Genomic DNA, 105,991 nt, shown 5'->3' on the forward strand with positions numbered 1-105,991 from the left:
GTATGGTGCTTCACGTTTTTTTTCCTCTAGAATAATTCTAAACTCTTCAGCAAACCAATCGTACCATAGACTACGTTCAACGCACACAATAGCCAAGAAAGGTTTCAGCAAGCAAAACCTATTCCGATTACGCTTGCTAGAGATGTAGAACGATGCTGTGGTGACATCCGTGCAATTCAGACGCTGAAGGTCATACTGGGGCGGGCGTCGGTACCATTCATTGTTAACGACAGGAAGTTTGAAGCGCATTTTTATAATTATCAGGTAGTGGGTAGAGTGTATGTTAGCACCACGATAGATTTTGATGTTGATTATGTCGGAGATGTGCAATCTATCAAGCAATACTTGACCGATTCGAGATTTCATTTGCTGTGGATAACTAGCGATCACCATTGGTACGGAAGGTTATCTTAGAAGTAGGTGCTAGACCATAATGACCATATTCTTAGAGGCGGCAAAACAGTCAAGCATTGGACATTAATGTTTGCCAGTCCGACAGCACTGATCTTCCCAATCGTCCATCTCAATTCCCTATCTTGGCGTTCTAATCTCCTACAATGATCTTAACGTGGAAACATGGGTGGCGGTCCTAATTGCGTTCCAGCTGCGTCTTTGTCATCCGTTGATCGACCGTTGATCCACAACATGCACACTTTTTTGTTGATTGACCACCATCCGATCTCATGTTTTTGCATGTCGTTCATCACGATGAAAGCTGTTCCCAGCTCAAGTGTGTCGCGCAGCTCTGGAAGATGGTATGATTACTTCTAAACTTTCACATTATTGACATCCTCATGAGTATTTAGCGTTCTTAGCGAAGCATTTGTGGAGCCACATGTGCTCAGGCGTCGCCAATGGAGCTGACATTGATGGCAAACCGAAATGGTTCTGCTCGAATTATTGGCAGTTTGTTCACAGCAAACAGTCAAACACTACAGTTACTACTAGTTCAAATGATCTCCTTCTCTGAGAAACAATAGCATGCTAGTATAATGTTATTGATATCAAAGATATTAGTGAGTATTTCTTCCAGTGTAGTAAGAATACAGCAACACAACCACTGTAATGATAAAACGGATAAAGTCTGGAAATCCTTCCTGAGTAAATCGCTGGTTTATACAAACATATTGCTAGAACACTGAAATAGGATAATACGATTTGATATTTGTGTCCAACTGTTACCTAAAGTGACGTCTTTGTGAAACGCTCATACCTATATCTTTATATTTTTTTATCACCGTATGTTTTAAGTATTCACATTTCAGCAACTCAAAACGTTCTGAAATCTGTGTCAAATCACAACATTTTGAAAATATTTACAATTAAGATAAAAACATACCTAAGCACATACATAGGCACGAATTCAAAACATTTGCGCAAGTAAATATTATTCAATAGGAACAGTCCAAAACATACCTCTTCTTACACCATTCCAGCACACATAACTTTTTTCTCCCACGACGAATATTTTTGGCCCCATATGTACTTTTTTTTGTCTCATTTAAATCTTTCAAATGATATATAAGTCATCCGTGTACATTCCGGGACCAAACTCCATACATTTTTGCCCAATCTCCTTTGCTCTATAAAGAGCTGAGAAGGTGCTTTTTTAACACAAACTTAGATCAATGTTCAACGATATGCATTACAATGAACAAAAGTTGAATCGCCACTTATTAAACGTTTCCAAATATTCTCATTCGACTAGTCAAGATTGTTCTACAAATGAGCTGAACAAGACATGTTTCCCCCAATTAAAAAGCCAATATTCCACTAAACAAATGTATATGTATAAAAGGATATTCAAAAGACGAACTAACGTTTTACTTGCGTCGCACTTCAGCTATTCCCACATGTTTAACATAAGCATGAATAAGAGCTGAATAAATATCTTATAAAATCCTAATTCAGCTTCAGTATATTATAAGAACAGTTGATCCAATAGAGGCCAAAATGACGTTTAACAATCACATTGTTCAGCAATAAATAAGCCTTGTAAATGCGATCACACTATAGCCAAATTTCATAAAATGGACAAAATATCCGAAATTCATGTTGAGTACCGAATGCATTTCAAAGCTCATAAATTATGCTATCTTAAAACTTTTAAAATAGCTGTTCAGAAAATAAACATGGTCACTCTCCAGAAATGCAGAATTATTGTGAAAAACAAAAATAAACATTTAAGCCAAGTATTCCGAGTAGGAGCAAAGTACTGACAAACAAAGCGTGATATTGACTTGATTGACATAAGAGATAAAATATCTGAAGACAATATCAACAATATCCTCGGGTACGAGGAAGGAAGTAAAGCCCTGGGAGGGAGGCACCGATATTACACACGAAATATGACACAAAGTTATTTAGAATTGCAAGAAAACTCCAGCTTGCCAACGACACTCAAGGCAGACTTGATGAAAATCGCTAGTTTTATTTTGTTGTGTTTCTTAGATCGTTCTGGACAAACATGGAAAAAAGGCCAAAGCATTCTGTGCATTTAATTTTCGTTTTTATTGGAAAAAGTAAAATAATGCGTATTTGAACACTTTACAGTTGTGTTCAGAATAATAGTAGTGAAAGCCGATTTTCATACAAAATGCTCAACTTTGGCATGCTGTAACTTTGTTTCCATATGAGCAATCGGCATGAAATTTTGGCAGTGAACTACAAATATGCTCAATTTCATTATCACAAAATTTTAAAATTTTCACACTACCGGCTAAAAAGTTAAGCACCAGGTGAAATCGCTCAAAATAATAGTAGTTTTAATAATTTAACTATCTGCTGTATTTTGAATTTTAGAATTTTTCTTTACACATCGTTTCAACCATTTCCACCCAAGCTTTAAATGTATAGACAATACAATTTTTTACTAAATTGTTGCTGAACAAAAATTTACAAAAGAAAAACTACTATTATTTTGAGCGATTTCACCTAGTGCTTAACTTTTTAGCCGGTAGTGTGAAAATTTTCAAATTTTGTGATAATGAATTTGAGCATATTTGTAGTTGACTACCAAAATTTCATGCCGATTACTCATATGAAAACAAAGTTACAGCACGCCAAAGTTGAGCATTTTGTATGAAAATCGGCTTTCACTACTATTATTCTGAACACAACTGTATATTCAATCGGGATAAAAGGTGCTATTGTGACATGACTTTTGAATAAGCATGAATAGCTTTTCAATCGATTTTTTGTCACCTTTGATAAAATTCAAAAATAAGTTTTAATCAATTACGCGCTTTTATCATGTTTGTCTATTGTTTTAGATCTGGGTTCACAGTGACAGTTCGTGACAGCAGAATCTCGGCTCACCTTGACGTACATAAATTTCGTATTGGTTTCTCCCTCCCAGGTAAAGCCTATCGATTCTTGAATCTGGAGACGGATCGTGTGACGATCAGCAGAGACGCAAAGTTTCTTGAGCTGTGTACCGTCAAGGAAGCTGTTCGTCGTGAGCCTTTTGCGATAGGAGGAGTTCTTGAAGTCCCTTTGGCTTTACCGCCCGAGAAAGTGAAAGAAACTGCTGAAGCGCCGGATTTGGAGTCCGACACAGAATCTGAAGTTGATGACGTTAACGATTCCCGGTATGGTAGTGCTTCTGAAGGCGATTTTTCTGTTCACGATTTTCCGTTGGATGAAAATTTGCGTAGTTCGAAGCGGTCGACGAAAGGGAAGGCACCGTCCAAGTTGATCGAAGAGATTTTCGTGGCTGAAAGTGTTTCCGAGGAGTTCGAGCCCAGGAACTTGCGAGAAGCTTTGACCTGTGGAAAGAAAAAGGAATGGGCAGCAGCGATGAACGACGAAATGAAATCACATTCCGACAATGATACGTGGGAGTTGGTGAATTTGCCGCCCGGCCAGAAAGCAGTTGGTTGTCGTTGGGTCTTCAAAGCGAAGAAGAATGCGGCTGGTGAAGTGACCAAGTACAAGGCCCGGCTGGTAGCCTTAGGGTACTCCCAGAAGTACGGGGAAGATTTTGATGAAGTTTTCGCTCCGGTGACCAGGTACACAACTCTTCGAGCTCTTCTAGCTTTGGCGAATAGCAGAAAAATGACGTTGAAGCACTTCGACGTGAAAACCGCCTACTTGTACGGCAAACTAGATGAGGAGTTGTTTATGAGGCAACCGCCTGGTTACGAAGTTGTTGGGAAGGAGCACATGGTATGACGATTGAAGCGTAGCATTTATGGCCTGAAGCAATCGGCCAGGTGCTGGAATCGTCGGCTGGATAGTGTTTTGCGTGAAATGGGATTTCGACCGAGTGCAGCAGACCCCTGCTTGTATACCAAAGTTGTGAATGGGAAGTGGGTTTATCTGCTTGTGTATGTTGATGACATTATGGTTGGAAGTGAAGATGAATCCCAGATCGGTGCAGTGTATAAAGCGTTGAAGAAACAATTTGAAATGACCGATCTTGGTGAAGTGAACTATTTTCTCGGACTTGAGATTGGACATGAAAATGGACAATACAGTGTATCGTTGGAAAATTACATTCAAAAAGTGGCGGAGAAATTTGGCCTCTGTGAAGCGAAAAGTGTCAAATCGCCAATGGAAACCTGTTATATTCGGTTGGAGGATACAAGTCCGTTGCTATCGGACACAACAGCCTACAGGAGTTTGGTTGGCGCGCTGCTATACATAGCTGTGTGTGCTAGACCAGATGTAGCGGCATGTGTTGCGATACTTGGCCGTAAGGTAAGTGCTCCAACAGAAGCGGACTGGGTGGCGGCGAAGAGGGTAGTTCGCTACCTTAAGACTGGAGATTGAAATTCGGTAGCAATGACGGTCTGGTTGGCTACTGCGATGCCGATTGGGCTGGAGATGTTGGAACCCGAAAATCAACGACAGGATTCGTATTCCACTATGCGGGTGGAGCGGTTTCGTGGGTGAGCCGTAGACAAAATTGTGTGACGCTATCATCCATGGAATCCGAATACGTGTCGTTAAGCGAGGCATGTCAAGAGCTGGTGTGGTTACTGTCTCTGTTCAAGGATCTTGGTGTGCAACAAAGTGGTCCAGTTACTATTCGAGAGGATAACCAAAGTTGCATTAAGTTTGTTGGTTCGGAGAGGTCTACCCGTCGTTCGAAACACATTGAGACCAAGCAGCACTACGTGAAGGAGTTATACGAGGACAAAGTGTTAAGCTTGGAATACTGTTCGACCGACGAGATGGTGGCAGATATATTGACAAAACCACTGGCCATCATCAAGCACCGGAAGTTGGCAGGAATGCTGGGTCTATCCACTTAAGGTGGACTCGTTCGTTGAGGAGGAGTGTTAGAGGAGCAACGACCTCGTAATATAAACATTTTGTGCCAGCCTAATCATTCATGTAATTTGTACCAGTCTAATGTTTCCTCTGCTGGCTATGCAATGCGCGCCATTTTCTATCTGAAAAGTGAACTCGTTGTGTGCGCATCGTTAAAGTTAATAAATCCTTTTTAATATCTTTATTAAGCATAACTCGGACTTTTATTCCACTGCTGCCTAATCCCAATATAATATACATACTGTTTACGGATTTTAAGTTAAATATATAATAATTAAGTATTTGGCGCTTGGTGGGGTTCACCCCGATCATATGTTCAAAAGACAGTTAGTTAATATTCTTATTCAGTTTGGCCCAATAATTTCTAAATAATAGTGACGAAAAGGGTGAGTGATAGTGAGTTTCATGGCCGTGCGGCTAGTGTCGTCAGGCTGTTAAGCGTGTCATGGGGTAGTCATTGAAACTTTTCATCAGGAATTTTTCTCGGCTGTACCATTGGAGCATGGTTGATCGTCTGAAGACGATGTCCATGTCTTTTAAAAATATAAAGTTCCTCATCAAGCATGCATCAAAACCAGTATTTTTGTTTTTTATTTGATTAAATTAGTTTGAAAGCCTGTAAAAAAGTTGTCAATTCTAAAATCCACTAAAAGAGCCAACACAAAACTACAATACAAAATCATAGCGATTATATATCCAAAGCAATTGTCAGCTGTTTTGCACTTTGATATCACTTCAAGAGTGACAATTGATTTTAAAATTAAGCGATATATTTGGTTGAAGTTTGAAAACCTCTCCCAAAAAAAACGTTTAAGGTGAAGATGAATCGAAGCCAAACTTCAAGAGCACAAATCTGAAGAACCGAACACCCGTTTGAGCTTAAAACTTAATCGATTGGTCACCACCAGCCAGTGACCAATCGATTAAGTTTTCAGCTCAAACAGATATTTGGTTCTCCAGATTTGTGTTCTTGGAAATTTGAGGTTTGGCTTTATCTTCACCTAAACCTTCCTACGTGGCTTGCTTTAAGAAACCTCCTTTTTTATGAACAAAATTTTCCGATTTTTTTTTCATTAAAATATTTCTCCAAGTTTGCTTTATACATTACTTCACGTTCAAACACAATCAAACATTATAAAAATCAAATCTCAAAAAACTCTAAAAATATATTGTAATATGTTCTACTTTATAACTTGTCTTTGCACCCCATTATTAAAAAAAAGTTGCATCTGTTATGGTTGAGAAACCGAATAATAGAATAGGCCGTTTGCGTGTTGGTTAATTCATATTGGTAGAACCCTCGTACGCTAGCTAGCTAAATATTTTGCAGGGAAGCTAATTTTTCTATAAAATTAACGTATTCTTTAAGGTGACTATAAAACGAAGCCAAACTTTGAATTTTCAATTGCACAAGACGAGAGAATCTGACAACAGTTCGCGTTGAAAACCAATCAAATTGTTTGCTTGCTGGTGGTGACCAATGGGATAGATTTTCAACGCGAAGCGCTGTTTCGTTCTTAAGTCTTGTGCTCCTGAAAATTTGAGGTGTGGCTTCGTTCTATAATCACCTTAAGTATCTTTCTTCTCAGATATTCCCACAAAGACAAAGCAAACTTAGTGGCATCATATGTAGGAAGGATATGTTGAATAGTTTTGGCGGCCATTTTAAATTTGGCCGCCATCTTGAAATTTATCAGGAAAACATGTTTTCACCATTTGCGCACCGCTCGTTTTGAATTCTGGGCTCACCATCAAGAAGCTAGATAAGAAAAAACTGCTATTTTTCGCGGATAGATCGCCTCCAATTTAGTTGATATACTAAATTTCTGCTCTCAGGGTGGCTACAGAACCGGGAAAACGGGAAAAGCGGGAAATGATGGAAATTCGATTCCACCGGGAAAAAGGCGGGAAAATCGAGAATTGGGGATGGTAACCGGGAAAATCATTTTGAACGAACATTTTCGAGCTATAAAACTACAAACCAGAAATTGTGGAAAATCGTTATGTTTAAAAATATTGTAATTCAGCATTTGTGAAAATTAAATAAATTCATTTACAAGATTTTGGCACTCAAACGTTTTGGAAAAAGAGTAATGTTTGATCCTTCGACCTTGACGCTTGCTCCTGCGGGGGCGGGCGATGGGGGCAGGATCAAACTTGTCGAGCGTTAGTCACTCAATGAAATGAAAAAGCGCCGTGGATCGTTAGTAGTGTTTGATCTATTGATCACATCACTTGCTCTTGCGTGGGCGAGTGACGAACACTTGTTCGGTGTACAATGCGTTTATCGCATTATCTCGCGAATCCGGTAAGGCATGATTATATCATGGATCGCTTCACCAAACATTAGTGACTAGCAGATCTCTACCTTATCCCACTCACTAACCCAATATATTTTCCAAGACAACAGTGGAGATGCAGAGCTGATCTCGGTCTCTAGTAACAACGATTGTCGAACTAGTATTCCTTCCCTTCCCTGATGACCGTAAGGACGTGGCCGGCGCCGTTATTGACTTTTAAAATTTGAGCTCTCGATTTGTGCACATTGAGAATGGTAAGCTAATCCCTAGCCCCATTCATTAAATCTCTATGCAACTTCGATTGTTCTGGTCAATCACAGAGTAGCAACTACGAATTGTACGGTCATCTATGCTTATGCTTTATACTTATTTAAAAAAATCCGTAGTTTACTCATGAGATCCTCAATTGATGTCTTCTGAGAATTTATCACAAATTATATCTGTCTTGAAATTCAGAATTCTTCAGATTCTACTTCAGTAATCCTTCAAAGGATTTCTTCTGGATTTTTTATGGGAATCATTGCATCATGTTTCTTGTATAAATCAAAAATATTCTATATTTGTGTGTAGTGACACACCCAATTATTGTTTGCTAAAATCAACAAACGTTAGCTGAAATTAGTCGAGCTGACATTATCAATGAATCGAATGGCTGATCTTCAGTACAGAACGCTGAAAAATCAGCTACAGAACTACTGAAACTCAGCAATTTGATTTGCTGAAAATATCAGCGCAATAAATTTCGGCACAATATTTCTTATTTCAGCGAAAAAAATGGTGTTTTGTTTTGTGAATTCCATCAGGAATTTTCACAGTTATTATCATCATAGGAGATAGCAGGAATGCAAACATGTTTTGTAGTTTTTTTTTTGAGTTTTGAACTGAATTTACAGAGTTTTTTTAGAAGACTTAAAGGCGTAAATCTATTTCTGTCCAAATTGCTAAAGAAATAGTGGTTCATGGTTACCAGAGCAACATCAATATAAGTTTCAAACAGTTTTAAGATTATTGAGAGAATGTTTACTGGTTTTGGAAAAAAAAAACTTTTATGAAATTATTGATGATGGATAAATGGAGCGTGATATGTCATGCATATTTATATGATATGGTCCAGCAGATTTCTGTGAGTAAGTGACATAAAAACACATTTACATGTTTGTATCCCATATATGAAGTTTACATGACATGTAATCTTCATTATTTACGACAGTGTAGTGAAGACTCATTTATATGACTTTGAGATGGAATTTGCGAATCACTGAATATACCATATTAAACGCCTAGAGGTAGGCAATTTTGTTCAACGCTACCTACATGTGAAAATAAGCTTTGAATCAAAAAGCGAATTCGGAACTGAGTTCAGGAAATATAGTTGGAACATATGAAACAGGTTACTAGATTTGTGCCTTTGCATGAACTTGTAAATAGTCGATTGTTTGTAGAAGAACTTTTCATTTAGTCATCGAACGTTTTTAACCCGTATAGGCCTGAGTGGAAGAAAAAATACTAAAACTCTCACCGTTCAGCGAATACTTAACGGATTTCAATAATTTTTTGTCAGTATACTCGTACACATATCTAGTTTCTAAAAGTGGTCAAAGGATCTCGGGAATGTTCCTGTGGCCGGAGTTATTGCGGTGGATCACTGGGTCAGGTCGGGTGACAAGGGTTCTGTGCTTCTGTGCCCCTGGAGGTAGGCAAATTTCAAGTCACAGATAATTTCCAGCATCGGCTATAATGTGGCCACTATATCAAGGAGTTTCAAGAAAAACGCATCAGCGTAAATTTTCTGATAATCGATTAAATTGAATAATTATGCCAACTGCATTTGATTGATCCTACGAATTACCATTTTCGGGTCCCCGGAATGCCTCAAATTTATGATAAAGTACACATTTTGTATCTTAACATCTGTGTCAAGCTTATAGGAACGCATTTTAGTGAACTACTATGTTCGATTTATACTTCTATAGAATTGAAACGGTTTAGTACCTAACAAATCTAGAGCCGGATCTTCAGGGCATTAAATCCGAGTGGCCGCAACTGGTACACTCTAAACGGTGCAAAATTATTCATTTTTAATGTTGAATATCATATTTTAATGATTTATGCTAAATAAAATGAATGCCATTGGAAATTAATAAAGATAACTTGACATGTCCCTAAAAATCGCCTTTTTCTACCCGACTTGACCCAGTGACCCACCGCAATAACTCCGGCCACAGAAGTATTCCCGAGTTCCTCCAGCCACTTTTAGAAACTAGATATGTGGGCCAGTAAACTGACAAAAAACAAATTTGAATCCGTTAAGTATTCGCCGAGTGGTAAGGGTTTTAGTATTTTTTCTTTCACTCAGGCCTATACGGGTTAAAAAACCCTATTTCTATAGTAATAGAGCAAAATCTAGAATGTCCGTGAAAAGTGTACTGCGAACTGTCAAACTTAGGTACCTTTTGCAGTACCAAGGGACCAAAAGCAGTTTGCAATTTGAAGCAACTGCGTCTACTATGTCTTTATTCGTCTCTGAAGATACTCTATGCTCTGGGAATTCTGGAACATTTAACATACGAAAACATTCTCGACCAGCGGGCCACTGCCCTCAGTATGATCTTTATGAATAGCTGCACGTTTACCGCTATGGCTATCTGGGCTTTCTTTCATTCATTCTATCTATTGATTCTTCCTCAGTAAAAGCACAACGTTCAATTACACAAAGTTTTTATTCCAATTCTTGAGCATAGGCTTTGTTCATTCGATCAATTATTCAGAAAAATTCAATAAATTATTGTTGATTACTAGTTTAGTTGCTCTACAAATGTATCTTCTAGCTATACGATTCGCCTAACACTGAAATTCATCTTCGTTCCTTGTTGCTTAAAACTAGAACGTAGTTTAAGAGCACACGGCTCTGTGGACCTCTCCTCTCGCCCATAAGCCTATGTGTGACCTGTAGTTAAACACTTTGCATGTTCCTTCTTATTTTTTACGGTAATTTTTATAATTCTATGTAATTCGTTGCTGCTAGGTTGCGTTCAAAGTGCTCGGTTTAGGACTATTCTTACTTTCTCGGTTTCTTACGGAGTGAAGTAGCATTCTGGGACAGATTCTGTAAATAGAAATTCTTTCTCACTAGCTCAGCTCCTACAATATAGTTAGTAGACACTTCAAAATAGAAAGAAAAACAGCAATATATGTGGTAATTTCAGTTATCAGATTCTCATACTGCTAGGATTGTTCAATGTTTATCGTTAATCTATAAAGTATTGTTTGTTCGTGATAATAGAGAGTAGCGTAGTGTTGGTAATTTCTTCTAATGCTTTATTTTCATCCCACTTACTTGCATCGATCTGTTTCCAATTACAAGGCACTATAATTACATTATTATTTCATCCCTTTAAATATTTTTTATTTTAAGTATAGTGTTTCAAACATTTTTTTGTTCGTCAATTCAGTTGATAATCCTAACCTATCTATCGCTTTGAAATAGCTGAACAAATGTATGTAGGACACTCTTGCTATTACTCGATCGAGCAGTACAACTATTTCCTATCGAAGTCCACTTTGTGTGGCTCCCATTCAGTTTAGACGGATGTGGCAAATGCACTGGGAAAAATTTAAAATCGATACCACCAAATGGTGCGGGGTTAGGTTAGTACAGCTACGATTTAACGCGATATTTTCCTACAAACGATATGTCCAATTTACTTTAGCACTACTGCTTTGGTGCCGTTAAACGATTGGTGCACTAGGAAACAGCGGAAAACTACGAATTTGTTCTACACCTAGAATAAAATGTTCAATCGTGATAACAAAACGTGTGTGGCCACGTATCCAATTTTACACATTGGATGTGCAAAAGTTGGTTTGTTAATTTTGCAGATTTAGTTACTCGTATGACGAATGATTTTGCAATTTGAAGAATTGTAGATCACAGGATTTGGAATTGGAAAGAAAAAGAAAGCATGTGAGAGTGAAGGAAATGAGAATGAGTCTAGAATTCATCAAGTATGAAGCTATGCAGAGCATGTCGAGAGTGCATCCAGAGTGAGTTGAGAGCGAGTCATCAATGAGTGAAAAGCGATTCTGGACGAATAAAAGATGAGTCGAGAATGCTTTATTCAGTGCGCATCGAGCTTTCGTACTGGAAGTTTTGCTATTATCCGAAGGAGTAAAATAGCACTTCTCAGTGTTACAAAACCGTAGTTTCCAGTGCTACTTCTCATAAGTATTGATCCTTTTTCGGTTTTTGTTGGACCTGTTGACGAAACCAAACTTTTAGAAGCTCAGGTTCTGCGAAGTGAAGGAGGAACAATCGTGGTCAGCATTTTCGAATTTACTGGACTTTTTGATGTGCATTAGAGGAATCAAGATTTCCTTCCAAATCAAGAAACTTGCTGAAGATTTCTAGGAAAATTCATAACACATTTTGTTTATGAATTTTCAGAACAAATTTTGCGGAACTTGTAAAGAAATTATTGAAGAAAACCTTGTTAAAATAACTAGAATAGAGTTCCAAAGCCCTGTCCCAATTTTAGTACCAAACGCTTAAGTTTAGGCCAAAAACACATGTTTACAAAATTTGTAAATGTTTTTTTTGTTGATTTAAGTCCAAAAATATGTTTTTACGGTTTTTGAGATTTTGTCACACCCCTTGGTCTAAACTCAAATTTGGAGTAGATTTTGTTTTCCATGTACCTCCCGAAATATCAGATAGGCAAAACCCCAGTGTTAAAACTAAGATTGCTGTGACATTTTTTCGATTAAGTGATTTGATGTTCATGATAAAATTCTTAAAGCTCATTCTTAAAATTAAAGTTTAAATATAGCCGTTAATTGAGCGGGGAAAATTACCAAAGTAGTTGCAAGAACATACTCTTTCGTGTTATCAAATAAAATCAAGGTTTCATTAAAAAAATGAGGAGCCTTTTGCTTGAAAAAGATCCAAAAGTCCTTTGATAAATATTTGAAAGTTCTCTAGGAAAAATCCTTTAGAAACCTTTGGAAGATTTGCTGGAGAACCTCTGAAGGAATTTCAGACCAATACCTGTGGAAATAGGGTCCAATTTTTGATACCAAACATTAAATTTTAGGCCAAAAACACATGTTTAATCAGTTTTTAAATGTTTTTCATTGGTTTAATCAATTAAACAAGTTTTTAGTAGCAAAAACATTATTTAATAAAAACAAGATACTGCTGAGTTCATTCGAACGTAGCTCAAAATACCATTGGGGCATTTTCTAAAAAAAAATAATTGTTACAGTTACTGGAGAATTTGCGGAGGAATCCTTGGATGAGGTCTTGAATATATTTTTCAAGGAAACACTGTAAGAATTCCTGTAGCTCTTCTTGGAGGAAAGGAATTACTGAAGAAATTTCTTAAGCCTCAAAAATTTTCTCCAAGATTCATTGCTTGGATGTTTACACGATGTTTTGTAGACATTTTATGAAAAATTGCTCAAGAGAGAATAGACATGGAATCAATTTAGATTTTTCCCAAGAGTTCACGCAACATTTTCTTTAATAATATTCTGAGATATTTGAGAAAAAAAAGAAACATTTCAAGATTTATTTTAGTTATTTATGCTACCTGATGTTTTGAAAGAAATTTCTTCAATAGGGTCCTAAATTTAGGCTTAAGCTTTGTCGTTATTTTAGTATCAAATGAATAGAATCCTCAAGCCCTATCCCATTTTCAGTACCATAAGTATAAGTTTAGGCCAGAAACACGTTTTTACTCCACTTTCAAATGTTTAACGTTTGTTTATGTTCAAAAACATATTCTCAGCTTTTCGCGATTTTGTTACACCCCTTGATTCAAACTTAAATCTCTTGGAAGCTTGGCCAGGTTTACCAGCAGAATTACTCTTAGGAATTTCGCGTATTGAGAAGATCAATCAAACACACTAGTATTCCGGATAAGTGTAACATAAAAACGTCTCTATTCTGCGATCTTTCCAACTACAGTAGTCAATGACAACCAAAAACAAAACGCGCCAACAAGCTGATTCAAGGGATACCTCAATACTTTTTCAGTGTACTACAATGCGAGGGGTGTGACACTATTATTACTCCGACAAAATCTTGGATGTATTTTGTTTTCGTGTAACTTCAGAAATATCAGATAGGCCTACACTCAGAAACACGAGTAGTCATAGAATTACTAAATTTTAGTAATACATTACAATTTTCTAGCTGCCACTCTTTCATACTGCAGGTAATTTTATTCCTATTTATCATTTCGCCTGGGTTGAAGCTTAGCGATGCTTCAAATTACATTTAGTGTAGAAATTAACAATATGTCAAGATTTAAATATCGATCCATTTTTCAATTTAAAGTTTCGATGTGATATAACCGAGGGGCAAAATTTGCCAAAGTAGTTCTTGCAACTGCTTTACTGCTTCATTGAATAAAAACAAGATTTAATCAAAAGTTTTAGGATCCTAACGGGTGTTCAGTAAAAAATGAGAATGATTTTAATACCTTTCTGTAATTGAAGTAAAGAGCGTAAATTTGTTTCTCTTAATTCTCTTGAACTTCCTAAAAATGGGTGGCATTCTTTTCACTCGGTTGCCGTCAATTCAATCGAAGATGGCGTCGAAATAACAAGCACTCCACGAGCTTGTTGTACGGTTTTACGAAACGCCGTACTTGCGGAAGGAAAAGAACCCAGCCTACTTGTCCCAGTGCCGTCCTATAAAGGATTTTTTCGGCTTCCTCAGTGCCCTACTGTACAAAAATAATTGGCGGGCCAAAGATACGACGTAGTTGACCACCAGGATCCGGAATTGTATCCGAAAGATGGACGTCGATGCCGCCCAGCGCTCTTGTGAGACGAAAAAGTTGCGTCGTACGGCTGATCAGGGCCCCCTCTTTTTTATTCTTTGACGTTTTTTGAAAAATAAACATTATGTGTTTAATAAAAAATATTGAATTCATTAAAAAAAAATCTTTTACTTTATCATATTAATTTATATTTTTATAATTTTATTCTCATTTTCCATTGACCACCTGTTATATCCGAACGGATATGTAAAAAATTTAATATATTATTAACATATGTTAATAATAGCCCAATTTAGTCTCACTATATTAGGATGATAATATTGTTTCACACTGAATTCCTGGAAATTATTTGAAAGTTTGTAAATTTAAGCTCATGTCTAGAATAAGCTGTAAACGAGTCGTCAATGAGTTGGAAGTAAGTTTAAAACCAGTAGAGGAGGAGTCGAGAGTGCATCAAGTTAAGATTCAAAGTCTAATGAATGCCGATGGTTAGAAAGCATATTCTCTGCAAGCTTTCCCTTCTGCAGCAATAGGAAGAACGACATTTTCCGCAAGTTCTGCTACACTAGTGGACCGTTCAGACAAAGCACACGGACACAGTAGTACCTAGTCGCAGTTAGTTTATAGTAATGTAGTTTTTGTTCGGCCAGTATTAGTGCTCACATAAATTAATCGATATTTTATCGTTTTACCTAGGTTTCATCACAGATGCTCATGTTCTTAATAACGCTTAAAAATATACGTGCTCATCTTCGGTATCGGAGCAGCTCGGAGCTCCGGTGCCGCCGTTCAAAACGGACAAGTACATTACCCATTTCACTAGAATCACCGCGAATATTTCGCTCTGCATACGAATGATGACCGAAAGACAGCAATTCGTCTTCTAATGTACCGCTGTGCCGTAGTAACTGCCGCCGGTACCGACCACCGTCACCTCAGTCTAATCCCCTCCAGAGAAGTTTCACGACACGCTGTACGGCAACAGAGGGTTGAAGTTCAGCAGATCCTGCTCACTGGTAGCGTTGCGATAACCCCACGACTTCATCGCGGTTACGCAGCTGTCCTGGATCACTTTTACCTAGACGGGAAACAGGAAATTCTCGAATAAATATTCATAATTACAGAAACCCTCCTAACCTAATCCAACATACCTCCTCGAACGTGAGATCTTTCGTCCAGTGGAACGGAGCTGATTTGGAATCCCGGAACGTGGAGCTCACTCCGCCAATGTCCAGCTTGGTGTGGGTGTCGAGGAACGATTCAACGGCCGGATCAAAGGGAAGACCGTAGAATGTCAGGATCTCTTTGGTAATCTTATAAGGGTTCAGCGAGAGATCCTCATACCGGATAGCTCTGTGAATGAGAAGATAATAGTTTTCAATTAAATAAGCATTGCTACATCATCCGCTGCAAAATCAATAATCATATAATGACTAACGCTGCTCATTTCCAAATTATTCATCGCTCATCAACACCTAATTCATGGTGCCAAGCTGAAACCACGCTACACTGCATTTCAGGAACTATTCGATATTGATCGTTCGGGTTAACTGCTTGCTACCCAGTTCCCACACCGTATACCTATTTATCGTTAGTTTTCATCTCTCATAACAGTTTTACTCGTTTTTCTTTTGATATAGTTCCGTCATTATCAAGCTTTTACTAATTCATCGTCAATAATTGATTTTGATATAGTAAATTGTCTAATCATTAACCATATGCATTGCGCAGTACATACGATCTATATTTTGTGCGGGATATACGGCTCTGGCGTTTTTATGAATACGAATACTTTGGGTTTTGCTTATTGGCTTTTTAACAAATAACATCCGCCTTTTTGCTCTTGAGCTGATGAATGGTATACCTAACTACAGGGGACGGGCCTTATGTAGTGGTTGTATTTATAATAAAATAAAACTTTTCAAAAATAAGTTACGTAATATGTGAATAACCCCTTCTGAAACAATAGAAACGTCAAATAACACATTCAGATTACATGTTCCATCGATTAAGGCGATAAAACTAGTTACGGGCAAACATTGAATTTTTTTCGACCATTGTGCAGCGTTGTTAGTCGATAAATTATCGTCATCGCCAATAAAGCTAACGTTTGCTTATCATTTATTGTCAAGGTCTTAAGATGTAACTTTATCGCGGATAACTGTGAAGATTATCGGTCCAGATATCTGTAGCGATAAACGCGCAGCTATTCAGCAAGACCAAGCTGATGGTCGTGGGTTCAAAACCAACTGGTAGAGGATCTTCTCAGGTTGTATATTTTCTCGACTTCCCAGGGTATAGAGTATCTTCGTACCTGCCACACGATATACACGAGCAAAAATGGTCAAATGGCAAAGAATGCTCTCAGTTAATAACTGTGGAAGTGCTGATAGGAACACTAAGTTGAGAAGCAGGACCTTTCCAGTTGGGACGTCACGCCAGAAATAAGAACACAAGTTTTCTTTGCAAACTGAATTGTTGATTTCGGTACTAGAATAACTAGATTATTTATCGAATTTATCGAAGACACGTTGATGTTGAAGTTTATTTATCTCGTGGTTATCGATAACCCGAGGTTATCGAGCATCTTGATCGTTATTGAAGTAACGCTACTTACACTGCGGAACACGTTTTTGTCTCCAGCATCAAAATACCTCTATTTACTTAATAAAGGGTTACTGAATCCATTGCCGTTTACAGAAATATCATAGCACGTCTAGTTTTTAGATATTGGTTGTTGAAAATGCGAAAATTGACTATTTCAGCCAACTTGCATGCAAGTTTTTCAGCTTGTAAGGCAATTTATTTACTTAATTTGCCACAGAATTCAAACTTTATGTGTATAACAATACTTATCATCAAAGTTTGTAATACTTTTGACCTGGAAAAGTTATTTTTTGATGGTTTAGAAAAGTATTGTATTTTGCCATAAACGATAGAATTAATAGATAAACGAAGAATTTAGTATGGAGACTACAAGTATATCGAAAAAATCGGTTTAATCTAAATTTAATCGTGCATTTTCAATCAAAACACATCTAAAATGAAAGTTTAAGTCCTCTTTTGCATGCTAGATGGATTAGATGACAAAAAAGTTTGATAAAATAAATTTTAATTTTTAGGTAAACATCGTTAAAATCAGTGTTTTATACAACTTTGGCGACCTGTAGCTAAAAATTGTGACGTGCTGGGAAATTTCTGAAAACGGCATCAGATTACGCAACCCCAAATCTACTAGAGACACATAATTTGATCCTTGAGACACGCAAAAATGTCATTTTTGTAGTGCTGTGTTATCGGACGATAGGTATCGGACGATAATTGCAAAAACGGATCCAGTAATTCTGTCAACAGTGATTTTATGAAGATTTTCTTAGCGTAGAAATATTTCCACTAATTCTTGCTCAGATTCCATCAATTTTTTTTATTACAAGATTTTACCCATGATAATTTTTAAGTATTTCTAAGGACTCCGCCAGTGATTTATTGTCAACATCCACTAGAATTTTCGAATGGGTTTTCGCCCACCTTCGTAAAGCTTACTTAATATTTTTGTTTGAGCCGTAACGCTTGGATTATCATCTCCCTTTCCTTCATCACGTTATTTACTAATTTTTGGGTATATCCCTGGAAATTTCTCATGAAATTGTTTCAAGAAAGTTTTAAAAAGATATTCATGTGGTTGTGTAGGAATTCTTCCTAGGACTCCGTCAGAATTGTTTTCTACTAGGGATTTCTTCATGAACCTGACCAGTTATTCTGTAAATTATCCAGAGATTCGTTTCAAAATCAATCCATAGATTCATCGAGCGGTTTCTCCAGAGATATTTTTTGGAATACAGTTTATTACGGATTACTCTGGTTTGTTTTTCAGAGATTCCCTATGTGTTCCTCCTTTCCATCTGCCAAAAAAGTCTATTGCAATTTCACTAATTTTTCTAAGGTATACTTTTTGGAAGTCGTATAATCTTGTTAGATTTTCATCAAGAATTTCATCTAATATTCCTGAAACAGATATTTCATTACTTCTTTAAGAGTTTCCTGCAAAAACATTTAATTAAATTACCTCCAATTTTTCTTTAAAGAATATATCTAGTACATTCTCTACAGGTTACTAGAAGAATTCTATTTAATATTTTTGGACGAATTTCTTTCATAATTTTTCAAAGGATCTTTCAAGCAATCATTGAAAGAAATAAAGGGTTGAGAATATTCAAATTTAGCGGGACATAATGTATCATCCCTATTTGTGCATTGTACTATCTGCAAACTCAAATCAAGTTAGAACAATTGTCCAGTATTCAGCATACATGTAACAGGGTGGCTACCAAATTTCGATTTTGAAATTCCCGTTTTTTTCCCGGTTTTTCAGGTGTATTTTACTCAATATTCTCGGTTTTAATCCATTATTTCCAACGACTTTAATTGAATTTTTGTATATCAAACATAGTTTCAATGAAAATCACTTTGTCTCGCGTTCGTCAAAAATCAATGGAGCTCTGGAGCTATCTATCATAGATAAGAGATGGTTAATTGTGCCAATCAAACAGATCCTACTCTTGACACGACAGGGGTTTAATTTGAATGCTTAACCATATTTACCAAGAATATGCCCTTTAAACCAAACTTCGTATTTTCAAGTTTAAGTTTTAAGATCTAGAGATCCTGACAACCGTTCTCATTTAAAGTTCAATACGTTGATATTCTGGTGATATTCTGGTGATGATAAAACGATCAAAATTTCAGCTCAAAGCTCTGTTTGGTTCTCTAGACTCGTGCTCTTGAAATTTCGAGGTTTGGCTTGGGTTTATAATCATCTTAAGTGCATCTTAAATCTGAATTTCAGACAATTTGGCCGACAAAAGCCTCAGGTGCCTAAGTAAACCATCGAGACGCCCAAGTAGTTCTCTATCGTGATTGAGATTATTATTTCAATTCTTAATCCTTTGAAAAGCGAATAAGTTCAAGGTATGAATGAAACAAGGTCACACATGTAGAAGCACTTACTTACTTACTTACTTACAGGGCTCACTAACAATTTTAATAACACCGAACATTATCATTTATGACTTTCACCCACCCTCTCGTAATGCTTTTTGTATACATTTTGAGCTGTAACAGCTTGATCGTTATTAAAATCGTTAAGGAGTCCTTATTCAAAACGTTGTCGATTAGATAACTAATGACATATTGAAAGCTTTTATAAATAAAGGCTTGTTTAAAAATAGTTGCCCAAGTAACCATTAGCACTAATAATAAGCCCTTAATCAGCATCATAAATGCGTACATGCATTATAATAGCACCACAAATGCTTACACACCTTATAACAGCACTTCCGCTGCATAAAAACCCTATTACAGCATCATTAATGCTTCTAAGGTTAATGCATACGGGCATTAAATAAGCACTATATTGGCTCTATATTCGCATACAGGGCCTGTTTAAATGCCATCCAGTGTTTTGACAGATATACCACGTGCTTTGTGTTTACATATAGTGGTGAGAGGGAGTCAAACATAAGTCTTCTCACTACTACAATTGCAGGTTTTATGACGGGGAAAAGTGGTGGTTTAAATTGGTCACTTTTCTTTCCAATACTATTCATCTTATGTGGGCGAAGGAGCAAAGGAGCAGAACTTCAACAACTCAACAATACAGGTGTCGCAGGTTCGAGACGCAAAATTAGGAATTTCATCATCATAAAACAAGGATCAATATGTGGCAATTTCAAGTCCTCAAAAGGATGAAAACCACCAAAATGAATAAGTCTGATACGGAGAAGTACTATCTCAATCATTTTATTACATTTTGCATACTATTCGAGGTTTCCGTTTTCATTTATTTATTTATTTACCTCGCGTACCAGCTGCTTGGACGCATACGCGAAAGCTCTCTGGCTGCGTACGCGAAAGCACAAAAACCTGGCGAAAACAACTGACGTTTCTCACGTGGTCTTATATCAGCACTAGTGATGCCGAGAAGCACGGTTATATCTTCGCATTATAATGGCACGCTATTTCGCCTTTTCTGGCATTATAATAGCATTATATGCGTATATAAAACTGACAAGCATCAAATGATTACCCTATATGCGCATATAATGCTGTTACCGTGCCGCATTATCGTGCTTACTGGTTACTTGGGTGTGGTACTCAGCAATTACAAAAGAGTGCTAAACCAATATAAAATAAGTACCGTAATCCGGGGGCAAATTGATCACTTTTTTACAACTTTTGGTTGTGTTACCCTTGGGAATTCAAATATTGTCAAATAAATTTCGACAACATCAGTACTCCATTGTTCTTTATCAGTTTATGTAATCGACTTCTCATGAAATAATATTTAACATATCATAAAAATAGTTTTAATATCAAAAAATTAAAATGAAACAATGGGGCGAAATTGATCACCATATAACAAAGCAGGTTTAAGAATGAAAAATATCCGTATCTACTAAATTTAGGTCTCCTGAATCTGAAAATGATGTCAAAATTCTTACAACTCAAGTTTTTGATCATTTTATTGCAAAATTATACTTTGAAAATCTGCCGAATACGCCTAAATGTAGGTAATTTCCCTTGAAATGAGCTCACTTTTTTTAGAATAAACGGTTTTATGAGCAAAAAACTATACTTGCTATGCTGTATGATATGAAAAATGAGTTTAGTAGTTCATACTTAAGCTTACGCAACATTTTAAATACTCAAAGTTGACATGTACGCATAGCACTAGTAGATTGTTTAGCACCGACATTTCCAAGGGTATTGCTTACACCTTCAAAAAATGTGAATATTTCTATGCAAAACTGAGCCTAATAAAAATGAAATAGTGCAACATCATCATTAGACATCCATTAACTAGAAAACATTGAATATCTGTGGTGCCAACGAAGCTTTCAGCTTTCTTCGGAGGAAATGTTTTTTGGTACCGACCTGATCAAACTCGCCCCACTGATCAATTTGCCCCCGGATTACGGTAATTAAACTTTGATTCAAAACGTAGAGTAAAAAATATAGAGAAAAGTTCAAAAAATATTAGCACTGGCAGTGCGAGAACAAAAAAATCAAAAAAATATTTTGAAACATTGCTATGAAAAATGTGAATCATTTTTAAGAAATATTGTGTAGCATAGAAGAAATTAAATCATTAATTTTTGAAAGATATTTGTTCATGCCTTATCGCAATATCAGTAAACATAACTACTTTCTATAATTTATTTTGGAGGTTGGTTTGTAAATTACAGCTTGAAGATGTTCGTTCAAAACGATTCTCCCGGTGATCTTCTCAAATTCCCGGTACTTTCCGTCTTTTTCCCGGTGGATTCAAATTCCCTTCTTTTTTCACATTTCCCGTTTTTCCCGGTTCGGTGGCCACTCTGAATGTGAGTACCGTCAAACTAACTTTCAATACTTTTCAATTGCAATGCTATTTTTATGAACAAATTAAAGATGAACTAAAAACAATCTGGCATTCATTAGGATAACACCGTTTAAGCATAGAAGATCAAAAACTTTGCATCATTCTAGTGTGTATTGCCATTAATAGTGGGTAACCCGAAACTTTGATTAACTTAAAAAAAAATTTGTCAAAGGTAATTTGCAGATCTGCCATTGTGAACTTTCTGCATGAAATATGATGTCAAAAGTCGCACAGATGCCATTACAAGACATAACATATGTGCATTTTCAGCATATTCTGATCCCAGAAAACCAATTATGCAGTATTAATTTTATTATTATTTGCTCATCAAATATTTTATGAAAGGTGAACAACTTCTTAAGTGAAACCTCCCCACCTACAAGTTCGCCGAAGACCATATTTTGATCGAATGTCTGGATAGTTTGACATTATTGATTCCAAAGTCTCAATCATACTGAGATGATCATTCAATTTATTTCAGAGCAATACTGCTTTTTTCAGTGGAACATAGTTGCCTTCCAATTCCTATAGATCAATTGGTGAAGCATGATACATGTAAACTAGGCCGTCTCTTATCTTTCGGAAATACGAAATGTTCGTAATTGTAAAGTGCTCGTTTTATTCAGTAAGAAAAAAACAGGTAAAAATTTGTGGTACGTAAGTTTACGCTAAGTATTCTCCCAACAGCTTTGAAAGTATCAGGTACCATTGACCCCTGTGTACAACACGCACGCTGCACTGAAAAAATCAACACGTCAACGTTGTGTGTTTTACTTACAGATTTGCGCAATAAGAAAACCACATGGCTCAAGCGTGGTAGCCATATAAATTTCGTCATTGACTTTACGACATTCACGGTATCAACATTAGATTGTCGTGTTAGTAAAAACATGAATGTCTAAAGTTTAAATAATGAAAACTGACTGCTTTACTCATTGAATGCGAATGTAGTAGCTTAAGATAGCCATGTGTGAAAGAACATAAATACCATGAGAATTAAAAAAGAAATTTGGTAGTAGAAACCTTGCGCTCCAAAATATGGATTCGAGATACCTCTGCTTGTCGCAATATCACTTGAATGTTTTTTTTACAAACAAGTGAGTCAGCAATAAGTGAAGCGCAGCAAATCCATAATTTGGTAAGCATAATTAGCATATTCCATTTTACTCAAAGTTGAAATCTAGGAAAATTTGTTAGTGGAATCCGATTTTTCTCCTAAACCATACATTATATGCAATGCTGGAAGTAATGCATTTTTTTATAGAAAGGTAGAATTAACTCATCTTATATCGGACATCTTCACTGATAATAGAAAAACCGAATCCACAAATTTTCCTCTAACACCTTTAACTTCAGAATTTGCTTCTTCTCTTTGGAAGCATGATATTAACTGTCGTTCGACCTGAGGTCCAACCGTAATTTAGTTCGCTATGGGTTGATCACAGAGATTTTGGAAATCTCGAACACGGTCGCATCTCTCCATGCTCGGTTCTGCCTCAGGCTCGCCAAATCGAAACGCACTATATCCACCTACCTAGCTCGCTGACCTCCACGCCTTCTCGTACCAACCGGATCCGAAGCGAATACCATCTATGCAGAGTTGCGGTCCGGCAACATGCCCATCGTATCCTTCCTGCTTTGGCCACCTTCTGGATACAGGGTTCGCCGTAGAGTTGGGCGAGCTCGTGGTTCATCCTTCGCCGCCGCACATCGTTTTCCTGCACACTGCCAAAGATCGTCCTAAGCACCTGACGTTCGAAGACTCCAAGTGCTTTCAAGTCCTCCTCGATCATCGTCCACGTTTCATGCCTGTAGAGGACTACCGTCCTTACGAGCGTTTTGTACATGATACATTTGATGCGGGTGTGAATATTTTTGGACCGCAGCTTCTTGTCGAGGCTAACGTTATTGTCAGCAGTCAGCAAGGATCCAAGTTAGACGAACTCGTCGACCACCTTGAACGTTTATCGTAAAACTGGGCGTACCTAGGCTAGCCCTATCACGCTCGGCCTCACCAGCTAGCACTTTGTCTTGTTCGCATGCACCATCAGTCCCACTTTTGCTGCCTCGCGTTTCAGGCGGGTGTACAGTTTTGCCACCTTTTCAAATGTCCAAATCATCCGCGAAGAAAACAAATTGACTGGATCTCTTCAAAATCGTACCCCGGTTGTTAAGCCCGGCTCTTCGCATAACATTTTCTAGCGCAATACTGTACAAAGCACGTCACGCTCCAAAGGGGGGAAGGGGTCAAGCAAAGCGTGACAAGCCTTACAAAATTTTCGAAGGACTCATACAAAAAACGTAACAAAGAGGGGGGAGGGGGGCTGGTCGAAAAAGTCGAAATTTAGAGTGACATAATTTGTGTACCATCTCACAGGCACGAAATTCCATCATCTTGTCGTAGTCCCCGTCGAGATCCAAACGATCTGGAATGTCCACCTGAAACTTTCACACAATTCTGTCCATCATTCCATCGTTGCTCTTATCAGCCTCGTGAGCTTCCCAGGAAAGCTGTACGCGTCCATGAAATTGATGAAAAGGTTGGGACCTGGTATTCACCATGTTTTTGGAAGATTTGCTGTACTGTAAAGATCTGGTCCGCTGTCGATCTACCGTCAACGAAGCCCGCTTGATAACTTCCCACGAACTCGTTTGTTGTTGTTGTTTGACTTCAACCCGAAGGTCATTCGTTCCTCAGGAACCGTTCACTATAGGTGACAAACGTCGGAAGATGATCTGGTACTACAGGTGATAGACGACGGAAGATGATAGGCCGCATTTAGAATGGTGATCGCTTGAAAGCTCTCACAATCTAACTTGTCGCCTTTCCTCTAGATGGCGCATATTATCCCTTCCTTCCGCTGCTCCGGTAGCAGTTCTGTTTCCCAGATTGTGCCTATCAGCCGGTGCAGACAAATGGCCAGTCTCTCCGGGCCAATCTTTATGAGTTCAGCTCCGATACCATTCTTACCAGCAGCTTTTTTTTAAATTTATTTATTTGTTTTATTTGGAGCAGGGAAAAGCCTCTCGGAGTGAAATTCTTTTTGCCTCCGTAAGGCATAAAACCTCCTCTTCTTTTCAATTTACGATTAAAGCACTTCCAGTGAGACTCAGTCTCTTTGAAGGAAGTGCCATTGCCACTACATTGAAATACTTATTACTAAAGTAATGATCTGCTGAAATTGACGACAGGTATTTGCTGTTCGACGGAAGCCGCCGATGTTGTAAAACCAGTGGCTGCGGTTGATGTGCTTCCAAAGCGTTAACAGATAGAATTGATGTAGCTGGAAACTCGAGCAGGCTGATAGATGCGTCTCATGAAAGTGAGTGAATGCAGAAGTTGTCTGTTGTACGGTGACTGAGCGGCGATGCAGTTTTAAGGTTAGGCTGAAAAAACTTGAGCAGGATTCAGAGGCACCCTTACTTCCTCTCCAAACCATGCAACCGGGAACGACGGATGACTGCGATGAATGTATTTCCGATGCAGATGCGGAGATGAGTTGGTGTAGGTTGGAGCGAGCAGGGGCTCTCAAAGTGCCAGATAGATGCAGATGGGTAGATGGGTTGCTGTAGGCTTTATTGTTCTTGAGCTGGTGAATTGCATCCTTAACCTCCCTCAAAGCGGGGGCTGGTTGGTTTCCATCGTCCGCAATACTGACGAAGGCATTTCCTCCATTGTCCCGACCTTTATTGCTTGGGGCCTCAGCACCATTCAGGTGTTCGTCGAAGTGTTGCATCCACCTTTCGATCACCTCACGCTCGTCGGTCAAAACGCTCCCATCTTTTTCTCTGCACATCTTGGCTCGCAGCATGAAGCCGTTGCGGGATGTTTTGAGCTTCTGATAAAACTTACGTGTTGAGACCGACACAGCTGTTCTATCTCCTCGCACTCCGTCTCCTCCAGGTGGCGTTTTATCTCCCGAAAGAGGCGGGTCTGCTATTGCCGTTTCCATCTATGTCCCTTGCTGCAGCATGACTGCCGGCGCTGCATTCTTCTCCTCCAGAATCCGTCTACATTCCTTGTCGAACCAATCGTTCCGTCGACTCTGTTCCACGTACCCGACGTTGATCTCAGCTGCATTGTTGATGGCTGCTTCCAGCTCACCCTCTTTCGGTAATGCAGCCTTGAGGTGCTGCGCGTTTGCAGTTGCGACATCCGGTTGCTTAAGCAACTCTAGGTCATACCGGGCGGCCGTCGGTACCGTACGTTGTTAACGACGGAGAGTTTTGGGCGCAGTTTAACCATCACCAGATAGTGGTTAGAGTCGATATTTTCTGACGTTGATAATGTCGGAGAAGTGCCGTCCATCAATTAGAACGTGGTCGATTTGTGATTTTGTCTGCTGTGGTGATCTTTATGTGTATCGGTATGGAAGGCTGTGCTGGAAGTAGGTGCTACGAATGGCCATATTCTTGGAGGCAGCGAAATCAATTAGTCGTAAGCCGTTCTCATTCGTTAGCCGGTGGGCGCTGTACCTACCAATAGTCGGTCTGAACTCCTCCTCCTGGCCAACCTGAGCGTTTAGATCTTCTATGATGATTTTGACGTCGTGGCTTGGGCAGTTGTCGTACTCGCGTTCGAGCTGCGCGTAAAAAGCGTCTTTAACATCATTAGTACGCCATGCCCAGCCCATTTAATCTTATATTGACATAATGACTTTGAAGGAAACACTTGCTGTTTTGAAAACCCTAGACTAAGAAAGCCAATTTGAAAGCAAACCTGAGTTCCAATTGACAATATTCAGAAATACAAACTTTGACTTATCCTTGAATTAGCAGAATATTTATATTACTCTAGCCAGACAAACAATATGAGACTAGGATTCAGATTTGTAGATCGTAACTCCGTAACGCACCATGAAAAGATTTACGTGTTACTAGTAATGCTCAAAGGTTGTTTGGATGTGCTGAAATATGAACGGACGAACTACTCACCCACACGCGTCAGCACAGCTTAATGTTATGGTATTATTGTAATTCACAAACGTGGCAAGATCTCATAAATCAGTCATTCAGTAGATTCAGTTGAAACTGATCGACATGCATAACACGACTCAATTATGAGACTTTCTTTTGCCAATCAGACTCTGGCATGGCATCACGGATCAAATCGAGAGATGGATGACTGGCATTGGGAATTCCTATCAGAGCCACAGTCCTAGTGACGACTAGCGCAACAGCGAATTATCATTCCATTAGCATCAGCCGCTACGACTCGCCTACCACGTACATATATCATTAAAATCGTACACATTAGTAGGCATCACCATCTGCTGAAGGTATTTCTTCAAACCCTAACTCATCCCATGCCTGGTCGGCTTTAAAAATCCACAGTCGTTCTTGGAGTAGTGCGGTGTTAGGTGAATAGAATAATTTCCAAAAACTTTGTCGCAGCCGAAGAGGAGACCGGATAGAATTGTTGCTCTTTCCCTAATTTTGTTGTAACTCTAACAGAATTTCAAAATAAAATACCGTTTTGATTTATATTACGGACAGCTTCAAATTCCGGACACTCTCGTTTGTATGGGAAACATTTCACACGAAATGTTTCAATTTTCGCCGTCCAAAAGTTCTCATTTTCGAGGCTTGTTTTATTAGGTTTTTTCCATAAATATCATTGCAAATTTATAATGCCCAACTACCTCAGACGTTTCTTAAGTGGTTGAACGATTTCAATTGATGATTTGACTGTTCCATTAATGATTATCATGAGCTGTCCGTAATTCGAATCAAAGCGTCCGGATTATGAGGCAAAATTGAGGGAGCGTCCGGAATAAGAATCATGAAAAGGCCACACGTTTTGATTTATTTAAAATTATTCAAGTTGCGGACGCGTATTCTTTACCCACCATCCGAAAGTTAAGGGCTTGCGACGCTCGATAACGCTAAAAAATCATACAGAATGATTTATTTTGTATGGTCCAAGCTGGGTTATACTTCACTGAGGCCTTAAGTGTCCGTAATATGAATCAAAACGGTATTTATGGACAACGAAAGGGCCTTCCTTAGCCGCGTGGTTAGAGTCCGCAGCTACAAAGCAAAGCCATACTGAAGGTATCTGGGTTCGAATCCCGGTCGGTCCAGGATCTTTTCGTTAAGGTGAAGATGAATCGAAGCCAAACCTCAAATTTTCAAGAGCACAAATCTGGGGAACCGAACACCCGTTTGAGCTGAAAACTTAATCGATTGGTCACCACCAGTTAGTGACCAATCGATTAAGTTTTCAGCTTAAACGGATGTTTGGTTCTCCAGATTAGTGCTCTTGAAAATTTGAGGTTTGGCTTTGATTTATCTTCACCTTAATGGAACTTTCCATGACTCACCTGGGCATAGAGTATCATCGTACCTGCCATAAGATATACGAATGCGAAAATGGCAACTTTGGTAAAGAAAGTTCCCAGTTTATAACTGTGGAAGTGCTTATTGAATACTAAGCTGCGGAGGAGGCTCTGTCCCAGTGAGGACGTAATGCCAAGAAGAAGAAGAATTAACGAAATGACTCAAACAAACAGATTGTTATGGTATTTTGGTTTTCGTGATACCATGTCTTACAAATCCTTCAAAAAATCACGTTATTCATGTATAATTTGGACTATTTTGAATTATTAAATATTCTCATAATAGCTTCTGGGGGTCCAGAGAATTCAAGCGGTTATTTTTTTATTCTAGTGCGCGGATGATCATAATCCTTACATTCTAAGAATCATTTGCTGGTAGCTGATTCTCCGTAATCGCACTATTTGAGTACTTCGCGTAGGATCTATCTCGATATGATTAGTCGAAATGCGACTGTGATGACGGTATTTGCGGTATCCTCTTCAGCGAAAAAAAATGTGAATAGAAAACCAAAGAAGAAAAAAATCTACAAGCACAACAAGTCAAGCATTAGCAGCCATTTACTATTCCCAGCACGTACATCGTACCATTGAGTATCATGCGAAAGTGAAAGGAATCTTTGCATACATGTTTAACAATCACTCCAGATTGGCATTGCCTTCATCACCTTTTCCGATAATTAGTCGCGCTTCATTATTAGCAATAGGAAGCGGCTAATAATAATACCGTAGAACCCCGTTCGAACAGCTCTAAATTCGCAATCAATCAGCACTCATCGTGATCTTGTAGCGCTACAGAAATGCGTCGTAAAGGCATAACGCAGATGACTGCCGACTAATTACGGTTTTAGCTATTCAACAAACTAATGAAGTTCTGCAGTAAGCTGCACGTAAAAAGCAACGTAATTTGAGGGTATAGGAAATGTGGTTGAGCTTGGATAAATTGACGAGTTTGGATGAATCACGTTGGGTGTTGATTACAGCAGGAGAAGAGCTTTCTAGCGCGATGTTCATGTTAAGCATGTGAGGAGTCATTATAAATAGCGGAAGGTGGGTTTTCGCACGATCCAGTCAATTTATTTATTTTGCCAACAATGTGAATTTTCCAAATGTTCGTCTAGATTGATTTTGAAAAAACAAAATATGCAAAGTATCTTAATTTCACATACTTTTGACATCCAGAAAGTTTCATTGAATTCTGAAGGGGTGCTGTCAATCGCGTGTCGAGTTGGCGTGAAATCCGTCTTATCTTCTTATTTTTTACGTCCCTACTGGGACAAAGCCTGCTTCTCATATTTCATTGTGTATAGGGGAGTAATGAATATAGAAACGTTGAACGAATTACAAGCTCAACGGCGAACGGAATCTCAATCTGGAAATCATATAAAGCTAAACCATTTGTTTTCAATTAGATTGAATATGACAGCATACGATGAACGAGGTCGTTCTTCTCGACACGATACATGATTGCATATAGCAATAATGGATGATAATGAACAGTCCTGTCGTCCTGCTTAGTCGCGCTTAGTCGACGACTAAGAAGCTTTTCTTTTCCAAAAACAAAAAGGTTTCTGAAATTAGTTACAATCTAACGCCCTATAAGGCATCAATCAAAATTGCCAAAACCGGGATCCAAATTGCGGGATCAGGTGCATATTAACGTCTTGTATGACATCAATAAAAAATGTCCACGCCCTGAAGTAGCTTGGCTCTTTTTCATCAATAAACATTCCCAGCTGTATCGAAGCCCTTGAGTTATTTGTCATGTCTCACATAGATCAGCTGCATCTTGACGCCCTCTTTTTGAAAATTCCAAGCTATATCAACACCATGGAGTATGTATTTGTGATCCTATTGAAATCAAGTGCATCTTAACACCCTGTATGACATTTTTTTACCTTGTTTTACGTATATCAGGTCATCTTAACGCCCTTTAGAACATCAATTCAAACTCTAGGCTGTATCAACACCCTGTATAAATCTGACCTTGTCCTAATTAGATCAGATCTTCTTAACGTCCTGAATAACATCAATAAAAATCATCAAGTTGTATTAACTTCCTGGGAAATTTTACCATGTAGATCAGCTGCATCTTGACGCGCTGCTGATACATTGAAAATTCCAAGATATATCAACGCCCTGGATTATTTCATTCCTGATAAGCTCAGGTGCTTCTTAACGCCCTGAAGTAATTTGACCTTATCTAGTGTTGATCAGGTCATCTCAACGCTCTTTAGGATCAATTGAAAACTCTAAGCAGTATCAACGCCCTGAATAAATAAGACCTTATCCTTTTAAAACCAGGTTATATTAACGCCCTGTATAACATCAATAGAAATTGTCATACTGTATCCACTTGTATTAACGTCATACTGTATCCACTTGTATCAACGCCCTGAAGTAAATCATATTCATCTCATGTAGATGCATTTTAACGCCCCTTTGGTTATACATTACAAATTTCATGGAGTAAAGCATCTTAACTCCCTGTAGGACATCAATTGTCAAGATATATCATTGTCCAGGTGTAATTTGACCTTGTCTCACGTAGACCATGTCATCTTAACTCCCTTTTCGATGTCAATAGAAATTGTAATGATATATCAAATTTCTGGAGTACTTTGACCTTATCTCACATACATCAGATCATCTTAACGCTCTTTAGGACATCAATTCTCCAAGTTGTATCAGCGCCCTAAAAAATTTGACCTTGTCCTATTTACATCAGCTACATCCTCACGCCCTGTATGACATCAATAAAAATTGTAAAGATACATCAACGCCCTTGTGTAATCTGAACTTGTCCCACGTAGATCAGGTCATTAAAGCGCCCTTAAGGATATCAATTGGAAATTACAAGCTGTATAAACGCCCTGAAGATTTTTTTCTTTATCCTGTTTAGATCAGGTGAATCTGAACGCCTTGTTTGACATGAATAGAAATTGTCAAGATGTATCAACGCCCTGAAGTAAATCGATCTCCTCTCACGTAGACCAATTGCATCTTAACGCCCTCTAGGAGATCAATTGAAAGTTTCAAGCTGTATCAACTACCTGAGGCAATTTTACCTTGAACTATGTAGATCAGCTGCATATTGAGTTCTTTTAGACGTACATACATTGAAAATTTCCAGCTGTATGAACACCCTTGAGTATGTTTTGTTATCCTATTTAGATCAGGCAATTTGGCGTGTCCCAAGTAAAAGCCCTTTTAATCTGAAATGATCCAGTGACCTACTCTGAACATAAGTACATACCAGAATTCCCTTAGCCAGTTTCAGAAACTAGATATATGTACGAGTATAAAAAATGCTTTGAAATCTGTTAAGTATTCGCTGAGCGGTGAAGGTTTCGATGTTCTTGCTTTCACTCAGGCCTATATGAGTAAAAGCAAGTTTATTAAAATTTTAAAAATTTCGTATCTTATACAAAAAGTTTCTACATTTAACATGTGATAAAATTTGAGATTCGTAGATATTCTTCTCCTTTACTCAGCTTGCAATAGAAAAAAAATCTATTCCTTGAAAATTTTCCGCCGCAACTCGTCTACTGAATAGTAATTACTCGTCAGTATTGAAGAAATTTCGGGTTCTAGTTTTTTGACACCTAGAGAGATCTACACATAGAATCACATGGACTACGATTTGGAGGGATGAAGCAAATAAACATAAACATTAAATAGCGTGCTTTATGGATAGCTCTTAATTGTTTCACTTGCAAGTAAACGAACGAGTTATTGAAAGAAAAAAGAAATCTTGGAAGCAATTGAACAATTTTCAATTCAAGGACAATTAATGAAAGTATACTAGAAAACCCAAGTACCGTAATTCGGGGTGTAGTTGATCAGCGGGGAGAAGTTGATCATTCTTGAACCCAGATGTATAAACTGCCAAGAGAGCTATGATTCGTTTTCAATTATTAAAATTTCTGTGATGTCGCATTAGCTAATAGCTGCTATTGATGCAACTTGCTATTGAGGTTTGCCATTCAAGATAATTATACCATGGAAAAACAGATTTTTAGGAAATGTTTGATGAACTGTTGACGGGTACTAGTGCAAACATTTGACTATTGCCAAGGCTATGTAATGACACCATTTAAATAAACCGTTTCATTAATGCCACATACGTTCTGTGAACCCAGTTTTGAATTTGCATTGAGGATAAAAATTCATTTTCAAAAAAAAATGTGTCATTTTAGAGAACGATTTGCTGATTTCAAGGAATATTGCATACTTTCAGGCGTATAATGTGATGTATTCTGTAATTTACAACATTCAAATCCAAAATTAAGCGGTTTATCAAGCAGTCGTAAGATTTTTGAAACTTGATTCGGGATCAGTGACCCCAAATTTAGTTAATAGCATATCTATTTATTTTAGGAAATCTATCACAGTAATTGATCATCTTCACCCCAGAATCAAAAATTCCACTTTTTGATTTCTAAAAAATGTTTTTGTTATTATGATAACATTTCGTAAAAAATTCGTTTGTATAATTCGATAAACATCCCACCAGTACAGGTTTAAAAAATATTTGTATGATAATACATGCATTCTACTCGGGAATATAGAACAAAATCGCTCAAAAGTGATCAAATTCACCCCATTTTACGGTAATACTGTTAGCTGAATAATAGTTTATTCAGTTGAAAAGTGTTTATATGAACAGCCTTGTAGCTGCATAGATTGTTATTCAGCTATCAATCTTATTTCGAAAAACCCATGCAAGTGAATTTCATAAAATTGAACGTTACCCAAATTTGCAAGAGAACGCAGTAGACCAGTGTTTTCTAAACTTTTTCGGACTTTGGCCTTCGTGACACCAATTACTTCTGAAATTGCCCCTTGGTGTAAACATCACCTGTTTCGGATGTGAAACAAAATTATTTTATAATTTTGACATACGCTTTAGCATAAGTGAAAGAATATCAACCGAATTATATCAGGAACTTCTTCTTCTTCTTCTTTCTGGCGTTACGTCCCAACTGGGACAAAGCCTGCTTCTCAGATTAGTGTTCTTATGAGCACTTCCACAGTTATTAACTGAGAGCTTTCTTTGGCGATTGACTATTTTTGCGTGTGTATATCGTGTAGCAGGTACGAAGATATTCTATACCCTGGGAATCGAGAAAATTTCCTTTACGAAAAGAACCCACGACCCTCAGCATGGTCATGCTGAATAGCTGCGCGTTTACCGCTACGGCTATCTGGTCCCCATCTGGCTATCAGGAACCTCATAAGATTTGATGAAATAAGTGAAAGTTTGAAGCTGAAAAAATCTTCAACTCATGTGTTCTTAAGACAGTCTATTCATTTTCTTGTTCATATTGGGCCAATTTTAGCATACATACACATAGCATACATATGATAGCAACAACAATTCTTTATCAACTTTTTATAGGAAGTAAAATTTTCATTCTTTCGCTAAAAATAGTTTGAAAATTTAAAAAAAAATAGTCATGAATGTTTGGAAATTGTTAGATCCACTGATACATCTAACGCAAATGTAACGAAATATTCAGCAATCGTCAACTATCATTTAATTTGAAATTACTTTAAGCTCGACATATATTTTAATAAGGCGCTGCATACCTGCATTTTAAGAACCAAAAACAATGAGACCTTTCTAAGTTTCGGGGGATTAATTTTTCGATTCATTTTATTCTTTGAAAAAATATCACAAATTTCTCCAAACCAGCCAAATTATCACTCTCAATTTGTGTGATTTGAGTTATCGTTGAACAAAAAAATGTTATCGCGATTTAAACACATTTTTTTGTCAAAAATAACGCTGCAAATAGAGGGATGAATTAAAACTGAATTTAACCAACTTCTAACAAATCCTTCAAAATTTTCAAGAGAAATCCTTTTACAGTCTCTGTTTTGAAATTTGCTTGAGTCACTAATCATGCTTGTAAATGATGAAGTCAAGATGAAACCTTAAATGGTAAGATAACGTTATGATGCTTGAAATAGGAAAAAATGTCCAGAATTAAGAGCTAATCAAGTATTTCTTTATTCATTTTTCGATTGCCATTTATCCAAACGTTGGGATATTTTTTTTTCATACAAATCAGTTTCTGCTTTTTAGAGAAAGTATAAAAGTACATAATGATGCTCTAATTTAAGTTCTGTTTATCAAATTAATGTAGCAGCCTTCTGGAAATTATTGGATTTTTTTTCGAACGTTTTATAAAAGATACAACGCGTTTATAAGATTGAATTTTTGAGTAGCGTTTCAAAATTGTTACTACATAGTTGCTCTGTTGAAACGTTAGGTCAGTACGAAACAGATGATACAGATATTTAATTTTATTTATGAATCAGTTCCATGTTATTTATTGAACATTTTACCTGAGCAATAATATATTAATTTATTTGTACGAAATTGTAGTTCATTATAAACTTGAACATTTCTTATGAATTTGAGCACCATCTATATAACATTAATATCGTCTATTCAATAAGATCTAGAATGGGATGCATTAATTATCATTCAAATATATTTTGAACTTGTACTGGTTGAATGTTTATTCAAAAAGGTATTCGAAATGTTGTCAAAATATTTAAGTAAAAGAATTTATTTTTAATCAAAATTTGCTAAATTTGGGTTCATTGAATCTAAATCAACTTTCGAAAATCTTACAGCTTGTTAATAAAGCAATTAATTTTCGAAATATTTTATACTGAACCACACTAAAGCCTAAAAGTTTTTCAAACTAAATTTTGGCTTTCTTGACACTTCATACATAAGGGTGCGGGTAACTTCTCCAAACCGATCGACTACAAGTCGAATTATAGTACAAGTTGTGGTATACTTTCAGAATAAATATTTGAACTGAACAATCCTATGTACTTGAACTCTTTGTTCCACAATTTAATTGAATTACAATACAAACTGAACTCGAGCAAATGCATATGTGTTGAAGTATTAATGAAATTTTCTTATAAGGCGACCTCATTAACGCCTGGAAGTTGGTATTTTTGTTTAATTCTAGATGTATCAAAGGTTTTAAACAAAAAGTGGTGTTCGTAAACAAAAATCCGCTAGATTTTATCAATAACACTTAACACTTTTCTCAAATCGAATAATAGATTACAGGTTCCGCCAAACCGACTTGTATTATTATTATAGCTTTATTAAGGAGATTTTCAGCCCTAGGCTGGCTCATCTCCGTCAACCGACTTGTATATTTTCCCCAATATATAAACTTATCTACTGCATAGCATTTACTTTTCAATTAATACTTTAAGATCCACGTGACAACTCTAGGAAAGTGCTAGATGATTCAAGAGCAAAATCGTCACGTCGTTTGACCAGAATCGTAGCAAAGTTGGTCTCGGTTTGGGGTGATCCTAATTCAAATAATTAGAGTTGAAGTTCATAAGCTCTGCTAACATTTGTCCAAATACACTTTCTAGTACTAGTTCAGTTGTTTTTTTAACTATTCTGGAAGAAATTCACATATCCCACTCAGCTTATCAAAGCTAAACCTTTGATAAGGATTGCCGATTTGCGAAAATTTTTCACTACAAAACAAACAAGCCCACGCTTATGGTTGCTATACTTACATGTAGCCGTGCAAATCGAGAGCTGTCCCACCCCTTGAAACGCCCTCTGGGTTATAGTAACGCCCCCTAAAAAGGGGACGACTAAGAAGCTCAAATTTTACGACGACAGGGCTGATAATGAATTGATCTATATGGGAATCTCGGCACCAGGGGAAATAGCTACGCAATACCTGCATCATGTCACATCAAGTACCAACAAATGACATCATGTTCAATCACATTACATTGTACAGTAGTCTACACGGTTCTCGTCATATATTCCATTCAATCCACTTACCTAAACCTCGTGGGAAAGAGCTTCGTCAGCTCGATGGCCGCTTCGTAGTCAAGCTGCATGTCATTGCAAACGGTGGGCGGGTGGTCACAATCGGGACGACCGGGACACCACACCCGATGCTTACGGGATTGCAGCGAGCCTCTTGGATCCCGAATCAGCAGGATGACACGGACATTTAGGCTGGAAAGAAGAGGAAAAAATATGGTGATACCATTAACACCTGAGCTGACCAAGTTTTGCTTTTGGGAAAGTCATTAGCGCTAATGAGCCCGGTCCATCAGATCTAATGACTATACATTCATAATAAAACATGTAGCCATTATTTCGGTGTAGGTTGATGTGCGGGTTTGAATAGCCAGCAATGTTCTAAAAAATATGATTCATATGTTACCGTTTGCTGCCACAAACAGTTGTGGTCAGAATAATAATAAAATCCGATTTTCATACAAAATGATGTATCTGTCAAAATGTCAAGCATCAGGTGACACTGCTCAAAATAATAGTAGTTTTTGTTTTAAATACTTGGTTCAGCAAAAATTTTGAAAAAAAAAAAAATATTTGTTTATACACTTTTTACATTTTTTTATACAAAGCTAAAACTCAAAATACAACAAATTGAAATTATTAGGGCTACTTGAGAAATTTCACCTGGCGCTTAACTTAAAACGGGTGTCTTGATAACTTACTTGAACATATTCATAGTTCTCTGTCAAATTATAAAACATCATAATGATTCTAATATTATAATGTTCTAATATTCTGAGTACAACTGTAGATTCATATATCACAACAGCACAGGTTGTCACAAATGGCGAAACAATGGAGCTGTTGGGTCCATCATATAGCGGAACAGCTACGATACTGGTGGCGGACGATACAGGGCAGTGTGCCACGGCAGATAATCATCTAATTGGTCATTAGACTGTGCTTTCCCTCGGACTTCATTGGCACATGGGAGATGCTTGGGAACTGATTGTAGGGATATGTATTATACACACATGTGTTACTGTATGCCCACAGGACCAGCGTAAGGAGGGTTGTCGATAAATCCTAGTTCTTGAACTTAGAAGTTTTTATTTCACTTTGTTAGTTTCTTTTTTATTTTTATGTTTATTAATTTATTACATGCAGGCTTCGCCCTTTCGCGGAGAGAACTGTGACATACACAAACAAATATTTTTGACATCCCTAAGGTAACTAAGGTAAATCAGATATGATAATATTATATTGGTCCCAAAATGCTGCCTTGGGGAACACCAGCTCTTACAGGAAGTTTTTTAGACTTTGAGTTATGATAATTAACAAGCAGTGTACGATTTGACAGATAACTTTGGATCATTCTAACAATGTATGTTAGAAAATTAAAGTTGTTTAATTCTACAATCAAGCCAAACACTGTCGAATGTTTTTTCTGTGTCTAGAAGAGCAGAACCAGTTGAACAGCCTTTAGATTTGTTGGAACGAGTCCATGATGGAATCCGAACTGTTTATTGGCAAAAATGGAATTATTCTGTTCAAAATGACCTTTTCAAAAAGTTTACTGATGGAGGAAAGCAAGCTGATTGGACGATAGCCAGAATCGTCTGCAGGTTTTTTTGTCCTTTGAAAATTGATACAACATTGCCATTTTTTTATTTGTCAGGAAAATATGCCAACTGGAAACATTTGTAAGATATCAACTAAGAATGATTAGCTACTTTATGGAATTTCCTAGTTGAGGATGTAAAAATTCCATCATCGCCAGGGGCTTCCATATTTTTTATTTTTTTTAATAATGGTTCTCACTTCTACCAAATCAGTCTCCCAGAAATTTTCGAAAAAGTTTTCTTGATTCAGAATGCTTTTGAAGACCTGAGTATCTTTTAAAAGAACTATTTAGTACTAAATTAAAATTATGCGCGCCTTCAAACTGCATAGAGAATTTTTGAGCTTTTTCGCAATTAGTTAGTAATAATTTGTTTTCCTTTTTCAAGGCCGGAATTACTCAACTCTCAGTACTATGCGACTTATTCAAATGTGAGGTAACGCACTTAAGTTCGATTTTAGGGTTGTTTTGCTCTTCGCTTTCTAACAACAATAGAAGGAGTTTCATTCGCTAAGGGAGATAAAAATAACTCAAAAATAAGTTTAAAAATACTCAAATTATGGATTTTAAATTTTGCATTATAAACTGACTCACAGTAGATCGGATACACCACTGCATCTACGTAAGTTCAAGCGGGAAGGTATATGGGTGAGGTAATTTCATGGCAGAGATGCTCGCTTTTGGTTAGGAGACTGCCTATCTATCAGGCGTAAGGAAAGGCGTGCTCTATAATGATGGGAGAATGGAAGTTTTTTGTCCGTCTCTGGTTTTAGCAAATGTTATGAACTGTTATAGATCAACTGTGGTATATTAAGAGTGAAAGATAGAAGCAAGTGAAAGATATAACTACAAAGTACGAGGAAACCCTTTCCGGCCAGAGATTGAACTCATGACCTTCTGCTTAAAAGCAGAAGTGGTAGTCACTGGACCACCAACCCCGTCGGAGTGATGAGAGTGAGTTTCAATTGACTAAAATTAAGGATGTAAAGGGGTTACTGGAGAGTATGTTATCAACAACAATCCTACACACTTAGATTAGATTATTGGAATCGGTAAAGTTGGACTGGGTTTTTGGACTACAGATTTTTAATCATTTAACTCGGGATTTTTACATTCCAAATCCCGGGATTTTACTGAGTTGGTTTAAAACTAGCGTAAAGCGGTCGAAACGCAATAAAAGCTTTTATGTGTGGAAATTATACTCAATGTTGTCAATTTAAAATTAAACCTTAAAAAAATACATTCCAAAAATACATTGGAACTCTAGACTGTTCCATAGAAAGATCACATTTATAATATACATATTAATTGGAATTTTAAAATATTTTTTTCAATGGATTAAGTGCATGGCCTGATTCGCTAATAACCACACAGTACGCACATGCGTTAGTGTCAATTCACGAAAAATCGCTAAAAGGTAACGCGAAAAATATTTGTACGACGAAATGCATCTAGTGAAATATTTCTGATAAATGGGAACTATTTTCGAAACAATATATGGTACCTATCGGTTGCACGTAATGATGATGGCTATTACGCCTACCAAATATTTTTTAGATTAATGCTTTCATTTAAAAGAAATTTGAAGTTAGATGTCTTTCCCCATACAAAATAAAACGAAAAAACATCTGCTGATCAACTGTGGACAAGAGCAAAGCAGGTACCGTAAAACGGGGTATCTTTGATAATGCGGGTAACTTTGATAGTGGGGGACTCATAACATACTAAACTAAATAACATAATTTCTGTTAATCAGTTAAGCAAACTGATACCATATGTAAAGAGTATTAGTATGACACTTCATGTCAGAACTATTTTCGTTTGAATCGAGTAGGGTAGACGCGCCGGTTTTGGCCAGACGCCAATTGTAGCCATAGTGGATTAAAACGGTGTATTTTACATAGTCAATCAGCATGAAACCATTCGTATTGAGTAGATCACATTCCAAGGATAGAGCCACATTCATTTACACGTCCAAATTGATTCAAAACATAAGAAAAACAATTCATTTTCGTTATAATTTTAACTACCTAATTTGGCCAGGGTACTCTTAATTTGGCCACTCTCATGAGAAATCAATGCGATTGGCCAATTTAGGAACCGAAGTTAAATTTCTGGCTAAAACTGATTGTGGTGGCCTATAATAACCAACGAGATTTTCACAGCGAAAACATGGCTTTGGCTCAGTTTCGATATTTGACATACATAATATGGATTGAAATCTAGCATTTGACATATTTGTAGTATGAATGCGGCACCTCATGTTATTATTATTGACATTTTCTCTTAGGCTGGCTTTTACCCTACGTTTAAGGCTAAGTAGCCCGTCATTCATTTTGGCAACAATGATGACTTTTCAGCTTGCATTTCGAAGTGATAAAAATCAGTCTTAATAGTTTATATTGACTTGAAAATGTATCACTGTACGCGCTAACATGTATAAAGTATGCTGATACTTTTTCAGCTGTGTCAGTGCAAAACCAACTGATTTTCTTCGATTCTAAATCGTGAGATGAATTAGCAACAATCATCAACGACGCGTACAAATTTCAATGACGGCCTACTTCGCCTTAAAGCTTTATATTCAAATATTAAAAATCGATGGGATTTTAGCATATTTGAAACCCTTACACACAGCCGGTTCTACGATCATTATGTGATGAAATTTTAAAAAGTTTGTCACTTATCCCTGACTCCTCTGTTATAGTAGAACATGAATCCGGTCTCAAATCTCTTAACGAAAATATTTTTTTACAAATTGGGGCCATTTTAGTAATCGAAGTCAGAAATTTTCGTATAATGGTAAACGCCTAGAGGTACCTAGAGGTACACCCTATTTGCTTTAAGTAATTCATTGGGTTTTGTCCTAAATATACTACTTTATGTTCCAAAAACGTTCAAGTTATGCAAAATTCAATGTTGAAAAGTGAATATCAGTCGATATATTTTCATAAATATTATTTTATAGCAATTCATACAGAATCTTAATAGTGCATCTTAATTATTCAAATTTGAACTTAAACATTTTTGTTTAAATATATTTTTTCTCAATCTCCAAGCGTCGCGACTAATATTTGAATAGTGCGCTGTGTTCATAAACATCGTAAGAATGCAGCGCCACACATGTCATTATGACAGTTATGTCGGGAACGAGTCACACGTCGCGTGTCCCACACGCGCGTTCCGATTTGGTGGGCGCGCGACAATATTTTATGAACAAAATCTAGTTCACGTTCTTTTTTCATCTTACCCAATCAAGTACCAACTGCAATGATGGCAAACTCTAGTTTGGTTGTAGATTTTAAATACATGAAAATCCCCAAGCCCATTATCAAAGTTATCCCAAAACCGAAAATAGACTTTCAATTATTTGAAAAATCATCGGTCCATTCAAAATGAATCGTTCTGAAATCTTTCAACTGCAATCGATAACTGAGATACCAGTACTTGTTTCAAAAATATAAAATAAAAGTCTTTCAAATAAAATGCGAAAATACTCAGATTTTCTTCGAAAAAACTATCAAAGTTACCACGTTTTACAGTAATCCATTACTTAATATTTCAAAATATTTGTTTGTTCTTGCCCGATTTTATAGACCAATTTTTGGTTTCATGTGAATTATAAGAAAATGACAATAACTTAAACATAACATATTGCAACTCCTACTCCTCGGATCATATTACCTTTATAAGAAATAAGCTATTGCAAAATTCGATCGTCTCGGTTTCTCCAGATATGTTTTTATTGGATTCACTCCTACTTCAAGAGCCAAGAAATGCCCATTAAATTAGGTGATGCTGTTTCATCCTACTTCCTCGCTTCCTCTGGGGTACTACAAGGAAGTCATCTAGGACAGTTGATATTCCTCGTGTATCTCAATGACATTCATCTTCTACTTAAATCCGTCAAACTTTTTGGCCGACGACTTCAAACTGATTTGGATAGTAAATAATGTGCATGATACATCATTTTTGCAATCTCAGCTCGGGATATCCACCAATTGGTGTGGAACTAATCGCTAAATTGTATCAGTTGGAAAGAAATGTATTATTCTGTTGATACGAAAAGAAGAGGAGGTTTTGTGCCCATTTGAGAAAGAGCTCAATATTGCTCAGCTCAAATGGGCTTTTCTCTGCTCCAAATAAACAAATAACATAAACTTTTTGTTATGTTATCCTTTCGAATTCAAATATTGACAATTTCAGCATTGTATTTTCGTAAGGGTTTATCTGCCTTCATCGTTGTTCTCTTTGAGTAATTGCCGAAATTTGATTCTCTTTCCGAAACACATCTTCGTGCTGTAGGATAAAGAATCACTATATCTTCCTTCATTAACAAGAATTATTACAGATTTCTCTAATTTAGCGAAGTTATTAGCAAAAGAGAGGATCAATGAAGAGAAATCGCTCATGTCAGTTAGGCCCTTATGCAGTAACAGAGTAGAATTAATATCGACAACATCAGTACTTAATTGATCTTTATCGATTTATGTAATCGATTTTTTGAAAGAATATTTAACATTTTATGAAATTAGTTATAATATCGAAAACTGAAAATGACACACTAGGGCGAAATTGATCATCATATAACAAAGCCGGTTGAAGAATAAAAGATTTCCCTGTCAACTAAATTTGGGTCTCCTGAATCTAAAAATGACTTCAAAATTCATTCAACTCGTGTATGTGATCATTTTATTGGAAAATTAAACTTTGTAAATCAGCAAAGTACGCTTAAATGTAGGCATTTTCATTTCAAAATAAACACGTTGTTCGAGAATAAACAGTTGTATAAGCGAAAAACTATGATTGTAATGCTGTATGATTTCATAAATGTGTTCATAAAAAGTTCACACTTAAGCTTACACAACATTTTAAACACTCAGGCGTGTAGGCTTAGAATCATCGGATTGTTTATCACCGAAATTTCCAACAGTATTACATACAATTTCAACAACTGTGAATATTTCTATGCGAAACTCACCTGATTAAGAATGAAATAGTTCAAAATCATCATTAGACACCAACAATCCAGAAAACATGAAATGTCTATTATGGTTACGGAACATTCAGCATTCTTGGAAGGAAATACTATTTGATACCGACCTGATCAAATTCGTCCCAGTGATCGCCGGATTACGGTACTGAAGAACTCTTATCTTAGAATTAAAGTTAAAATTCCAAATCACTTTCTAGGGGTAATGAATGGGAAGAAGGCAGCTTTTATACAATCGTGTCATGTAATCGTATCACCTGATAATTTGAGCGGCTTTCTCAAGGCTTCCGGGAAATTTCTGGCTCAAGGCTTCCTTTGAAATTTCTGGAATTTCCGGGATTGTCGACAAGTTTCCATAGATCCGGGATTTTATTCGAAACTATACTGCTTTTCATAATGATATGACCATTCATAATTTTTCGTATACAGTAAAATATAAATTATGTATGTTTTGTTTCTATCTTTATTAACGAGTTCATCTCGGGACCAACAGCTTTACTTTCCTTCCGCTTTGAGGAATGCGACCATCAAGTTACTACAGTCGTCACTATAACTCTTATATCATAAGTGACTGTCTCGAAGATGGGATTCGGTCCCAGGTCCTCGGAATGAGAGGCGTGTATTCTAACCCCTACACCAAGTCTGTCTCCTATGTATTGTATGTACGGGATTGTTGTAAGGCACAGCCGTTAGACACTAGACTGTTAGCTAGATATGATGTTATCCAGTTGATTGTTCCAGTTCATTGTTATTATTTAAGGTTTACCTGAGGCATTCCAAAATGTTTAACCCAGATACTGGCCACCGATTTTTTAATTCATTTAATTTTAATTTTATCCCATGCAATGAAAGTTATACTGAAAATCACAATTTTCACGTCAAACAACAGCTAATAGATATAACTTTTTCAAATCTCAATCGATTAATATGATATTTAGATTAAAAATCACTTACTTGGATAGCATTCGAACCTCCTCAACAAAAGTTTTGGAAAGAAACCTTGCTCCACTTTACTCGATAATAGTTCTTGAACATTCATTGCGTACAACTGTTTCTGCTTCGCAATCAGCCATAATTCATTCAAGCATCATCTGATTTCCACTTAGCATTAATCCGACTTTGATCCGGCCCTGATCCAGCCACGTAAATAAATCGTTTCGTTCGAATGTTTCCTGTCCCACATTTCAAATTAATCACATTATTACGATCCACGGGGCCAGAACAATAATGCGATTACATGTCGTTCCAATATCCGTCGTTCGTCGACGACGATGCAATGGCGATGGAATCTCATTAGCTCCCACCTCCCACCGAAGAACGAACGTTGTTGTTGGTGATGACCTGCGGGCTTTTGCAACCGTAAAGTGTTCGTCGTAATTCGATACACGAGCAACAGATGTTTTACAAAGCTCATCTCGCCATCAGGAATAGACGTTTAGCAGGGTGGTTGTGACACTTCCGACAGTGTTAATGTCACAATGTGGGGTGCTCATGTGGGTGGTTGGGCGACCGGGAAAAAAAATCTCTAATTTGATTCGAATGAAACTTCTCGGGTGTGGAGCCGTGTAATTGCTTCCATTGTCGAGTTCACACGATTATTGTCTGTGATACTTGATGCCTAGATTGGGAAACTAATGAGAGTTGAATGATGTTTTCTCAGTCCTATAGGAAATCATCACCAATAGCTGCTAATCACAATAGAACGTCAGTTATTCTTTACATCTGATAATGAATATGTTGAAATAAGGTAAGGCCCAGGTCGTTGGATTCCTGCCAGAAGTTCTCTTAATTTTTTTTGACATGCGACGTATACTAATAAACAAAGTTACACAAATTAGAGTTCTGATTCGTCCTTTCTTCAACAAGCCGAAAAGAATACAAAAAAAGATTTTCAGCGTCAGTAAAAACTATAGACACTAGACAACATTGTTTCAAGCACATCGATCATTCACGATGGATGCGATAGATTTGGACCCCCAGATTTAGAATCTATTCTTAGAATTTTCGTAACTCGTACATTTTTTGAGGTTTTTGAGAAATATGCTCACATAGAAATTCGACTTTTTTGTTCCACAACAATCAATTGTATCTGTTTATTTGGTTGAAAATTTTGCTAATAAAGCTAAAAATAATAATAATCTGTTTATATCAGTCTGATTATTTTTTTTTTAATAGGCTTCAGTAGGATGAATTCCATCTAGACTGAGTCTAAAGTATTAATTAAAATGCTCCATGGAGAAGTTGTAGTGAACCGTTTGGACTACCAGAAAAAAATACACTGAAAAATGTAAAAATAATCATGGAAAATTCAAAATTACACCTAAATTTTAAATTACACTAAAACACATCTTTTAATATTGATTGAATGTTCACCATCTTGATAGAAAACAGATGTTGGGGACAAAGTACTCTCAAAAAAATATTGGGGAAGTAAGCAGCTCTTATATAATCATCTCATATTGTATCACTTGAGAATTTTCACGGCTTGCTCGACTTATGATGCTTCCTTTGAAATTTCTGGGAATCCTGAGATTTTCGTTAAATATTCCACGATCCGGGATTTATAAATCCCCGAATTTTTGTCCCGGGAAGTCCCGGACAAGATCCTTTTTGTAGAAGTGCTTGTAGAACACTAATTTTATAAAAGCATGCCGCATCCCAGAGTTAGAATGGACATGAAACAGAACGAGCCGTATCATTTATCAGCCCGAGTAATAGCAATCACAGGCTCGTATTGTTCATTTGATAGGCCGAAGGTTAGTTGATTGACTGAAATCGTTGGGAAGTGGGGAATGACAAAGAATGAAACGAACTTTAATGTCAGCGCAGAAAACACAGATCAGAGCATTGATTGATCAGCTGCAGAAATGAATGGAGGTTCAATCGGTATTGATGCAATTGAATTGAAGGTTTTCTTTTGGTGCAGGGTTTTGCACAAGGCAGATAATGGTAGTTTTAGCTCCCTCTAATCAATCAATCGGGAGGCAGCAGAAATTAATACGAACAATTGAACTTACTATTCAAAACGGTTCTCTATCCGATTAAATTGGGATTAAGGAATGGAATGTGCAACAAAGCTTAAACTGATGTTTGGAAATTTCTTAAATTTTCTGCAACTTTCATATTACTGAACTTATTGCGACACATCTACCAGAAATCATTCATTGACTTTGTAATGAAGACACCATAAGTCTTGCAAAGAATCCGTAAAAATCCATCAATCTTTTTTTACCTTGCATAATGTCCCTACTAAGACAAAGCCTCCCAAATAACATTTCCACAGCAATTTGGCATTCGTGTGGATTTATTAATGTTTTAAGACAGTTACGTGCATGCTATGATAACAAGAGGCGACATTTAACGTTGATTTGTTTAACAAAATTTATCAATTTTGAAATAAATAGCTGAACTGCTACTGTGTCATGGGTCTTATATTATAATAAAACTAACATTTTCCAATTTATTATCTTTTTTATGGTAAATCTAGAATTGGTGTATCGTTGCTTGGGAATTATTCCAGTGATATCCTTGAGCAGCGTTATAATTTTCAGAAAAGTCGCTAATTACCAGTATTTAACCTTGTTTTAAGGAGTCTTTTTTGTTTCGTAGAAAAGCAGACTGTTATTTGCAAATAAAATCATGAGTTGTGAGCTTATCAACTTTTTTTAGGTAGATAACAATACAAACATATTCATTATTTCTTATTCATCTGGCGTTTAACGCAGGTACGTTAAGTAAGTTTTTTTTCACAAAAGTTTTTCTAGAAGAGAATTTAATGGGGTATGGATAAAGTTGTTACTTTTCAATGTTTGCAATACTGTTGTGATACCTTTCAAACCATAAAAATCCGTCGGATTGTTAGACGGAGTTGATTTTCTCATAGGCAGAGGCGAAGTCCATTGATTGCCTGCATTTAAAAAACATAATCACTGTATAATTTCGTTTTTTTAACTATTCTCAATAAAAAATACAATCTATTTTCTGATTCAAACTCATTTATCACTTGAAAACACAATCATATTTGACGGTTTAAAACAAAATCTTTGAAAAAATAAATTTCAGTTTGGGACTTAAAAAATTTGAAGTTAGAAAAACTTTTTTCCCTAAAATATGCCCAATTTGCAATGTATGGACGACTTTTAGTAAATTTAATTACCAAACTTTTTGCATAAGGATGATCAAAATTTGAAATGGCCGTTTTTTTAAATCGACTCTAAAGTTTTGAATAATTTTTTTTCAGTGTTGAAAATGTGTTTTTATGTTTTCAATTTTTTTTCTCTAAAACGTAAGGAAATTTCACGACAGTCCCTTATATAACACTTTTTTGTAGGTCTTATCGTTTTCGAGTTATACGGGTTTATAAAAATAGTAAAAAAAAACTTTGATCATTTCCAAATGTTAGTCTAGATCGGTTTTGAAAAAACAAAGTATGTAAAGTATCTTAGTTTCACATAGTCTTCACACCCAGAAAGTTTCATTGAATTCTGAAGGGGTACTGCCAATCCCTTTGTCGAGTTGGCGTGAAATCCGTCTGCTAGAAGATGATATTTTGTAAGTCAGCTCTTAGTTGTTTTCAAAACCTTTTAGAGACAAACTATGAAGTTAAAAATTTGTGACTACAGAACCAGCTTTATTGCAGCATAGAACCTCATTTAAGCCTCTAGTGGTGGCTGAATGACACTTATTTGTGACAGCTATGATAAAAGATTGATATAGGGAAAGTGTACCAGTTACGACCATAGTGGTTCCCTATTTGGCCATATGTAAAGTTTTGGTAACTTTCACGATTTTAATCTATTCGAATGTTTTAACATCAAGATATATCCTAAGTCTCACTGCTGAAACACATAAAAAAAATCAAAATGTGTAAATTCTCAAATAATCACGTATGGCGAAATAGGGAACCACTATGGCCATAACTGGTACACCTACCCGAATACACCTTGTTGTCATAAAAGCTACTTTTAAACTGATTGACTTGCACTTTAATCTCGATAATTTACCTTATTTATACCTCTTAAATCGATATTTGGGCTCTTCGGATGCATTGCGAATGTATTGCGAACACTTCTCGCGTTCAGTGTCATAAGGGCGTAACTGCAGTGATCGATTTCTCTTCATCAATTTTCTCTTTAGTTATTTACTTGGCCGGGAGAATGTTTTCGGCTAATACTGTTGGTTCAATAGAAAGCGATCATGACGGAAAAACGACGAATTAATGTACGTTTTCCTTTTTTGCGTATATTCTTCATAATAGCGTATCCAAACTGCAAACTTTGTTGAATGCTGCTTGGTTACCATAAAAAGCGAAAAAAAGCTAAATCATCTTCAATCAGCATTTTTTGAAGCAATTTTACATCCTCAAATGCCGAATCATAACAGTGCGCCCATATTTGTGTATTTATGATGGCAAAACCGACGCTGCTTAGATTCAAAATATAAATCAAATGTCCATGTTAAAAGTCACATAAATGCATTTCGTTGTTGATAGCAAATTTCATTGGAAAATCAAATTTCACTAAATTCGTTATACTAATTACTTCATGCACGTAAAATCAATCATAGTTGAACGCCAACAGAATTTGTGTGAATTTTTTAAATATATTTTTAAATTTAAAAGTGTAGGAGATACCTATATAACTTTTTTGGCTTGATGTAGTTTAAAAATTTGACCGATCTGGCCAGAGATCCACGCTGACATACAAGGGTAACAAATTGGCATGATTCTCGAAATTGGAAATTCTTCTTTAATTTCACCTTTACCATTGATAGAGTCCTTGCGAAGTTATCAGCCGGATTTTTTGAGATATTTGATATACACCTGTTTAGTAATGGTCCATCTGGTTTCAGGGACGGTTTTTACCGGATACATAACAAGCTCTACAAAAATTCAACAGTTCCTTTTCTGCATTCATTGTGAGCTCCTATTGGCAGTATTTCACAGCAGCATCCAGAGCTATTTTCTTTTTGTATTTCTGGTAAACTTTTTTAGAAACACCTGGGAATTCTTTTAAATCTTAAAAAATCCCTTGATTCTCAAGTAAATGATCAAAGAGTTCGTACGAATGTAATTTTGGTGTGATTTTTCAATGTAATCTTCCCAAGTATCTCATCCATATAATTTGGAGAAATCATTTCTTGATGCTCCTTAACGGACTTTCAAAAATATATTCGACATTCGGTTATATGAAAAAATATATATCCATTCAGAATAAATCTTTTGGCAATCTATCAACTGCAATCGATAGCTAGGATACCAGTATTTGTTTTAAAAATATAATTCTTTGAAACAGCATGCCTAAATATTCAAGTTTCCTTCGAAACAAAAACTATCAAAGTTACCCCATTTTTCGGTACTCCTGAAAAAAAGTGACTTATGACTGCCAGTGTTCAAAAGCGTTCAAGCAAATTAAGACCATCTTTTGACTTTAATATAGGAATTATTATAAAAAGGTCTAAGAATTGTTACTTAAAATACGCTTAATATAATTAGATAGTTTTACATATTTTGTATTGCCTATTTCGAGCAAAATCGCCTATCTTTCAAAATGCATCGTTCACCTTTAAAATGAATCATGAAATAAAATTATAGGTAAAATTGTGCTGAATATTTCAGTAGAAATTTAGTAGATACCAAAAGTTTTAAAAATCATGCTCTTTCGCAGCCAAATGTACCGCTCATTTATTTTTGAACACATATGGCATAGTGTTTAACTGGAAGCAACTTGCATTTTGCAATATATATTTATATAAGTGGCACCACTGTTTAACTTTTTGGCGCTTTTTTATTATATGGCTCCAAAGCAGCTCAGAATACAGCACCTTTGATTCACCATTTGAAACATGATTTTTCGGCCAAAATTTAATATTTTATGCAATTTTACATGACGTGGGTTTCGTGGCCGTTCGGCAAGCCTTCATCGAGTCAAGAAGTGAGGGTTCGATTCCCGCTGCAGTCCGGAAAACTTTTTGTCAGGAACGTATTTTGACTGTGCCACTGGGCGTTGCATGCTAGTCCGTTGTCTAGTGCGGTGCTTCCTCCAAAGGTTTTTTTTTTGGGGTTAGAAACAAAGTGACAAAACCTAGTTTTAGGAAAATCGACTTTCAGTTTTTTACAGCAATTTTTCCCTACACTTTTATAAAATTTATGGAGAGATTATTAGAGTATGATACTACCAATTAAATTTTAACACTTCACTTTTGCAAAAGCAAAAAATACTAAAAATCACTAGTAAAGTGAGCAAATTAGAGATGGGCAAAACGGCTCTTTTGGGTGAACGGATCGGATCCGAGTCACTCACTTTAGTGAATCGGATCTTTTGAACGGTTCAGAGGCTCAGCGGCTCGTAAAGGAAGAGCGAACTGAACCGTGTGAGCGGATTCTATGGTTCGTTCCGCGTCGCGCGACTCGCCCACCATGTGTTGTACGATTTTTTGCTTCCTCATTCTTCGTACATTCTTCCCCAGAAACTAACGAATCGACCGGACACGAACACGATAGGTATTCGGCCGATTTCCTCTACTCGAACGAAACCCCGTACACTTAACAGAATTTATTTAAATTATGTTTTGAATTTTTTAGAAGCATTTGAGAATTGACTTCTTATGCTTTGCCATGTAAATAAATCGGAACTTCACGCATAAAGTCAACTGTGGTAATTGCCTTCGTCATCGCGAATGCTGAGAGCACGGAGCATCAGCAAACTGTGTTTGCATGTGTTGCGTGGCGCGCAAAGCAAGGTACGTACGTGTCAAGCGTTATAATAAAGCCGAGAATAAGAATCAGTTCAATGCTTTTACGGGTCACTTTTCATTTGGTCCGTTGTGTGACTGCTGATCGAAAGAACCGACTCCCGCCTAAAAAGAGCCATGGATCACTCGTTCAATGAAGTGATTCGGTTCTTTTGAACGGCTCCGATTCATCCGATCCATTATTTATACTAGAAATGTGTGGGTATGTTAGAATTAGATTCTGCCTGTAACCGTATACATTTTTAATTGTGTACCGTAAAATGGGGTAACTTTGATAGTTTTTAGGAAGAAAATTTGAATATTTATGCATGCTGTTTCAAAGAATTATAACTCATATTTTTAAAATAAGTACTGGCATTCTAGCTATTGATCGAATGGATGTATAATCATATAATCGAAAGTTGGTTTTCTGTGTTGGAGTTACTTTGATAATGGAGTATAAATCGAATAAAATTGAATGAATTACGCAAAATTTATAGGGCATTGCATACCTCTAGGCGTTAAACATTATATGGACATTTTTTACTTAGATTACAAAAATGGTCCCAGTTTGTGAAAATGCTTTTCGCAAAGGTATTTGAGAACATATTCAAGTTCTATGATAACTAGACTGTCAAAAGATAAGTGACCAACTATTCAAAACTACATCAAACAGTGATCGTAGAACAGATTGTTTGTAAGCGTTTTGAATATGCTAAAAACGTATCAATTTTTAATATCCGTACGTAAAGCCTCAAATGTTCTCGATTCAAATGAAAACAGCTCTTACATGAAATTTCATACTTATATTCTTTGGTTTTGCATTCGTTTTGCTAAACCGTTTAACAAAAATTATGGTATTTCGTTTAGTATGTGGTGGGTAACGCACTATCAAAGATATCCCGTTTTACGGTACCTAATCAAATAAAAGGATTGTCTAAATTACAAATTCCAGCTTGTTTGGCAGATGGTCAATTGATGTGTTTGTGTATTGTGTGTGTAAAGGTTAGGTTTAAGACTTAAACTTTAAGTTTAAACAGCCAAAAGTACCTATTTCTTTGATCTTTTTTCAGTAATTTCTGCTACGTGTTCTTTAAAGCTTGTATTGAGAGTACGTTTTGTTAGTCCTATGTATATTTTGAAACCTATGGCGTTAGCCTATCCATATAAACTAGTTCAGTTGCTTAGCATGACATAAATAATTCATATAATATCCAATAATCGTTGCAAATGACATCTCGTTCGAGACGCGTACACTTCGCTTCTCCCAAGTAGAGCGCCAAAATTTGCTCTAATTTGCAATTATGATCATTCCCAACTTCACTTGACGATGAAGGGGTTACCTACAGTTTTGTGCATTCAGCGATAAGACAAGCTTAGTTTTGTTGCCCAGAAACACTGATAATCACTCAAAAACTCTCGGCCCGGCTCGAAGAAAGCATCACTTCCACTGCTGATTCGGTTCTTGCCCCTTGCCGACGTTAACCCTCTAATACCCAACTTTGCCTTAGACGGGGCACCGTTTGGAATTCGTTGTGCTTTTTAGCTCGGAAATTGAAATAATGTTATTTTTGACTAATAGGTAAATCCATAACAAGCATATTAGGAAAGTGTTTATTACTTTTGGTTTTTGTTTTGTATTTTTGAGAAATGTTTCAAAAATTGAATAATTTTAGAACTAAAAAATTCCAGAGTTTTATTCAATATTCAATACAAAAGTATGAATATATTATATTTCTCTAAAACCAACCTTTCATAGAAGGAAAGCCTGAAGGTATTGATTTCACTTAAAAACTTTTCCAACTGTTTTTAGTAACAAGGAAAATTAAATGAGGTGCAGAAAAAAAGAACCGTAAAAACTCAAATTTAATTGTTGTTAAAAATCTATAACCAGTATAGGCCTTGAACAAAAAATGAATAGGGCTTTTCGAAAACAAAAATTTTGAAAACCAAACTATATGAAGTCTCCAATAAAAATTAATATTTGCCCAAAGTGTGTTCACATCTATTTTTGATAGTGAAAAATGATCGAAAATAAAACTGTGAGTGCTAGAGGGTTAAAGCCATTCAACAAGCCGGTTGGAGTCATACTTTTTATTAGCTATTGCCGCGCTGCAACCAACCACCGCATCATGATTTGCCGGTCAGACCGTTATCATTTTATAGAGCACATCGTACAGAGCCTAGATACTTAGTCAACAAACAGCCGAGAGCAGAGCCGAGATCTGCATCAACGGAACGCAACGGGGTGCAAAAACCTCAGACCGTTGTTGTTTCCACGGAGAACCACTAAAAGTGATAGCTTATAAGCAACCCAGGCAACAGCTGGGCGGTAATTGCCCATTGGATTATATTTATACACTCGCAACCTGCTGTTTGCTGAGAAGTATCTAGTCGAAGGGATTTACCGAGTTTGCAGTCTTATTTGAGGATAATTTTAACGGTTTTCGATCAAGAGTTCAAAGTTTCGTTCATATATGATCTATATATCTATAGATTACGATTGTGCTACTTTTCACCGTATGTCATTCCCCCGTAACCAGTTCCCCGAATGATCCTTTTCCCCAAATGTAATTTCTCGTAACAACCAGTTTCTTCGATACAGCTCAAAAAGGTTTAAGCATAATCCTCGATGCTAGTGTACTAGAAATAACGATAAGCAATGAAAAGAAGGAGCATTTTGGTCATTCTCGACTTAACAAATATTGCTAAAGATACCGGAAACGGTGAAACTCAGAAGATCTGCCAATCAAGTAAAGAAGGGAACATATCAGATGACAGGTCCGTTCAACACCCCGAAATATAAATGCCAAAAACTTTTCGGGGAAATGGGCTATTTAGAGGAAACGTGGTATTCGGAGAACTGGCATTCGGGGAAGTGGCGTTTAATGAAACGGAATTCGGGGAAAAATAGCATAACTTTCAGAAACAATTCAAAGTTGCCAACAATGCAGGAAAAATATAAAACATTCAACATTTTCTTTTCAAAATTAAATTTCGAAGAAATATTTAAAAATCTTTTTAATTTTATCCCGGATAAGGTATTTTTTAAATAATTCAAAGTAAACTACGTAGATGGAAACCGTGCAAATAGGCAGATAACTGTATTATTGTTTCAACGACCCCGGTGGTCATTGCAGAAACTTTTATTCCACACAAAAGACCCATTGCGGCAAACATTCCCATAGCTTACGCTGGTCGAGAAGACAACGCGACATACCGCTGCTGGACAGCGCGGACCTCTGTGAACTGAACTGGTTTTGTAGGTCGGATCTCCGCAGTCGAATGGGTGAGAGCAGTGACAAAATCGTTGTATGTTTACGTTTGTTTATTTTTTACATATTTGCCCTCAAACAGTAGTATGGTAATCAGGGTGGGAAAAGCCGACAAGTTTGCTATGGTTCGTTGCACTGGGAAAAGCGGTGCAGTAATTTGGTCATTATCAATAGCTGGCGGCTGATCACCTTATCGGACTGTTTTGAGCATACAAGAATTTCCTGAAATCAGATTATAGCTCATAATCAATTTCATGTTTTTCCCTAAAATGATGTTATGTCGATCAGTGGTATTCCACAAATTGAGGGGTTTTACCGTTATAAACAGTTTAAATTATCTATTTTCGTTGAAATTTGTCTTCTACTTTTTGGAGTTACGTCCCAACTGGGACAGAGCCTGGTTCTCATGTAAATGATCTTCTGAATACTAGGGCTTTTTAAAAATTTAATGATGAAATAAGGCTAATACAAATATTAATTTTCTTTTATGTCACACCCCCCCCCCCCCCTTCAAAAATCCGAAAATTTTGAAGGGGAGAAAAAAAAATATTCATCATTTTTTGACATCAGTTAGGTTTTTAAATTTACAAAGTAAAAAACAAGTAAAATAATGATCCAGAGGACGATTAAAACAGTTTAACAACTATCATTAAAAATAAAAAATCGAAAAAATAACTTTTTTTTTTCAGTTTAATTTTTTTGTTCCTTATTTATCCCCTCGTACCTTCCAAGTGGTATCGGACATAAAAGAAATTAAATATTTGTTTCAGCCTAAAGTTCTTTCAAATTTTCAGCTTTTGCGGTGGTGATTTAATATTGTTGCTTAACTTCGAAGGAATTCCTATTTTTGAATCATAAGTAGTTCTTAACAGCAAAAGCGTTGTTATGTGTGGGTCTGAAGATCATATTAAAACCCGGACCCTTATAAGACTATGCGTTTTTATTACACAATGTATTGCTGTGTGCGTTTGAAACGCAAATATCAAATGCGGGAACACCAAACGCGGTAAGATTTTCTATAAGCAATCTGATGTCAGAGTAAGCTTTTCTATGCTAGGTTGGCGGTGATATGTATAATCGTTGCAAGGTGTCCTTTGATTGTTTTGTCTTACCGCATTTGAAGGACATTTAGTGAAGATTTGCACCTCAAATGCACACAACAATAATAAAAACAACATTTTTGCGTGTCTCAAGGATCAAATCATGCGTCGCTAGTAAAGTAGGGGTTGCTGAAATAGATACCGCTATCAAAAATGTTCCGAAACGTCACAATCTTGGCTTTAGTACATCTGGTCGAAAGACAATCGGTCGAATGGCGTTTGATCGAATGACATTTGATCGAAAGTACATTTGGTCGAAAGGATATTTGGTCAAATAAACATTTGGTTGAATGGCTTTGGAACGTGTCGTCGAAAAAGTATTTTTGTAATGGTTGATTCAAAAATCATTCAACAGATGTAAAATAGAGTAAGACATTTTGCACAACTAATAAATATTGGACCCATAAACAATAGCTCCAAATAAGCATTGGAACACGACGGGACAAAATGAAACAATGGTTGATCGTTAGCCTAATAGCGTATCTCTCAGATGGAAGTTGTATGGTTTGCCGCTTTTTGTCGCTTTCCATGACATTTTAAGTCCATAAGTGGCTATTTCTTTTAATTAAATCGTTAAAATCTTTTAAAAGACGAAAAGATAGAAAGTTGGTGTCTTCGAGGAAAACAATGATTTTTCGACGGTTGAAAACTTTCTAGTAACAATATTTTTGCTAAACCCGGTTTGAAAAAAGTTAAAATATTGATACAAAATGCTCTGTAACTCGTGAACAAACATTTGTACAAAGTTGGTGTCTGAGAAAAAACAATTACAATTATCAATATCAACAACTTTGCTGAAGAAAGCTAGTCGATTTGAGTAAATATAGAAAACAATATTTTCACACTGCATTGCTAGGTGGACAGATCACAAATATTTTTTTATATTAAAATAAAGCTTAAAAGATACTCTCCAACCATTGAACATATGTGGAACTCAGAAGCCACAGCAAGTTGAAAAGTTATACCCACTTTCAGTTGCTGGCAAGAGGTATATCTAGTATAGAAGACATCAAACTGTCATTACCAATGGTAAACAAAAACCATATGATTCGAGCAATAGACCAGTTGCTGTAAAGATTGCTGGCATTAAGATAGGGAAACGCTGAAAAGGAATGTCTGAAGATAGAACACCTTTATTATTCATAAAATTTAAATGTTTTCTTTCATAATCTCCAATATTCATATTTCATAACCACAGAATGTTATCTCATCGATAATATTGTTTCCTGTCAAAATAACTCCTGTTTACTAACGCGAAAAAGCATTTGTTTTCCAAAATCCTTCCGTTAATTCATCTAAAAACATTGCATGTTAGAAACAACATAGATAGCTTATATATTGACTCAATTATTTCGGATATGAGAGTCCAAAATAGAATTCTAAGGCTGTACCAAAAATAGTTATTTCCATTCCCTTCGTTGCCACACTGAATATGTTATCTTTGTTTCTTTTCAATACAATGTCGATTGATGTATTGGTGGTATAACTCTTTTGACATTTCGATGTCCTTATACCAGCATGCAAATATTCAAGTGGGTATCACTTCTTGAGCTCGAGTTCCACTTATGTTTCGGGCTTCGAACCAGCGTGTGTGGGTAAGAATTTGGAATGCAAGGTTCACACCTGATGCGGTTGGTCATATAACAACATGGTCACCTCGGATTGTCTGCATGTAATGCATTTTTATACGTATTATGGGGCATTTTTATATGGATTATATGGGCCAATTTAGATGACCATGGCTTTTAGGAAACGCTTTTGACAAAATGCATAAGAAAATCTGCATGTAGCATACTCCTGCTGAATCAGTTTATTGTGACTTTCAGCTAAACTAAATTCCTTGGGCAAACATGTGGCAGTGTCGATACCATGGATTGATAATGCATTGATAATCAGTTCAATCGATAATCAAACAAAACATATGTGTTCGTCCTGTGTATCGCGTGAAGTGAGACGAATCAGCTTAGATGACTTGTTTCATCTGACTCGCAGAAGAAACGTGAATAAGAAAAATAACATCAAATACCTTCATCAACACAAGGATTTCATCGAATCCCAAAATATAACTCGTCACATATTGAAGGTTTGCTGCTTAAAGCAATTGAATTCTTTTCGACTATATATTCATTCGACGAAATTACCATTTGACCAAACGTAATTTTAATCTGGTGGAAGTTCGACTGTAACTCTTAATCGTTCTTATTTAACGGCTACGCAGTCTTTGAGGGAATCAAACGAGGTGTTGAAACGATGGGCAAGTAATAAACCTCGTTTGATTTCCTCAAAGACTGCGTAGCCGTTAAATCAGAACGTAATTTTAATTACTCATTATTCGACCAAACGTCATTCGACTAATTGCCATTCGACCAATTTCACCGTTTTAAGGTACAGTTCACCAAAGTTTAAAAAAAATGGTTTTATTAATGTTTGAATAAAATCATTCTACTGTTATGTAGGATATAATTTGAATCTAGAGCCACGAACAAATGTATATTACTCCGATTTTTTCATACAAAATCAAGTTCTGCAACGAGTTGCGTACACCATTTTTTGCAATTTCGTAAAAGATCACTTGAGAGTATCAGATAGAAATCAGATCGAGATGCGGTCACCATAGAAGACTGGAACGCGCAAAAATGGGTCGTCAAAAAAATCATTGCTTTCAGTCGTAATTCACAATGCATAAATCTTCGTATTTTCTTTTCGTAACTTAGCTCATATATTTTATGGAAAAAATGTTCGTTCATTATTTTGGTTAGCCAAATCCGAACTACCGTGCCTTCAGGTTGACCTCTTCCATAAAATTTTGCACATCTCATCGACCTTATTAGCTACCGAACGCCAGTTTGATTTAAACAGCTGCTTGGTTCAATGGATTTATAAGTTTTGAAATTTCATCTGATTAAGGCTCAATACCGTTCGATAGGATGGAGTTCTGGGCTGTTGGGAGGTTTGTGGTCATTGAATTCCAAAAACAACTTTTTTTTCGCATCGAACCACTCGATTGCTTTTTTCCCATAGTGACAGCTTGCGAAATCTGGCCAGAACACCACAAATCCATTATGTTATTTCAGGAATGCTACTAGCCACTTTTTGTGGCATAACAACGAATTTTCTTGCTGCACGAGCAAAATTTTGACACACCGTTCCTCTTACTTGGACGCCATTTTGGAAACTGGAGAGCAAAAGGCAAAAACACATTATAGCAACCATTGTATATACTGTATAAGGTATAAGGTTTGAAGAACGAGTTTTCAATATGAGATGATAAGTTTCTACTTACATTGCAGTACTAGCGTGTTTGGAACATTTCTCAAAATTTCTCCATAGTAATTCCACAGAACGCTATTTTTATGGTAAGGATGCTAAGGAGCATCTGGGAGATTGGATTTTCAAACATTTTTAAAATTTGAATCGCCCAAACATACACTCAACTTTCAAATACAGCATTTCAGGTTTTGTTTTAATACATTTTCAATAGAATCACTTCAATTTGAAGTTGACCAATTTTTGCACGTTAGTGTCTCTATTTTGCAATTGCAAACGATTCTTTTGCAATTAAAAAAAAAGTTGAATGATGAAAGTGCGTTAGGTAAAGCTCATTACGCAACTGAAATCAGTTGAACCAGGGGCGCGTCCACATTCATAACCATGGGTAGGACAAACATTGGCAAAGACCATGGAAGTCAAGAAAATGTTTCAACCTTATCGAATTCAGGACCGTTTACTTTTATGGAACAGTTATGGAAATAGCTGTTTTTTAAGCGGGTCATTTTTACAAGACTGATAAAGCTTCAATATCATTAATAAGATCAACTTAGTGACTTTGTTTTGGTCAAAATTCACTAAGGAAGATTTAGAAAAAAATAGAACAAACTGCGAAACTTATCCATTCACAGTAAAAATTTGTGAATATTAAGCAGCACGCAATTTGGACATCGACGGAAAATTGTGGCAGGCATTTGAAAATTACACGCGTTAGCTAACAGCTGAAGCAAATATGACCATCTGTCAACCAATCATGGCCCTTCAAACTATATTTCAATTAAATTCGCTAGAAATCATGAATCTGCCACAAAACAAACTCAGCCACGCTCAACAATCACGCGACCGAGAGAACGCTCCGCATTGTTGACTGCATTTTCAATCACTTCTTGATGAAACCACCAACCGTCGAAGCGATTCTGTGATACACTCATTTTACGCAGAACGTGTTCAACTTTTGTCAGCCACTTAATAAGGTGGTGAGACAGCCGAGAGTGCTCGGGCGTGTAGCTATCGTTCCAGAGGTTGTGAGTTCAAATCCAATTCAGAACTATTTTTATTATATATTCATCTAGTTTGGTAGCTAATAATAGCTCATTTTCAAACCAGCAGCAATGTAATTTTAAGATCGCACATAAATATCTATCATATATGATGGGGTCCTTTTGTTACATTCGACTCGCTATAATTTTACAGGTTTCGTTCGTACTGTGTTGCTAAAGTAATGCCATAAATTCCTTATTTATATTCAGTATAATAAAATAGATGAATAGCCAAAATGCTGTGCATATGTCTTGTTTGTTTTCTCTGGGTTCTTCATAGGACTGTGAAACTTTACCCGAGGTAGCTTAGCAGAGCTTACCAGAAGAAACTAATAATTCTTAGACTATCGTATAAAAAGTAGGCACTGAGAAAATGGAATTACAAACTCGTTTTCGATACGAATATTTGAAAATTTCCAGAAGATTGAAACATTTTTTAAAATAATAATGAAATTTTCTTTTCACTCCATCACCTTTCCGAGAAAACTAAAGAGATGACCAGAATACGGTTCATTTTTTTTACATTTATCTATAGTGGAACGTACGTGTTTTCTTAAATATACAGAACAAATTGTAACTTGTAACCTTCCTTAAAAGAACGTGCAGAAACTCCTATGAATATTTTGCTAAAGTTTTCCAACTATTCTGAAAACGTTTTCAAGTGATTCTAATGAGAATTCTTAAAGAAATTTTTCATATAACAAATACTCGTTTTTTATGAATCATGCCCCATATACCAGGAGAAATTCGATCCCACGATATCCCAGGAATTAATCAAGGATTACTTCCAGAAATTCCTAAGACAATTAAGCTAAGAACTTCTCCAGAGTGTGCTTCGGAAGCTCTGTAGGAATGGCTCGAAAAATCGGAAATATTCTAACAAGAGCGCCTTGGAAGCTCAAGAGCCTCCTCGGTTTATATCCTACAGCAGCACACTCTTGCTATTTATAACAAGCGAGCTTTGTTCAGTGTACTCAATACACATCGTATCGTCTTTGGTCTTGGGTAAATCTATAAATTGTTTCAATGATTTTTCAGGAAACTCTCGAGAGTTTTTCATGGATATCCCAGTAATTTTTTAAGGAATATTGCAAGGAAAGCTCACTACAATTTATCGACAAATATCTTAAAAGTTGGCTGTAGAAATTCTGTACGAATAATATCATTTCTTGTTGAATTATGGGTAGGACAATCCTTTGACTGTCCTACCTAGATATTTTTGAGCGTAGGACATGTCCTACCTGTCCCATCCACTTCTCGCACCACTGAGTTGAACCTTTGTTGATAAGTTATTTTTAGCACATAAAGCTTGAATTCTTTATTGCATTAGGTAATTAAATTATAATACAAGTTTGTAAGTAAGTTGGCTGAAATTGACAAATTCTGCATTTTAAACAACCAATTCAAAAAAATGACGTGCTATGATATTTTCGGAAACGACACTGCATTCAGAATTCAAGGTTAATTTAGGTATTATGGTTGGGTGGTAAATGACTGGACATTGCGTACCATTTACGGTTAAGACGGTTTAAGACGAGAAGAATGCAGCGCGGGCGATTATGCTGCAGCAAGGTACCCGTCAAAACGTGGAACGATTCAAACAAAAGCGAAAACAGCATACCCATCTATTCCGAGACAAACAGCGCCGCCTGGAAGAGTTGGAGTGCGAAGAGATGGAGCAGCTGTAGCGTTCTCATGAAACGCGTAAGTTTTATAAGAAACTCGATGCATCCCACAAAGGCTTTGTGCCGTGAGCCGAAATGTGCCGGGATAAGGATGGAGGAATCTTGACGGGCGAACGTGAGAAGATTGAAAGGTGGGAGCAGTACTACGATCAACACTTGAATTGGCCAGAGAAGGAAGACCAAGACAGCGGGAGGAATGGCTTCATCAGTACGGCGGATGAGGGAGACGTGCCACCTCCCACAATAAGCGAAATTTAGAATGCTATCCTACAGCTCAACAATACAAAGCAGCTGGAAAGGATGGTATTGAACAAGTCCTTATGCATCACCTATCGATTTCATAGTGGCCTATGATATCATCGACCGCAAGGAGCTATGGAAAATTATGGACGAGAATGGTTTTCCCAGGAACTTGACTAGGCTGATCATGGCAACGATGGATAGTGTTCAGTGTTGTGTGAAGATATCGGGTGTGTTATCGGACTCATTTGAAACATGCAAAGGATTTCGACAAGGCGATGGTCTGCCTCCTGTCCAATATTGCGGTAGAAGGTGTTATAGAACGGACGGGCTTCAACATGCGGGGCACGATCTTCAATCAATCCAGCCATCATCTGTTTCGCTGACGACGTGGACATTGTCGGAAGAACGTTCCAGGTGGTTACTGAACAGTATACCAGGCTGAAACGTGAAGCAGAACGGGTTGGATTGAAGGTGAATACGTCGAAGACGAAATCATACTAAGGACTTCAAAAGATCATGCGTTTTGGTAAACTTCACCTCCGTACTAATTGTACCATGTACAAGACGCTGATAAGACCGGTACTCCTCTACGGGCATGAAACGCGGACAATGCTTGAAGAGGGCCTTACAAGTCGAAGAGGAGCGCAACGAGCTAGGTGATTTGCCAAAGTGGAGCAGGATCCTGGAAGTATGGGGCGATCGAGAAACTGGAGGCTAGCAGCCAAAGGACCGATTATGTTGGCGTGACATTATTGTGACGCAGGTCATGTCTTGGAGGACGTAGCGTCATCAAAGTAAAGTAAGTAAGGTATTATGGTTCTAATGACAAAAAAATGTTGTGCAGATTTTTAAAATTATGTTGTATAAGATTTTTGTACCCTACTGTCATGAAATAATTCTACGAGACATGTCGTTTATGAATTAGCAATTTTTATTCCTTCAATTTTGATGATAATTAATCGTTTGCTACTTGTTACACGGATAGAAATCTGAATCCAAAAACAAGATTATGGCTCATGATATCATGATTCCAGCGTGTTCTCGTCTTATGAAATCATGATTTGTGATCCTGATATTATGAACCTGAGACGAGACTAGCGGAGACGGCCTTCTTTTTGTGCGATTGCTGAGTTTTTTTTTATTCCACTCTGTGTTTATATCAATCTTGCGCAAGCCGTTCAAGCCCTCACATGACCATCTCAGCAAAAATCTTTTGAGCTTGCATCACATCGAAGCATAAACGGCATTTTGAGTGAAATTTCATACCAGAAAAAGTAGCAGACATTAAAAAATACTAGTCTTGTCTTTAGATTTATCAGCATCTTTGGGCTGCATTTGACGTTTCGTGACAGCGAAATCTGGGCTGCATATGACGTTGATATTTTTCCTCTTCGCGAGTCTCTCTCAGTTATGAACTTACCAATTTATGAATTTTATGATTTGTTAATTCATGATTTGGGGATCAGATTTTTTCCCGTGTAGCTGAATCGGAGCGAAGACATTCTCTTGAGTATTTCTTAGATTTTGAGACAAAAAAATCGAAGAATAGCTCTCGATGAATAGATGGGAAATTCTCTTCCGAAAGGTTTCCAAATCCTGAACCTATGTTTACTTTATTATCCATCCTGTCAAACTGCATTATGTACTATATACCATTTTTCATAAATAGTGGTACGTATTTAAGGGGTTCCAGTGATTGATAGTTTTATTATTTACACAAATACGGAAAATATACTATACATATTGGCATGTCATTGGAATCGAAAACGGATAACATTGATTGCAGGGTTAGAGTATCTATTGCTATATAAAAAATAATTTATATTTCTACATACTCGTATAAAAAAACATTATTATTATTATAGTAACTTTTTGCTCTTGGCTAGTTCGTCAATCTTTATAGAAAACGTATTAAAACCAAAATAAAAAGTGTTTTCTTGCAAATTAAATATTGTCTTTAACCAAGTTAATCATTTCCTTAGAAAATCACGTTTTGCTTGATTTGTGACTTACAGTGAAAACACTGTTGGCATGGAGTGATTATCTTTCAAATATCGTAGGGGAAGGGGTGGTAAAATGCACCTTAAGGTAATCATCTTGTATCTGATAGAAAAACGAGGAATTTGTATAGTTCTATCGCACATCATCAAAAATAGGGATGTAATCTATAGCAGCGACATGGATTCAGACTAAAATATCTAAATTTTCACATATTTTCATTGCTATAAAAAAGCGATGCAAATGTTCATTTTACCTGCACTATGTGGGTAAAATGAACAGCGGTTGGTGGTAAAATGAACACCACGCAAAAAATGTGAGCGAAACAAATATTTCTGAAAATTTTCATTGCCCTACCGATAATACATCCATTAATGATTGTAACCCATTCAAAAAGAATTCTAAAGGTATCAGATTTGACATCATATCATAACGATATTCACCTCACTGAAAAACCTCAAGTCTTCCGCGCTAAAAGTTACGTCAGTTTTAATTTTCAAACGTGGTTTTCTAAAATCTTAGTTTTTGTTGATATTTTCACTTCAATTGACCTCCGTATTAACTCGAACATTCAGATTTATGCTCTAAATCGCCCGTGCGTGATAAAAATTCATCGAAAATGGTTTTTTCTCGGTAAAAGTCACGGTGTTCATTTTACCACCCCTGTTCATTTTACCACCACTTCCCCTACAATTTAAATATGTTAATGGGGTACTTAAAAGTGATACTTGTACAGGCAACGTACTAATGTTAGGGTGAAACATCCCGGAAGCAAAGATGGCAATCACAATGCCTGACTTGTGCACTTATTCTAGTTTTCGAAGGAACTAAACTGAAGAAATAGAATAACCCCTAGCTTCTTATTTGAAATTAATTTTTTTTTTTTTTTAGTTTCTTTATTAGTATCATTCCAAACATTACATTCATTATTTCTTATATCTAGGTGTTCTGTGTTATTAGACAACACTATCATCCTAATTTGGTAAAACAAATCTAAGATTTTATTAACATTTTGTTAACAACATATTACATTTCATTTGCCGTAGCAGTTCAGATTTTTTACAGGTGAGTTGATTTCACCTGCTTATAAGAGAAAAAAAAAGTTTTTAATATACTTAACCTAACTTAACCTAAACATATAACGCATTAATCGTGGCAATAGAAGATTGTAACGATTTTTGCCTGAAATTATTGATTATTTTATTTGACATTTGTTCCAATGTTTCAACATTGTATATCCTATGTAACTCATTGGTACTATACCAGGGAGGAAGCCTCAGAATCATTTTCAAAATTTTATTTTGAATTCTCTGCAGAGCTTTCTTCCTGGTATTACAACAGCTAGTCCATATTGGTACAGCATACAACATGGCTGGCCTGAAAATTTGTTTGAATATCAACAGCTTGTTCTTAAGACAAAGTTTTGATTTTCTATTAATAAGGGGATAGAGACATTTTACATATTTATTACATTTGGCTTGAATGCCCTCAATGTGATTTTTGAAAGTTAAATTCTTATCTAGCATGAGCCCTAGATACTTAACTTCATCTGACCAATTTATTGGAACCCCTCTCATCGTGACAACATGTCTACTTGAAGGTTTCAAATAAAGAGCTTTTGGTTTATGTGGGAATATTATTAGTTGAGTTTTGGAAGCATTAGGAGAAATCTTCCATTTTTGCAAGTATGAAGAAAAAATATCCAAACTTTTTTGCAATCGACTACAGATGACACGCAGGCTTCGTCCTTTGGCGGAGAGGCCTGTGTCATCCGCAAACAAAGATTTTTGACATCCCTGAGGTAAATCAGGTAAGTCAGATGTGAAAATATTGTATAATATAGGTCCCAAAATGCTGCCTTGGGGAACACCAGCTCTTACAGGAAGTCTTTCAGATCTGGAGTTCTGATAATTAACCTGAAGTGTACGATTTGACAGATAACTTTGAATTATTCTAACAATGTATGTTGGAAAATTAAAATTTTTCAATTTTACAATCAAACCTTCATGCCAAACACTGTCGAATGCTTTTTCTATGTCTAGAAGAGCAAGACCAGTAGAGTAGCCTTCAGATTTGTTGGAACGGATCAAATTTGTTACACGTAAAAGTTGATGAGTGGTCGAATGTCCATGGCGGAATCCGAACTGTTCATTGGCAAAAATTGAATTCTCGTTGATGTGGGCCATCATTCTGTTCAAAATAACCTTTTCAAAAAGTTTACTGATGGAGGAAAGCAAACTGATTGGACGATAGCTAGAAGCTTCTGCAGGATTTTTGTCTGGTTTTAAAATTGGAACAACCTTAGCATTTTTCCATTTGTCAGGAAAATATGTTAATTGAAAACATTTGTTAAATATATCAACTAAAAATGATAAGCTACTTTCTGGAAGTTTCTTGATGAGGATGTAGAAAATTCCATCATCGCCAGGAGCTTTCATATTTTTGAATTTTTTAATAATAGTTCTCACTTCTTCCAAATCAGTCTCCCAGGCATTTTCGAAAACGTTCTCTTGATTGAGAATATTTTCGAACTCCTGAGTAACTTCATTTTCAATTGGACTAGTAAGTCCTAAATTAAAATTGTGCGCACTTTCAAACTGCATAGCAAGTTTTTGAGCTTTTTCGCAATTAGTTAGTAATAATTTGTTTTCCTCTTTCAATGCCGGTATTGGCTTCTGAGGTTTTTTCAAGATTTTAGATAATTTCCAAAAGGGCTTAGAGCCGGGGTCCAATAGAGAAATTTTATTTTCAAAATTTTTGTTTCTTAAATCTGCAAAACGTTTCTTGATTTCTTTCTGCAAATCCTGCCATATAATTTTCATAGCAGGATCACGAGTGCGTTGAAATTGCCTTCTCCTCACGTTTTTAAGACGGATCAAGAGTTTAAGATCATCGTCTATAATCACGGATTCAAATTTTACTTCACATTTTGGAATTGCAATGTTTCTGGCTTCAACAATGGAATTTGTTAAAGTTTCAAGAGCATTGTCAATATCAATTTTAGTTTCTAAAGAAATGTTAACATCAAGATTAGAGTCAACATACGTTTCATATATATTCCAGTCGGCTCGTAAATAATTGAAAGTGGAGCTGATAGGATTGAGAATCGCTTCATGCGATATTTGAAATGTAACAGGGACATGATCAGAATCAAAATCAGCATGAGTAACTAATTGGCTACAAAGATGACTAGAGTCGGTTAAGACCAAGTCAATCGTAGATGGATTTCTAGAAGAGGAAAAACATGTAGGGCTATCAGGGTATTGAATTGAGAAATATCCTGAAGAGCACTCATCAAATAAAATTCTGCCGTTGGAATTACTTTGAGAATTATTCCATGACCGATGTTTGGCATTAAAGTCTCCAATGACAAAAAATTTTGACTTATTGCGAGTTAATTTTCGCAAGTCAGTTTGAAGCCAATTAACTTGCTGTCCAGAGCATTGACAAGGCAAATAGGCAGCTATGAAAATATATTTACCAAACTGTGTTTCAACAGAAACACCTAAAGTTTCAAAAACTTTAGTTTCAAATGACGAAAACAGTTGATGTTTTATACGCCTATGAATGATGATTGCAACTCCCCCACATGCCCCATCAAGTCGATCATTACGATAAACAAAAAAGTTAGGATCTTTTTTAAATTTGGATCCAGGTTTTAAATAAGTTTCGGTAATAACTGCTATATGCACGTTATTAGCTGTAAGAAAATTAAACAGTTCGTCCTCTTTACCATTCAGAGAACGAGCATTCCAATTTAAAATATTTAAATTATTATTTGGATCCATTAGAAAAACGTAATCCAATAACAATTTTATTTGTAAATTTTACACCTACTTGGACTGCTTCAGTCATAGTGGTGGCTTTGAACATTGCATCAATCATTAGATTCAATTGTTCAGTTAGAAAATTAAAATCAGAGGCAGACATATCATCTGATGATTTCCCATTGGAATTTTCGGTAGACGAAGAAGCGGGGTAGGAGTTACCTGTGCCAGTAGGGTTTTTTCCATTTGATTTGAAACAAGTAGAATGGGTACTCATGGAACGAACAGGGGAAGAGTTCAAATTACCTGCTACGATATCGGCAAAGGATTTACCGTGGGTAGATACATTCGAAATTGAAAGATTCGAACGGCTACCCGACGGATTAAAATTTGTTTGTGAATGAGCATGATTATGATCTTCCTGGTGGGTATGATTCCTAATCAAGCGATCGTTAACTGAAAAATGAGCATTGTTCGATACTCTACCAGGCAAATTCCGGAAACGACCGTTATCGTAACGGATATTATCCTTCATCTGCTTGGCACGAGCCTCAACGACTCTTTTGCGTGAAATGCATTCCCAAAAGTTAGCTTTGTGAGGGCCCTTGCAATTGGCGCATTGAAATTTTCTGGTATCTTCTTTCACAGTACAGTCGTCCTTAGCGTGAGAAGAACCTCCGCAAATCATGCATTTAGCATCCATGCGACAATTTTTTGTACCATGACCCCACTTTTGGCACCGACGGCACTGAGTGGGGTTCTGGTAAATTCCTCCAGGTTTCTGGAAATGTTCCCACGTCACACGGACATCGAACATAAGTTTAGCTTTTTCTAAAGCTTTAATATTATTTAGTTCTTTTTTGTTAAAGTGAACTAAATAATATTCTTGAGAAAGCCCTTTCCGAACAATGCCAGATTGGGTTCTCTTTTTCATAATGATTACTTGGACTGGGGAAAATCCAAGTAAATCATTTATTCCATTTTTGATCTCTTCAGGTGACTTATAGTCACTTGAGAGACCTTTCAAGACGACTTTGAACAAACGTTCAGTTTTGTCGTCATAAGTAAAAAATTTGTGCTTCTTCTCTTCAAGATATCTGAGAAGAAGTTCGCGATCTTTAAGAGTTTCCGGCAAAACGCGACAGTCTCCTTTCTTTGCGATTTGGAAGGAAACCTTGATTTCCCTAATGGAGTTCAAGATCTCCTGCCTAAATCCCCCAAATTCGGAACAACTGACCACGATAGGCGGCACTCTTTGCTTCCTCACTTGAATCAAAGAGCCTGGGCTAGAGGCTGCTTCGATTTGGTGTTCGGAAAATTTGTCTAGAGCATCGAACTGATTGCTCATTTCAATACAATTATTCATTTCACCCTTGGAAGAAACTTCGCATTCCGGGGAAGCGTCCTTTCTTCCATTCTTGCCACGTGTGGTGACAGTTTTAAAACCCACTTTTTTGGAAGGAAGTAGTGAATTCAGAGATTCACCCTTCCTTTTGTTAGTTGTTGATACCATGTTTAGTTAATAAACGAGAAAGACGTGACCTTCGAGAGGTTTTTTCCCTAGACGGTGTCCAAGAAGGATTACCACCGCTAGCTTTCGCCAACGGGTCCAACGAAAAATCGAAGGCACGGGTCCAAACAAGGATCGTAAAGGGATCAATAGTAGAAAAAATAGTACTGAAAAGTACTGTTTAAGTAGCACTGAAAAGTACCGTTTTTAATTTTAGCACTGAAAAGTACTGTTTGTGTAGCTCTGAAAAGTACTGTTTTATTGCTTTAGGTAGTTTTTAAGAAAACTTCCAAGAGCAGAGAGAATTCGTGTACGCACAGCACGAAGGTGCGATGCGCACTATTTGAAATTAATATTGTTTACCAACCTATGATGATATGACAAGCAAAATGTTCGGATACAATCAGGTGGACTCAAATGAAAAGGGGACATTTGGTAATTTTTCAGTTCCATGTACTGAAAAAAAAAAATTGAGCAGTAATTTTAGTGAGTTAAAAGTGAAGGAAATATAACATAATTCATAAAACACAGATACTCCCTTATAACTTTTATGGAGTGAATAATTTCTGAAAAAAACAAAACCATTTTACTCGGCATTCAATTTTTTTTATTAACTTCTTTTTGCCTCTATTCCGCTCAATTATATTCGGAAATATTCAACCATTTTCAATGTCAATTACCGTGGATCGGATCGCAGCCAAGTTTGAGAGATACTACAGTATTAAAATACCAGATTTTTTTCTCATCTTCTATCCACCAGTGAACCGTGATGAATCGCAAATCTGCATGTGAAGGCACACGCGCGCAACGCCCTGCGCCAATGGATTTCCATGTACATTCACATACCTTTTGTGCAATTACTATAGAGCTCCACAATGCAACAAGTGTAGCGGTCATGATCGGTTATATATGGGGCAACACAGGAGGGTATTTAACGATCCACAGCCAGAGCAGTCTGCAGATGTTAGACTTGATGACGTGCTCGTTTGTTGCTGGAGAATAATTACATACCGATTGTGTGCGCGAAGGTGTCAAACAGTTTGTTCAGTTGTGCACTCTGATTGAGTTGAGAGCCCGCTGCGCTGAACCGAATCATTATCGTGTCGGGATGAATAGATGGATCGGAGCTATTTATTTTTTGATCGTGACCGTGTCTTTGATGTTTGACGACAAGAGCAATGAAGCAGCCGGTTTGACCGGTTTTGGGCAGCGATTCGCAAATTTTGACTTATAATCAGCAATTTTTCTTTTTTTGGACTCACTAAATAAGAAACCAGATACTCCTTAACACTTCAGTCGTCGCGCTGTTGTATTTTGTACAACACTGTTGAAAAAACCTCGCTTTTCGTTCACAACAACAGCGTGGTGGTTCTGACGGTGACAAACCGCGCGACGACTGGAAGGTTAAATGATTAAACTAATGTTCATTGTTTTCTACGATATGGTACCCGCTGATCAATGCTACCCCGGATTACGGTTCCTGATGTGCACAGCTTTGATTTGGGAACTACTGGTTTAGATTGTTCATTGAACATCAGATGCCAATCGCGCATTCTGATTTAGATGTCAAGGTACCGATACTTATACATCGGATCTGTTCTGGTTCACTGAGCTTGGGCAACAATGGATTGTTGGCTTGCCGCTCGATCGATCGAATATTTTGAGATAAATTGCCGGGCACGAGACAAATGTTTCTAGCTATCATGCAACCCTTTTACGACACAAAGGAACAGTCGTAAACTCGGAAAGCCACAAAGACTCAAAGCGCTACGACAAAAATGCCCTGGTTTCGATTCATGCCACGAACCGACCATTATTCGAACCCGAGCCAAATCATTCGCTAACGACCAAACGATAAATCTTACCTAACATGCTTTTCCGTCTACAAATTTTAACTTTCGTGTAAACCACAGACACTTAGTTTGGTCCGTTCGCGTAAAAGAAAGCTCGTTTCCTATATTTACTCACGTTTTTTTCTGGGTGGAAATATGGTGACCGTCTAACGTAACTGCCAGGTTGCATGGGCGTAGAATTCATTCCTCATGAGAGAAAGAGGAGGGGAGATCCCTAATGTTCCTAGAAATAATTTCGTAGCCACTGCATAATATAAATAGAACAACGAAAATCTATATAAATAAAAATGGAATGGTGTTTGTATGTCACGAAATAGCTAGAGAACGCATCTACAGACTCACCTGATGCTTTCACTGTTGGATTCGATAGGGGATGCGACGTGTTCGTGCGCGAGAAAAGCTTAGGAAAAGCGCCGTAAAATCGGAGAAACTGGATAAAACTAAACTGTCATATTGTATGGGGTACTGCTGGGCATTTTTCAACAGCCTAGAGTAAGGTGGGGCAAAAGTTCGACCTTAGTGGTATAATCAATGTTTCCAGGAAAACAATAGCAGTTAAAACAAAACAAATACCATACAGTGAACCTTCAACATATTGGCTAGAATTTTGCTGAACAAACTTGTGTCAAAATATTAACCCATTTTTAGTTATAACAGTTTCAAAACTAATTGTCTTATTCGAACTTTTGCCCCACCGGTGGGGCAAAAGTTCGAATCTAGTGTGGGGCAAAAGTTCGCTGGCTAAAACACAAAATATCGATCCTTTTATGATAGGCATACTTTGCACCAGCCGTAAATTTAAGTTTGACGAAAAATACATACTAAATTTTCATCAAAAAATTGCCCAAAACCGGGTTAGTTGTAATATACTCAAAAATAGCAGTTTTTCACAAACCGCGATTTTATACATGGGTCGAACTTTTGCCCCGCTGATTCGAACTTTTGCCCCACTATGGGCCAAAAATTGTTTTCAAGCATTTATGCAAAAACTAATACACCTCAAAGCAACCTTATGATAGGCCTAGAAACGCCCTTACATAAAATATTGAAAAATATTTTATCTTCAATTGGTTCCATGCAACGAAAGTTTGACCAAAAATTACAATATTCACGTCGAAAAACAACAAATAGCCATAACTTTTCCAAATCTCAATCGATTTTTATGATATTTGGATTGAAAGTCTCTTACTTGAATAGCATTCGACCCACCATGACATTTATAAGATTTGTTTTGAATTGAACTGGAAATCTTAAAAAGAAACTCTTACCCCACTCGAACTTTTGCCCCACTTTACTCTACTTGATGGCAAGACGAAGTTTGCCGGGACCACTAGTAGATAATATTTAGGTTCATTCATCGCAGATTTCATTTATTTTTTACTGATTCGATTATCCGGAGTGAAAAAAATCGATACTCCGGAAAATCGAGTCCGACCTGTAACTTGAGGAATTATTTCAGATATTGTATCAGAATGCTTTATAGCAATTTCTACTTAAATTTCCTTAGACAATTCTTTGATATTCCATCAAAGATTTTTCCAAGCATTTAAATTAGGAATTCTTTTTGAGTTCTCGAAATGTTATGGGTAAGTACCGCGAATGTTGTAGCTTGATTTCCTTCTGATTTGATTAATCTAGGAATTAATTTTATGATTTCCCAGGGAAAATAGGCGGTTGCTTTTTAACTGTCACAAATTTCTTCAATGGATATTCTTAGGAAAATCGTTGACACATTGTTGGAGGAATTATTGAAGTATTTTAAATTATGGTTAAGGGAATTCCAAGATGAGCTCCTGAAATATTGCTTGTTATTTCTGAGACAACCCGTGAAACAATATTCATTTGTCTGCAGGACTCTTAGTGATTTAAGAAAAAATCATAGATTCTAGGAGTAGTTGTTGGAAATTAATTGTCGTAGAATCCTGCCAAAAGAATTAAAAACAAACAAAAATTGAGTTATTTTAAAGATATCTCTGACCTCGGGGCCTTCCTTAGTCGAGTGGTTAGAGCCCACGACTACAAAGCAAAGCCATGCTGCAGGTGTCTGGGTTTGATTCCCGGTCGGTCCAGGATCTTTTCGTAATGGAAATTTCCTTGATTCCCCTGGGCATAGAGTATCATCGTACCTGCCACACGATATACGAATGCGAAAATGGCAACTTAGGCAAAGAAAGCTCTCAGTTAATAACTGTGGAAGTGCTCATAAGAATACTAAGCTGAGAAGTAGGCCCTGTCCCGGTAGGGACGTTAATGCCAAAAAGAAGAAGAAGATCTCTGACAGAACTTCTGAAGAAATATTTGGATACATTTCATTTAAAATCTTAAGAAAAAATCCTCAGAAAAGAGTTTGATGAAAGAATCCCTGACAAACTTTATGAAAAATACATGGCAGGTCCAGAAAAATTACCGGTACCAACGTCTAAAGCAATAACTTGTGGAAGAGGAATATGAATTCGGTGAACCTGCTAAACGTTTTGTCAACCGTATTACGCGATTACGACTAGTGTGATCCTCACTTTTTGAATGTTAATGATAATGTATTGTTAGTTGTATTTATTGCTCCTGTTATTATCATTTAGACTAATAAGTCCGATGAGTTACAATAATAAACAAATAAACAAGCAAAAGATTTCTATGCAAGTTTGTAATAAATGTGAGTTTGTAATAAATGTGAGTATAAAACTAATGAACATTGGCATTTTCACTGTAATACTTCTTCGTGGCATTAACTGGGACAGAGCCTGCTTCTCAGCTTAGTGTTCAATGAGCACTTCTACAGTTATTAACTGAGAGCTTTCTTTGCTAAAGTTGCCATTTTCGCATTCGTATATCGTGTGACAGGTACGATGATACTCTATGCCCAGGGGTATCAAGGAAATTTCCATTACGAAAAGATCCTGGACCGACCGGGAATCGAACCCAGACACCTGCAGCATGGCTTTGCTTTGTAGTCGTGGGCTCTAACCACTCGACTAAGGAAGGCCCCGAGGTCAGAGATATCTTTGAAAAAACTCAATTTTTGTTTGTTTTTAATTCTTTTGGCAGGATTCTACGAAAATTACGATTATACGATTATACTCTATGCCCAGAGAAGTCAAGGAAATTTCCATTACGAAAAGATCCTGGTCCGACCGGGAATCGAACCCAGACACCTTCAGCATATGACTTTGCTTCGGCTAAGGAAGGCCCAATGTAATACATGTGATAGAATACATTAAACACTTTCTATTCTCTCTATTCTCTATTCTCAGCGCTTGCACAGCCAATATTAAAAGCATCCTGGAAATGCCGGAAATTATTCCAGTATTATATTGTCAATACAAATAGTTGCAGCATATCGTCAGAATGTTATGAATATAAGATAGGTCAGGCCTACGGTGCAGACTTGGGTTTGAAGATAATAAAAAAAATACGTCGATCAGATTATTTATGTATGAATAACGTGTTAGACGATTTTTTTTCTCTTTTTTATGAGAGAAGAAACGGGGACAACCGTACCAACCGTTCCATTTGGAGGGGAGGTTTAGTGAAATCGTTGGAAGTGGCATTGCTAAGAATGTTAAAGTTTCATACAAAAAGGATGCAGAAATTGTGTATAATTATCATTTTTTGGGTGAAATTCGTAAAAGAACTTTTGAGGTTGCTTGCCTCCTTCCCCCTTATGGAAAATATGGCTACGCCCATGCCGACGGTGACATAGGGCAGGTCTCGCACATTTATTCCCTGTAGTCGGTCATGGAGCAACGTCGAATTCCATTATTGCATTAGAGCGCCGCTCGTTTGGCTGGCCCCAGATGTGTCCCATCCGGTAGCCGATGCGATATTGCTGGTGGTCCGGTGGAGCGCTGCTAGTCGCATGGAAGAGCTTGTTTTACGACCGCACCGAGCTCATTTTGAATTATTAATTGCGGGTATTGAAGTGCTCTATCACCCTCTACCCGGTTGTTCACCGGCATTTTGCGATTCTGGGGAGTGCGACGATGAAGATGAGGTTGATGTTGATGATGAGAGGATAGTGGCGGCAAAAGAGCTAAGACTCCCCGTATTCGATATGAGAGTGCAAAAAAAGGCTAACGCTTCCCATTGACCTACTCTACCCGATTTGCGCTTTAGAGGCCATGTGCAATGACGGTAGCAACCGTCAAAGCCAGCATCCCAGGAAAGATCATGAAACAAAGATGAGCGGGCACCAGATGCGGATGGATAGAGTAAAGTGGGGCAGAAGTACGAGTGAAGTTGCACAAGGAACCAATAGATGTAGCTTGGAAGTAGCATACCGTCTTCAATGTGCCCTTTCGAGAATTCCAAATATTGTAAAGCCAATAACGACTGCCACGTCCTTACGATCATCGGGGGAGTGAAGGATTGTGAGTGCGACATCCATTGCTACTTACTAGAGACCGAGTTCACCTCTGCATCTCCATCATTGACGAACACATTATAACTTCATCAAATCTCGAAAACTTATTCATATAGACTCAAGTCATAAAAATATACAAACTTACTTTATCAATCCTACGTGTTTCGCAGACGAAATTTTACATGTTTCGCTCTGAACCAACTCGATTTTTCACTTTTAGAACGTTAATGGCCGGATTTACAAAACGACGAAAGTAAGATTTTCAACTTTCGCAACCTACCCACTACTTTCGTCGCCCCACTGTATGGAGAGACAAAGTGACTTATCCACGAATCAAATCAAAACACTACATTTTACACTGGTAGAAAATCGTCGCAAGTAACTGAATAAAACGGCTTATCATTTTGTCGTAAATTTCTTGTGTGAAATAATAGGAACTCCATAGTTTTTAAACGCAAGCTCATTGTATGCAAAATGTAAGCAATGTACACGTTGAAAAAATGTTCAAAAGGTGATTCATTTTGAACAGTTTTAGAGGACAGGTTGTGATTCTTCTGAATTAATTTTCTCAAAACCGTATGGAAGTTACTTACGTCGATTTGAAAAAGTTATCGAGAAATAGTGATCGTAGAACAGATTGTTTGCTTTTGTCTACCCCCGATTTTAACAACACCCGTTTTTGGCAACATTTTCTTCCCGAGTTTGGCAACACATTGAAAAATATTTTCAATTGCTTATCAAGTACTGAAACCCAGTGTTTAGTGTTCTTATGAGCACTTCCACAGTTATTAACTGAGAGCTTTCTTTGCCTAAGTTGCCATTTTCGCATTCGTTTATCGTGTAGCAGATACGACGATACTCTATGCCCAGGGAAGTCAAGGAAATTTCCATTACGAAAAGATCCTGGACCGACCGGTAGTTCTTACCATAGATAATTGTAAGCATTTCTACAAATAAAAAAATCTTTTTTTACTGTTATCAAAAATAAACGTTAAATTTCACACATTATTCTGCAAGAAGACAAAAAAAGTAATGATTATTGCATTTTTTTCCACTGATTCCGCAAAATCTAAGCTACAATCCCGCAAAAATAAAACCGAAAATTGTATCCCTATTGTATCGAACGTGTTTTCATCATACATTGGTGGAAAAAAAATCATGTGTGCCAAAAAAATTTGCATGCAGTTTCGTGATCTCACGGTATTCTTGTGAGAAAAGAAACAACAATTTTCACCAACATTTGATTCGAAAATTACTCCTTATGTTGCTTCAACAATTCCAGCACAAAACACTTCCTTAACATATTTTTATTTTTCAAGAAATTCCTTCCATTTGACTGATTATGCATTTGCTACTCTCAACAAAGTATTTCCCGAATTTCAGTTAACGACCTTAAGGCTAAGTAGCCCGTCATTCGTTTTGGCAACAATGATGACTTTTCAGCTTGCATTTCAAAGTGATAAAACTCAGTCTTGATAGTTTATATTGATTTGAAAAAGTATCACTGTACGCGCTAACATGTATAAAGTATGCTGATATTTTTTCAGCTGTGTCAGTGCCAAACCAACCGATTTTTTTTATTCGAAATCGTGAGATGAATCAGCAACAATCATCAACGACGCGTACAAATTTCAATGACGGCCTACTTCGCCGTAATGTTTGATGAGATCTCGCCATTGACGTTGTTTTTGGGTGCATGGTGGTCTCGATAAAAAGCATTAGAAAAATTACATGATCCAAAAAATTGTAGTTTTCTTACGGACCTTACTGTACATATTTGATCGATATCTTTCATCTACTCGTTTTCTATTCAGTCCTGAGCTTACATTGAAACTGTGATAACATTGATTTTAGCATAGTAATGTATAAGAACTTCTACTTCTTTTTAATTTAGAACTTTGTTCACTACATAAGACGTGTGGTAACCAAAATTACACTCTATGTTCAGGAAATCCCACTTGAAAGATATTCGAAATCTGATACTTTTAATATGGTTTTGCTATAAAGTTGCACATTTGCACTCTATAATACTCACAAATGGCCATTCAAAGTAATACCACGCTTATACTGTGTACAGCAAGTATGCTTTCCAGATGGTACATATAATCATGACGTCTATACTTTTGGTTGGTTGGTTTGACTTTATTAACGAGATTTTTAGCCCTAGGCTAGTTCATCTCGGGACCAACGGCTTTACTTCCCTTCCGAAGGAAGTCGTCACTATAACTTTTTACGTCATAAGTGACTATGTCGGGGATGGGATTCGATCCCAGGTCCTCGGCGTGAGAGGCGAGTGTTCTAACCACTACACCAGGTCCGTCCCCATATATATATACTTTTGGGTCAAAAGCTGAACTGAAGAAGGCTCCCAGACATTGTTTACATTATTCGTTAAAGTTGCCATGCATTTTTTGATACTTTTAGAGATAAAAATGATAAAAATCATAAACATTTAAAAATTCCCGAATTTGGCAACATCCCCAATTTGGCAACATAAAAATCACGCCTTGTTGCCAAAATCGGTAAGGCACTGTATTTGCATATAAATCCTCAAATGCACTTGATTCCAACGAAAATAGCTTTGACATGAAGTGTCATACTAATACTCTTTACTTTTGCATTCGTTTTGCTTAACTGATTAACAGAAATTCGCTATTACTTTTGATATGTTGTGAGTGTCGCACCATCAAAGTTACCCCGTTTTACGGTATTTATTTCTATTATATCGTTCGTGCATCGACAGTAGTTTTTCGTCGATGTTGGATTGGATTTTCAGACTTGAAAAAACTAAAAACTGTTATTTTATGTTGTCTGTGTTATATATTTCTTTTAAATTTTTATTGTTTTTCTGGAAATATTGATTATTCTCCTAAGGTCTAAATTTTGCCCCACTTTACTCTTTACGATACGATCTAACATCGTCGATTGATGGAGCTGGATGGGAGATTCCCCGCACTCGTTCTGATGATGATGATGAGGGCTTTGCTCCACTTCAATCGTTCGCTGTCTGTCAGCTATAGGTATCTTTCCCAGATTGTAGCAATCTGGAGAGGTATCTGGGGCGTAAATGTCGTTTGTCATCCCGTAAATTGCTGACGTGCCATTCCACCTTACGGAAGATAATGAAGCGAATCTGGGGGGGTTTGAAAATAGCAGTGAAATAGGAAGAACTTTCTGCAGATTGTATTCATTCATCTAGTAAAATGCCACTAACGTAGGGGAATTAACCACTTTACTAGCAAAAAAATTTTCAGGCCTTTCAGGCCAGCTATGTTATATGCTGTACCAATATGAACTAGCTGTTGTAATACCAGGAAGAAAGCTCTGCAGAGGATTCAAAATACAATTTTCAAAATGGTTCTGAAGCTCTCTTCCTCGTATAGTACTTATGAGTTACATAGAATATCCAATGTTGAACAATTGGAACAAACTTCAAATAAAATTATTAATAATTTAAGACAAAAATCGTTGCAATCTTCTATTGCCACGATAATTGCGTTATATATTTAATTTAAAGCGTTTTTTTTTCTCTTATTAGCAGGTGAAATCAACAACAACAAAATGTCATTAAAAGCTTGATTTAGTTTTATCAAATAAGGATGAAGTGTTGCCTAACACAGAACACCTAGATATAAGAAATGAACGTAATGTTTGAAATGATACTTATGAAAGGATTAAAAAAGAAGAAGACACAAATTAGCCGAGGAAATTTTAACATTGAGTAAAAGCTTCACGCCTCAAATTGTCGCTTTACAAAAGCTAGCAACGCACCAGGCGAGAAAGTGTCGTTCATTTGTAATGATAATTGATGGCAGACTAGTATCCACTTAGCGGTATGACAAACGTGCAGATTTTTCCTCGCACGCTTCAATCTGCTTCGAGATTGAATGCATTTAAAATAAGTCAACCGTGCACATGGAGTGGAGAGTGTTCCACGCCACGACGGAAAACGCTTTTCCCTTTCAACGCCCGCCGTTGTCTGGGCAAAGTCAGCCAAACATTTTGTCGAAGTGAGCGCTCCATCACACAGGGGTCCAAATCTGGACAAAAGTCAGTTTGCATAATCTTTAACTGAAGTTTTTTCTTGCTTGCTTCAGCATCGAATAACAATTATCTGTACACTATTATAATTGAAAGAATACTTGAGAGGAAATAATCTCTCATTGTTACAAAGGTTCTTTGCTAATGTTCAGCGAGATTTGTACATTTGGCCATCATTTTTTTTCACATAAGTGCGACCACTGTGCGTCACGATCATATGGAGAAGGTTGTCGCTGGGGGGACGACAAAGACCCTCGTTGTGCTGCATGACCAGTCCGTAGTCGCTCCATTATGTGCCGCAGTTCAACCAACTTATGTTTCTATAATAAACCGAACCGACCGGCTTGACAAAACTGAACTCTGCGAGAGAAAAAAAAAACTACGACGAAGATGAAAACGAAAACGGATTTTTATCCAAGACGAAGCAAGTTTGACTCGTGAGCGCTGTTAGCTGCTTGACAAAGCTCTTGATGGATGTGAAAAATAGAATAGTGATAAAGCACGATTTTTGCATGTTCAGAGTTGTGACGAAGTTGACAAGCGGAAGGAAGGTGCACAATACAATGGAACCCACACGGGGCAGAGGAACTTTCGAAATCTTGCGCGAATGAACTGAAGGCTTCATTGGATGGAGCTTTACACAGGCCAGCTGGAAGTGAAAAAGACATGGAATGCGCCGTGGAATATTTAGATGTAAAAGTTTTACACTTTTTATTAATTTATGAATCTTTTTTCAGACGTTTTACAAATTTTGGTTTATTTCACATAATTAATTAAAGGTGAGAAATCGTCTTGAATGGTTTCGGCACAAAGGCGACGCATAGTTTTTGAATTACTCGCACTAACGACTTTCCTATGACATGTTTAATGCTGCCGACAGACGCTCAGACGGTTTGACCAACATTGACTCCGCCCCCAAGTTAGTCAAACTGAGTTATGTTCGTACGACCTCTTGATGAACTATCAGATTTGGTTGCACCAACATGATCCACCATATTTCGAGTGATATCTGCTCATATAGTGTAGATGTGATTATGGAACCGGAATGGAGAATATTTTCACTCGCGATTACCGGTATTTGATGATTGGAAACATGCGGGGAGCTGCATTTCAGACAATTCGGCCGATAAAAACCCAAAAGTGTCAAATGAATCAAGAAAGTAACCAAGTAGTTCTTTATCCCACTTGGATCTTAAAAATTTACTGAGGCTATTCCCGAAGGCAACAGAGGAATTGCTTATTGAAACATGTGATTATACAAGGAATGCCCAAAGACATTACTCCATAATATCCACTAAGAATTTCCCCAGTATTTAATCTAGGGATTTATCCAGGAAACCTAAATAAAATCCTCCACGATTCGCTATACCGAAACTTATCCAAATTCCGTTATTTAAACTCCAAATAACATCAGGGATTTCTCAAGACTTCTCAGAACTTTTACCAGATATTTACATCATAAATTGCTCCAGAAATGTCTACAAAAATTCCAAACAAAATACTCAAAATATTTCTCCTTTAGAAAACCTTAGAAAAATTCCACCAGAAATTTATCGGGAAAATCCTCCAGGAATTTCTTTCATCGAGAAATCCCACCAGAAATTATTATTTCCGAAAATCCACCAGGAAGTATTCCCAAGAATATTTTTAAAAAATTCTCCAGAGATTCCTTCTGAAATACGAATACCCCTAATAAATTCCTCCACAGAGACTTCCAGAAATTCTTTCATAGATTCCAACAGAAATTCCTTCAGGTATCTTGCAAAATTTTCCTTAAAATAATAAAAATAGGAGCTTCCTCCACAAATTCTCTTAAGAATTCCCAAACAACTTACTAAAGCTTTTCCTGTTTTAACAATTCGTCGAGAAACTCAATCAGGAATTCCTCCAGGTACTTCTTCAGAAATCTCTCCAAAATTTTCTACCAAGAGTGACCATTAGAAATTTCTTTAGAATTTCTTCCAGATATGACACCAGGAATACATCCACAAATTTTACCAAGAATACCCGAGAAAAATCCTCCAGCATTTCTGTCAGTGATTGCTTCAGAAATTCCTAAAGAAAATCCCTTAATGATTCCTTCAGCAAGTTTTCCATTGATTTGTTCAGGAAATTCTTCAGAGATGCCTACCGAAAATCCTTCAAGAATTTTCGTGAGGTATTTCTCCTTCCAAAAATCTTTCTGAAAATTCTAAGGGTATTCCACCAGAATATATTCCAGGGATTCCTTTCTCGATTATTTCAGGGATTTTACCAGAAGTTTCTTAGTGATTCCTTCAGAAATTAAACTTATATATAATCCAGAGATTTCTTCTGGAAATATTCCAGAGTGATCCAGAATTTTTAGCAGAAATTGCGCCAGAAATTCTTAAAGAAGTTAATATCAGATATTTATCTGAAAGCCCGTCCTTAAAATAACTAAGAAAAATAACTTCAGCCATTCCTCCAGAGATTAACATTAGAAATTAATCCAGTAAATTCTTTATAAATTGACCACAGAGCTTCTTCACAAATGACTATAGAGCTATTTTTTCAAACTCGCCGTCAGATTTATTGACATATTCCTCCAGAAACTCTTGCTCGAATTTGTTCTAAAATTCTTCTGGGAATGTATACAAGTATTTTATAGACATTCCTTTAAGAATTTCTCCAAAAAAATCCTACCTGGGGGGGGGGTGGTCGGAAATTACTCTAGGGAGTCTTCTATAAGTTCTACAACAAATTCCCACAGAAGATTTCTTCAGAAATTCATACATACATACATAGAAGTTCTTTATTGATGCCTTGAATATTCCTCCAGAAATTCAGTAAGTAACTATGTATTTCTCTAATTCATAAAAATATACCTGCACAAATTTTCTTGATAAATCTTTCAGGAATTTCTTAAGAATATCTGCAGGAATTCCCATGTAACATTAGTAGCTGAACAAATGTTTATTGAACTGAAATAAGCTAAGAGCCATTTGTTCAGCTCATATTAGGCAAAAATTTTCATTGTGTCATTTTTCCATGATTTTTTTCCATAGCCATAGATTACTTCACGATTCAGACATTTTTCCAGCGATTACTTTGAAAATATTCCAAAGATTTTTTCTAGAATTACTCCAGAGATACGCCCAGAGTTCCCTCTTGGATTTTTTTGAACGATTTCTCCAGGTATACCACCATCAGGAATTTCTCCGAAAATACGTCAAGGGATTTCAGAGTCCTCCCAGAATATTCTCAAATATTTCTCCAGAAATTTCTAGAGGTATTCGTGCAGAAATACCTTAAGGATAGTTTTTTTTTTGGAAATTCTCCAAAAGATTTATGCAGAAATTACTTCAGAGATTATTCCAGTAATTCCTCATGATTTTGCTTTACCTAGAATCCTTCAACAATTTCTCCTGAGTTTTTTTTTTTCATGGAATTAGCAAGAAAATCTTTAATAAATTTTTCCAGAAATTATGTTCCAGTAGTATTTGCAAAATTTTATTCATATTTTTTTTCAAGTATTTCTTCAGAAACTTCTAAGCCTTCCATAAATCACTTCAAAAATTCTTCCAAATATTCCTTCCAGAATATTTGCAAAGATTTCTTAAGATTTTTTTTAGCTATTGAGTCAAGTATTCTTCATGGGACTCTTACAGTGATATTTCCAAGAAATGTCTAGAGCCACGTTTCTCAACAGGGGGTACGCCACGTTTCTCAAATGAACACCTCACAGCGAGCCGTTTTCCGCTGTTACCAAGGTTGAGAAACAGTAGTCTAGAGGACTTCCTAGAGGAATTCCTGGAAGAATATATAGATGAATAAATGAAGGACTGATGTTCAAATTCCTGAAGTAATTTCTGGAGCGTTCTCTAATGGAATTTCTTGAGAAATCCATTTATAGATGTATACCTGAATGAACTTCCGCAGAAATTTTTAGGTTTTAGTAAGAGTCGTATGTTTCCTCCTTATCCATGAATCGCATCATTGGCCACAGGTAACTTCCAGATCTTGTTCTTCCCTCATTTATAACCCCTAAATACCCTTCCCGTGGTGATTGTGGAGATGCAACGGTATTTTCGATCTCTAGCAGCAACAACCACTACACACTAACATTCCTTCCCCATGACTGTAAGGACTTGACCGGCGCCGTTAAAATGCGCACTTCGAGAGTAAGCGTTATCATAAGCATGAAACGAGCTCACCCGTTGACAATCCATCCTCGACTGAACCCGAATATCTTTTCACACTCGCTCAAGGCGAACCGAACACGATTGATCTTGATTCCGTCGCTCATCCCACAGGAGCATGCTACGGAATCTAAAGACGACACACTACTCACAAATGCATTTAATTACAGTATAAGCCTAAACGGTAACTTATTGTCACTATCGATTGCATAGTAATTCATGTCTCTAAGCAAACAATGATTATCTCGTTTGATGCAGCCAAAATTGTCATTGTTTTTCTTTTAATGGATAACTTACCCTATTAGCAAAATGGCAGATGATACAAATCTGACAAGACAGTCTGCCCCCATAGTATGGAAATGAGCCAGCTTTGTCACACTGTTACATAACCTCTCTCGTGCTTAGAGACAATGAGCCACAATTTTATTGCTTTGTTTGCTTTCATACTTTTTTGGCTCGTTCGTCTGCATAATGAAACAATAAAACAAAAATTTATCTATCTCCCGATAGAAAACTTATTTCACCGAACTCAAACGCCGTTTGCGTGTGCGCCTAGCTCTAGCATGTCGCTAATTACCTCAGGCACTGCAAAATGCATCCACCTCCGCCCAAATCGTCCCAAACCGAGGCGATAAGGTGCGTGCTATGCATATTTATAACAAAAGACAATAATTCTTCATCGCACGACTCGGCTTGGAAATATTTTGTCTCCGCTGCAACCCTAAGGAATCTGATGATAATTTGCAATGCCGTTCCGTCCCCCGACGTCGTGTCTGATTTTGAAAGCACTTAAGGGCTGTCCATAAACCACGTGTCATTTTTTTGGATTTTCGTAATCAATTTTCCACCAACATATTAAAATTTTTACGGTCCAAAATCATTGGCCAGACCCCCTTTCCCAAGTTGAACACGTGGTTTATGGACGGCCTCCAAACTGCCTTACTACCGCTGAGCGTAAGATGCATTTAAAACATGTAGTGATAGATCGCATCTCTCAGCGTAAGCGCTCACATACCTGCATACCTACTACTTTTTGGAGGTCGCTGATGGCATTTTATAACCGATCATCAAAGGCATCTTGACTCCGCGAGATTTTTCCTCACAGATGTTCGTAAATATGGTTTTATTATAGTTTCACAATTATTTTTTTAAACAATTTGTCAATCCTATCTTTATTCATGAGCAAATAATTTGGATTAGAGCACAATTGGTGAACATCTATTCAGTTCAAAACATATATATTAGTGATGATGATTATTTAGCCACCATCAGCGCAAGGATTACCTATGGCTGCAGAATCATATCGGGATGGAATGATCTACCTGATGGTTTGTTGTAGCAGGGCTAGTTAATATCTTTGAAGACCTTTGGAAGACAACACTAAGGCTGTTTTCTCATGACAAAAGGCTGGTGACCCCACGCACTTTCATCCAGTCAACAGTTCAATTAACTCCCTTATGCTACCCCTTCCCAATACCCAATATACAGTAATATATCATATATAGTGTTCTTAAAGAATCCTGTAGTTCAAAATTGTAAAAACTGCTTCAACCAGCTCTACCAAATTCCCACGGTAGACTAACAAGAACCCATTTTCCAGTTAACAAGTTTAATTATGATCACCAGGGTAGTAAAGTAGTCATAAGTAAAACTCTCGCATAATTTTTGAAATGCTCAGAAGCGAAATTGACCGCAGATTGTGCAGCTTGCCGATCTGAGTTGATCGGAACAAACCCGATCACCAATAGCCCTTAATAAAACACAGGCCATGTAAGGCCCAATTGAAACGAACTCACCGGATCCAACATTCAGCTGAAACGTTCCGTCGTCGTGGAATCGTTCAAGAGGAAACACGAGCGCGCTGACAGTCCAACGTGTAGCGGTAATCCTTAGTGGGGGTATTGCTGCACAATATTACGGTTGGCACATACTTTTCTTCACGTGTATAAAACAAAATAAAACTGACGCTGCAGAAAATTTTTCATTCCATTTTCTGTCAACGCACACTTGATTTGAATGTTCAAAACATATATATTAGTATGTATAAATTAGCATATATATATCTTGATTAAATATAACTCTCTTTATTTGAATTGAAATATTCTTTCAAGCATGGGCAAGTTCATGAAGATGAAAACGTTTAAAATTCATCTATTTTTCAGTGATCTACAAATGTTTGAAAATTGACCCATTCTCACCCACAATAGAAATATTAGTAGTAGAACGCTAGAAGCGTTGTTGTCACAAAATTCATTTTAATAATTATTACCTTAAATTATGGGTTTTCATTGTTTGTTCAATACCATGTTGTTGTTTTGGTTTTGAAAATTAATCTGACACTTTGACGCCCGGTACTCACGCTGTCAGTTTGCGGCAAACTAGATGTTGGTAACACGAACTGCAGCGACATTAGCATCTTAAGTTAATGCTTCTACTTCACCCACTGAGGGGGTGACATTGAGTCAAACGAACTTGAATTGGTCCGCATTTGGAACAAATCAATGGTGATGCTGGGGGTGAGACATTTCGCAAAAAAGACGTTTCGCGTAAGAACGTTCCTCATAAGGACGTTTGGCATTTTTGCCATTTTTAAACTTCCTCCTGTTCTTGTATGAAACTGCGACTAAGGTATTATAATGTGTATAATAATCATTATTATTAAATTAAGAAAAAGAGTCCATTCATCCAAAAGTTCGATGTTCTATGACACCCTAAATAGGGCAATTTCAGGTATTTTCAAGTTTTTTTTTCTGTGATTTATTCAAAATTAACTACTTACCCACAGATCTTTTCTTATGGTAGTTTTTGATAGCTGCCAACAATATATCATTATTACAAATATTTCCGAAGATATTCCAGACTATGTTTTGACTTATTCTCACCCTCTTGACCTTTCGTCACCCTTATCGACGGAAATTGAAGAACGTTTCTGCAGAATGTGAATGGTATAATGAGTAATAAATGTAACATTCAAAGTGTAAAATGTTTGTTATCTGTATTTTGTATGTATAGTATTGAAATGCAACGAACGAGCACTTTTGTCATTAAATTACATCACTATTCTCTATTCAAAAGAAAGAACGATTGAAATACAAGTTCAAGTGAGCTATGAACTAGTGGAGTTTATATCACGTTTTTAGTTTCCTACCATTGAAATTCGATTTCTAATAATGGAAAAGTTTTTTTCATTTTAGCCATTTTCTAAACACATCACAGAACATTCAAAGGCTCAGGTAGGAGAAGTTCGGACCAATTATAAAAAAGAGTGTCCACCGTTAGACGAATGAAAAATGTTTTTTGCAATTTCTCATCGTAATAGGCTGTTTTTCATCACGACAATCTGCCATGAAACGGCCTATGTTCCTTCACTGAAGTATGCAGTGCGGGAATAGTCACTACGCAACTGAAACCAGCGCTGTAATGATTCATTACGCAACTGTTTTGAGTAATGAATCATGACGCAACAGTTTTTCGAAAATTATAAAATAACGGTGAATGCATTCCGATATAATTTCTGATACCCTCAAGTAGTCTTCTACGAAATTGCAAAATAGTAGTTTACGCAACTAGTTGCAGAATGATGATTTCTACAGTTATCAATTCTGGCAAAGTTTTCAGTTTTGTTCAACTGGTAAAATTTATGACAATTTGTGGTTGAGACCAGCAACATTTTGTCATTTTTATTTTTTCTGTATACAGGTATGATTCGATTATCCGGAGACTCGATTATCCGGCGACTGGATTATCCGAAATTTTTTACTGGATTATCGGAAGAATGTTTTTCTGTTTTTATTTTGGTTTTTCGATTTTATGCATAAATTTAAGGTAATTTAGTAGGGTTGTGTTTGATCTTTCGACCTTGACGCTTGCTCCTGCGAGGGCGAGTGACGAGGGCAGGATCAAACATGTCGCGCGTCGGTCGAGTAGTGAAATGAAAAAGCGCCGCGGATCGTTAGTAGTGTTTGATCTACTGATCGAGTCGCCGGTACTGAAATCCTAGAGACGTCATAATGTATAAAAAAAATTAAAATATACGATCAATCACGAAGGTCAGAAATGTGCTTTTCTTTTCACGTTCAACGAAAATCGTTTAAACTTCCCTAATAAATAAATGTAAAAGGGCAATGAGCTTTGTAAACCATAATTTCAGTCAAAACTTATGGCACATGCCAACGCCTTAATGTATGCCAGGGACGAGTTTAGTAGAAGTTTTAACATTTTCTCTCCCGTCCTAAAGCGCAACATAGTTGAAGGTACCGTTGAATATATGCACAGACAGGAAGCAAACCGTGCCGAAACTGAATGTATTGCTAGGAAAACCGTTGTTGTTATCGCTTTTCGCATTGCGATTCTTACGCAATAAATATGCACATGAGTAAAAGTTATGCACCAATGCGCGCTACTACATACAACTGCCCTGCAAGCCCAACTTCGAGTTCGTACACTGCAATGCTAGGCACGGGCGTTCCTTCGAACGAACATTTATTCCATTTATGGCGAGAAAAAAGTAGTCCTTCGCAGAAGTTTTTTTTATTTAATTTGACCTCAAACTGGTTCTTTGATTCGCTCTACTTTCATCCTGATTCCAGCAGAGCAGTAGGATGCCAACAAATCTATATTGAATAACACGTGTGGATGTTGTTTCCCCCCACGTATCGATTGCCGTTTTGGTGCAGCAGCTATCCTCAGTGGTGTAAATAAGGGCGTTACATTTTTGACAGACATATAAAACGTTCCTGAAGGTGTAGCATTAAAGCAGCCCATAATCTCGCCAAAACCTGCTTTAATGAAGCACGTCTGACAGCTATACGGTCAATAAGCATTTAACGCTTTGCTTTATGCTGATTATTGCGAATGCTGATTTAAATGTTTATGGGTTACTTGGGTATATTTGCGACACCATTTTTTTTTCGCATAGCTTGTGTTCTCGCCCTAAAAGTCATTAGTAACCGAATGTGTAGCTCCTTGTTTCTAAGCAAATGAATGGACCAAGATAATAACTAACACCAGATGAGGATCTTTTCTTCTTCGTGGCATTGTTGAATAACATGTAAATCCATGTGTGTGTTCGTTAACAAGAAGCTACACACTTGGTTACCAATGGCCTTTAGGGCGAGATCATAAATTTAGCCATAATTGTACAAAGAAGAGTAAAATATTGCAAAATGAAGGCAACGCCAAGTGGACACTTTATTTTGGTGGGGACTCTATGTCAATCTTCAGAAGTGTTATCAGAACTAATGATCTGTCCGCATTACGATGCAAGATCTGAGGCCCTCCTCTAGGTCTGATTCCTACTTACGCCTTTGACTGTCCCTCAGTAATACTACCACCAAACACACTTACCTTTCATCTTCCAGCAGTGGTTGGACTAGTGATGCCCTCAGGCGCACTACCTTCATGCTCTGCAGGGGGAACAGCTTGCAGAAAGGCCCAAGGAACTTCGGTTCGTAGCAAAAGTGTGGAAAGAGTCGACAATGTCGCCACAGGCGAGTGTTATGACTGAACAGATAGTTGTGCGTCCGGCCAAAGTCCAAATAACTTTCCATCTCGTTGTAATCGCACTTGAGCAGATGCTTCAGATTGTGAATGGCGATTCGATCGTTAGGGGGGCCTCGGATTTGAACGATGTCGAAATCCAACAGCGGTTCGTAGTGGTAGTAGTTACCGGGCATGGCGTTCAGAATGTCGCCCAAGAAGGTCGATCCCGAACGCCACGTGGTAATGATTATGCTACGCATCGGTTGGCCCCCCGTTTCCGGTGTCAAATCGGTCAATTTGGAAGCATCGTTGTTGAACTGGCCATTGGGATACTCAAACTCGGCCATTTCGTCCGCTATCCGCGAACGTTGATAGTTCAGAACATCTTCAATGGTGACGGTGGAATTCTGAGGCGTTGGAATAGGCGGGTAGGTGTCGTACGATGAACTCCCGCTGAATGTTTTTGCGCTGAAACGAGAAGGCGAAACGAACACGAATCGTTAGTGCATCATTATAGCAAGTTATGATTTTCTGCCCGCTAAGAGTTTTGATATGCAAAAGAGTCTTATTGCCAACTGTACACGTTATCATCTTGGCACACCCACGCGAAATATAATCGGCAAAGTAAACTAGAAAAGGCGGTCATATATTTTGCACATTGTTTGGCCTTGTGTGGCATGTGACTGTTTTATTTTATGTATTTAGCGATAACATTTTCAATGCGATGGATGCGATGCATCTGCGAACAATTTATATTGTTCAAACAATTTGTTTAGGCGGAGTTCTACGCCATATACAATCGAAAAAAAATCTGATGATGAAAAGATCACCGTAACTGTTGAAATCTCTTTCAGACCTATGGATAGCTAGATGATTTAACTGATAAAGCAATGTTGAAGAAATTGGAACAGTCATCGTTCAATTGAATCAATATAATTCAAGGTTATGAAAATTGTGAATGAACTCCAATCTATCCAATAATCCAGTAGAGACTGTGGCAAATCGGAAGTACTGAAAAGTGCTAGTTTTCAGCACTATTTCATAGCAGTCTGCACTGAAAATATATATTGTAATATATAACGAAATCGTTCGTTTGAACTACGAATTCATTCGTTGTTTTCTGCTTCGAAATAGTTCCGTAGCATTTACGAAACCAACTTCGTAAAAAACAAAATCAAGCTCTAAATCGAAACAAACAATTATTGTTATAGTGTATCAAAGATTTTGTAATCGAAATTCGTGAATTTCGTATTGAGAACGAACATTAATATACAATGTACGGATAATTCGTAAAAGCACTTTTAGAGCTTTAGTGCATTCGACGAAACGGTTTTGTACATCTCACGAAACATACGTTTTGCTGGGATAAATACAGTGATTCAAATTATTATGCGTACAGGGCAGTGTTTTCACATCAAGTTAATGAATATTGATCAAATGGTATATCGAATTTAAAATACTTTCTCAATAATGGAGGTTTATTATTGATGAAGTATTTTGAAGTCGATATATCTTTTGATAGCTTTCTATATACTTGATGTGATAACAGTTCCCTGTACGAATATGAATTTAAGGCAATGTACAATGCTTTTTCTTTGTTTTTTCACTTGCACTTGAGTCTAATTAGATTCTAATTAGATACCTGAAACATCAGAATAATCTGGAAGACCAGCCCACTCTACTTCGGGATCGTTCAAAAATAACGTAACGCAACAGGGGGAGGGAGGGGATCTTACATACTGTTACGGTCCATACAAAAAGTTAAAATTTCCCATACAAAAGCTATTACGTGGGGGTGGAAGGGGGTCTGAAATTGACCAATTTTGCGTTCCGTAATATTTGAATGAACCCTTCAGAGGAATGAAACGGGAGCTGTGCCACCGATATCAGGTCTTCCGAGCTTGCCTTGCGAGAATTCCTTCATCCTCTTACAGCTGTAAATACCGAAAATCGATCATTCTTTTTAACGAACACGGCCCGCATCAAAGGTTTTCTTCCCGCTGGAAGTTGCAGCGTGACGTCATTGCACAATGGTCCAGATAGCAAGTTTAGGCGGACATGAACTTTTCGACGTCATTTTGTGGTTTTAGAGTATAGGTTACTTCCCAGAAGTGTCTCGAAATTAATTTTACTACAATTCGTACGAAAGGAATTTTACTCTGCACTAATCGCAATAGTGTCCTATACGCCAACTTTTTTATGTTAATAGATAGCAAGTTGGTATGTTCAGCAAAGTTGTAGCATATTTTAATACAAAAAACTTTGTAGAACAAATTTTTTCTCTATCTCTTATACTTTCTGAGATAATTGACTTTATATATGAAACAAATGAAGAAAATCATTTTTTCACTCATAAGTCATTTATTTACAAATTTTAGCAGCCTACTATGTTCTACAAAGTTTTTGGTACTGCTATATTCTACAACTTTGGTGAATATACCACAGTTGTATTTCTTCTCGTTTTCTTATTGTCTTCTTCTTCTTCCTGACGTTACGTCCCAGAGAAGATTTTAATTTAAAATCATGCCGTATTAAAAGTCATACATGGTAATATGTTGCAAGAGTTGAGAGGCATTCAATATATTTATCTTGAGTCTTTGATTTATGTATAGCAGTAATTATTACAGTAGTTAAAGTCGTATTGACATCAGTCATAGTAACCATGTCAAAAAAATACAATTGCGATTGCCACTCACATCAGATCCAGTGATCTCACTGACAAATCGTCGAATCGCACAGAAGCATTCGGAATTGCACGAAAAAGCGCAAGAATTATTGAAAAAGTTTTGATAATTATGCTTTTTAACAAATATAGTACACTCTACAAAATCAAACAGGTGTTGATTATTTCATGCTGAATCGCGGCGGTCATGACTTTTGTGTGTTTTATAAAAAAGATGACTAATTAATGTGTTTTGATTGCAAATCACCCGTCATTGAAAATAGTCTTAAAAATATATATAAACATAATATATTCTTCAAATTTCACTCAAATACTCTTTAAGGGGTGTAGAGCCACGGTGTGACAGGTAGGTTCATTTTCAAGTGCATCTTTGCGAGTTATTTGGCCTGTAATACGGTATGATTTTAAATTAATATCTCCTACAATAAGAAAACCAGAAGAAACACAACTGTGGTATATTCACCAAAGTTGTACAATATAATAGTACCAAAAACTTTGTAGAACATAGTAGGCTGCTTAAATTTGGATAAATTAAATTTAAATGACTTATGAGTGGAAAAATGATTTTCTTCATTTTTTTATATAAAAAGTCAATTATCTCAGAAAGTATAAGAGATAGAGAAAAAGTTTGTTCTACAAAGTTTTTTGTATTGAAATATGCTACAACTTTGCTGAACATACCAACTTGCTATCTATTAACATAAAAAAGTTGGCGTATAGGACACTATTGCGATTAGTGCAGAGAAAAAATCCCTTTCGTACGAATTGTAGTACAACTAATTTAGAGACACTTCTGGGAAGCAACCTATACTCTAAACCCACAAAATGACGTCGAAAAGTTCATGTCCGCCTAAACTTGCTATCTGGACCACTGTGCATTGTTAGTTCATTCTACGAAATGCGTCTACGACACCATTTCGTTGCAGAAAACAACGAATGATTTCGTAGAACGAACGATCAGTTTCGTAATAATAAACAATTCTCGATTACTTTTTCAAATCTACGTAAGTTACTATCCCATGGTTTGGAGAAAAAAATTGAGATGTATTAAAATTTAATTTGTTTCTTAACCCCTCTACCAGCAGTTTCATTTTTTTCCGCAAAATTCAAATTCAAAACGTTATAACTTTTTTGTTTTTCAATATTTTTGCACAATTTTTTCACAAGTTCTCAAAAAACTCTTCTAGTTCTAGGATCTGTGTCGGTATTGATCATTGGTCATCTGGTTTTGAAAATATTCCAAAATTCCTTGGGGGACCGACTCGTAACTAGAACCCCCCGTTAATTTCTCAGGCTACAGAATTTTAATCGTATTCGGATATCCACTCTCCGGAACAATACATTAATGAGAGTATGTTAAGAAAAAATGAAGCAATTTGGTGCAGCCGTTTTTAAGTAATAAGCATTTAGGTTTCTGGAACCACGCTGGCCAATTAAAGATCTTTAAAACTTCAAAAAACATCATATCGTAATTTTCAGATATCTCCAAGAATTTTTAATTGATTTGTATTTTTTCAGAGTAGCTCCTTATTACCTGGCAGTATATAGCCCACATTTTATTTTTTTGATAAATTGATCAAAAATAAAATGGCCGCCAAAGACATTTTATATGGGAAATGTCGGTCCCCCAAGGAACATCGGAATATCTTTAAAACCAGATCACCAATGATTAATATCGACACGGATTCCTAAACTTGAAGAGTTTTTCGAGAACTTGTGAAAAAATGGTGCAATATTGAAAAACAAAAAAGTTAAGGTACAGTGGGGGAAGTGTATCAGTGAGGTAAGTGGATCATTCATCAATATTAAACATAAATACTTGAATATGTTGAATGTTTTCGCACCATTGCTTCGTTTTAGGTTATATTCTTACGTCCACACTGATACTATTGCAAAAATGGTACTACACGTACACTAACACAAGCAAACTTGTTAGCTGCAAAAATTAAATAATTTCAAAATTGTTTTCCATCAATCAAAAACCCATTGTATCTCTGTCTAAAATCGAAAACTATTAGTTTTTTCGACACATGGTAAGCATTTCATTTCTAATTGAATGAATCACAATGGAAAATATGTGATTTTTATAAATAAATACAGATATATTGTACGTGGTACACTTACCCCTACTTTTTTATGGGGTGGGGTAAGTGGATCAAGTATTATTATCATTTATTGGCAGACTGCTTACGAGAATTTTAATAAGTTTTAATAACCGCAAACGTTGTTTTCCTTTATTATTTTTTCATTCCCAGCTTAAATTCGTAAAATTGACCATAGATAACTTAAATTAATCCACCTAAAATTTTTTTTTAACCTTTCTGGTAAAAAAAATTTCTATAAATATAATAATTTCAAAACTCACATGAAACTTTTCGTGGTTTATCTGAGCTGAGTTGCAAAAGAGCAAATTATACTAATTATCCTATTGAAATCATATAATCATACCTTTTTTGACCATATAAATTATTCTAGACCGATGATACAAACATATAAATAAAAAGAATAAAATATTTTCAGTTTGTTCTTCAAAAATAAATACAATTAATATTTTCCAACTACTAGAGTTTTTCGAAAACATCGTTAGGAGTAATCCCACAATACTTCTGTATAACTTATGTGTATAAATGGATGAAATTTATGCAAATTATTTTAGTTACAATGTTTTTTTGTTGTTCGAATTGATATAAACTAATGTATACATATTTTTTAATATATTTTGATTAAAAAATATACTTTTTAATTTTTAAGTACTAAAATGAACCATTACTAGCACTTATAACAAGAACGAGAGTAATATCATTCTTACTATACATAATTACATCACATTTGTTTTGAGAACAGATTATTTCTATTGGTGATCCACTTACCCCACCATGGTGGGACAAGTGGATCATTTGGCGCGAATTTTTAAGTCCCTCATACTCAATACATAACAATCAGAAAAATCTAAATAATCGATGATTTGAAGTATATTAGTCCCTCATTTGCTATCCACAGAAAAAAGTTAAAATTAGATTGTTCACGTTAGCTGTACATAACAATGAAGTTGACTAATGATTTTTCTGTATCCACTTACCCCACGGTACCTTATAACGATTTGAATATTTATTTTGCCGTAAAAAATGAAGCTGCCGGTAGAGGGGTTAGATTATTTTAAAATAAATCTACATTTTGGCATTTTTTCCTTACGTGACTGACGACGTTATTGTACCAGTGCACTGAATGGTTAAGAAAGCAGACAAACACGGAAAGAGGCATTTAGAGCTTTAGAAACAAACATTCGACGAAAACTATTTTCTACAAAAATGTTTTAAAACTAGGTTTCTACAAGTTTGTTTGATGTTATTCAAAATAAGGGTGGTCCACATTTTCATATAATTGAAAATGCCAACGTTTTTATTTGTAATTATGGTATACATGCTTCAGCAAAGTTGTAAACCATCCAATTTCAAAAAACTTTTCCAAAAAAGTTTTTTTGAGTTTCATCGTTTTATTTTTTTTTTCCTATGTTCACATAAGGTGGTCCATCGCGTTAGTATTGTTTGATCCTTTGATCTTGTCGCTTGTTCCTGTGGGGCGAGCGGCGAACACTTTTTCGCCGTTCAAAACTTTTATCGAGTAATATCGCGAATCCGGTTAGGCGCATTCATTTAAAATTATTTATTTATCGTTTAGCAAAACGAATCCTTTACCCAAACCTTTCCTATATCCAAACTCCCAGTGTCTACTTGTGGAAGTGCAGAGGACTCCTCGGCTTCCATAAAGCAAGTGGCACGTCAACATTTCCCTCCCATCCCTAAATTGACCTGCATTCGGACGCAGCCGCCGCCGTTATTGTTTGTCATAATAATGAGAGCACCAGTACTTACACATTGAGGATGCTACTGATCCCGAGTAGTGTAAGTACAGCTGTTCTTGCAATAACGGAGTAGCATCTGCGGGCGGTCAATCATATTCATGCTCATGCTTTTCTGGAGTTTTCAATTCTTTTTTTAGTTTATTTACATTTAAAAAATGTTTTTTGGACTTAAACCAACAGAAAACATTAGAAAATTGTGTAAATGTGTGTTATTGGCCTAAACTTAAGCGTTTGGCACTAAAAATGGGACAGGCCTTTAGGACCCTATTTATCCAACGATCTGTGTGATCGCATTCGGGTTCTTCTTCATCTGACTCGTTCATATCCATCACGTTTTGATTATTATCAAGGCAGCCTATGAACTAATTAAAAAAATAAAAATGTGTTATTTGGTGAGTGAAAGATCTTCTATTATTCAACACGCCTACTTTGATTGTGTATATTTCTGTGTGAAAATTTGCGTATTTTCAAGTTATATACAGTACTGTTATATATATAGTTATTATATTATATTATTTATAGTTATATAGTACTTTATAGACTACTTTGAAAAAAATAACTTTAGCAAAACTTTAATCAAAAACGTAGTTTACTTGGAGCACCCTATGTTGACTGGGGAAAAATGATCCAAATCGGTCAAATTGTAAGCTTCGTGGAAACTATTTAGGGTGAAAAACTTTGCCAAAGACTAAACATCAGTATCTTAACAACTGAGAAAGTTGATTAGATTGTTTATGTGATATTGTGGACCACACTTCTTCAAGATAACATATAATAAAATGCTTTATTTTTAGAAACAATTTTGTTTTAAATTTTGTTTTCATGCTCAAGATGCAAACTAATAAAAAAAAAGTTTTTTTTTTCATATCGTTTTTTTACACATTTTTCATCGAAGTAAAAATGGATGAAAAAATGAATGATATCAACTTAAAGTTTGAAAGTCATTGAAGTTTGTATGATAAAAGTTTTTGTTGTTCGAGGAGTTTTATTGAAGAAAGAGAAATAATATACCTCATTTTTCGATATTATAAAGAAAATAATTTTATTTTTTGAATGCCGTCAAATTATATTTTGTGTATTTGTCCCAATCAAAGTAGACGTGTTTTTGCGAGGAAAACAACTACAACACTTGAACGAAAAGAGATACCAAGTTCCTTCACTCACCAAATTTGCAAATTTCTAATGTTCAAAAGTATACTAGACTACTTTGTTAAGATATTAGGATTGAAAACACTGGAGCCAGAAAACCAGTTATCTATGGATCACCGTATGTGAACATAGGAAATATAACTTCGACCAATTTGGTAAATTTTTTTGAATTATATTTTCTGGACCAGTGTACAATATAAGATTAGCTTAAGTGAATTGTGAATCGTGCATCTTACGAATATTTCAAAAAGTAACTATATCGCGAAATTCAGTCAAGTACAAATAATTCGTACGGTGAATGAAAATAGCGTAATATGTACGAATCACGGTTTTACGAAATGGATTTTGGATAAAATACGAAGAGATATTTTCAGTGTGTTTTTGGAAGTTGGAAAATTAATATCTTATGGTCTTCATCGAATTGCTCTGAATCTTTCAATGACTTGGTAAACAAGTTTCTGATTCTACATCCATCGCACGATACTTAAAGTTCGTTAAACTCGTTGGATTGGGCTTGATCAGATATGACCATACAATTTGTAGTTGCTCCTCCATGATTGACCCGCACAATTGAAGTTGCACAAAGATTCACTGAACGGTGCTTGGGATTAGCTTACTATTCTCAATATGCACAAATCGAGAGCGCATAATCCAAAGCTCAACAACAGTGCCGGCAACGTCCTTACAGTAAACGGGGAAGGGGGAATATTATTTGCACAACGATTGATGTAACTTAGGCCAAGTATATCCCTAAATCTTTACACTTTGAAGGCTTTGATCTAAGTTTTTTATGGGCCGTGTTCAGAAGTAGCAATACTGGCAACGCAGACATGTTCCACACGATCGAAAGTGTAGCAGTCTCGTTCATCCTTATCAGTACTATCATTACCAGGGACTGACAATTTGGAGGAAGTAAAGGCTTTAGTATCGGAGCTGATTGACCTGATGAGCTCAGCTGGTTTCATCTTAAGGAAATGAAGTTGCTACAGCGCTGAACTACTTGGTAATATTCCGATAGATCTTCGAGACGAGATTTTTTGTTTCACTGTTCCCAAGCTGGAATCAAAAGAACCATCTTATCCGAATCGACAAAGATTTTCGATCCGTTAGGACTAATTGGTCCGGTAGTAGTGCAGGCTAAAACTTTTCTTCAAAACTCTGGAAGCAAAAATGCGACTGGGACGAGCTACAGAGCCCATGGATCGAATTTCGGCGACATATCCTGGCCTTAGACACGCTCATTGTCCCTCGCTGGGTCTCTTTCACCAAGGATCTAGTCACTTGTTGAGCCACTTGTATGAAAAAGTATGCAGCAGTATCAAAATTTTTCAACCGTTCTATTGGACCGACTCCACAATCGTGAAGTACTGTTTAGCTTCTCCAACATCCCGTTGGCAAGTGTTCGTCACAAACCGTGTCTCGGAAATTCAGCATATAACCAGCAATGGCGTTTGGAACCATGTGGCTGGAGCGGACAATCCAGCGGACATAATCTCGCGCGGAATGATACCCGCCCAGTTAAAATATGAAACGATATGGTTTGAAGGTCCACTGTGGTTACGACATGATCGGTGTGGCCTAGCAATTCGTCCGTAACACCGGACGTCGAGCATTCACTTCTCAAGGAGAGATTTTCTGTTGCGCCACCAGCTCGCGCAAAGCCTCTAAACGAACTGTTCCTCTTGCATTCCTCGTTCACCGAACTCGTTCGAATCGTATCATACATCCGTAGATTCCTCCATAACGCAACTCCGAACAACCGCACCTACAAGCGCTCGGGTCAGATAAAGCTCCAAGAGCTGAATGAGTCAACCGAAGCTCTAGTTCGGCTAGCTCAAGCGGACAGTTTTCCCGAGGAAGTTGCAGCACTTTCTTTAAGCGGGAGGTGAAGTCTTCGTCTAAGATTCTCATGCTACATCCAATCCTTGTTGATGAAACGCTCCACGTTGGCAGCGGGCTTGCTAACGCGCCAAAATTGATTTTACATCACCGGCATCCGTTCACCAAATTCGTTTTGCGACACTATCACCTCGCAAACTTCCATGCTGGTCAACAGCTTCTAATAGCCTCGGTCAGAGAGAAGTTCTGGCCAACCAATGCACGTGATTTGGCCCGTACGGTGTATGCAACCAGCAGCTTAGCTACGATGAGTTCCATACAATTGTCCAGCAAGTGGCCGCAATATTGAATTCTCGCCCACTGACCCCGCTTAGCAACGACCCCAACAATTATGCTGCCCTTACCCCAGGACACTTTTTCGTTGGAAGGCCGTTGACTGCGGTTCCCGAACCTGATCTACAAGAGATACCCGAAAATCGCTTGTCAGTCTGGCAGCGATGGCAAGATTTTGTGTAAAGACTCTGGCGGAAATGGAAAACTCACTTTCGTTCGGATTTGCACAATAGAACCAAATGGACAAGAAAGCGCGATAACATCATGGTTGGCACAATGGTTTTTAGTGAAGAAGGACAACCTGCCTCCGCAGAGGTGTAAATTGGGGTGAGTAGCAGAAATTTACACCGGGAGTAGTTGAGGTCCGCATAAGGAAGTTTCGCATACGGACAATTGGCATAATGGACGTTTCGCATAAATCAGTTTCATACAAGAACAGGTAGCATATTAAAGAAGGCATATAATTCTGATTATGCCAAACGTCCGTATGCGAAACGTCCTTATGCAAAACGTCTTTATGCGAAATGTCCCACCCCCGAGGTCCGCACCAAGGACGGGCTCTTCAAACGAGCTATCTCCAAAATCTGCGTTCTTCCAATCAAGGATAACGCACCCATAGAAGAAGAGTACTAGGCTCTTCCATCGATGGTGCTTCGGCACCGCGGGGATCTTCACATTGAGGGCCTCCGCTGTCCAGTTAAGTATGCGTTTCATTGAATAATTGAAAAAGCTCAAAAAATGTTCATCTCCCATAGACACCCGTCGGTCCCTTCGGGGACGCTAGTCATCAGAAGACAACGCGCTGCTATCTGGTACATCCGTAAATCATGTTCTACTACAACTAGGCTATCAAGAATAAGTGACGAACTCATTATGACTTCATCAAATAGTGATCGTAGAACAGATTGTTTGTAAGCGTTTCAAAAATGCTAAAATCTTATATTTTTTTAATATTTGCATATAAATCCTCAAATGTACTTGATTCCAACGAAAATAGCTTTGACATGAAGTGTCATACTAATACTCTTTACTTTTGCATTCGTTTTGCTTAACTGATTAGCAGAAACTTTGTTATTTCGTTTATTATGTTGTGTGTTTCGCACTATCAAAGTTACCCACATTATCAAAGTAACCCCGTTTTACAATAATTTTTATTTAAAGTACATTCCAAAATCATAAACAATTATTTTTGCATTTGTTAGAAGCATTTTGATTCTCAATAGTTATGAGATGGCGTGAGAGTAGTATTTTTTTAGAAGATGAAGGATGTAATTACTTCGTACTGCGAATGCATAATATTGTTTTAGAGATTATGTTGTGAGTTTAGTGTTTATACGTTTTGTAATATACATGTTTTATACTCATTCATTTTTATGAATTCTTTGTTTATTTTTATGTGATGCTCCCAACAACTTTGCACGATATGTAAACAATTCGAACACTGTTTACAAAGCAAATGTTTTGTACCTTGTGAATATTTGTTAGGTATTTTTTTGTATGTATTCTTGAATATCCTGTTATTGTTGATGTTGTTCCAAAAAATATTCATGCCTGATTATAGAGCATATTTTGGTTAATAAAAGTACTGAAGACACAAATTTATGTCGCAAATAAATCCAAAACGTGAGTGTCCAAAGTCCCCCGGAATCAAAAGTAGCCCCGTCTGACGGTACTCAAATAGCTTAAGGAACAGCTCTATGATATTCTCAGTAAAGTTTTGGATTTAGACAAGATAAACAAGTTTGTTTAAGACAGTTCTTGTGTAAGGCTTTTCCATTTTTAGATAAATCATCTATAGATTTTAAATTTCACTTAAGTTAAATCGTTAGTTATAGGTCGTGATTGGAAAAAATCGTTAAAAATTATATGTTGAAATTCGAGTTATGTCTGATGTGCTCTGAAATTTTCAGTAAAATTATTTATAAACAACTAAAATCTAGCCTTCCAAAGATGATCAATACAATATATAATCACAGTCGATGAAACCCCGTAAATGTTTTAAAAACATAAAACCTGCAGCATTTGCGTTTTTAATACAAACTTTTAGGAAATAATAATTTCACTGCATTGTTTCCAACAAACGATCAAGAATTATCTCAATCTTATTGTACAACGCGAAAGCCGTTTTGGGGAAGAATTGTTTAGCATCGGTTCGTATCAGCATCATTCTCACTGACCAAAGCTTAATACGATGGATACTAGCACATCACCCTATTAGAAGAAATCTTCCATTTGAAAATAATATCCAAACTTTTTTGCAATCTACTACAGATGACACGCAGGCTTCGTCCTTTGGCATTTTTTGACATCCCTGAGGTAACTCATGTAAGTCATTAAGGAACACCAGCTTTTACAGAAAGTCCATCTATGTCTAGAAGAGCAAGACCAGTAGAATTACCTTCAGTTTTGTTGGAACGTATCAAATTTGTTACACGTAAAAGTTGATGAGTGGTCGAATGTCCATGTTGGAATCCGAACTGTTCATTGGCAAAAACTGAATTTTCGTGGATGTGGACCAAGACTCTGTTATGCGAATATTGTTAGTTTTGAAAACAACTCTTCATAACTAATTTGGCATTTCTGAATCCGACTATGCTTGTCAAGTTCTTAGCTATACAATACAGTCGACTCTCCACATCTGGATGTTCTACATCTCGATATTTCTCCCTATGTCAATGATTTTTTCGATACCTTCATTCTGGATACATTTTCACTCTCCGTATCTCGATATCCTCCTTTTCTCGATATCTCCCTATCTCGATGTGATTTTCATTCTAGTTTTTCTCTCCGTATGTCGATATGCCTATTATCAAAGGTTACTAGATTCTAGGGACTCAAAACAAATTTCGAAGACGGAATGACGTCTGTTTGTTTTTAATTTTCCTGGTAATGGGGTGATTTTCAATCTAGTCACCAAAATAAATAAATTTACCATGAACAAGGAACAATGTATAAAACGGTCGATTTTTGAAGGGTATCGAAATCAATAATTATTAGAGATTGGTTGACTTCTATGTTTTTTATTTTCAAAATGGGCTTATTCTTCAAAAGTATTATGAATAAAAAATCTTTTGAAAAAGTCTAAGTTATTTTTGAAGCAAAATATGCCGGATATCATGAAACAATTCAACCCGATATTTTCACTATTTACTTATCATATAATTCTAACCAATGAACTCATTACATTACTAGTTATATTTCGATGCTGATTGTTTATTTTTTTGTAATAAAATAGATATCGTTTTTGACGAATTTGCTATATAAAATAAAGGAATTTTCAAGGGATCTTTTCTATGAATTCAGTAGGCTTATAAAGTATTCATGGATGCAACAGTCACAATTTTTAATATAAAGACTCTAATTGGATCAAGATATATACTATACGAGGACTTTTGCTTAATGCTATAAACTTTGTTGTTCTGAAGCCTAGCTTTTGAAATGAAGCTATTATTTCTTTAGAGAAACATGAATAAATTACTCATAAAGAACAGAAATAACCAACAAATTTGCTGGTATAAAATACATATAGGGTCGATGAAGCCGCATGACTAAGAACAAATATTCGAATAAAATTGAAAAATAAAGCCTGTGGCATTGCTTTTACGTCTGAAAGCTTTTTATCACGGTTTTGTAAAAAAAAAACACAAAAATACGAAAACAAATGTTTTTGTATTTATTGTCGCTTGTGCTACTATAGACAAGCAAAATACAAATCAAAACCGTGTTTTTACAAAACTTTTACATTTTTGCTTTAAAAATTGGATCAAAAGCTTTTGATTGATATAAAAAAAATCTAATTTCTAATAATTATCTTAATAATTAATATTTTTTCTTAGTAGTGCTACTATAGGAACAATAGGTTTCCTATTGATGCAAGGGAGCAAAACTATATTTCGATCATTTTTTTTTACAAAATCGAGTTGTGGTATGGTACTTAGGTAAGTGGTTCCAGAGCTTCATGTTAAAAATGTACTGCAACGATTTGTAGCAAAACGGCCGTAAAAAGCTATTAATGCGACTATAGGGGACTGTCTACTAAGGAAACACCGACCCTACACGAAATACGAAAATTTGAAAAATAAAATTCCACTAAATTTGCTTTATTTTCATGTTTTTCAGAATTTCCCGGGATCCCGGGATTTCCCGGGAAATGGTAATTTTACTTCCCGTATCCCGGGAAATTTGAAAACTCTAGAAGTGCTTATAAGAACTCTAAGCTGAGAAATAGGCTCTATCTCAGTGAGGGCGTATTGCCAAGAAGAAGAAGAAGAATACTAATGATATAGCTGTATATCAATAAAAATATAGTTTCTTTAGTAATCTAAACCAATTTTGCGCACGCTTCTTACTTTATCTTTTTGCAGAGAGTAAAAGAATGGTATTTGAGAAAATTTGATAAATCCCTAGTGTCGCCAAGTGTCAGAGATTGGTGAAATATTATTGGTGGTTTTTAAGTTCTACCTTCAGTAGAATAGTAGAAAATATCAACACACAATTTGTTCATAAAATGATGATTTTTGTTATACGAAGAATAACACTGCGGAACACGTTTTTGTCTCAAGCACCAAAATACCGCTATTTACCTAATTAAGGGTCCCTGAATCCATTGCCGTTTTCAAAAATATCATAACACGTCCAGCTTTTGAGATATATGCTGTTGAAAATGCAACATTTGACTGTTTCATTTAAATTGCATGTAAGTTTGCCAGCTTGTATGGCAATAAAATTTCTTAATTTGCCATAGAGTTCATTATTTTTTTGTTGGTTTAGAAAAGAGTTGTATTATTCCGTATGAGAGAAACAAAGAATATTGTATAGAGACTACAAGCGTATAGAAAACGATCGATTTAATCTAAATTTTATGGTGCAATTTCAACCAAATTATATCTGAAATGAAAGTTAAAGTCCTATTCAGCATGCTCGGTGGATTATATCACAAAAAAAGTTTGACAAATCTTAGTATAAATTTCATGTAAACATCAATGAAACCAGTGTTTTACGCAACTTTGATGACCTGTAGCTAAACATTGTGACGTGCTGGAACATATCTGAAAACGGCATCAGATTATCAGCGACCCCAAATCTACTAGAGACGCATAAATTGATCAGACAAGCAAAAATGTAATTTTTGTTACGCTGTGTAATGTATAAATTTGAAAAACAGCTTGAAAAGCATGAAAGAGGTGTCCACTTTATACAATGAACAATCATTATCTTGTGAAAATAAATTATTAATATAAAGAATACCTTTTCAAATAACTATTGAAAATCTTTTTTTTTACAGCGTATGCCACAAATGATTTTTTTTTCAGTATTTCCATTCAAAAATTTACATTTTGAAAAAAAAATGGAATAAGGACCGATTTCTTCACCTTCGCTTAAGCCGTAAACCACGTTTACCCATACGATTAAACCTGGTTTAAGGCCTAAGCGGTTGTGAAGAAGCCGCTTATAAGGAAGATTGGCCTTTTTCAAATGATAGTCCAAATAAATTTTGGAAAAAAAACACAAGTATGAAAAGTGGCTTATTTTGTCAAGGTCTACACATCCAGAAAATTTTATAGAAATCTGAGAAGGTGCTGTCAACATGTGTTCGAGTTGACGCGGTATGCGTCTATATGTGCTTACATGTTTGCAAATACCAAATAGGCGTTATAAAGGCTTTGTCAGAGCGAAACTAACTGATTTTCATTACTTCAAAACCCCGAAATGATTGTTATAATTATTAGCAACGCGTACAAACATCAATGACGCCTAAAACTTTGATGACATGTCTGTACTTCGCCTTCGACAAAATCTGTACTTCGCCAATCTCTGTCAGCCTACGTAATTGATATTTTTTTTAAACAACATTCAACAATTGATAAAATAACCAAAAAATAAAATCATTAGGTTGAGACCCTGGGGGAAATTGAAACATGTCTAAGAGTAAAGATTAACTTAGCTACTAAGTTCGGGTGCAAAGAATCTTAAAAAAAAATGTTAAAACTTGTAATTTATCCTATTTTTAAGAATTTTCCAAAGTACTTTTTTCGTTCAAAATCAAGAAACATTACATGAAAATGTGTGCACTGTATCTATTCTCCAACCGTAACATAGTAAACAAATTGTCATCAAATAATTTTTAGTTTTGAACAGAAAATTGCTTTTATAGTTCGGATTATGACGATGATTACAATGAAGGATTCTTTAACGTAATATTCGCATACGCATCTGAAAAAAAAACCGTTCATGATCAACAAACAAAAATTCTAAGCCTGTATGTATTCAAAGAAGAGCTAAGTAGATCATAGTGGAGCTATCACAACATTTCAAATATTAACAACTTACATCTAGGGTTAGCATCAGCGTATTGTTGAGTACTGGCTTTGTAAAAAATGAAGTGTAGTGTTAAAGTTCAATTAGTGTTTTTTTTAGTCAACAATGTTAGTTACACTTTTGAAAACTCGGAATAATTTTATACAAATTATCCTTTTTGAACATCAAAACCACTTTTAATCATCTTTAGACACCCAAAAATTAGAAAACAATGAAAATTTTTGATGTCAACGAAATACATCTTTGAGCGGAATTGCACTTCCGAACTGATCAAATTCGCCCTACTGATCAAATTTCCCCTGAATTACGGTATTTATTAATGCGCTTCATCAATGACTGTATTAGGTTGCGATCTTTGCATGCCGATCGCAACACATGCCTGCCGAGTTGAACTTGCATTTGAACTCTTGCACCGACTTCATAACTACAGCTTTCCCTTCTCGATGTTGCCCTTTCACCAGCTACGGCGTACCTAAATCGTTTTGTATCATTCACACTCTCTTCAAAACGCCACAAAAAGAAATCGCTTATTTTTTTCGCTTGTTTCGTCTCGGCTCTATTTGGCTTACCCGTAGAATTTGTGTGCATTCAGCAGCCGCAGATTGGCGTTGCGTTCCCGGGGCTTAAAATACTCCGTAGTGTAGCTATTGGACGTAAACCGGTGGCTCGCAAAGAGCAGCAAGATGCACAACCCGCTAATGGCACACACCCCGATCAAATTGATACGTCGTGACATTGTTTCCCGTCGCTTTTTTCGCCCACCGAACGCGATCACTTTCTCCTCCATAAACTTATGCGAAACGATCGAAACAAGAGCGCACTTCTTTCTTTCACTTATGCGCCAAGATTGGATTTGTTGCACTGGAGGTATGTCGATCACGAGCGCCACGCACTATCATTGGTCACTACATTTATATGCTCTTTGGGTAATCTCACAAAGGAACAGCTGACACGATACAACCCTCAACTAGAATGCAGACAAAAATCAAATCACTCCCTATTTGGAACTTTTCAATCGCTGAAGGCTCGTCTCCACCCAATGTAACACCATCATAAATTCAAATTAATTAGCCACCCATACATTGTGGGAGCTGCCACCTTTGGAAATCCACTTTCTATATTGCCATTTGCATGAATTATGCACAAACAGACCTTATGCTATATCCACCGAAACAAGATTTTATGAATATTTTCTGACAAATCGACTCGCATTTGACTCAGTCCATGAGTTAATCACTATTTCTTTCTCAAGTGTTTATGAAACACCACTCGATTCTTATCACATTCTAATCCCTCAGTCACCACCGATGTGAATTCCCCCGGACACTTGAGAATATCAACTCACGGCACAGTTAACTTCAGATGATATTCTCAGAAACCGAAAAATCAATGTATGATAGAAATCGCGAATGTGCCATTATTCAAACCCCATTAAACTCGCGACGACGAGCGACGACATCACTCTAAGGTATAGCACAAATTTTGCGATGTTGAAAGCGCGACGGATGGAAGTAAATTGAACCTGATGTTTTCATTTTCTCATAATCAAAGAGTACCCATACGGTTGTATTATGGTACACTGTGTATGAAGAGAACCATTGAGAAATGTATGAGCAACAGTTTGACAGAGTTCACACTGTCAGCTTGACACTGACACGGCGGGCAATTCGAGAAAGAGCGGATTTATGCCCGCTGAACTGGCACTGATGCCCCACTGTGGGCTGAGGAATTGACACCACTGTGGTTCGAATG

At 36.6% G+C, this 105,991-nt stretch overlaps 1 protein-coding gene across 4 annotated transcripts; it reads right to left on the bottom strand.

The window, feature by feature from the left end:
• Positions 1 to 14,076: 14,076 nt before the first annotated feature.
• LOC5575680 (carbohydrate sulfotransferase 5) lies at positions 14,077 to 105,780 on the bottom strand. 4 transcript variants are annotated; one of them, XM_021845531.1, is made up of 6 exons: positions 105,762 to 105,780; positions 104,809 to 105,206; positions 87,921 to 88,523; positions 35,967 to 36,146; positions 15,514 to 15,715; positions 14,077 to 15,440 (listed from the first exon to the last, which is right to left on the bottom strand). In XM_021845531.1, exons 2-6 carry the CDS (start codon positions 105,024 to 105,026, stop codon positions 15,324 to 15,326), a joined length of 1,320 nt encoding a protein of 439 aa, XP_021701223.1. In that variant the 5' UTR covers positions 105,027 to 105,206; positions 105,762 to 105,780; the 3' UTR covers positions 14,077 to 15,323. The 4 variants fall into 4 exon arrangements, with proteins under 4 accessions (XP_021701223.1, XP_021701222.1, XP_021701221.1 ...); XM_021845530.1 differs by lacking the exon at positions 105,762 to 105,780 and adding an exon at positions 105,585 to 105,755; XM_021845529.1 differs by lacking the exon at positions 105,762 to 105,780 and adding an exon at positions 105,392 to 105,755.
• Positions 105,781 to 105,991: the final 211 nt, after the last annotated feature.

The sequence above is a fragment of the Aedes aegypti genome, chromosome 2, assembly GCF_002204515.2.
Source record: "Aedes aegypti strain LVP_AGWG chromosome 2, AaegL5.0 Primary Assembly, whole genome shotgun sequence".
NCBI classification, from domain to species: Eukaryota; Metazoa; Arthropoda; class Insecta; order Diptera; family Culicidae; genus Aedes; species Aedes aegypti.

Bases quoted from the DNA above. Each gene is read 5' to 3' on its own strand.
- LOC5575680 (XM_021845531.1), bottom strand. From the start codon at position 105,026: ATGGAGGAGAAAGTGATCGCGTTCGGTGGGCGAAAAAAGCGACGGGAA. The intron at 88,524-104,808 runs GTAAGCCAAATA...TTCTCGTTTCAG, and splicing joins AATGCACACAAATTCTACGG to CGCAAAAACATTCAGCGGGA. The intron at 36,147-87,920 runs GTAAGTGTGTTT...TCTTCTTTCCAG, and splicing joins CCACTGCTGGAAGATGAAAG to CCTAAATGTCCGTGTCATCC.